This window comes from Vidua macroura, chromosome 2, assembly GCF_024509145.1.
Source record: "Vidua macroura isolate BioBank_ID:100142 chromosome 2, ASM2450914v1, whole genome shotgun sequence".
NCBI classification, from domain to species: domain Eukaryota; kingdom Metazoa; phylum Chordata; class Aves; order Passeriformes; family Viduidae; genus Vidua; species Vidua macroura.
In genome coordinates, this window is record NC_071572.1 from 6623558 (window position 1) to 6733032 (window position 109475).

At 41.3% G+C, this 109475-nt stretch overlaps 1 protein-coding gene across 1 annotated transcript; it reads left to right on the top strand.

The window, feature by feature from the left end:
• Positions 1–10685: 10685 nt before the first annotated feature.
• On the top strand, positions 10686–67023 carry EFHC2 (EF-hand domain containing 2). Its single transcript, XM_053970468.1, has 15 exons — positions 10686–10762; positions 18386–18571; positions 23054–23204; positions 29603–29826; positions 32819–33073; positions 34580–34690; positions 35020–35158; positions 43567–43732; positions 44789–44931; positions 48992–49188; positions 52761–52894; positions 57049–57246; positions 57834–57926; positions 64968–65073; positions 66696–67023. The coding sequence occupies exons 1-15, from the start codon at positions 10721–10723 to the stop codon at positions 66789–66791; spliced, it is 2241 nt and encodes a 746-aa protein (XP_053826443.1). The 5' UTR covers positions 10686–10720; the 3' UTR covers positions 66792–67023.
• Positions 67024–109475: the final 42452 nt, after the last annotated feature.

Below are 109475 nucleotides of genomic sequence, written 5' to 3' on the forward strand. Positions count from 1 at the left end.
GAGGAAACTGATTTACACAGGGAGCAGGCAGACCTGGCAGTTCTGACTTTTTAATATAAGACAGCAAAACCCCCCAGTGACACAGAGGCAGGGGATGAGAAGAGAGGAAGGCTGTTCCACACAATGAGGGGATGAAGCTTCACTGCCTTGGCAGCCTTGCAGGATTAAAGAAAATATCATCCTCTCCTCAACTGATGGGACAACCAGCAGCTGTGCTGGAAGGGCTGAAGCAGCCCCAGGGCTTGGGTTGCTGCACGTCAGATCACAACTTCACTGAATGTGGAAGCTGGACTCTCTCATTTAGCCTTCTTTCACCAACAAGCAGTTTAATCCCTGGGTATCTCCTCACACAGATTCTGTGTTTCTTCCCACCATGTCTGGCCCAGCTACCTCCAGAGACAAAATATCCCACCCTCTGGATCTGTCACTGTGATCTCTTCAGCCAGTTCTGAGTGAGAACACAGCTGCCAGCTGTACAGAAGGAAAAGGGGACACAAGGACAAGCCTGAATGTGCACCTTGGAGCAAATGATGAGCCAGGTTGCCATGAGTGAAAGGCCATCCATCCCCTCACCTTTCCAGGCTCCTGCCAGGCCATAACTGCAGAGACACACCAAGATATCCTGGGTGAGAAACAATGCACACACTCATTTACAACATCCAACTGACCCTATTGTTTCTAATTCCCTGGCTTCACAAGTCCCTGCCTCTTTTAACAGAAGCACTAGATTTGTCCCCTTCTAGTCTTCTTTAAAAAAGGCACTAAGCTTTCTGAGCTTCTCAGCATCATCTGCTGATTTTCCTACCCATGGAGTAATTCTTCTCTTGTTTTCCCTTTTTGTTACTAAAAAAATACCCTGAAAGTGCCTTATTAGTATAAGCAAAGAATAGGAAAAGTATTTTATTTTGTGCCTTAGACTTTCTGATTTTGTCTCTGTATGCTCATGCTGAGCTTTTTTTTTTACATTCATTTTTAGATATTTGACCTAGTTTCTATGTTCTCTACTCTCCCTTCTTGCACTTGAGATCATAGAAGAGCTTGTGATTTCACAGATATCTCCTACTGTATTTCCTATCCTTTTTACACACTGGGAGATTTTGTGATTCTGCTGCTACAGTCTTTTGTTTATTTATTTATTTATTTATTTATTTATTTATTTATTTATTTATTTTTAATTAACCATCAACGCATTCTGGAACTCCTTTCTTCCATGGATTTGATTCCCACAGGAATTTATCCTTTGTATTAAGTCTGCTGCCTTCAAGCCCTTTGCCTTGAGGTTGACGTTATCCTCCCTGCATTCCCTGAGGCTTACAAATCCTGTGACTCTCACTGACATCGTCCTTCACATTCCCAAGTTATTCCTCTCCCGTGGCAGGAACTCCAGGACACCACCTGGGAAGCTGCTTTCTGTACTGCTGCTGGCAAAATGCTGGTGACACCCACCAAGGGCTGTGCCCTACTTTATCATGTCCCTCAGAACTAGGAGGGTGGGTAAAGACCCCCTCAAACCAATTAGCTCTATTCCTTTGTTGATTTTTTTTTTTTTTTTTCAAATGACTCTGCTATCTGCTCAAGAGTGTGTCTCCCCTCTCTGAATTCCTTAGTTAGGGGTAAGAGGCAGGATGTAATGGATGTGATTTTTACTGCATTATTTCTTGCTACCATTTAGAGATCAGGTTTATCATGCTCCACACTCTCTGCCTGAGAAGGGATGTGTGTATCTGCTTTTCCCTCGCCTGTTCCTATTTCTCCAGTTCAGTTCACTGCTTTCCATTTCTCCATGCTGCCCACAGCCTCATGCAGGCCCTGCAGAGCATCCTGGTGGGAGGGAAGGGCAGAACCCTGGCAGTCCCTGAGCCTTCCCTGCTTTAGAGCTGCACAGAGCAGTGAGTGCCTCTTCACAAGCAAGATCTCTAAGGGAGATTACTTCACCCTTCCAAAAAGTCACATAAATTAGGCAGTAAAATTTTGCCCAAACCAGCAGCCATGACTTGACTAGCAGGACCACTTCATTTCCCATTTCTTTAATAGGCAGCTTTTCCTCTTGAACATAGACCGCTCAAAATTTGATGCTGAGATCACTCAGTTAAGTCTGATTCGATCTTGTCATCTTCGCTATGAACTGTCCCTACAATTTGAAACAGAAACATCACAGCTACATTAAATACCAATAAAATTAAGTGCAAATACAAAGATTAACTCATTCTAACTTGATTTTTCACAGCATGGTCCTGTCCTCCTCATCCACATAAAAACTATTCAGCCGCAAAAGGCCCTTGAGCATAGCATGACATTTACAGCATCTCTGAGTGTTTCTTGTTTGTTTCTCATAAATTTCCTTTGGTAATAACTTAGTCACTCAGCAACACTCTACAGCACACACATACATTACATGATTATCTCATATTTTATACAACACACGTTAAAGTAATTAATTTTCCCTGGCAAATGTCATACCAGTTAGTTCATCATTAGGAGCCAAATATTTGTGCAACCATTTGTTACAAATACATGCACAACCACAGAACACTTCAGCTCCCTGGTATTTATTAAGTGTAATTTAAAGGGACACTGTCAAGGCTGTTACAATCTCAACTTTCACGGTAGTTTTTGTTCCAGTTGAAATTCCCTTAAATATTGAACCTCTACTCATTTACTTATTTGTGGACTAACCTTGCTACAGCATTTAGCACACAAAAATAAATATGGTCTTGCTGTGGTGTGGAATGTGCTAGTGACTAGCAAAAGTCTAGCATGGCATAAGGGTTTCTTCTCTCTTCTTTATCCTTTCAATGACAGGATCTGGATTTTGCCCCTTCAGTAAGGTAGAAACACAGCAAAATACCATAGCAAGGTACCTCGTTCATAAAAAGAACTGATATTAATCACAAGCTCAAAATGAACTCCAGGTGAAGACATTTCTTTCTGTGCTATCAAGGTTGCCTCCAAACAAAGAGACAAAACCCCACCAGGACAGCAGCTCTGATTTCAGTGGATGGAAACCAAGTTAGCCAGGAAGCATCAGGATCAGTTGCCTTGAAAAATGTATTATAAGGGCATGAAACCACCTCTGCTATATAGTGAAGTCTGCTTCTCCCATCCCTGAAATTAGGTCTTACCCATACTCCTCACACACTGATAGAAAAGCAAAGCCCTTCAAAGTGCATTTAGAGAGAGGAAGAGCAGCAGTGGAGCTGTGCAGAGAGAAATTGTGCTCAGAGACTCGGCAGGCTGAGCCAGACGTCTCCATTCACGCTAACAGCCCAATAAATCCTATTCCCTGCAGATCATTTATTCTTCAGCACGTTCAATGAACAGGTTTGGAAAGGAGGACCCGACACTTTTCTCACTTATTTTGGCCCTCTATGAGAAAAGCAGCAGTGAAGAAAAGAAGCAGAACAAGTGGGAATGAGAAGGGCCAGGAGGAAGCACAAACCTAAGAAAGCAGGAAGGCAAGGGAAAGAAATATTGAAAAGAAATATTGAGAAGACATAGCAGAGGAAAGCAGAGATGAGAGTAACTGGAACAGTGCAGCACATTGGTGAGAGAGAGTTCTTTTAGGTTATTGTGCATTGCTGCTTTTTATTCAAGGAAGACGAACTTGGACTGGAACAGGCAGGGAAAAAGCAGAGCTGGGAGTTCAGGAGAAACGTGAACTATCACACAGGAAGTGTGCCAAAAAGTCTTGTTCACTAAACTTGGCCGAAAGCTGAAGGGAGATGTGATTGCTATCTACCATTATGTAAGGAGAAGGCATTGGATGGCAAAAAAAGAGATACATTATTCAAAGGACAATGCCAACACAAGGATCAAAAGGATCTGTTTCCCAAGAGTGCCCTTAGGCTGGAAGTTAGAATAAAGTCCTAATCAGCAAAGGAATTAGGTTTGGGGTAAACCTCAATTCCTAACCCATTCATAATTGACTGATGTCAGCCACTCTTGGGAAGCTGGTATTGACCAAGGCTTTTGATCCATACAGATGACCCAGCTACCATTAAGACAGAGCTTGATTAAGAAACAATTTCTGGTGTAGTGCCTGCAATTGCCAATATCTTGGTCTCTGTGACAGAGGGGATTACTGTCACTCCTGTTCTGCTATTATCCTGGCAGGCTTCACCAATTTTGAGACCACTTCTTAGAAACCCAAAATCCACTTGCTGCTTTGATAACTTATACTACCTCAATTTTTTTTTTCCTATGGACAATGAGCTATCATATTTGAAGGAGAATGGATGGATTCTCAAAGCAGCTTTGATCTGTCCTAGATCCTCAAAGCAGCCTGCAAGAATAGCTTGAAAGCTTTTTATTTAAAATAAGTGTCATTTCCTCCCCTCTCATTTTGATTGAAATAGATGATGAATGCAGGGCAAATTGTACTCTAAGCTTGATTGTGAAAGCAAGTATAATTCTAAACCAGCCTTGATCAATAGCAGTTTCTGGTAATTGACTGTAATCTATCTATCTCTCTATTTATTGCCATGGGAATTTTAAATATGGCTGGTGGGTTTTTTTGTTGTTTTATCCATCAGCTACAAAGATGAAGCTTGAAAATGGAGGATGGGAGAAGAGGGAGGAATTGATCAGTGATGCAGCCTCAGCTGATGGCATATCCTCAAGGCAACTTGCAAGACTTGGGGAAATGCTGACAGAATTTTCCTAGGCAGAAGAGAGCAGACTGGTAAGTCTGGCTGAACAGAGCCAGGGCTGGGGTTTCGTAGGGGCTTGAAGTGCCTGTTAGCTGGATGAGAGAGCTTTGATAATAGAGAGTCAGGCTACCAGCAAGTTACACCCCTGGTGGAAAGGAGGGAAGGTGTATTAACACTTCTGCTGAGCCAAACCCCTCTTTTTTTGGCAGAAAAGCAGCGTGAGAAGAAAGTCAGGAAATGTTTGACCTGCATAAGTTCAATCCCATTAACATCCCAAACAGGTCAGGAGTGAAGGAAGGAAAATGAGTCCAGTCAGGAGGGTAATAGCTGCCTCCCTCCTTTATTGTCCCAATGAGAGCAGCTCCCCATTCATTCTGCAGTGTCTGACAAGGGTCTGGGTGCTGCACTGGAGTGACAGCAGCACTTCCCTGACTTCCATGGGACTGTCTGGGCTGTGAGAGTCACTGTGCCTCCCTGCCTCGGGGGCTTTGTGTTCCCAAGTGATTTGTCCTCACCCTGGAAGTGATGTTATCTGGAGGGAGGAAGGCTGCTTGGCTCTCGAAGAGGTGACACACAACTGGGAGGCCTCAGCTGCACTTTGATGTGTGGTTACATTGCTGCCAAGCTCCATGTTCATACTTCATTCCCATCACTGTAAGGTGTCTTACTTACAAGTTTTTCCAACTCTTCCCATTTAATACTGCATGCTGTATTAAATGCGTGTCTATAGCTTAACTGAGAGAAAAAAAAAAAAAAAAAATCTGCATTCTGCTCTGAATTAAATTAGAGGCTTTTCTGTCAGGTTCATTTTACCAGTGTGCCTGCATCTCAAATCAGCCCACATAAGGAGGGTGAAGAGGAACTGAACAGCTACTCCTTGATGCAGATCTCACTGAATATATGCAGCGGGGGCAACTCAAAGGTATCTACCAGGCCCATAATATTCCTTTTTTCCTGTACTTTCAGAAGTGTGGGGGACTTAGGGAAGCGGCCCCTTCCATGACACGGAAGTCAGGTTGATTGCAAATATCCCCTGAGAAGCTCACACCTTATGTAAAGGAGCTGGGTATCAGATGAGCAGGAACTTCAAAACACTTCAAACAGGTACAGCAAAGTGGAACTTGCCCACCGAGCTTGTTCTGTGAGAGAGAGTGCTTCTTCCGTCAAGTTTCCAGAGGCTGAGGAGTTTGTGGGATGGGGTGATAGGGTGGGGGCACAAGGACAGGAAAACCAGCCTGTGCAGGGCCCCCCACACCCAGGCTGTGCCAGGCAGGCAGCACCTGTGGGGATACTGTGCCTGCATCCCTCATCCCTGCCCAATACCTCTGTCCCCAAGGGGCATGGCACATCTCACTGAGTGGCTCGTGCAAATGTGCCTCGGTGGAGCAGGCTGAATTGGAGCAACTGCCCATGGAAAGGTCATGCCAGCTAAGGAAACCTTCCAGTGAGAACCAAATGGCTGTAACTGTTTTTCTGTTCTCCTCTCACCCATGGCATCGCCAGGAGGGAAAGGTTCCAGGCCAGGAGATGTGGAAATTCACCCTTTTCACTTTGCCTTCCTGGGGCAGGAGGCAGCTGCAGGAATGATGCACCAAGTATCCCTGTGGCCAGCACAGATCCATGGCCACAAAGGTACCAGATTTTCCCTGTGTGGGTTGTCTGGAGCACTCCACAGCTGCAGCCCAATACTGTGGTCTCAGCATTTTTTTCTGGCCATGAAGAATTATCTTCATGGGCTACATGTTCATTGACTGGTAAAAACAAAATGAATGATGTAATAGAAGACACGGGAAAACAAAGAATCAATATTTCTGGACTGTTCACTGAAGGTAGCAGCTGACCCACAGTGCACCACAATGAACAGCCACATTGGGGTTTGCCCTCCTTCCCCCAGCACGAGCTGGCCACAGGCAGGGCTGTGTTTGATTCCCTAATCCAACCCCCTCTGTGACTTCTGCAATGCCTCTTACAGCATTCAATATTTTTCTAAGACAGGTCTAAGGAAGAAGGTATTAATTGGTAGTAATTTTCCATTCTTAATTTCTGGTACCCAATTAAGTGTATGCCACAGTTCAATTTTGGTTCAGGTTTTAGTGTGCTGTATGATGATCCATGTAGGGTCATAATTCACTTTAAACTGGGAAGCCTGGGAACAATCTGATTTTGGGTAGCCCAGACTTAACATGGCCTGTGAAACCAGTCCCAGGAAAAGGATAAGTCACACATATGACAGAAGCAGAGACATGTTTTCACAGACATTATGCTAATTTTAATTTTTTAATTAATTATGCTGATTTTAGTCAAACTTTCCTGGTTTCCTCTTATTTCTAAATTTTCCTATTCTAAACTGACAGAACTTGGTCAGACCTGGCTTTCCACACAGACAAATGGACTAAGCCTGGAGCCTGCAGCATTTGGTCAGAGTGAAAGCCAATATATTTTATTTTTTAATTAAGCCTCTTTGGAAAGTTTTGGGTGGTGCAATTTACAATTTGTACTCTCTTACTCATTTCAAGTTTGCCAGTAAAACTCAATCCCAACACAAAGATAATATAATAGCTGTATTTTTATCACAAAGACAGCATTTTCCATGTTTTCCCCAGCTTTAGCTTCCCTCCTGCTTTCTCTCTCCTTTGAACTGTACAACTAATGCAGCCCTATGTACATCCACCACTATCATCTGCAGAGTAGTCAGAACACATGGTTAATTTACTGCTGCCAACTGCTTACTGTTGTCATTAACAATCTTCATTTAATAAAAAGCTTTTATCAAAATTGGTTTTCCTGGAGTACTTTCATTTTTCCTAGAAAAGGCATTAAAATTAATTTGTTTTCACTCAGTCTGTACTACTGAGTGAATACAGCAAGGAACAAAAAAGATAAACATGTGAGAGAAACCCCAAAGAGAAGGTAATGTAGAAAGAAGCAATTGTGTTCTAAAGTAGATTATATATTTTTTTTCATTTGAAAGAAAACAAAATGATTGAAGACTGGTAGAAAACATCAAATTGCAGTGCTGGTTTGGTGCACAAGGAAGATGGTCCCCTTCTCCACAGCCCCTGTGGCTTCTTTACTGGTGGAGGCAGAGGTGCAGAAAGATTTGACCTGAGGGTTTAGGGACAATTCACAGGATTTTCTGCTGGAAATGCACCAGACTCTACTGATACTCTGCATTTCACTGACCTACCCTCAGCAGGGCTGCAGTTTCCTTTGCATGTTTTTCACATGCAGCCTCTGCCTGTACTGCCTGAAATGTTGGAGCAACAGTTCATTGTTGATATCAGAGGGGATATTAAGACATTTCAACCACCCTGTTACACAGTGAGCCACAAAATTGGAGATACCAATTCTTTCCTTCCTTCCTTCCTTCCTTCCTTCCTTGCACAGCAAAACAACCCCAAAATACTTTTCCCATAAATGACAATTTTGGAAATCAGAACATATTTGGTGAAATTCCAATTCAGAGAGTGAATTCTGCAAAAAAAGGCTCCCTGGGGAGCTGGATGGGGATCTCTCCCAGGCTTGCTCAGACTGAGCACATCTCCCATGCTGTTCCACAAGCCTCTGTTTGGGGGAGGAGGAATGACACATTATGGGAATTTCATGGTCTGATGCATCAGAGAGTATGAAATATGGCAGGGGAGATCCACTCCATCCATGAGAATAAAGACATTCAGCAGCTGAAGTACAGCTCCTCTGAGACAGGGTGATGGCAGATCAGAACTGGAATACTTCAGTTTAAGCTATTTTATCCATAAACTAATTTTTCTGTAAAAAGCAGTCTAATTTTAAAAAAACATATTAATGAACAGCTTTATGTAAAATGGAGGAACATAACATAGCACGGTTACTGTTCTCTGGAACTGGCTTTGGAAGTGATCTGGAATGCATCTTCCCTTATTAACAAGGAAAATGTTACTTCCATTAAAGAAAAACAACCCTTCCCCCCACCAGCCATCCGTGAGAAATTCTCACTGTATTTTCTGTTTGAAATTTAAATTTTTGCATAATACCGCCCACTGTATGAAATGAATGTGATTAAAATGACGGTTTCTCTAATTTTCAATTAAAATATATTTTAAATGTTTACCTTTCCACACTAAATGCAAATGCAGATGTGTGGTACAGCGCTGGGAAACCAGAAGGTGGAAACCCACTGACCCAGTTTCCCCATCCCGGTGGACTAAAATGCAAAAAACTAAACAAAAAGCTGTAAAAAAATCTCACCTCCCCCTCCCCCTAGCCTGAAAGGGCCCCAGAGTAAAATGTGCTGTGTAAAAGTCACAAAATGAAAAACATTAAAAACTAATTGGTGCAGAAAATGGCAGATGTGGTGGGATTTGTCCCATCTGTGACCCCAGTTCCAGAGGTATTTGGGGCACCATGTCCAGAGAATTCACTGCTCCTCACCAGCTGAGGTAAATTTTCACAGAATCCTTTAGGTTGGAAAAGACCTCTGAGATCGAGTCTGACTTCTGACCAAACACCACCGTGTCACCCAGCCCACGGCCCTGAGCGCCACGTCCAGGATCACCACCGTGTCACCCGGACTGTGGCACTGAGCGCCACGTCCAGGATCACCAGTGTGTCACCCAGCCCACGGCCCTGAGTGCCACCTCCAGGATCACCCCAGTGTCACCCAGACGATGGCACTGAGTGCCACATCCAGGATCACCAGTGTGTCACCCAGCCCACGGCCCGAGTGCCACGTCTGGCCTTTCCTTACACTCCTCCAGGGACGGTGCCTCCACCACCTCCCTGGGCATCCCATTCCAGTGTCTTATCACCCTTTCCATGAAAAAAATTCCTTCTGATGTCCAACCTAAACCTTCCTGGCACTGCTTTAGACCATGTTCTCTCCTCCTGTCACTTCTTCCCTGGGAGAGGAGCCTGAGCCCCACCTGGCCACAATCTCCTGTCAGGGAGTTGTAGGGAGCCATAAGGTCACCCTTTTCTCTAAATTTCTCATGGTGAAAATGGCCACAAATCCTGAAAAATTGAAGAAATTTATTTAGTGTGTGCTAGTGTTGGATTTAATATGTATTTAGCATTCAGTAAATAATGATGTGCAAGAAATATTATATAAACATATGTTATATATATATATATATTTATATATTATGATACATTTATATATGATGTGTTTTATATTATAATAAAACAATATAAATTATAAATACATATAATATTTAGATATATTTCTATAATTTTACATATTAATTAATTATATATGTAAAATTAAGAATGGATTTATTTCTACTTTGCTACTGCTGACTCTGGGCCCACCCTGAGGCACCCTCCGCACTTGGTGGGGCCGGGGCTCCGGCGGAGGAGAGCCGGGACCTGCCTGCATCCCCCTGGGCTGTGTCCTGGGATGAGGGTTCAGGATGAGGGTTCGGGACGAGGGTTCGGGATGAAGGTTCAGGATGAGGGTTCGGGATGAGGGTTCAGGATGTGGATTCCGGATGAGGGTTCGGGATGGAGTGGTTTGGGATGAGGGTTCAGGATAAGGGTTCGGGATGAGGGTTCAGGATGAGGATTCGGGATGATCAGTTCGGGATGAGGGTTTGGGGTGAGGGTTCGGGATGGAGCCATTCGGGATGAGGGTTCGGGACGAGGGCTCGGGATGAAGGTTCAGGATGAGGATTCGGGATGATCAGTTCGGGATGAGGGCTCGGGATGAGGGCTCGGTATGAGGGTTCGGGATGATCAGTTCGGGATGAGGGTTCGGGATGAGGACTCGGGATGAGGGTTCGGGATGATCAGTTCGGGATGAGGGTTCGGGATGAGGACTCGGGATGAGGGTTCGGGATGATCAGTTCGGTATGAGGGTTCAGGATGAGGGTTCGGGATGAGGGTTCGGGATGAGGGCTCGGGATGAGGGTTCGGGATGGAGCCATTCGGGATGAGGGTTCGGGATGATCAGTTCGGGATGAGGGTTCGGGATGAGGGCTCGGGATGAGCCCCCGCGGTCCTCCCGCGCCTGTCCCCTCCCCGTGACGTCACGGCCGCATGACGTCAGCGCCGCGCGGTGTCCGCGCGGCGGCGGCGGCAGCGGTTGAGGGGCGGCCATGGCGCTGCCGCTGCTGCCCGGCTTCTCCCGCCGCCGCAACGTGAGTGACCGCCCGGGCCGCCGCCTGCCGCCCTCCTGCCCTGCCCCGGGGCTGCGGGGGCCGTGCCGGAGGCGGTCCCGGGCGTGGCGGGGCCGTTCCTGCCGGCCCCGCAGGTGGAGGCGAGGCGCCCCTGGGTGCGCTGAGCCCCCCCGGCCCCAGCGGCGGGTGAGGGCTCTGTGCGGCAGGGCGGGAGGAGCTGAGGCCAAAGCTGCGCCAGGGGAGGTTTAGGCTGGACGCCAGGAGGAGTTTCTTCACAAAAAGGCTGATTGGACATCGGGGTGGGCTGCCCAGGGAGGTGGTGCAGTCACCGTCCCTGGAGGTGTTTAAGGAAAGGCTGGACGTGGCGCTCAGTGCCACGGTCTGGGTGACACGGTGGTGATCGGTCACAGGTTGGACTCGATGATCTCAGAGATCTTTTCCAGCCTCACTGTTTCTGTGATCTGGCAACGGCTTTGGGGCAGTTTGAGCTCTTGGTGCAGCTCCTACAGAACAAAACAGGGAGAGACAGACAGCCCCTCCGTTAGTAACCAAAAAGGCTTTGCCAGAGGGGGCAGTGACAGCAATGCTGATGTGCTGTTTCAGGGTTGCCAATACTATTAAGGCGAGCTAAATAGACAAGATGGTTATTTTACCACAGCAAACAAAAGAGAAGGCTGCCATCACTACTTCACAATTTTTCATCAAGGAGAGCTAGGAATTCACTGAACATGCTCTGATGTGAAGCAGTGCAGGGGGTAAGGCAGAATCCGTGCACAGCACTCTAGCTGGTGCCTTCAGGAGGGAAATGAAACAGTGTATTTTAACGTTCTTAATAATGCTAAAATACCTGGAAGGGAATCTGTCGTTTTTCACACTATAAACATGTTTGGTCAAGGCTGCCCATACAACATGTCAATACCCCGCTGCTGGAAGTGTTCAAGGCCAGGTTGGGTGCAGCTCTGAGCAACCTGCTCTAGAGGAAGGTGTCCCTACCCATGAAAAGGGGGTTGGAGCTGAATGATCTCTAAGGTCTCTTACAACACAGGCCATTCTGTGATTTTATGATAGACACAAGACAGGTAAACACAAAGCTGCCCAGGTACAGGGAGCATGAAATTGTGTAGAAATATGTGGACTCCCAGCCTCACTCTGTGTCAGCACTGCACAGGTGTGTGCAAACACTGGACCTCTTGCAAGCCCAGCCTAGAGACTGAGGATCTTTCCGGCATCTTCTTCCCTGGAAACAGCTGGATGCTGTTGTTTTGGAAGGGGTATAAAAAATGGTCAGGTGGTAAATACTCATTCTCTTGCTGAATTGAGATTTGTTTTGTTAAGGATTGGTTGTGTGTAGAACATGTGAGGTGGCTGCTGAGTGGGTGTGTCAGCAACACTGGGAAGGTGTGTGCCATTGGTACCTGCTGGCTGGAAGCAGAACAGCTCAGCTCAGGGATATCTGTGGCTTTATTGTTCTCCAAACTTCAATTTAACTTAATTTATTTAATTTAACTTTACATGCTTGGGAAGAGTTACTAACAGTGTTGAACACCCCATGCTGAAGTGCATACAGTGGGTATGTTATGAGAACTAAAGGTGTGAAAGCTGTCACAAAGTACCACGAGACAACATTATAAAACCATGGTTAGACCCTTGTTAGGGCTCCAGATTGCTCTTTTTGTCAGTCCTTGAGACAGTGGAGTTAATAATGACAACTCTTCTCCACAAATGAAAGGCTGAAAATAACATTTAAAGGAGAAAAAAGGTACCACTGCTATAGATAAATTGAAAAGGAAGAAAGTGTTTCCACCAGTCAGGACTGCGAGCATCACCATCAATGCCTCTTATTGCACAGAAAAAACAGTGGCAAAGCATTCCCTGAAGAAGGATGCACAGGGGATGGGATTGTTCCTATCAGCCCTTGGTTTATAATTATTATTATAATTATATTTATAATATAATTATTGTTATATTATAAAATTAATTCCATTCATTGCTGTTCAAGTTCCTAGTGAAATTCTCTTGTCTCTGCTCCTAATGCTTCCACCTGTCTCATCTGTAGACCCACAAAAGGCATGGAAGGGGAGTACATTTGTGTTCTGTCTACCTTGGATGTGTTTAATAAGGTGGCTGGGCTACTTCCAGAAAATCAGAGCTTTAAGGTAGTGTTCAAAATCAAAATTACAGTAGTTTATGTACACAGAAGTCCATTCATCAAAAATACTCTCCCCCTCCTCTAAAACAGAAGTCCAAGGATCAGCTAGCTGCTCATCAGCAGTGCCTGTGATTTTTGCTTGTGGGTGATGAGGAAATCTAACAATACAGGTATTTTGAGCACGTGCTGGAAACAGCATATAAAAGGTTTGCTTTATTACTGCAAGAAAAAGTTTGTGCATTTGGAACCTGGGCTGTGTCAGGGATGGCACTGGTTACAACACAAGTACTCCCTTTCTTAGTGTTCCTCGTCTGCCTCCTGTTCTGAAAGGCAGCTGCTCCTTCTGATACTGGGTCGATGTCCTTGCTTATGTCAGCAGCTGAGGAGGAGGGTGACAAACACATATTCATATGGGTCAGATTTGCCAAGTGCTGGCTGACCAGTGTATTTTCTTGCCTGATGTTTGAAATCCCTCTCCAAGTGAAAATTTTGTGCAACAATTCTCCATGGCATTTCTTAGAGAATCGGACAATAAGTTTATAGATCTCAGGGGGAAACTATATCCTTGAAAAACTGCAAAAAATTCTGTTGCAAACTTTAGTGGCACAACAGAAATTCCACATCTTCCTTGTTTATTCCAAGCAGAAGCTTGGAATTGCCCTCAACTGTGCTACTGTGGCTCAGTGTTTCCTGTCTGAAATATTTTCTGCTGCTCTGTAACCCAAAAAACAGGACATTAGTCTTTCTTGACCAAGAACATTTCCCAACCTCTTTATAAGTAATTGTGTCTGCTGTCCTTTCTTCTTTGCCTGAACCTCTTCCACTACTTCTTGCCCCTCAGCCCTGTTCCCCCAGATCTGTCTGTTCATGGCCCCCAAACCTGAATCTTCCTGTAACTGCCCCTTGTGGCTGCATTTTGGGCCCTTTCCTTTATCCGTCTGTTGTCTTCTCCCAGGCACTAAGAGCAGGCCAGAATCACAGAATGGTTTGGGCTGGAAGAGACCTTTAAAAGTCATTAAGTCTATGAGCAGAACACCTTCTGCTAGATCAGGTTACTCAGGGCAACCTGACCTTGAATGTTTCCAGGAATGGGTCATCCACCACCTCACTGGGCAACCTGTCCCAGTGTTTCACCACCCTCGTTAAAAATGTCCTCCTTATACCTAGCTTATATCATCAGCTCTCTTTTCACTTATAGCTATAACCCCTTGTCCTGTTGCAACAGGCTCTGCTAAAAAGCCTGTCCCTTTTATTCTTATACTGCCCCTTAAGGGAAGGCCACAATAAGGTCTCCCTGGATGCTTCTCTTCTCTGGGCTGAATAACCCCAACTCTCTCAGCCTGTCCTTATAGGAGAGGTGCTCCAGCCCCTGTTAATTTTTCTGGAGCTCCTCTGGACCTGCTGCAATAGATCCATGCCTTTCCTGTACTGCTCCACACTCTTGGTGTTGATGCAGCTTGTTTTGTGATGTTTTTAGAGTGGCACCAGAGTTGCTGGCAACGTCTTAGGTTGTTCCTCCTTTGCCAGTACCACTTAACCCCTGAACATCCTGAGACCTCTGTAGCAAGCAGGGGGTGATAAAAGAATTGGAAATCAGTCACATAAATTTGACTGACACAGTGTGTAGCGTTTGCATTTATTTCTATCACTTAGCTGAAGCGGCCAGGAGACTTTATCAGCAGCCTAGAATAGTTCAGAAGTGCCACACTTCATCCTGATACAGGGTTTGAGCAGGACATCCAGGGTGCAGCTGCTGTTCTCAAGGTGGGAATTCCAGATGGATACTGGGTACAGAACTGTGCTGCCACCCTGCCATAGCTCCCTGTGGGACTGAGTTAAAAACGTGGCTTCTGTGAGCTCAGTGGGGGCTGTCCCATCACTCCAGCTGCTGTGCTGGAAGATTTCCAGCTGTGCTTGGTTCAGCTGGAATGTGCAGCTCCCTGGGGATTTTGCTGTGACTCTGTATTCCAGAGCAAGATGAAGTGAGCGTGAGGCAGCGTTCCCCGAGGACTGCAGGGGCTGAGTTTGCAAAGCCAAGAGCTGCAGTCAGAGAACCCTGACCTTTATATTAGTCACTATTGAATGGATCCTCAATATTTCTCAGACTCACTGCACAGAAAATGTCCAGTTTTGTTCCGCAGATCCACAGCCTGTTCAGTTGAGCTGCATTAGCACAGCAGACACATTCAAGGTCTTTCCCTGCTCCCTGAAAGCTTTCTGTTAGAAGTCATTCCATGTGGAGGCAGCATGATATTCTGTCACTATTTTAGGCTGGATATGGTCTGAGTTCATTAGCTGAAGTTTCCCAAGTGTGATTTTTCTCTTTTGTGTCCTCAATTATAACTAATCTGTTTCTTAAAATTTCTAATTTTGTCGTTGTTGTTCTGTGTTTTTTTTTTTTTTAAGGAATAACTGTACAGATTTTGAGAAGAGATTGTTTTGTCTATGGATCTAGGTGCTTTTTGGAAGAAGGGAATAAGTAATTATGTGATTAGGAATCTAAAATAGTCTTTCTGTCAAACCCTAAAAAGTTACATGAATGACACAAAAGATTCTTAACAGAATTGAAGCTGTTTCATCATGTATTTTCAATTTCAAATTTTAAGGATGTTGTGATTTTAGCCCTAAATTCTGGAAATTCCAGCAGGGTTATTCCTGGATTACTTTGATGAACACTTTACTGTACTTTTGCTGCTAAACCCCCAAAACATATGAACAGCAAATGCTTCTAGAAGAAGTTTTGAGGACATGAAAAGCTTTCCTTTGCTCAGGAAAACTGCCACACTCACTGTGCTTTGCTAACTGTGCCTTTCTCCTTAGCACATGCTTTGGTAATAGAGAGAAAATAATTAAATACTTGCTGTGCCAGAAAGTGGATCTGTTCTGTAGCATCTTCAGTATAAATCAGATGCTTCTGCCTAGAAAATCCCCTTTTAAAATTCAGCTTGACTGTAGTTACTGTGCATTTGAACTGATAAATGCAGAAAGCTCCCTTCCCTTCTGACTTCTCCCCAGCTCTTTCTCAGCTTACAGAGGAAAAAAATTATTTAGAAAAAAAAAAAAAAAAAAAAAAAAAGAAGAAAGGGAAGTTCAGTAGCACCCAAAGGAGAGAGAAGAAACCATCCCAAGTGCAAATGTGTTACAAAGCAGCTGCCAACCCCTGGCTGGCTGCTCCAGATTCCAGGAGAGCACCTGTCCTCACTTCTTGTGGGAGATGTGAGATGACCACATGAAGTTCTGCTCCTGATGCCTAAGTGTCAGTGCTCACACTGAAGCATGGCATTTTATATCACAGCTCAAAAAGCTGTGCTGATATAAAAAATTTAATTTTGGGCATCAGTCCTGCAAATGTGACTGGTTAAATTCCTGGCTTGAGCAATGCTCTGTGGTAAGGGGACCCATGAGCTCCTAGTCTGCATACAAGCATTTCCTTTTATTGATTTTCTCTTTTATTCAGTAGCTCTTTTTCTTGAGTTATATCTTGAGGAGAAATTTTCTGTTTCCTTTGTATTATTCTTTAAATTATGATACTTTTTGCATGCTCCTTTATCCACCTTTGTTCAAAACACTGCTTACCTTTAAAGTATCTTCTTTGGGGATGTGCTTTCATAGCTCTGATTGTTTCTGACCCCAGTATGTGAACCTTATTCCTTTGCAATAACTGTTTCAAAGGGTACTGGCTAGCTCAGCTTTTTTTAACCTAAGCAAGGATATAGCCATTGATTATCATGGTATTAAAAATAATGATTTGTAAAAATAGTAAGTATTCTTTTTCATACTGATGTCCTTGCAAAAGTGATGTGCAAAAGGATTTTAAGCAAGGTTAAGCTAACGCAGTGATTGGGCTGATCATGTCAGCAGCTCTCTGTCTTGTGCCATTGGATTTGGAGCACCTGGAGGCAGGTGAACAGTTCAGACTGTGACCCCAGTGTGCAGGAGTTCCTACAGACTGGTGTTGATAATTCTGTGCATGAGGCTGGTTCCCTGCCTTTCAGATTCCTGACTCTTTCATACTGGCAGAATGAAATAACTGCTTGAATACTTTCAGGTTTTGCAGCTTCACTGCTTGCACTTGTTCCCAGAACTGCTCTGCTGGGTGTGTGTTATGTTATCTTGGAGCACTTGAATGTTGCCATCATGAAAAATGATTATTTGTACCGTTTTTTGATTTATGATACTAAGAATTGTCTACACCTTTTAGGGGAATATGCATGTGATAATCAGTGATGCCCAGTATTCCAAATGGACTGGGGAGGCAATTTTGTCCCCCTGCTACTTTACTGGCATGCTGCCCTGGTGCTGCTGTGAAAAATTTTGCTGTCCAGCCTTTTCCTCTACCTTTACTTTTCTCACCCATAACATCAGTTCCCACTTCAGCCTCATCTTCCCTCACATTCCCCCAGCCCCAGGGCAAGGGGGGGGCACAGCTCCAATGGCCTCTCTCTTGGTGGGCATACCAGGGTGCAGTGGCCCCTCTCTGCTTTCCCAGATAAAGTATTTGGAGGATTTGAGAGGGCAAGAAAGGGAAGAATAGCAGAATGAGAGGAGCTAACAAGTCAGGATTGCTGCTCATGGAAGGAAGTTGAGTTTTCCATTGGCATTTCCTATTTCCCTGTCCTCTTCTATGAGATTGATGTGTGGGGTCATTAGGGGATTGCTGCCCAAGCCCAGCTCACCCCAGCTGCCTCTGGCAAGCAAAGCAGGCAGCTTATTAGGAGGGACATTCCCAGAGACAGGAGTGATATTTACGTGAGCCCAGAAGCTTTTCTGTGTCACTTGAAGGCTAGCTCCAGCCCCAGCCAAGAAATTTGAGTGGGCAAGATGGTTTTCTTTGCTGTTGGTTGTTCCTATATTTTTAAGCACTCCATCTTTAATTGCCTGAAAAATTAGTGATAATACAGAGGAATCACTACAGAGACCTTCTTTTGAAATACTCCCAGGTGAAATGAATGTCTGCCTTTTGATTCAGGTCCAGCCCCCCAAAATTCAAGTGTATTCACTAGTACAGAGGAATTTATTTTGCACTCAGGGATGCAAGTGTAAATAAGATCTTTGACATGAATGAGGAGAGCAGGCTGTTCTCTGAGTGCTGCTGAACTGTTTCCATTTGTCCTCTGGAGAGCTGTAGGAAAGGCCTTTCCCCTTTACCTTTTACAAACGGTTTTGGAGGTGATTTGATTCTTTCCCTACCACATACCTGAATCCTTATTGCAGGGAAGCAGTGTGGGGGTTAAACATCTGGTTCTATCCAGTCTCTCAACCTAGGTAAATTACTGGAGTATTATTTCATTTTTGTCTATAAGACTGGCAAATTGGCCATTGGAAAATGTCACTTCATTTGCAGCATTCCAGTTGTTACAGGTTTTTAGAGTCTGTATTGAAAGTAAATATAAAGAAACTTTTGCATGATTAATCTTCCTTGCCTGGATGGTCAGCTGTCACAGACTTAAAAACAACGATTTTTTTTTTCCCTTTTTCTTCTGCACTCTTGACAGACTGGGGGAGAAAAGTTTCACAGATCACAGATCTGTGGTTACAGCAATAATGTTCCTAGGCTGTTTGAAGATAAACGAGGAATAGGAGGTGAACTGTTACCTGGTCAGACCCTGAAACTAACCAACAGTGTGTTTCCTGAAGCAATAGGAAGTAGTCCTCCTTCTTGGATAGCATTTGATAAGCAGGTATGTAGAAATCTTTTTTTTTTTTGGTTTTTGATGAATAGCTGCAATATAACAGAGTATAACAATCATTAAAATTTTTTAAGGAGTGGGATGGGAACTTTGTAGTTCTGTACTGCAGATGAGACTCCAGGTAAGAAGTGTTAAATTTTGAAAATTTTTAAGACTAACTGTGGTCCAAATGTCCTTAGTCAGATATTTCAGAAGATTATTTTGTACATGCAATAAAAGCTCCTAGATAGGCAAAAAGAGTGGTAGTGGGTATTTTTTTTTTCATTATATTAATGTATTGGACAATTAATATAAACATATGTCATGCCATACAGCAATATATAAAAATGTTTCTGTATTGGGATACATCTCCTACAGGATTTAACAAAAATAAAGGAGTGGGAAGCATATTCCTTTCTAGTGAAAATGATGACAGTAAGGGAATTATTTGGCAGCCTGGTAAGAATGAATGTAAGGTAAAACCCAGTCCAGGAGAAAGTGTGACTGGGCACTTGGGAATCATTAAACTCGGTGGAGTGCCACATGCTTGGGATTCACTCATGCCATCATTCTTGTATGCTCAAAGTCCTGTTGACTTCTGGACTTCTGTATGATTTGTTATTGTGTAATTGAGTATGTCTGATACAGACACAGAAATTTAAAATTAGGATTTTGTTTTTGTTTGCTTAGTTTTTTTTGTTTGTTTGTTTGTTTTTTTTTTGTTTGTTTTTTGGTTTTGTTTGCTTTTTTTGGCAAGACTTTAGTGACACCTTTTAAGTTAGAGATTTATCAAATAACTGTAACCTGTGATGACAGGAATTTTGTAGCACATTGTTTTTGCTTGCTATGTTTAAATTCACATTAAATTCTACTTAGAGACATTTTATTCTAAAGCAAAAAGTCTACAATCAGGGAAGGAAAATGATCCAGAAAAAGGAATCATTCAGCAGATCGCAGAAATGTTGTGTGACTAAATGACTATGATATTTAAATATTGAGAAGAAAAGCAAATCTCATAATTTTGCTTTAAAAGAGAAGCCATGCAGGTAATTGGAGTACAATTACACATTCATTTTTGGCAGAGCAGAACTACAACAAGAAAATGTTATGTTTGAACAGCTCACGTGCCTTTGGTTGGCTTTGCCTCTGAGATCCCTGGTATTGCTCACAGAGCAACCTGCTTGGGTATGGCCTGGTCCAGTGTGCCCAGGTGTTGAGGCTTCAGCCAGACCTGGACTTGCTCTTCCTACTCCCTTCTTAGAACAAGGAGGGTGTATTGCCTCCTCAGGCCTTGGATCCAAGTCTATGGAATTCAGGGGTTTAGTAGGAGGCAGAGAGACCTTCCAGTGAGCATCAAGTCCTGGCCTTGGCTGGTGAGAGGAGCTTGCTGGCCTTTGGCCATTCCTGATCTAATCCATGTGTGCATCCACAGGGCAGTCCAGGACAGGAGTTTGCAGGTTCAGAATTGGCCTCTGGAGGGCTCATGTGTTTGTATTAATGGCAGTTTGTTACAGGGTATTCACCATCCAAGTAATTTAGCTTCCCCAGTTAGAGCTTGGAATGCAGCTCTGTCCTCCAGTGCTACAGTTTGGGACTCAGCAGAATGCACTTAATGAAAAAAGGTTTGAGTAGGTGTTTATCTTTTGAAATGTAAGCTGCTTTCTCACCACTTTGGCTGTTAACTTTCAATAGTACCTTAGCAACTGGAAGAAGGACAGGCATAAAACTTCATTATTAAGTAAGCTGAGAAGTAGTCTTTGTAGTTTCACTTGCCTAATAGGAAGCAGGTGTAAATTTAATTTCTCCTATGTTTAAGTACACACACAGGGCTTCCTGGGCTTGGAATGATGTGTATAATTTGACTACCACAGGTGCCAGGGAAACTTTGTGGCACTTTGCAAAGAGCTACAGTTTATTCAATATTTGTTACTTTTGGTTTTCATAGGTAACATTAAATTTTTTAAGGCGTGGGATGGGAACTTTGTAGTTCTGTACTGCAGATGAGACTCTAGGTAGGAAGTGTTACATACTGAAAATTTTTAAGACTAACTGTGGTCCAAAATGAAAAGTAAGTCATCTTCATTTCTGTTCCTTCCCCTCCTCACGCTTCTGGAATCATCTTCTTTGATCTGCAAAATTTCAGTTGGTTGCTGCATATATTTCAGTCACACACTAGCATGTTGATAAGGGTATAAAGAGAATGAAGTGTGAGTGCAAAAGAACCTGCACAAGCTCCCCAAATGGGATAAACCGGGGCATAGGTGTGTGTTCAGAGAAAGAAATAAACCCAGTGTGTTAAGGATGTGATGGGGCTTGGAGTTCTGTGAAAACAGACTGCTTTGCCTGGCTGGTGTCTCATGAGACAGCTGTTCTCAGAAGAGATCACTGACAAAATTAAGAACAATCAGTGATGAAGTAGAGCTCTTGAAGAGTATGTTCATCAAATGTCCCTATTCTAGTGGGACTGGCAGAATAGGGACAGGAGGGTGCAGAAGGTTCCATGTCTCCATTGATTTCATGGGTTATCAGCAGCTGGGTGAGGAATGAAATTCTGATCCTTGTCAGCTGAAGCCCAGGATGTTCAGACTGGGATACAGTGGTTCTACTATAGCACCTTTTATGTCCCCTGGAGTGTTCAAGAGATTTATACAGGGCTCCTGGTCATTCCAGAACAGTAGCTGGAGGCCAGGAAGGATCATTTGATCACCAAAAATGGCACTCTGCACCAGTGTTTAGACAAATGGAAAGAGGAAGAGGTGTTGCAGATTGATAGTTTGTGTTGCCTCTGTTGTATGTCAGATGTTTTGTCCAGTGTTTTTGTGTTTGATACATGAAACAGTGAAATCCACAGTTAAAAAATGTGGACAAGTATTAATTTTTAAATTTATTTTCAAGTCTGTACATTGTTCAGAAACTTGCATGTTGTACTAAATAAACAAACTGTAACTGAGTTTTCTAGATTCCTTTGTGTGAAGAACTAATGCCATCAGGTTTAACAGGTAATGGTTATGTCATTTGATTATAATTTAAATTTTCTTTCTCTAGCAGTGGAGGGTCACAGTGCAGGAGAGTTGATGCCAAAAATGTGTCTGTCATACTGTTCAATGGTTGCTGAAAATCAGTGAGATCTAAGCCTTTGAAATAATTTCTGGGAACAGAATTATTCTCATCTTGCACTTAACCTGCCTGAGAGAAGGGAATGTGATTGAGAAGTCTGAGCAGGACACAGGGTGGCTGTTGTTGTTGTGCCCTGGGCAGGCTGCCACTTCTCTCTTCCCAGATGTAGAAAAGGAGGTTGTTCTTGTCCATGAAGTGTTATAAAATCTCTGGATGACAGAGTACTCATGAGTACTCCATAAGTACTTATGAAGGTACTTTGAGATTCCTAAAGGTACATGCAAAAGGAGTGCAGACTATTAACCATGCAGGGAACTCAGCCAGCTTACTAGATTTCAAACATTTCCAACTCATGGTCTGCTAGATACTTGTTGAAACATAGGGAATGGCTAAACTGTATTTTTTTTTCAATGCTTCAGGTTGTCTGATGAATCAAGAGTAAAGGTAATTGCATTTATTAAATATAACCAGTGTGGAAAATTAAGTATAAATTAACAGTCATTTGACCCAAATGTGTTGGGAGGACATGATGGAAACCTGTTTTAATTAATGCCTTCCTGCACATACTTACCAAAGCAAGTATCCTGCTGGATAATGCCCTAGGGAGTAGAAACATCTCTCATGTTCCCTTAATATTGGTGTTGGTGGTTAAAAACTGATACCAAGAAGTGCAAAATTTGTGTAATGGTGTCTGAGTTTGAGTTGGGATCTCCAGGTGTGAGGGCCAGTGAGCACCTACCCTGTGAAGGTGGGGTTTTTTTTGTATTATTGCTGTTACAAGAGACCATGAAGAGAAGTTGCTACACTCTCTGAGATTTCCCCACTCACTGAACTGCAGAACCAGGGAAGTTTTGAAATGCCAATATCACACAGCTGTAAATGCCTCCTGAAAAGTGCCATTTCTCTTTGATAGTCTTCAGTACCATTCATTTGAACACTTGTAGGATCTGTTTAAAAAGAACTCTTTCCACTTACCTTGATGGTAAAGCCATTGCTGTCATCATGTGCTGTATTTTCTAGCAATTCATAGAATAGCAGTCTAAAATTTGCTTCAGTACCTAGGCAGCTCATTGTGTTATCAGAAATGCTTTGTTTGGAAGACTTTCCAAGCAACCTGCTGATAGTTTTGTATTTGATTTATTTCTTTACTTTAGAGTTCCATCTCTGCTTAGATGTTGTGATAATAAAAACGCCAAGCAAAGAATTTTAAATGTATGTGCTTTAAAGTGAATTTCTGTTCTTACATTTCTGAAAAATAAATCTATCTCCTGAAATCCATACATTTAGTTACTTATGACCTATACAAGTTTATTTGACATATTTTGCAAAAGCATTGGGAGATTTTGCTGCTTTATATTTATTTATTGTTTTTAATAGGTGTTGAATTTTGAGGCCTATTTTGAAGAAGAAGTGCCTGATAAAAATCAAGAGCTGTATAGAATCAGACACTGTAAAATATATTTCTACCCTGAAGATGATACAATTCAAGTGATTGAGCCTGTAGTGAAAAACAGTGGCATAAATCAAGGTACCTGTTTTTATTGGCACATTTTTTCCTCTCCTTTATATCTCTCTTCAATACAGTCTTGGTCCATTCCAAAGGATATATAATGTGAGTTCTTATAGCTAAACTGGGGTGTAAATGCACAGGTATAATTGTCTTTTCTTATTACATATCATTATGTGAACTTTTTTATTGTCTTAATTTCTCAATATGTGGGTTTTCTAAGGCAGAATCCTCTCCCCCACTCAAACATACAATTTTTTCGCTAATATAGTTGTTTGAAATCATATGATGGTAAGATCTTTGTCAGTGTTATGTCAGTCCTGCAAAGACAATTTGTGTTCTAGATCTCCATTCCTGAGCCTAGCTCCTCCCATCTTGGCCCTGACAGGGAGTTCTGTGGCAGCAGCTCTGTAATTGTTCATGAGCTACTGCAGTGTCTCTGCCTTTATTGAAGACTAGAGTCTTCTGTGCCTCTGGCTTTTGGTTCTTTTATGATTAAAGTGCCCTTGGCACAGTTATTCTTCCTTGATGCCTTTTTAGTTGAGGAGCTGCCTTGCCTCAGTGTCACATCCCTACTCTGGGACCAGCCTGAGGACTTTAGGAGGAGGGTTTACTGTGCTGATTTACTGGGGTATTATTGGACTTGGTTTATATTAAGAAAATGTGATCTAGCGGTCAACATCCTGTAGCAGAGGGGGAACACAGCTGCTGCTTCTTGGTGTTCATGGGTCACTGCCAGAATTAAAAGTTTTCAAGGGATATAATCCAGAGAAGCAGGATGTCTTGGGATGACTGCACCTCCCAGTCCCCAAAGATGTTTTGTACATTTTATACATTCTTAGCACAGCAGTTTTCAAAAATAAGTTAACCATTTAACTACCCTATTCTTTTCCCAGATCAGCAGATGGTATCAATTTCTCTGTCTACAGAATAAGATAATATTTAAAGGTGTTATGTGCATCATTACTGTTGGGACTGGGATAAAATTGCCTGTAAATCTCTTAAAACAGTATTTCAGGTGCTGCTGTTCCTGTGTAGAGTAGTTTGTATCAGAAGTTTTGTAGGCTCAACAACAGAGACTGATTTTGAATGCAATGAAATCTTGTCCTACTCCTACCTGGGCAAGTGCTTTGTCATGTGAAGAAAAGAATGTTTGGGCTCTTTCCCTTACCCCCACCCTGCACCCACATGTAAGACATGGGAGACATCACCGGGTTTAGGTTTTCCTTGACTTGTGTGCCCCAAGAGTGGGAGCAGCTGCTTCTGGGGTTTGTGGCTTAGAGGAAATGTCCACTGACAAAGGAAGTGCAGAGAGTCAGAGCTGATGCCTTTGAGAGAGAAGGTGGAAGCCAGATTCTTTAGAGCAGGATAAAGCATATTCAAAGCTGATTCCTTTGAAGGAGTTGTTTTCTTTGTCTTTGTACTATGGGTTGTGCAGGCTGCCTCTTCACCCTAATGTTCCCGGCAGTCTAGTCCTGTTCTTTTGGTGACAGGAAGGCTTCAATTTCCTCCTGTTTCCTTGGTTGTATCTTGTGTTAGTGATCTTTGATACTGGACCTAAAATTAACTGAATAGTATTAGAGAAAAACAAGAATTTTCTCAGTCTTCCATGCAAGGATGTTTTGAAAGTCTCTATGAAATTTTCTGAGTACTTTATATGGGATAAATATATATATGCAACCTATTTACCTGATGGATTAAAAATAAATGTTCCAGATATCCAAAGTGCACTTAATTTATTTGTCACTGGTATCTGGGCTGGTAAGGAAGCTCAGTGTATTGGCTGTGTTTAGGAAGGAAGAAAAACTGTACATTGAAAGGCCCAAGGACTATTTGGAATGTGTTTGGGCTTCACATTTGATGCATAGATACAGGGCCTATACTTTATCATAAACATCTACATAAATATTCTTGTTGTCCTAGAAATTAATATGATGTAGAGTGAAAGAGATGATGAAGATGCCTATCAGAGGATTCTCTACTCACATGCACTTGGAGTTTGACTTCATGCTCCGTAACTAAAGATCAATCACAAAGTTGTTATGTTAAATATTTGTTGTTGAATACATGCAAAATCAATATTTCTTAAAAATATATACTAAATCATTAACTGCTAATCTTACAATTTTCAACAAAGAATTATCCCATTTTCTCTTTTAATATAATTCTATCTATCTATCTATCTTACATGGTTCAAATTTTTTCATCCTAACTGGGAATTTTTAAGCCCAAGAACAACAGGAGTGTAACTGCATTGTGAAGCTGGTAAACCGAAGCACAAAGGAATGAAGATCTTACCCATGATCATACAGAAAAGGTCATAACAGGGTGAGGAGCTGAACTGAACTGAACTTCAGGATCTTGACCATTATGCTGCTCTCTGCACATCTGCTGAAATACAACTTTTCAGTTAATTAAAATTCCAGAGATTTGTAGAGGCGAGTTTAGCTGTAGGAGAGCTTGCGTTGCTAAAAGGCAAACTGCACTGAACAAAAGAGCACAGGTGCATGAAGAAGAATGTGTGAGGACATCAGGAGCAGGATGGGCTCAGTCTGTGTGAAGGATTGGAGAGTTGCAGTGTCAAGAAAGGGATTGTGTAAAGGAGGAACGGCAAAAACCAGTGATGGATAAAGTAGAATTGAACTGTTGAAGGCAGAAGGTCACCTTAACTTGGATGTTTGCCTTGTCAAAAAAGATGTAAACCAGACAGCTGGCATGGCTGTTTTCAGGAGGCTTCTTGGAGAGGAGGTAGTGCTGTGACAGCATAGATCACAGGTAGATCTTATCTTGGCTGGTTAATGCCTTGAGGCCATGGGATTGCCAAGGCTTGTGCCATAACCCACAAATGAGATTTTGGTGGTCAGAATGGGTGTCTGGGAATGGTGGGATTGGAGAAATGCAGTAGTTTCCCATTGTACTCTTCTAGTGCTTGTGGTTTTGTGGAAAGAAATTTGGACAGGCTTACAGACTGCAGGAAGATCTGGTGAAGGAACAGTGGTCAAAGAAGTTAGAAGAATTTCTAAATTGAATTATGATTTTACCAAACTAAAACAAATTGGCTTCAGAGAAAAAAGGCAAGAAAATGTGTTTTTACCATTGATCAAAATCTCAAAGTAATGATGTAAATGATCTGTGGGAAATGTTTCAGTGACTTTAAAAACTACTTTATGAAATTGGCTGCTGTACTTGGACATGAATTTGGACTTACAAGGTTGCTACTAAATAGCTGAAATTTAAACTTCATTTAATTTTGGATACTGCCTTGCTATTTGGCAAATATTAGAAACATTAGAAGAAGTCTGTACTGAGGAGGGAATGCAGAGAACTTGAACTTGAGAAACCAGAATCAAAGCAAGTAACAGCAGGACAATCATAGTGCACAAGGCCCAAGTCAAGATAAGGAGAGGAGGACAGTAAACTTAATCACATAACAAACTCCAAATGCTTCTTCCACAGGCAGAATGATAATTACTCTTTCAGTATAAAAAAAAAACCCCTCCTATAGAAAGCCAGGTTACGTATGGAAGTTGCAAGTGTTTGTACATATCATTCCCAGTTAACAGGACTGAGGCTGACTGATACTGTCTTATCAAAAGGTCATTTCTGTTCCTGTGGGGTTGACTGTAGCTTCCAGTTCAATCCAGACCCTGCAAGCCAGAGCAGAGTGGAGCAGCTGGCTGGTTTCCCCAAGGTCAGCCAGCTGAAAAAGAGAGAGGAGCTGCCTCCTGGCTGGGTTCCCAAGGCTGGCTGGCTGAAGAGGAAAGTACAAGTGGGAAAGTGAAGTTGCATCAGCTCCTCCAATATAACAGATTATCTAAGAGTTTAAGCCTCCCCCAAGGCCTTGAAATAATTGTGATTTTGCCATATTTGATGGTGGCCGAATCATGACCTTGCTATGTTCTCGAAGGGTGAATAAGTGAATGTAAGAAGCCTCCTTGTTTATTTGGATTAATTCTTTGTGTTGCAAGAATAATAGTGGTGGCTTCTCCTCCTTTCTGTGCAAGCAAAGCATGTACAAACTCCAGGTATTACTCATTCCCCTCCTCTCTCTAATGCACTCTTGAGCTTGTTCAGCGTCAGAGAGCTGTGCTGAGGAAACTCTGGATACCATTTAATATCTTCTGCAGAGAAGAGAAGCAGCAGACACCAAATCATTTTCTGCCCAGCTTTGTTGTCAAAAGGCCTTCACTACTAGTGAGATCTCCTTAAGCAGCTGCTGGGAGATCCAAAACCCCAAGAGCAAAGAAGATATGCCACAAATTATGGTGTGGGAGTTCAGTGCCACCACCACTGTCAGAGAAAACCAGTACCTCAACTCCCCTTCCAAGAGCACAGTAGAGCAGAGCCTTAGTCTGACCAGATGCAAATATTTAAATCAACACTCGGTGGTGCAGTAAAATGTCCTGATCAATAAACCAAAGAACCGTCAGGAATAGCAAACCATCCTGAGCAAACTGAAAACTGCACAATCAGATGTTCCTTTAACACCTTGCAACAAATTTCTAGACAAAATGTATTATTTTCCAGAAGCAAGAACAATTTTAAAATGATGAGACCTAACCCCAGCTGATCAGGTTTTATTAAATTTCAAATTCAACATTATGAAATGTACCCTCTACATGTGTACATCAGGCACAGTGATACCTAATAAAAACAAAGGTTTGCTACAGATAATATCTTTACAAGACATTTTCCATTAGGAAAGAAATTTTTCTCCCTCAGAACAAAATGGGTATGTGTGTTTCACCTTTAAAAGTGATATGAAAAACAAGCTGAGGCTGATTCACCAAACCTGAAGTGAATATAATCTCTGAAAACACGTCATATTGGAAAATCATCAACCATTATATTTTAGTTAGAGTGATGATTCAACAAGATTTGCATGCTCTGACTTACCCCATTGTCTGTTGATTGACCTAAGAATTAGCCAAAATCAGGTAAATATTTTAAAGTATATGGTTTTGTTAAAGCTATATGCAATGCAGTTTTACATCCCATTAAAATGTGCTACATTCCACATTTTCTAACACCTTTCATGGAGATACATCCTAAATAGGTGTATAATATGCTTAAGCAGATAGAGGTTCAAGTTTATTTTACAGTCAAAGGTCAGTAACCAGAATGTTGGATTTGATACATGTGAAACATCAGGATGATGAATGGGTCTTAAATAATTATTTAAATGGGAACATAAAGTAAATCTGCTTTGTTGCTTTATTCCCCTGAAAAATTAAGGATATGTTTTCATTGGACAAATGAGAACTTAACAAACAATTCTGATAATGTAGTAAAGAGAGGTATTTCATACAAATTAGTTTATAGGGAAATAAAGTGAACAATAAAGAATTTCCATGGACTAACCTAGGGAACAAGGCCCTTCAAACACCAAAGCACATAGTGGTATCTTTCTCCCTTCTGCTCTGCCTCCCTTTATTCCCCCTCTCCCCAGGACCCCTTAAGTTGGTTCTAAAATTCCTATAAGTTATTTCTGAAATACTTGTGGTATCCCTAAATCACTGAGGTTGGAAGAGATACCTTAAGACTTTCTAGTTCATGCCCCTGCTCCAAGCAGAATCAGCTTTAGACAGATGCCCAGGGCCATGTCCTTTTGGGTTTCTCTGAGAATGGAGACTTTACAACCCTTTTAGAGAGCCTGTTCCAGTATTTGATCACCCTCACAGTAAAAAGGTGAGTTTGTGTGCTCTGCTAGAATTTTGTATCTTTTAATTTGCTGTTATCCTGCCAGTGGGCACCATGGAGAAGAGCCTGGCTCCACCTTCTTCATTCCCTCCCATCAGGTATCTGCAAACTTTGATACGTTTTCCCCACCTTGAGTCGTCTCTGTTCCAGACTGAGCAGACCCATCTCTCTCAACCTTTCCTCATTTGAAAGATGCTCCAGTCTCTTGCTCACAAGTAGTGAGTACTTTTGAAGCATCACCCAATTCATCAATGGGTTTGAGAGTTTTCGGCTGATAGGCCAATAGCAGTTTCCTTGTCTTTTAATGTCTTTTAATCTTCAAAAAGTAGTAAAATTTGATGCTGCCAGGATACCAGTCCTTTCATTTAAAGACTATGAATAAGAAAATTTTAAGTATTTGATTCCTTTGTCAAAGTTAAAATATCTCTCTTTTTTTCTCTCTTTTCTTTCTCTTTTGGATAATGTTCCTGTGAGACTGTGGGTTGTGAGGTTGTGGCTCTGTATTTTTGAGATGGATTATTTGCTTCAGACCAGCAATCAGCCCAACTCACCTCTCTTGTCTCTGCTTTCCATGTGCTCCTTAAGGAAGCTCAGTTCAATGTCCCTTGATAAGTCATACTTTTTTCCCTGCTAAGGCAGGTTTTTCTTCTCTAAACCTAGTTCTGTCAGGATCCTTAGAGCAAATATTGTTTACTTAATGAATTTACTCTGTTTTACAGGAACTATTGTTCGACGGCAGCAGATTCCACTTCCACCTCCTCATGAGGATCAGTTCTATACTATGTATCATTTCAATATCAACACAGAAGTAACCTTTTATGGCCGAAAATACAAGATCATAGATTGTGACCTGTATACAAAAAATTTCCTGAGGAAGATAGGAATGAGATTAAATCCTCCTGCAAGCCGTCCAGACGACCCATACACCACAGAGCGGCAAAAGGTCAGGAGGGGCAGCAGTGGTGAAAACTTGATTTGAATAAAACTTGATTTGAATGCATATTAGTTATATGCATTACATTATTTCTTTAGTATCAAATAGAAACTAGCTATTTCAACATAGTAAATCCCAAGAGAAAACTTGGATTTAAAAATTTTGGTATGTGGCTCATTGTACTGTATAAATAATTTTCTCTTGATGTGTTCGCACACTTTTTAAAACAGAATAAAATTAATTAGGAAAATATTATAAGCCTTTCAGTATTGAACTGAAAAGAAAAAAAGGTGTACCTACTACATGTTCAACTGTAATTTACATGTTCTACTTATGATTTTGCTTGAGCTAATCTAATGATAATGAAGACTTTTAAAGTGTTTAAAGGAAGATCTAATTGGAATTGTGGTTCCAACCCACCCATGGCTTCCTGCAGACTCTTTTCTTCTATTCATATGTTATCTTTCATCTCTACTCCAGCATGTTTTTAACAGCTCTTTACATTTGTAAAGCAAATTCTTCTGCCATACAGAACCCAGTGTTCTGCAGTTTTAAGACTTGCGAGGTTTTATTTGTCTCCCTCTTTTGTAAGTGTATGGGATCACATATACACAAACACATATCTCCAGAAGTCTCACTCACAACTCCTAGATACTATGTGGAATCCCCTTTGGATTGGTTGTTGGATTGGTTGTTTGTTTTTATTTATTTTTTTCCCCTCTGGGAATAGTAATGGGAGTGATGTTCTCTGTTGTGAATAATGACAAGTTTCTTTCAGTTCTGTTTTCTTGATTAATATGAGTGCAAATGGCACTTGACCTGACTCTTAGGACTGTTGGCCCATAATATGCAGCGTGTTGTGACAGATCCAGCCCGGTCCTCTGAAAGCAGCAAGTACTCCCTGTGTCTGTGGCATCCTCAGTGCTCCCAGTGAGAAAACTGCTGCGGGTCTCAGCAGCAGTAATGGAATGTGCTTGTGCCTGAGATGTGTAGGACAATTTCCCTGCCTCTGAGGCACTCTCAGGCCAACAAGTTAGTTTCTCTTCATTCATGCTGCCAGGCTTGTGCAGTCCCCCAGTGAAAAGCAGCATTTGTAATACATCTGGTTCTGTGTTGTGGTGACTCAGCCTGGCCATGGGTTTCTTTTCCCTTACTCAGCCCCTGTAGGTAACAGCTGTGTATATAAACACATGCTGAGTTATCTTGATACTGTCAGACTGTGTCAACATTATGTATGGTACTGCATAACCCACTTATGTTTTAAAATTTTTTGAACAACAAGCAAAACATTCAAGAATTGGGCATAACAATCCCCAAAGAGAATGGAGAGGGGGGAAAAGGTTTGAGAAACATGAGTTTCAGAAGACAAAAATTACTAAAATCTATGTCTTCATGTTGTCAGTTGTTGAGAAATTCCAGAAAAGTAATTTAGCAAATTCTGGCTGCCTTATGCTTTCACTTTTAGTGTGAAAAAAATTACCACCTAATTTGTGGAAGGTATTTTTTTTTTTTTGATTGCTCTGGGCTACTTTGAGCAAAAATAATTGGTTTTCACTAGACTTCTAGTACATGGCCAGAAAATGAAGGTATGAAGGAAGGTAAGGAACAAGATGGGATAGAAAATGAGGCCAGTGGAAAGTGCAGTAAACCATTTAGACACATATTTTCACAGAATTACAGAACTGATTAGGTTAGAAAAGACCTCTGAGATCATCAAGTCCAACCTGTGACCAATCCCCACCTTGTCACCCAGACCAGAGCACTGAGTGTCACATCCATGTGTTCCTTGAACACCTCCAGGGATGGGGCCTCCACCACTTCCCTGGGCATCTCCTTCCAATGCTTAAGAACCCTTTCCATGAAGAAATTCCTCCTGTATTTTTGGAGGTGGTATTCCATGGATGACGATGGTGTTATCTGGTTCTGTGGCTGTGTTTTGTTGCCTATTGCATCTTCAAGGGTGAGGAAGGAGGGAAGGACTGGGAAGGTAAATAACTTGGTTCTGCTCTCCTAATTTTAAGATTTGATGCTCTGAAAGAATGGTTCTTTTCCCTCTCAGATTTTTAAGGCCAGAAGGTGTGTTAGCGAATAAAGAGAAATTTAGACAACAATATAAATTGTCCACAGTCAACTTTTTTCCTTTTCAGACAGTTCAGCTCACATTGTCTCGTCAATGTCTGTCACCATTCTTCTTTGGAAGCAATTTTGTAGATGAGAAGGATTATCTTGTCCCTTTTAATGCACTTTTGTCATGTGGATTTTGACTTATGAAAAACACTCTGTTCAGGTCACCATTTATATATGTGAACTAACAGTATAGAAATTCAGTCCTTGGACTGGATCAGCATCCTGGGACCCAGTTTAACCCACTGCTACTGGTTTTGCAGCAACCATGACTGCAGGAAGCACCTTGTCACATGAGCTGGAAAATATGTTTAGTTGAACATTTGCTGTTCCTTATCAGACCCATGGGTGTGTTTTGAGAGGAGAACAAACATACCCAGTATCTGCCAACTGTGTAACATGAATCAAAAGTTAAAAATCTATGTTTTAAAGTTGAACGACAGAAAATGCCAAAGGGAAAAGAATAAATTGATTCTTTACCCCACATTATCTGTAAGAAATCATTTTTAAGGAAGTAAATCAGGAAGAGTGATGCTATTTGGAGTTCTAGTCATCTGATTACCACAGGCAGTTTCTTGAAAATATGAGCTGTACTGTAAATAATTTAACAATTCTCTGATCTAGAGGACCTTGTTGCAAGAAAAACAAGGATTAAAACCAATCCAAAATAGTTTTTATGTTTTTTTCTGAGGGCACAGCAACCCTGTAAATACTTCTCTGATAATGGCATAAATCATATTTCATGTATTGTAATGGTGTAGTGTCATTTGAAAATCCTAAACCCATGTTCTAAGGTTAGACAGCACCATGCAGTTGTGATCCTGTTTTTAGGGGTAAATAATTAAAAACCTATTTCTCTTAATTTCTCCTTTACCAGAGACATCTGGTGAGCACGAATCCTTTGCATCCTTATGAGCGCTTTGACACTTTGAAACAATTTCTGGAGTTTGATGGACAAGTTTTGGGGTTTTCTTGTGTGTGGAATGACCCGGAATCGCAGCTTTCTGACCCACGGGAACTTGTTCTTCGTTATTATTTGTCTGATGATACTATTGATATAAGAGAAATTTTACCATTAAACTCAGGCCGGGACATAGTTCCATATTTCCTCAAAAGAGATAAGCTTCCAAAGGTGAGCAATGAAAATTTCAAAATCTTCCACTAATTAAGAGATATTGAATGCCTTGATTTGAAAATCCTGTATTAGGATTGTAATGATGTTTAGAAAGTGTTTTCAGAGTATTAATCATAATTGCATGATTTAGGTTTTGCACACATACTTGTGTAGTAAATTAATAAGTGATGGAAAAATATCTTTAGGTTTGCCATGCTTAAACTAAAAGGAGCATTTAGTCACAGACATGTCTTATGATTTTCTTTCTCCTATATTAATGTAGTAAGGTAACTGTATTAACAAAACTCTGCAATAACAGAAGACAAGAAAATTAATATTGATAAGCTGATGTAAAAATGAGGTGAATTCAGATTTGATCTATGACTTACATTTGCAGCCTTTGGAAAAGTCAGTTTTAGTATTCTGTAACATTACCTCTTCATAGCAAATCTGGTGTGATTTCTTAAAATAGAGTTTCTGGGTTTGGGACATTAAACAAATCCCATTAAAATCAATAGGAATCCATCAATAAGTTTTCTTGAGCATTAATCATGAGAAAGGCTCCACTCAGAGAAATCTTCAAAAGGTTTGTATCCTCTGTAACCTGTTATGATTATAAAATTGCTGATCTGGATACACTTCTGTATCACTCCTGACAGATCCTGATGATAGAATAACATCAGCCAACAGATGGAATAAAATACTGGGAGTCTTTTCCTGCTTTGCTTCTAACACTGATAATCTATTTGTGATACCATAGATGTACATGAGATTTTGTAATAAAAACCTACTAGCAAAATATTACACTTTTCTCACCTTGTAAGTCTTGTGTTCTGAGATGCTGGTTTAGCAGTGGCTCTATGCTATCAGACCCCTTGGAACACTGAGGTGCATGTTGCAATTTTAAGCACTGGCCTTTTCCTGGAAATTTTGATAATGGCAGCAGAGGAATCAAAAGCTGAGGGGTTAGGAGAGATGGTAAGACAAAGTAACTAATTTTAATTACCTTGCATCAGCAGTTTATTCATAATTTTAAAAAATGTGAAATCAATATATATTAAGTTTGATATTACTGGGATAAATTACTTCTGTAATTTTAAAACTAACAATAGAAACAAAACCACATCTTTGCAAACAGAATCATGCTGACTTGAATCTCGTGTTTGTGTAGTGGATAGGACCAATTCTGATGGTTCTTTGCATGTTTTTATAATTATTACCAATCATTTAGAGCAGATGTTGACAACAATGTGGTACTTTGGGTATGCTGACCTTTGCTTTCTGTTTGCTTCCAAAAGAGAGTGAGATTCTGAATGCTGCTTCTGGCATATGTACATTCTGGCTTTTGGAATATAACTTTTGGCTTTTAGGTTTAGTACTAGAATCTTAGAATTTACTAAAAATACTCCCAGAAAATACTACAATAACAGCCAGTGCATAACAAACTTGCTGGTTCTTAGGTAGCAGAGTTCTCTTTCTTCACTGTCACCCATATTTCTGAAGAGTTGGTCTCTTTCCTCACAGAATGCTCCTGCTGGTCCATATCATCCAGGCACCGTCACCAATTACACTCTGCTCAATGTGTTGGGAAAGTCAGAAAGAAACAAAGGCTATTACATTCGGGATGTTCTACAGGTCAGAAATTATTGAGTGCCTCTAGCTGTTGAATATCTTTATCGTAGTTTTTGTAATTTCTATGGTTGTTATCCTCTGCCACAAAGAGAGTTATTTATGAAATTGTGTTGCCACTAGAGAGTAGCTCAAATGAGAACTACTAAGATTTACTGTATGTAAATCCCACATTTGTAAAAGTGAAGGAGCTTAACATGGGGTGAAATATACTTGCCAATGGACTTTGAAGGTTATATGTTAAATCACACACACTAAATGACCTGGGTTTTAACAAAGGTTGTGTGATTCTGAGATTTATGGAACTACTGTATAAATGTTCCTTCTTTTATTAGACAGGAGCAGTGCATCGGGAATTTTACAAAGACAGTGACTTGAAAATAGGGGCAGTAATTAATGTTTGGGGAAGGCAAATATTACTTTGTGATTGTGATGAATTCACTAAAGAACATTACAGGAAAAAGTATGGAATTGGTAAGTAGTGATTATTATCCTTTCCTTATGAGCATTTTTCTACTTCCAAATTCAGCAGAGCTGTCTTCAAATTTTATTACTGACAAAACATGTTCATTAAAAACCTTTAGCAATAGCAATCTGTTGTAGGCTGTTAGCAGCAAAGCAGTAATTTTGCAGGTAATCCAGAAGGGCTTTCTTATACATTGCTCCCTTGAAAACTAGCATATAACGTATGTGTTCTGCTCCTAATGCCTCTATTTGAAAACTACAGTGACAAAACAGTCAAATGGATAGACTGGCATTTCTTGTTCTTTCCCCTTCCAATAGCTGTGTTTGCAGTCAGAAAATAATAAAGAGCATATAGTAAGTGGGTAAATAGAATGAGCTCAATTATTCTCCCTTATATTTCATTTTATATGGATGTCAGAATCCTCACATAATAAGATTTTCTGTCACGGCAGTTTTAGTCTATCACATCATTGGTTTTTACAATGCAGTTTTGTGTATTCTGGACCATTAGAATGTGTATCTTGTGAAGTTTCAGTACTAAATTCTGGAAAGATTTAGCAACTATGTCCATTATGGAAAAGCATTTCTGAAATGAATAACAATAGGGGGTTTCATTTATCTGTCTTTGAATGTCCCCAGTCAAACTTGCTAATGGTTTCATCATGGACATCTTCCTGCAGAAATGACTTAGTTATTTTCTGTCAGTTTATTCATTCAATAAATATAGCTGAGCATCTGGCTATTCAGAGATGGTTGGAAGAATCCTACTATGGCCTTTCCCTGCCACTCTGAATATAAAACACCTGAGCGGACTATTTCTGTTACCTTGTGATCAGATAGGTGTGTGTATATCAGAGCTGGTCTGCTGCATTGGGGGAATTAAGTGGTGTAGCATTGCCATTCAAACACTAGATTTATTATTTGGCAAAATATTTCTCATTAGGACTTTTTCAATAATACCTTAGCATGTCTGTACCAAAGTAAACCAGATCTTGCCAGTGTGTGAGGAAGCCATATATAATAGCCATGGTATTACCTGTAATAATAGCAAATTTAACTCTAGAGATGCAAAATAGGGGGTTCTGCTCTGGGAATTTCTTCAGCCAAAACCACTGCTGTTTTTTGGCAGCAATATCCTCTGTTTGAGCAAATTATCCAGAACAGAGAATGGGGATTTCTTACTCAGGGCAGGCAATAAATGAAATGCAGCTGACCATCCTGGATCAAACAACCAAGTGATACACAAATGCAAAGGCCTTTCCCCTCCTCTAATGCTGGCTCAGTAATTACTTCTTATGTCTCTCGATGTTTAAAGTTAGGTGGTTTACCAGTTAGGGGAATTCAGAAGTTGCTGATGTGCAGAATTCTAGAAAACTGTTGGTGGTCTACTCTGTTCCTGTTCTGCAGTAAAGGAGATTTCTTTGCCTCCTGAGGTATCTTGTCCTAACCTCATAGTTAAAAATGCTGCTTAAAAACTAGTCTGAAGCTGGTTTGTGTAAACTGAGAGAGTAAATTTTTTCTCTTATCTCTGTTGGACTTGGGGAATAACTGCTCAGTATTCTCTTTTAATAACCTCGTACATATCTGAACATTATTCCAATACAAAACCTTACTCCCCTGCCCCCATCCCAGGCCATTTGCTGCTAAGGGAAAACATTTCAGTCTTTCTCTATAGTCCATTCTTTTATAACTGTGATAATTTTTCTCAGTGCTCTCTCCAGTTTCTCTGCCTCATTGACACCAGACACATGAAGATGTGCTCTAGCTGAGACCTTTGGGAAACTGGGAAGTGTTTTACACATACTTTTAAGCATATATGATGGCAAAGACTCTGGCTGATATGGAAAACCATCCATCTTGATGCAACCTGTCTTGTTCACAGACAATACTTTGTTAGAGCTAAGGGATTCACACACTTGGCTGTAAAATTCTTTCCTGCTTTCCCCACAAGGATTAAAAAAAATGTAGGTATGACTTTTTAACTGGAAGGGACCAGGAGTAAAATCAGTAGACCAGGGTAGCTTTTGGCTTAAAAGCAGACTTTTAGAGAGAACTAGTGAATGTTCACCTTTTAGTGATTTACACATTTTGTGTGTGTCTGTGGATGTACAAGGTACTCTCAGTGGGCTCAGTCCCACAAAGTGCTCAGAATTCCACTCCCATCCAATTAAAACTGGAACGGACTTAATTGCAGTTCCAGTCCAGGGAGACCATTTACTTGAGCAAGAGTAAGCAAGTGGATAAATTAGTTCTTACATCAAGGCACAGTTCTCAGCACCTCATGGCACCAATCCAGCTGTTTTGTTGTTGTGCTTTTATATTACTCCCCTTCAATTTATACTCTTCTGCCAAAGCCATTAAAGAAGCTGACATTTATTTTTGAGTCTGCAGTTTCAGCACAAGTTTCTTGCCTACAGAATTTGCCTTTTAGGAGAATGAAGAGTAGTTTAGATTTCTCCTGAAAAACATGATATATTTCTAATGTGGGGTTTGCCTATATTAATATGTTTGTGAAAAGCGGAGTTTCTCCATTGATGAATGTAGCTAATGCTCTTCAGTAGGAAGCTCTTGGCATTACTGTCACCTAGAAGTACTATGAATGCAAGAGAAAATGCATTCATGCGTGAAGTTACCTGTCCAGACTTGCTAGTGCAGCCTCAGAGGAGGAGAAAAAGACTCTGTGGCCATGTAGGTGTTGTGGTCGCCCTGCTGGAATGGGAAACAGGCTGATGTGCAGTGGGGGGAAGCTGGTACTTGTCCTTCTCACTTAATACAGTATCTTAGCATAGAGTATAAAGTATTCTTTCTTAAATAACAGATTACTCAAGATGGAACAAAACCAGGAAAATCTGGTTTCCTACAGCTTTTTCTTCCCTGTCCCAGCACCTCCCAAGCCTGGCTGCTGAGGCTTTTCAGAGCACCCTGCAATCCCTGTCCTGTGCAGGCTCTCCACCCCTCCCACCCCCTCATTTCTCAGGCTCCGTCCCTGACCCGCTGCCGGGGCAGGGCCGTGTGCTTTTGGCCAGGCAGCTGCTCCTGGATAACAGGGATAACAGCTGACTCCTTGCTTTCCCCTCAGCGGGGCACTAAAGCCTGCTGCCAATTTTCACTAGGCTCGTCAGAGGTCAGTGTCTCTGGTGTTTAACCTCTCCACTACACGTGGTGGAGACAGCAGCAGCTTCTAAATTTACTTGTGCATATATAGATTCCTTTTTTTTTTGCCCAGGTAACTGTAATACTCATTAAGAAGTAAGACCGTAAATGGAGATTTTCTTTGAATCAGGATAAACGCTGTCATGTTTCAGCTGCATGAACAGTTCTGTGAGCACTAATTCCTGCATGTAAAAGTCGTGGACATGCTTTTTTTTTGCCTTCTTACTTTACTTCTTACCTCAGTTGTGAAGCAGACTGTCACTAGAAGGTCTCAGCTGTTTGTCATACATCTTCTCTGATGTATAGAGAATGCTATGCTAACTGCCATCTCCCCAGGTTATCACCACCTCTTTATATTGTCCAAGTCTAGTGGGATTTCTCTTTCCTGTTCCTGGCTTTAATGCTCAGAGGTGCCTGTCCTCTTCTTCTGAAGGTAGAATTTCTTTCCTGCTTCTAAACCCTGATATGCAGTATAGTTATCATTCTAATCCAAAGTATATAGCACTTGGCTCTTCCTTGAAATATGGTCTTATCTAACACATGAGAGTTTTCCTGAAGTTCTTCAATGAGGGCAGAAGGTAATCTCACACTCTATATCAAAATCTCAGAATGTATATTGAAATTGAAAGCTGACAAGCTCATTCAAGCTGGTTTAATGCTGCCTCTCTAGCAATAAATTCTTCATGAGGAATTTAGTTTTTCTTACTAAGAAGGCTTTGCTGTCTTCAAATTGTTTATATGCTAAAGATGTGGCTGGAGCTGTTTTGTTTCTTGCTGTTCCCAGTGCTTGTTCCAATCTCGCTCAGGTTTTGAAGCCCTGAGAAATCTACAAGTATGTGGTCCATGTTTGATAAACGAGGTGAAATAACCCCCCAAGTTACTGCCGTAACAAGGGATGAAAATATACATGGCAAAAATACCTGTGCTATTCTTTCTGGAAGTAGAAATTTGTAATCCCAGACTTTCACTTTACTCTGTACCCACTGTAAATTTACACTGAAAATGTTACAGCCTGGAAGAAGTGAGAATTGATTCCTTTTCTAGACTGGACAGAGGTAATTTTCTTAAACACCAGTGATCACCTTGAGAAAAGTGCATTTTGTATGAAAGTGCCAGCTGTCTGATTCTGCTCTAATGCTGTGTGGCAGAGTAAAGATGAAATGAGTTTTGAGCTTGGGTAGCTGGCTCTTCACAAGTTCCCAAAATGAGTTTTTGACTAGTTTTGTAACCTGTATTTCTCCATGGCAATTTCTTTCCGAATTTCCTCATTCACAGGAGAGAATATGAATATACAATCCTTTAAAATCTTGGAAAATATAGGTGACACAAGGCTGGATATTTGTATTTTTCTTTTTAGTGAATATAGACAGGTGAGGGTTGGTCTCTTGTCTCAGGCAACAAGACAAGATGAAACAGCCTCAGAGGGGGTATATATTGGATATTAGGAACCATTTAATGACTGAAAGGGTTGCCAAGGTAGAGCAGACTGTACAGGGAAGTAGTGGAGTGGAGTCACCATCTCTGGAAGTGTTCAAAAAATGTGTAGATGTGGTACTTGGGGACATGGCTTAGTGGTAGACCTGACAGTGCTGGGTTAATGGTTGGAATTGGTGATCTCAGAGGTCTTTTCTAAAATTAGTGATTCTATGATTCTATGACACAAGTCTGTTTTACTTCAGGGATGGGAATCAAAGGGCTGAACTTCCCTTTGGATTTCACTTATTCCAAGCTTCACTTGAGAGGTATTCAACACATCCTCCAGGGATAAAACACTATTCCTCTTAATTTACAATTTCCTTCTAGTTTATAAATCTAATTTTCATCCACATGTGCTAATGTTTACAAAAGGGGAAATGCTTTAGCGTCTCTTAGTTAATGCCTTGTGTGTGGGTGTGAATGTGCAGACTGTGACCAGCATGTAAACACAGGAGCTTCTTGTCCTCTGCGGCCAGGGTGCCCCGGTACCCCGAGCGCTTCTGGCAGGACCCGTGACACCTTAGCAGAGAGGCGGGGCTTGTGTCTGCCAAAATCCGCCGTTCCACGATCCTGATTGAAACCGAGCGCTCGGGCGGAGGAGCAGCATCAGCCCCCGCCGCCTCCGCCGCGCCGCCACCGGGTGGCGCTGTGGGAGCGCGGAGCCGCCGTTCCCGGTGCCGCTCCCGGCGCGGGACTCGGAAATCCAGCGGGGAAGCCAGCGGGAATTCAGTGGGAATCCAGCGGGAATCCAGCTGGGAATCTAGCGGGAATCTTGCCGGGAATTCAGTGGCATTCCAGCCAGGAATCTAGCGGAGAATCCAGCGGGAATCTCGCCGGGGTATCCTGTGTGCTATCTGCGGTGCTCAGCGCCTGTAGGCATCGGGGTTTGCTTCCCCGCTCCATCTATGCCGATTTATAGGCTCCCTGTTTATGGTATCAGGAATTGCCTGTGTCAAGCACACGCTGTGCAGCTGTGAAAATGTGGTATTTTGGTCATAAAGAATGCTTAGGAAATAGGGGATCTCATGGAGTTTAACGGGAATCTCATGAGATTTAATAAGAACAAGTTCAAGGTGCTGCATCTGGGCTAAGGCAATCCCCAGTATCAATCCAGGCTGCAGGATGGGCAGATCCAGAGTATCCAGGCAGAGAAGGACTTGGGGGCGCTGGGGGATGAGGGGCTGGACATGCCCTGGCCATGTGCCCTCTCAGCCAAGAGGTCAGGGGTGTGCTGGGCTGTATCCAAAGCACCATGGGCAGCAGGTGAAGGGAGGATTCTGCCTCTCTGCTCTACTCTTCTGAGACCCCACCTGCAGTGCTGCATCCAGCCCTGGGGTCCCAGGACATGGAACTTTTGGAAAGAGTTTAGAGGAGGCACCAAGCTGATTAGCACTTCTCCTATGGACAATGGCTTGGAGAATTGGGCAGTTCAGAAGGCTTTGGGGTGACCTAAATGTGGCCTTCCAGGACCTGGAGAGAACAGACAAGAAAAATGGAGAGAAACTATACAAAGGCTTGGAGTGACAGGACAAGGGGAATGGCTTCATGCTGAAAGAGAGCGTGCTGAGATTAGATATTAAGAGGAAGTTCTGTGCTGTGAGGTTGGTGAGGCACTGGAACAGATTGTCCTGAGAAATCTCAGATGCCCCATCCAGAGCAGGTCCAGAGAAGGGCAACAGAGCTGGGGAAGGGTCTGGAGCACAATCCTGTGAGGAGTGACTGAGGGAGATGGGGGTGTTCAGCCTGGAGGCTCTGGGGGATCTTACCACTCCCTACAAGTCCCTGAAAGAGGTTGGAGCCAGGTGGGGCTCGGGCTCTACTCCCAGGCAACCAGTGACAGGTTGAGAGGACACAGTCTAAAGCTGCTCCAGGGGAGGTTTAGGTTGGGCATTAGGAAGACATTCTTCACAGAAAGGGTGATTACATATGGGAATAAGCTGCCCAGGGAGGCAGTGGAGTCACTACCAGGTTTTTAAGGAAAGACAGGACATGGCATTCAGTGCCATGGTCTGATTGACAAGGTGGTGTTTGGTCATAGGTTGGACTTGATGATCTCAGATAATCTAATTGATTCTGTCATTCCTGGAGTTATTCAAGGGCAGGCTGGATGGAGCTCTGAGCAACTTGGTCTAGTGGAAGGTAGCCCTGTCCATGACAGGGGGTTTAGAATGAGGTGATCTTTAAGGTCCCTTCCAGACCAAACCATTCTATGATCCTATGAGTCTGTGATTTTGGTGCATGTTTACACATACATACTCTTTCATGGTGAAAATTATTTTGAAGATTTTTGAATGGTCTTTCTTTGGGCTTGGCCTTTTTTGCTTCTGAGTCCCAGAAAGGGCACATGGAGAAGAATGTTGGTGTGGTTTTGAAAAACCCTTTTTGACTGATTCAGGTGAAAGTATCAGTTTTTTTAGTCAGACCATATTCTTCTGAGAGGTAAAGGCTAAAGGAGAACTCATTGTTTTCAGGCTAAAGAAAAACTCTGACATCTGAATGCTTGCTTTATTTTTCAACTCACACTGCTGTTAGGCAAGTCAGATTTTAGGAGTGTTGTGCTTTGATCTTCTGATATAGCCATGTTTAAAACATTTTAATCACAAACCAGTTCAGTGTTCAAAGTGACAGCAGTTTTGTCACCCTCCTCTCTTTGCACTGAAACCCATGCTACAAGTTTAGGTTATCCATCTCTCTTCTGAGTAGACAAGTTAAGTTTTAAAGTGAAAAAAACTTTTATTTCATGGGATCCACTTTTATACACTGTTCTCCTATCTCTTATATTCCTCTGACCTGAGGCAGACCCTGTGCTGAGCAGACCTCCCAAGGTCCTGTCCAACCTGAGTTATCCTGTGCTCCTGTGGCTCTTGTCTTCTTTTTCCACAGATCTGCCCATTTGCTTTCTCCCATATACAAGTTCCTTATTTTCCTCTCCCACTTTCCATTTTCCATGAGCCTCATTTAAGCAGCAGACTGAGCTCCTCTGTTAAGTTTTATGTGAACACACTGGAAGCTGTCCTGCAGCAGAAGGGCAGTGCAGGGGTGCAGCAAGGGGCCAAATGGGACAAGAGTTTCACCAAGAGAAAAGTAATGAGAATCAGGGAAGCAGCACTTTTGGGAGGTACCTCTGTGGGAATTGAGTGCCTGTCCCTGACCAGATACGCCTCTGCTCAGTCAGGACAGCTCCTGTGTACCTGGGATAGTCAGGACCACTGATCACTGCATGACAAGACTTGAGTCTGGGGAAAATGAGGAAAAACAAAGCTTCCCAAAACTCTGGATATAGTGAGTTGTGGGCTGAAGTTATTTGCTTTGGTGTACCAAGGACTTTTAATATATGTATGTTTTAAATAATGAATAAAATTTTATTTATTTATGTATTTTTTTTCCTCTGACCAAAAGCACAAGGCAGGAAACTCATAAGACAGTTGTTTACTTAATCATGTTGTCTCAAAGGATGAAACTAAAAAATTAATTTAGAATTTTTAATTTACTATTTTATCCCATTTTGAAACTGTATTTGTCTTTCCTTTTCCCTGTGTATCTTAATGATATTTTTTCAAACATTTTAAGATTATAGCTGAAATCCTGAAATCCTTGAAGAAATAATTTTGCTGTTGGCTCTATGGAGTCTTTTTCTACCCTGTAACAGTAGGAGGGATCCTGGTTTGACTTTGATCTCTGGTCTGTTACAGAAGTAGGCTAATAGCTATTCATATTGGAAGTTTAAATCCTTGGTAAAATATCTTCATCACAGCGGTAACAAATAAGTCTTGCTCTCTTTGCTGCAGTGGATTTCACCCCAATTCAGTATAAGACGCCACCACCCGCAAAACCAGAAAAAATTCTTCCTCCTTATAATGGATTTGGTTCTGAAGAAGATTCTTTGAGCTCCTGTAAGGGTGTGGTTATCAAGCCTGTCCACAAGGATTACAGGCAATTCCTGGTGAAAGACAGGTATTTTGTGTGAAAAATAATTTCAGTTTTTAAAAATAGTATTTTTGTGAAGGAGATAAATGTTATGTGGGGACGCCTTTTTGGTTTTTTTGTCAGCAAAATATACAGCTCATCAGACTTTTAAGGGACAGGTGCATGAGGCCTGGGTCAGTGACATGGTACTCCAATTTTCTGCAAACTCTGCAAAATTTCTCTTTGGAGAAGGCAAATATTATCACCCTTCCATCCTCTTCCTCCTTCCCTCTGCTGTCTTCAGTGGGAGTTTGACAGAAATCTTAGAGCAGTCATTAGTCAGGAATTTTGGATGATCCAGCAGACCAACACAGATTTGTTTTTGTTTGACTTTCTGATACTTACTTTTTTTTTGTCTGCTGAATTTTATGCAGTTTACTGTAGCACTACTAAAGCTTTAACGCTTTACTTTCCATTATGAAATGGTTTATTAAGCAGCAGTTGTTGAAGCCAAAGCAAAAAAGCAAAGTCTCCTGTTAAAGATTCACCTGGAGAATCTTTGTAAAAGAGGAAAGCAGTTAGAAAAGGCTTGGGAATGTATTGATAGTGTGTATACAGACACTGCAAATTATTTAAAACACAATCACTTAATAAATATCTAGCTAGTAAGGTCATCTAATAATAAATATCTAGCTAGTAAGGTGGACCTGAATTTGTGGGAGATAATCCTTGTATGAATTGCTATTCAGAATTTGGTTTGAAAATATACATACCTAAATGTGTTCTTCCTTTACAAATTTTCAGGAAAGAATCTTTGGGCTTGATTTGCAACTCAACTTGAATAAAAATTAATTCCAGACCTGTGGCAGAGAAGTAATTTTCCCCTGAAAATTATTCCTTTCTGTCTGACCGACTCTATCTGGTTCTGTTAATTTAAGCTGAAAATGGTTTTTGACAAAGTAGTGAATCTTATGCCATTTTCCTTCTTGGTGCAGTAATAACACAATTAATGTATGTTACAAAACTCAGGAGAAGGATCTCTTAGGGGTGAATTTTTTTCTCACACTCTGTTTTTGATTTCTTACCTGTTCTTTGCTTTTTTAGATATGGCATGGACAGCAACATACTGCGCTATGGGGCGAAACTCATCACGGACAACACCGTGGACAAGGATCGCAAATTCATTATTTCCTTCTTCCTGAGTGATGACACCATTGCCATTTTTGAATATGCAGAGAGAAACTCAGGTCAGATGTAGCAATGTCTCTAATCAGCCCCAGTTCCCCTGCTCACTTGGTTAGACTTTGCAGTAAACATTGTGGCCAGACTCGGCAGTAGCAGAAGCAGGGATATGGATTTTTAAATGCAATGGGAATTACATCAGCAGCCTGCTGCATTATCTTGCATAGCTGGATGTCACAGTAATTCATGATCTTCCTCACTCAGGATTACATTGTCCATTGCATGGCAGTACTTCACAATATCCTTTGGGAACTGCAAGTGTAATACCTTAGAACTTTTATTACATTTTAATTTGAAAATCTGACCTTTAAACATTTGCTTTTGTTGTGGATAACATACAGGAATAGTATTGTAACTGATGATAAATAGGGATAGGAAATGCAAGGCATCAAGAATGAAAGACTAAATCCTTTGTTTTGCAAAACTGTGTTATGAAACATATACAGCATCCATTGTATAGAAGCAGCTCATGAAAGCCAAACAGCTGTGACACTTTCTAACATAGTTTACCATAAATCATGGAGTGCTGAGCATCTGAAGAGGGGAAATTGCCCTGTGCTAGAGTCTGGATGCGTGTTTGTGTACAATACTGAACTGTATTCCAAGAGCCAAACTGACAGTATTGAAGTGACAAATAAATGCTTTGTTACTTCTCAGTTCCTTGAGCACATTTATCTTATTGCTGGAGCATGGTCACCAAATGTTGTCGTGTTTAAATTCTTTTGGCCTCTATTGTCCGTTTTGGGGTGCCTCCAGCTGAGAATACAAAAAGTCTGTGATTTTCAAGCATCTTTTTGTTTTCCTGAAGTATCTTGTGGCTGGATGGAAGGGCAGAGCAGTGGGAAGGATGTTGGGAAGTCATTCTGTAGTTCAGAGAGTCGGGGGAAATTTGGCTAAGCATGACCCTGGTGGAGTGATTAATGTCTTTCTGTCTATCTTCAGCAACAGTTTCAAGCAGTTAACATTCATTATGAGTGCATAATTAGGGACCTCAACCCCAAATAAAATACAAGCAATTCTCTCAGAAGTGTTTTGTTAAGGTGTAGAGTATCTCCTTAGGACTTCGATAAGCATTCCCAATTAATCCTGCCCCACTACAGCATCAAGATTTATCACTTTTATGGCAGCAGTGTCTTCTTATCAATACTTTTCTGACTTCCTGGGATCCAGCAGCCTAAAATTTATGCAACATCTTTTGTTGCAGCTAAATACACATGCACACACTTATGTATCTATTTAATACATGTTATAACATGTTATAACATTAATAATGTTGCTGTGAGGCTCGAGAGCAGCTCAGTTCTCCACCAATGAATGACATGTTTGATTGGCATTTTTTATGTCCAGAGACATCAAGGGTGCTAGAGCTACAGCAGCACTGTTAAATTGAAGAAGTCCAGGGAACAGTTTGAATCTTGGACCCCAAGCATGTGTACTGCCTGTTCAGTCACTTCAAGTTCTCCTTTGCACCATTTCAACTAGACAAGGCCCCAAAGAGCCTTGAACACACAGTAATAATAGCTGTGACCTGAGACTCCAGATTTATCCTGCAGCACCCAGAGAAGGGTCAAACCATGCACTGCAGAGCAGATGTGGTTAGCTGGTCAAGCCATCAGCAGCATGAGTGCCAGGCCAGAGATTGCTGCCTGCCCTTCTTTTATTTTGGAATGAGAGTATGTGCTGGGATTTCACCTGGAAGTCCATTGAACACTGCTGGTCAAATAAAATGTGAAAAAATAAATGGGCAAATTTGCCCACTAATAGTAACAAATGCTTCAAGGCACATATGAAAGGCATGTGTCTGTAAGTGGACTTTTAACTTCCCTGGGTTGCTAAAATGGATGGAGTAGGTGACTTTTAGAGGTGGTAGAAAGGTGAAATGAAAGGATGTGCTGAGAACTGGCCACTGGAGAGTTTAGTGAGAACAGCATTGAAGAGGCAAGGAATGTGGTGGACGAGGTAGAGCAGCAGTTGGGAAAAGGCCTGTGTCTGCACAAGTTTGTTTGTTCCCACCTTCCTTTTCTTTCTACTTCTTTTCTCTCACTATCCCTCCCTCATTTTCATCATGTCTGAAGGAAAAGTGAATGAGTTTCTTCTGTGTTAAGAATGAGAAGGCTTTGTAGAGGTCAGGTAATAGTGGCTAAGGAAAAGGAGTAAGACATCCAAAATAACAATTTGGCCATCCCTTTTATGCACAGGTTCAGAGGGCTGAATTGTTACCTTTTTATTTACATGAACTGGTACAAATTGGTAAGTAATGCTTCAAATCCCAATGCTTTAAATCCCAGTCCTAAAAGGGAAGTAGTAAGTTGCTCTTAGTTTTCTCGTTTCAGCAATCTAAAGGTTTCAGAGAAGTACTTCACTCTAATATTAGTAACACTGAAACTCTATGAAATTCACAGGGCTGGACATCTTGAAGCACTTCTTGAGATGGGGATCAAAGCCTGAGAACTTTGGCTCCCCATGAAGAAGATCACAACCCCTTTTTTACTCAGTGTAAGACCCAGCCAACAGCTGTACAAACACCTGCAGACTCTGATCTGATCTTAATGGAAGAGGGTTTTCGTGGTGGTGTTTATTTTGTGCTTTAAGCCTGGCTTTTGTAGATTTCCATCAAAACTCCTTATCAGGTTTCAGTGTAAAATCTCTAATTTAATGAGATATTTTGAGACATTTTTCTTTATACCACTTGTAATATATTAACCTGTAACATTTAAAAAACCATTATGGAACAGAAGTAGGTTTCCAATATAAGTGCATGATTGCAGGGAAATAGAGGGGCAAGAGTGAGTTTCCTATCTTACAGAGACCTATTAAATATTGAAAACAGTTGCTAGGATTATATAACCTAAAAATTTCTTATTTGTTTTTATAGCTGGGTGAAAAGGAATGTGTTAACATTAGAGTCACATTAATGATTTGAATTGTTTTTTGATTCAAGCAAGATCTGATGATTACCATAGTGGAAGGGTTTTTTTTGTCTTTTATGGTGCTAATAAAGCAATTAAGACAGACATCTGCTCCAAACTCTGGTTTAATAAGTACTTTGGGTTTCACAATCATTTATAATTTTGACTATATAAGGCATTTGATTACACTGTTCATCAGCCTTTTTTTACTGGACTTGCATCAGTACCTGATATTAAGGTGTCATTAAATGTTACTAAAGGAAGATTTTAGCTTTTGGCTTGGAAGCTGAAATATCAACAGGAAGCAAACCCCAGAGTTGTTGTAGGGCACATATCCCAGTGAAACTAAACACATGACAGAAGGTTTTCCAGAAAGCTTAGTACATGCAGTGCAGTCCTGTGGTACACCAGAAGTTAAAACAGGAAAGAGAAATGTTCCTTTTAGCATCTTACCAACCCTTGAGTACCTCGTGCAGTTTCTAGTGACACAAAGAAATCATTATACTGTGAAAAGGAGCCATGTGACATACCCACCTCACAAAGCAAAGAGCAGATCACAGTTAAATTTCATTGGCAGAACAATGTGTGGAAGACAGTATCATGTCACTCCTACATCTTTAAAAAAAATTAAAAAAGCCTTTAAAGGAAGTTAGAATTAAAGTACATCAAAATCCACAATCTTCGTAGGACAGCGCTCTCTTAAGCTGTGATTTTTATTTTCCTTTTTCTGCTTTTAACAGTTTAAGGATAATTGTCTGCATCTTAGTGTTTGGATCTTAGGTTTCTCAAGGGCCAGTTCCAAGGCTGGCAACAGGGTTATGGGAACGATTTGAAGAGGCACATTTCTGTCCTGTTGTAAAGAAAAGCAAAGCAGGGAGGGTGTTTGGCAGGCATTCAAATGAGACATGTCACAGAATGTGCACAATGTCACTGTTCCACAATGCTGTGGACACTGGCAGAGACAGTCCTTTTAACAGTGAGAGGGAGGCGAAGAGAGTGTTCTGAGACAGGAAATTGGAGCACAAAATGTGGTATTGAAATACAAATAATCTGGTTTGGGGTGTCTTTTTGCTGATGACTTGGAGTTTTTTTGTCTGTGTGTGTGTTTTTTTCCAAGTAAAGACATAATTAATTATTTTAAATTCTATTCTCATAGGGATAGCTGGTGGGAAGTTCCTGGAAAGAAGTCGCATTAAGAAGCCTGGGCAGGAACTCTTTAAGAGTGAGCCATCTGAATACTACAAGGCTCAGGATCTGTTTGTTGGAGCCAGAGTTTGTTTCCATGGTCACAACTTTCTTTTGGTGGATGCTGATGAATACACGTTCAACTACATGGAGAAGAATGCAAATGAGGTGAAGCAGGCTCTTGTTAATTTCTCTTATCTCTCAGGACTGTGGTTTATCCATATATGTTTCAGAATTATTTATCGTTTCCTCACCCTAGGCTCACAGCCCAGTGCTCTCTGTCTTGCAATGGATTTAGGGGATGCCAGCTGGGAGTGCAGGAAAGTCTGGCCACTCTTTACTGTACATTCCCTTTTCCTTTCTCAGAATCCACTCCATCTGCATCAGGGGTTGTGACAAGGGATATCCCTGCCTATTCCTTCTTGAGGCTGTTCAGGAACCTCTTGTCCCTGAGTTGATCTAGCCCTTGCTGAATCTACAGATACTGTCAGCTTCCACAACTTTCTGTGGTAGTAGGTTGAAAAGTTCACTGCCTGCTATGAAAAACAAATATCTGATAAAAGAAGTATCTTTTATCTGTTTCAAACCAGCCTCCTACTAGTTTCAAGGCCAGTTATACTGTTCTGAGGTTTGGGGAAGATGCTATTCACCTTATGCACCACCTTTATAATTTTGTGAATCTAAGACATTCTTCCCCCTCAGCCTAATCCTGTGCAGGTAAGAGTCTCAGCCTTTTTAGTCTGTGCTTGCAAAGTAACTGTGAGATGTGGAGACTGGAACAGTGTTCAGTACTCAAGACATGGACACATCCAATTTAGTCTTACTGATGAGGCTATTTTATGTCCTAATTTGATTTTTTGGGTTCATACACATTTTTCAACCAAAACATTTCCCTTGTAATATTAGAAATTCATATCCCAGTCAAGAATTCAAGCTTACAGTGTTTATTGAGTTTTATTGTCTTTTCTTGTTGCCTTCAGAGGGCAGAGCAATAAATTGTGAACTGGGGTGCTTCTGCTGCTTTATACTTTAGCAGAATGGTGCAATTTTTTGTAAATTAATGTGGACTAGCACCATCTGCCTTCCCTGGAACAATGAGGAAGATCTGCAAAATGCTTATGGATGTAAAATGCTAAGGCTGCTAAATGCTTAAAGCAGTAACATACAAAGCTGAAACCTCAAAAATGCAATCCAGTGTGTTTCTATCCTGCTGCATGGTTTCTCTTCCTGGTAGAATCAAAACCAAGCCTTTTCTCCAAAATTCAGAGCTCATCTTTAGATTGTAAATGTTCTTTGGAATGTTGTTTGCATTGATTGTCCTGGATCAAATGGATGAGACTTTAGTTCTCCAGACTGAATGATTGTATAGTATCAATATAAAATCTGCAAAATGGGAAGAGGCAACATTAAAAATATGTCATTAAAGTGAATTTTGAAAGACAGTGAACCTTTGAAAGGTTCTTTGCTCAATTAAGGTTTTAATGCAGCTGGTAGGAAAAAAAGGTTGATTCTCCCAGAGGTAGGTGCTTCACTCATATCCTTTGACTAGAGCTCCAGAAGCTTGCCTCAGTCCATCAGCAGATCACATTCTCAAATCACAACGACTTCAGCAATTACTAGAGAAGATCAGAGCTGGAAGATTGTTTAGAAAAAGGAGAAACAATGTAAATATGGCTATTTGTTAGTTGTTTCTAAAATTAGAAAACAAATTATTTTCCTTCTGAATAGACAAGAAATTTCCTTCCAGCAGAACACACCAGTATGTTTTCTAAAACTGGTAAAAGAAATCTGTATGGAATGTTTTTTCATGGAAATTGCCATTTTTACCACAGTTCTATAGGCATATATTGATTTAGATGAAATTTTGATTGTAATCATAGTGGAGGTGATTATTGAAATTTTTTGACACCATCTAAGATAGTTGGAAAGCTTTAATTTTCTGTTTCAAAATTATACTTATTGTATTGTTTTTCTATGAAAGGCAGAGAAAAATCAGAGTCTTGTCATTTTGATTGCCACCTTTACTGAAAGTAACTTCAAGGACCTAGTTAAAACTATTCATCACTTTGGGTTTCTTTTTCAATTTGAGGGGAAAAAAATTTATTTAGAAAGTGTAAATTTGCTTGTGAAACAGAGCAGGTGTGTTGTGCACAGTCCTACTGGTATTATTCTGTTTGGGGAGGACTGTTTCAAAGAAGGCATCACTGGAAGGGAATTCAGCATCTCTGAACTGTGTCAATTGTTCTAACTTTGCTGTGTGCTGCAGCACAAACATGGAAAAGGATTTTACTTCCATTGAATTTAGCATAATAATCTCTGAGTTAAGCAAGGCAATCTAACCAAAGTAGATTGTGGCTAGAAATATGTCAGGAGTTACATGAGAAGGGCAAAAGCTGGTGAAATTATTGCCATGCTGCTCAGACACTCAATGCCTATGTAGATGTTTGGAATATGTAAATTAGGAAAAAAGATGTAAAAATAGCTGTTTTGATAATGTAGAGAAGACAGGCTCTTAAATATTCAGAACACTTTGTCCATGCTGAAATACTCTGCTCTCTGAACCCTTCTGCTCAGTCTTTTCTCCCTGTTCCTTGCTTGAGCAGCAGAAGGCTGCGTGCTTGTGCCCCAAACAGTAACATCTTGGAGAGGAGCCTGGAAAAGCTGCTGCCTCTAAAACTCTTTGATTGCTGGTCCAGCTGCTCCAAACCACTGCCTTGCAGGGCACTACCTGCCAGGGCTGCACCTGGGGTTTTGGCAGAGGCAGAAATTGTCTTCTCCAATTCTGAGAAAAACCTGCAAGAGCTGATGTATTGATTAAACTTGGATCAATTTGTACTGCTCTGGCACTGCCATAGGGACTTTAAATACCCTTTTCTAGATCACTTTGAACTGATACAAAGCTGTAGACACACTTCAGCAAAGTTGGGGCTGAGGCCTGATTTTTATGTCCTGTTCCTTAATACTAGTTATACCAAATTTCAAATAATTGCTATTGGAAGAAATGGGAGAAAAGTATTTTCAGGCAGTTCATTGTGCTTTTTAAGCTAGATAGAGCATGGCAGATATAAGGACATAGCAGATAATCATACTTGAAGTCACCCCCAATTTAATGACTAAATACTTATATGTTTTATATTAAAAATGAGTATAGCAAATAAATCTTTGGTAGAGCACTAACACAACAATCTGAATATAGATTGAAAGCTTTTGTGCTTCAGTTCTGTTTAATCTGAGTTCAAATTTATTTTAATGGTCTATTTAGGAAAAAATAAACATTCAAACATTTTTATACACAACAGGTAAAATTGGTTCCTAAAAAATTTCCAGTGTGCTATTTCTGAGTATGTAAGACAATGAAGTCCAAAATGAATAAGACTGTTTTTTGGAACCTTTCTGGAGCCAATGGTGAAAAATTAGCTTTAATATTGTGAAATTTATGACTTGAGAATTCAGTGAGGTGCACCAACATAAAATGAAGACCAAGTTATTAGAACTGTACTTTAAATGTTTCTACTTCTGCTTTAGAAATGCAATGTTTCAAACAAAAGTGGATGTTATTTTATGTAGCTGCACTAAATTTTCTGAGAATGCATGATCTGCTGATTTTTGTTTAATTGTTTATATTCTTAATAGTCTTATTGAGATTCCCATGGGCCCATTTCTTCAACCTGGACAGGTCCTCTGGATGGCATCCTATCCTTCAGGTCTTTATAATCTCTGTCTTACTTTCCTCTTTTAAGTTCCCCATGGCTGACATTTGTGTCATCCTCAACAAACTGAAGAGCATGACAGAATCTTGTGACAAAGAAATCAGAAAGACATTTGCTACTACTGACCCTGAGCGTACCAATGTGATTGGGTATGACACTTTCAGGTAAGACAGTAGGTTTGGGGTCTTAATATTTAATAAAGGCACATTCCCCCAAAATTTATAAAGCATGACTGGGTTTTCATGCTTTCTGCCCAGTAGCTGACAAGTGGCATAGATTTGTTTTGCATTTACTTGGAGATTATGTGTAAAAAAGAATGTAAATCCATCTTACAGAAAAAAAAAAAGTGATAGTTTCAAGTAAGTTGAAAAGCACAACAGAAATCTGTCTACTTTTTATGGAGCTGACACAGAGTGTCAGCAGTAATATATGTGCTGAAAGATAAAGAAAAGTCCATCCTGTGAGTCAAACAGTAGTTTGGAAATTCAAGTAGGAATGTTCAAGTTGCCTTCTGAAAATGGTGCTTGAGTTTTGAACTACTGGTAAAGAAGACAGTCTTTACTAAGAACTAAGGTGCACTGAAATTATAGAAGGCAGTGGTAAGCATGTTTAAAAAAGATTGGAAAGCAGTAGTGAGAACCATAATTAATGCTTGGATAGTAATTTAAGCATAGATAAAGGGAGCAGAAATCTGGATTCTGGCAATGATCCTGATATGGCCATGGGCAAATGTAGAGATACATGAAAGAGGAATCATGTTCAAATACAAACTGATTTCAGTTTATCCCACAGCCTGTATACCTGAGTGTATGAAGTGTGTTGGGCACAGTTCTGGTAAGGTTAATGATGTGAAGCAGAGGAGAAAACTTTGCTTAGAAGCATTTGGTTTTCACAGAAGTAATACACTGTATATTTAGGAACTGTCATAATATCTAAGGCATGTAAGTAGATGAATATTGCATGGAATGTCATCTCCATAGGAATGCTAACCAAGGCAGGAATTGCTTCTGAAATATGTCAGAAGAGAAATGGATCAGCAGAAGGTTCTTTCAGCAATTCAAAGTGAAAGTAGTGAGAAATTAAAACAAGCTGGTATTCAAAAATGAAAAATAAGTGATTTAAAGGTAGGGTTTAAACTACAAGAGGCCACAGTTTTTGGCAGCTTTTGGTCAAAATATTTCTGAACTCAGATATTTTACTCAGCAGAAGGGAGATTTTGAATTGCTAATTACATTAAGAGGGAAGATGTTATTACTTGAATAAGAGAGAAAATTGAAAGCTTTTAATTTATGTACAAGGTAACTAAAATAAAAAAAAATAATGTTTTAGTTCAAATTATGAAATAATCACCTGCAAAACTTTGTGCATGCACTAAGAGCAACTCAAAGGTTTGGAACATTTGTATGATAGAATTAGGGAAGCAAACTTTCAGAAGGGATGATTGTGCTTTTAAATGGCAAAGGTTTTTATTTTATCCAGAAGAGGCTCAGCTGGGTGTAAATTTAATCATAGACATAATCTGTGCAGCTGTGAACAGCTCAACTGTTTAATTTAGGGTGGTGCTATTCTGTGACATGGAGAGAGATATGTCTGATCATGTGGAAAAGAGGGACTTGGTTTCAGCCACAAAAAATGCAGGAGCCCTCTCCATGAGCAGGAAATCTGGGGAACCCAAATAATCAGGGTTTTCTGGGCCTCAGTGCTCATCTGGGCCAGTCTCAACACCCTTTAATGGTCCTCATCCCTCCTATGGGGGAAGGCCTGGGGTCTAACAGGGGATGTTCACACTGCCAGTGGAAGAATTTTCCTCTAAGGAACCTTGAACATTTGTGCTCTACAGTGATAGTAGGTTTTGCTTCTATTAGTTTGTATTACATCCAGTAATCTAAAAGTTCTCATTATTATTATATGTGAATCTTATTTTAGAATGAAAGAAGCATTTTGAATGACAAAAACAAGAGCACTTCTTTACATCTATAAAAATTCCAAGATACTTCAATGTGAATAGAATATTTTTTCTTTCAGTTTCTTATTGTGTACATCTCTGTTTATTTTTAATCTGCCATGACATTTGATTACTATAACTAACAACAAATGATTATTTTTAGTGCAGGCAATTATCTTTATGACAGCTTCAATGATAATCCTCTTTCCTTATCTTAAATAAAGCTGAGGTTTTACTCAGCTCTGAATTTGGCTGTTCAGATTTCTTCCTTTCTACCTATGTAATTTTATATAATCTGCATGTAAAACTACATCTGTAAGGATGATGTAGTGAAGAGAATTGTGATTATACAATTTACTTTAACTGCTCTCAGAACCCAAATCTTCAGCAATTCATCCAGAAAATAAATGTGTAATGTACACTGAAGCTATCCCCTAAGCTATCATTAAAACTATTGAAATCTTTGTTAAAAAGAGAATTAAAAAATTAAAAGAGAGATAAAAAAATCTTTGTTAAAAAGAGAATTAAAACTTAGATGCCTGTTCATCACACAGCCCTATCCAGGCTGTTTTTTCTCATAAGCTACCGGTAAGACTGTTTGCTGTTAGAGACAAAGAACCATGTGAGTCTAACAAAGATGCCTATCTTCATGCCTATCTTCAATTCAGCAGATTTGAGCAGTTAATTATGATGACTTCTCTCTGTAATAAATTCAGATTGCAATCTGTCTTATTCTTCTAGAACAAAAAAAGAAGTAAAACAAGAGATAGCTAAGCTGTGGGAACAATTATTGAAGCTTGTTTTTTTTTTGGTCAGGGAGAGTTTAGATGTCATTCTCTTTGTGAGTCTTGGGTCTTACTCATTAGTCCCTCACAATCACTAAAATATTCTTTAATTCTCAAGTGAAATAATTTTATCTGCGGGTTTTGGTGATTTGATTGTCACTGACTGGATTGAGAAAATAAAAGACTTTTTAAATCCTGACAGTGGAAAAATCTGTGCCATGTATGGAAATCCAGACTGTGGAAATGGCTGATTTTATCTGCAGCCCCCAGCTCTGCCAGCCCAAGCACTGAAGTGCCAGGCTTATCAGGCAGCATTGTCCTCTTTGTGCGTGCAGTGGTGTTTATTGCAGGCTGCTGGAAGCAGGCTCCAGCTTTGACCGGATCTCTGAATGTGCTGCAATATAAATGATAATATCCATAAAGTGGAAAAATAATACTGACAAGATAATGATAATATTAGTAGATGGACCAGGTCTTAGTCATTAGGTTTGTGTAATCTCAAATAAGGCTTGCTACTGTCAACAACTTGTCACTTCCTTGTATTTATTTCCTGCCACTGCAAATAAAAGATCATTCTGATTTATTTAATATGAAAAAATAAGCAGTTTAATCAAATAGACACTCTACAGTATTTAACCTTTCTTTAATAGTTGTGCAAGTGCAATCATATTACATGAAGTAATCCTCTCCTTTGAGCAGGACCACACAAGCCTCTGAGAGGAAGCTAGTGAAGAACTACGTTTCTTGTTAAAAGTCTGCAAATTTGGAAGGGTCCTAAATTTCTGTGCTTTCAGTTCACATGTGGATGTTAAAGAGATCCCTCATCAGATTAATTCAACAATTCAAGTGTTCTCCAGGCAGCCATTTAGCTCTTGTGTCAGAACTTTGTGCATCACTACTAATTTCTTCCATTTGTTTTCAAGGATTGGAGTTTAATCACAGTGATTCAGTGTCCTCATGGGTATCACAAGGTACAGCACTAGTTGCACCAGCAATTACAGTGAAGTTTATTCTTAGTGCAGTTTATCCAGAAGTATTATATGTAATTAATCTAATTTTCTAAACACATAGGCCTATGCTTATGCTTGCTTGTTAAAAAGCCTGGTTGAATATGAGTGCATCAGAGGCAGATGTTTGGGATCATACAGCCAATGTAGTTACACTAATCCAGATTTGACAAGAGGCCTTGTAACAGCTGAGGGAGCTGACACTGTCCCATCAGATGGCTCTCAGGAAAATTTCTTCTTCCACGGGCTGGGCTGATTTGTCTGAGCAGCACACACAGGCTTGGGAGAGCACATCCCAGGCTCATCCTTGCATGGGATCTGATTTTCCACTTACAGCATCCAAGTGTAAGCTGCTCTTGCTCCTGCCTCCTGTTGTACATTCTTGCCAGGGGAACTTGTGATTTGGTGTAATTCTCTGTATGGCATCTCTGGTAAAACACTCCAGTCATGGTTAGGATGTATTTTTGTATGTATAGACAGCTACTGAGGAAATTTGGACATCCTCCCCCAACATTAGTGATTATTAACTGGTTTTAACTTATTTACTTAAAACTAATGTAGGCTGTTGTTTTTGTGCACAGAAATTGGATAGTCAGTGTCGCTGGTGGACGATTTTCAGAACACGAAATTATGACTCTTGGGCGTCATTATGGCATCAGAGATGACAGTCAAACAGACCTACTCTTCCTTCTTTCAGTGGCTCAAGACAAACTAAAGAAAAATACCTTTGAATATTTTGAACAACTGATTACAGTGTTTTTGTACAATGACCGAGAAAAGTAAGTTTCCTCTTTTTATCCCAAACTGTTATTTGAGAAGCTCTTCTTGTAAACCCACCTACATTCTGTTTGTTGCTGAGCAAATGGTATGTTGTGGCCAAAGAATATTATGTGTAATGTTAAGCCTCTCTCAGCACCTGACAATAGACAAGAAGAGGACAGCCTTTTTGCCTATTTTACATTTTGTATGTGGGCTTTTTATTGTAGATGCTTTGCTGAGCATTCTGTGACATCAGATACCAGCTCATGGGCAAAACACAGGATTTTAAATCAAAGAGGAGAAATAGTGATTTAAGGGGGAAAAAAGGAAAGAATTTGGATTCTTTATGTGACTCATTTGCCCTTTTTCTTCTCTGATGTCACAGATAAAGAATCGCAGAGAATCATTGAGGATCTCAGTATGGGAAAGGCTACCGTGTGGCCTTCAAGTTTCTCAGCTTTGTAATAGCAAAATTTCATAAAACTTTGTTGTCTTTTTCTCTATCCTGATATTCCTCACACATTTTCCTATACACAGAAACATTTACTTGAAGTAAGCCTGGAAAATACCTAATGTATACTTCTACCCCTCTCTTTCTTATGTGCAGGTGTGGATTGTTGCCCTATGAGACCTGCAGGACTATTTTCAAATCCTTTAAGTTGCCACTTCCTGATGATCTTCTAGAAACTTTACTAGCCAGGTAACTTAAGGGCAGGTAGGGTGACCTGCATGCGTGGGTGCAAATCAATGCTAAATATCTACTGCAGACACAAATCTTCAGAATTTGTCATTTATCTAATATGAATCATTTCATGATGCAGATTTTGTCCCTACACATACAGACTTTCCTATTTATAGAATATTTATAATCAACTGAGATGCATCCATCTTAGCAACTTGTCTTCATTTTGCCTGGCATAGTAAATCATCTGGGGTTTGGCAGAATTCTATGGAATTAATATTTCCAGAGTCAGTAACTGATACTTATCATTTTCAATAAGATTCACTTTTTTTTTTTGCTGTAGTTGTTCCTGTGTACAGATGTGAGGTAAAAACAATAATCTTATGAAAGCACATTGTGTGAGTTCCAAGGAACGCACTAACATGAATACAATGAACTGTCTTTATCAAGTTGACAGCATCAGTAGTAAACAAAATTGGTTTGCTACTCCTATTTATCTCACCTGAGACATATTTTATTGTAATTTTTAAAAAGGAAAAGGAGTGTTGGCATGGCTTTGGTAGTTTTCTATAGCACATTTAGCTTTTTTGAGACAAATGGCTTTGCTGGCTGTATTAATGGGAATAGAAGTGAAAAGAACTACTATTTAGTGCACTTCTATTAAAGATTAGAGTTCAGAGTAAGCTGTCATGCTCTGAACATTCATGTTTTGTTGAGTTTGGTTTTCCTGGACAGATTTTCTGGTAATAGGTTTAAATGCATACTTGATGTTTTCTTCTTTCCCTTGAGGGAAATCCTTAAATCATATGTTATGTCTGTGCTTTCATAGTCTGTTAAAAACAGGAACAGGTCTTGTCTTCTGTCATGTTTAGATGCTTTCAGGTAAATATTCTTCTTGATTTCAGGAGGAGATGCAAATTAAATATAATATAAATATATAATATCTAAATATATAAATATAATTATAAATTAAATATCTGGGTTTAGTAAATAATGAAAGGACCCTTGTCGGGCAGAAATGTGGAATCCATTTTGATAAAGCTTCTTTGTGCTGCAGTTCATCACTTCTGATACTGAGTTATAAGCATTAGTCTTCAGAAATGTCTGAATTTTAACAGTAATGTACAACTGACATTTTAGAACTCCCACCAAGCTGCCCAACACAATTGTTGAAGGACAATTGACATCCCATGTTAGACAAAGGGTTCTTACAGATTCCATTTCTTAAGGGCTGAACTTGAATAGATGCACAACAAGGCACTGGAAGTTTTCCTTTATGTACTAACTCAGCTCTGATAAGAAGCAGACAAGCCTGACACATCCTGGGCTCTAAGGACATGTTTATTGTTTGTGAATTTATACCAGGGAAAGCTTCTGTGCCCTGAACCTCTGCTTTCCTAAGGAGTGAGTGTAGGCAGTTAAAAAGAAAAAGCCCAGTACACTATAATAAATATTAGAGATAAGCTTTGAACGCAGGGAGGAGATCAAGGGCTGGATTTCACCCAACTTTAGCAAGGTACCCATGACAGCTGGATGAGGTTTCAGCTGCTGTAGGTTCTTTCTGTAGGTGGTGGAGGAGAGAGTTATCTCCTCAGTCTGCATCAGAGCTGCATTTCTAAATTCCCATCCATTTTCCTTAGTTTCTAAAGGGGCTGAGGCCAGCCTGTGTTACAGATTTCTGTATGAGAAAGGTAAATGAGAATGGTGTGAAGCTGGACCTCAGAAATCAGTGTGGGAAGTGCTTCACTTGACAGAGAGCCTTGTGTAAGGCACTTCTAAGTTACAGCATCAGCTGCTTCAAAGGTGGCAGTTTAGGTGGTGTCACAGCACTGCAGGTAATGAGGAATTGTCACATTCTTCATCATGTGTGCACTTGGCACTGCTTGGGAAATTTCTTGTTTTATGAGGGTGCAGAGCCAGGGAAATATTTTTTTGAATGATATTTAATTGGACTTAATTTCCAGTAGTGTGTAAATCGAAGAGTTGAGTCATCTTAATGAGATTTAAACTCTTCTTTTAATTTATTTCTGCTTTCTTCTTTTCATTTATTTCTGCTTTCATTTATTTCTGCACTAAAGAATCATGAAACAAGCAGGTTTATTGTTAATGAAGAACAGTCTCATTCCTGGGGAGTTTGCAATTCAGTGTGGGCCGAGTTTGTCAACAGTATTCCAGTATTCTTTCCTTGTTTTTTTTTTGTTTTTTTTTTTTTTTTTTTTTTTTTTTTTTTTAATGAGGAACCATGTATTTTTGTGTCCACTGATATTTCTAAAACAAGTGGTGGTGGTCCTTCTCTGGGAATCTTTATTTATGAAGGAAGAAAGTGGTACAATAAAAGTTGCTGGACTGATTCCCACAAAATCAGTATATATAGCTAATGCACTAGCTGGACCCCATTCAGCTATAAAATGATGCTGGACAATGTGATCAGATAATAGTTGAAGGCTGAAGCTCTGTGTTTATTCAGCTTTGCTATCTGAGATTAGGTGGCAAAGACTTTCTCCAGGACTTAATGACTCTAGTTTTCCATTTTGAAAGGTAGTACTCTTAAAGTATTTATTATTTGCCTTTGTAAATTATACTGCAATGATCTGTCACTTATTACAAGCATGGGATGAGACTAGAAATTACTGTCTAATTTTGTGGTCACCTCCAAATGACCCAAGACTTTGTTTACTGTACCCAAAGAGCACTCAGTTGCCATGGAGTAAAGGGAGACCTAGCAAAAAAATTGGGGTTTCATAAAACTTTTTAATATTGTCCATCTAGTGTAAATTTATATTTTTAATTGTGGGGTGTTGAAATAGTAGGATTTAGGTACCCAACAATATGAACGTTTTTCCAATTTACCTGAGCTGGCATATTAAAAAGTATTTGCTTTCTCCATCAGCATTTTCTCACTTAATTTTATAATCACAGAATAATACAGAATTTAATCACATTGTTGTAAGCAATGCAGACAGTACACAGTTGTTTCTGCCAGAAAACTACAGTAGTCATTATAAACATGTCTTTAAATTTATGCAGGCATAATGAACAAGTACAGTTTGTTTAATAAATAAATTTTGCGGAGTGCTTAAGTAATGAGTTCAGGGGGTTTTTCTGTTATTTTTATTTTCTGCATTGTTAAATTGATGCTAACAAGGACTTAAAAAGAAGCAGTCTTTCCCTGGAGGACTTATAAACAGCTGGTAGCTAAGGAAGGGAAAAATTGAGAGGAGGAAAAATGGATGACAAGTTTACAAGCATTACATGTTGATTATTCTGCATTAATTCAGCTGTTAATTGTAGGTCCCCAGTTTTTTAAATTATGGTTTTTAATTTCTGTTAAAAGTAGCTGAGGAGTAGTTTTTCACCTCTCTACACTGCTGGGGTTGGTCTGTTTGAAGTGTGCTTGTTGTTTTGAAAAGGCGAATCTCCAGTCAGGTAGCAGTGCCTGATGACACAGGACCTCCTACATGGTGATCCCAGTTCTCAATTCATTTACAGGCCAGGCCAGGCCACTCCTGCCTGCTCAGTTTTTCCCAGGATTGTGGCTGGGTAATAGTTTTTTTCCCTGGTTTCCTACCTGAAATGGTTTTTTTTAGGGCTGACCTTTTTCTTTCAGGAAGAAACCCTCTTCTTCTGCTACAGCAAGTGTCCAGTAGCAGGAGCAGCGGTGGAAATGATCACGAGATCTTTCTCCTGCTGCCTTCTAGTTACCTTTGGTGCCTGTGACTCCCTGTGCCATTTGTGATTAAAAGGATCTCTAGAATTCATATTTAAATCTCTTAAGACAAATTATTCCTGTTACTCAGTTTGCTGAGGAGCTGATGATTCAATTCATGGTTGTTCAAGACATGAGTAAATGTAGTATAAATGTAAATTAAAAAAGGGGGATGGTAGCCATTATTATTTAATAGTGACCTGTTGTGCTTGCTGGTTTAAGTCCTTTAATATGAGCAGATTATGACAATTTAGTTGTACACCTGTGGCAATTTAGTCCATGTAGAACTGCGTTGCAAAGAGAGTATCAAACAGGGTGAAAAATCCCAGCATTTTCTCTAAGGTTAAAGCAGCAGATGCTTCTGCTCTGTTATTATCAGATTAACTTGTTAAAAAATGTTGTTTGAAATGAAAAAATTTTAAAAACTCTGTATGTACATTAAAATTTCACATAAATCTTTGGGGTATAGATTTCTTGATGGGAAAGAAAAACTTATTAGTAAGTAAACTTTACTCACCAAAGCATCGTCAGGAATTATCATAATGTGATTTGACCAGATATTTCACCAGTCTGGAGTATTTAATTATGAATGTATTTTTATAAGCAGAAATGTGTGATTATTTCTGTAATGATAAAGAAAATAAAAAGCTCTGCAAACTGTTAGGGATGGAGGAGTGACTTTCATAGTCTAAAATCCCATGCATTGGTGAAGTAACAGGGAAAAAACTGAAGAGAAGGGTGGTTTAAAGCTATCTTTGGTGCATCTTCTTGATAAGACAAATCTAATTTCCTTTTCTGAAGAGCACTGTCTCAGCATTATTAACTCCAGCCACTGAAATGTATGACATCTCTGTCCTAATAATGCACAAATTGATAACATCTCCTTAGTCCATCTGAATGCTGCGTGCCAAATCTCTAGTGTGTGCTTTTAGTAGATTGATACAATAAGTCACAGCAGTAAAAAGATCTAAAGAGTAGATTTTTTTTCTTTCTGGGTTATTCTAAAGTAGTATTTTAAGATGCTTTCTGTAGCTATTTAATTATGGAATTTAGGAATCCCATTTCCTCTGCCCATGTTAAAATTCTTGGTTATAGATAATTTCAAACCCATATTGTCATGTCAGCTCACTAGTGCTGTCACATCAAGTTACTTTTCTCCTTGTAAATGTTCATCAAAAGCAGAAGCAATGCTTTCCTCAACTTTGGTGCCTCAACAGAATGTTTGAGTAGTTACACACCTTCACTTGGTCTTTGTTTAAAAATCCTGCTTATACAGCTCAGCATCTTGGTGGTAGAATTAATCTTTCGACTTTTCACAACGAGCAAGAGGTAACTACATAATAGTACAAGGGAAAATAATTCATCCTGATTGTTCTGAAATTCCAATCTGTCTGCCATTATTTTTCCAAGAGGTATAAGCTTTCTGATTGTCTTATTACATCTCATGCAAAACTTGTCTTCCCTATTGCCACCTGAAAAAAAAAAACAAAACCAAAAACACAAACAAACAAACAACAAACAAACAAACAACCCCCCCCCAAAACCCCAAAAACCAAACAAACAAAAAAAAAAAAAAAAAAAAACCAAAAAACCAAAAACCCCCAAAACCCCCTGAAACTAAGAATCCACTGGAAGTGAGAATGGTAATTTTCTTGTGTATTGGATATATTCCCCAAAAGTAAGGCTTTATGGAAATGTTAACTTGCGTGTGAACTATGGTGAAGAATCAGGCTGTGATAGGAGGGTTTCTCATGGCAGTGTTTCAGGATCCATTTAATTCTGGTAGCAGTAGCATTCTTTTCTGACTTTGCTTTCATCTTCAGCATAACTCACTGTACTTAACATTCCAGATTATCGCTGCCATCTCTGTTTATGGCTCTCAGTATATTTTATTATTATCTTTCCTGCTGACTATTAAATGAAAGGTGTGGGGGGGGGGAGAGAAGGAAAGGATGAGTTGCAGTTTATTGCAGTTTATTTTTGTTACCAGATCTATTTCTCCTCTGGTATTGTTTTCCAAGTTTGTGCTGTAAATTCTCCCTTAATGTGCCTTCATGCTTAATTTTTGTTAGAACCCTCTTCAATGATTGAAGGGTTTTGAGGCCTGTTTTTTGTGCACTGCTATTTCATTAAGGACAAGGCAAAATGATTTTCTGAAATACTTGTTTCCTGTGCAGTAGTTTTTGTCTCACCAGATGGCAGGGCAGAATTGTTTAACCTGGTGTCTCCCACCAGGTAACATGTACTGAGTCTTGCTGAGTCTCTGTATTTCTCCATGGATCTCAGTGAAGCACAGACACTTCCAGGCTATGTTTTTGTGCCCAAACTGGGTCCCTTTTGCAGGTGGGTGGTGTTGGGTGAGACAGATGTCCTTCAGAAGCTGCCAGTGCTGTATTTATAGCAGAGCATTCCAGCTGTTCTTTTCAAGCTTCAGCCCAAAGGGATCTTTCAACATTTGGCTGGTGACACTGAAAGAACAGTGATTCCCAAGGCCTGAATCACCTCAGTGTTCTGCTAAATTGAGGACTTTTATTTCTGAAGCTGCTTCATCCAAATCAATGGCATAAGGATGAAGTGACTTATAAATCTGTTCCCATGTGGCTTATTAGTGCAGGGTAAGGATTTTAGAAATCTGAGGGAGGGAAATGGCATTTACATGTACCTGTAGACCTTAGCTGGCAGCATATATATCTTCTGGCATATATATCTGTTGGCAGCATCTATATGCATTTAAGGGACAGCCACAACTGAAACAAATGTATCTATTTATCCATAGAAATAAAGAGCAATGCCATAAACCTGTTACCAAATGATTTTAAAATCTGGCTATTATTTGATATGTTTGTGAGCTGTCTGTCTGTCAATTGTAAATTGGTCCCAAGGTGTGTGCACACAGAATTTTTGAAGGATTACTTATTTTCAGGAGGTGATTGTAGAAATCATAATAAAGCAGGTCAGTTGTGTTACAGCACAGATCTGCTGTGTAATTCTGTTTGTTTTCTACAAAGGAATCATACACTGATTATTCCAACTCTATGTTTGTCAAAAGTTGTGAGATCAGTATTGGAAAAGGTTGGGCAGTGCTTCAAAAATAGTTGAAATGAAGTAAAACTTGGAAAAGGATGAATTCTACTATATGAGACAATAATAAGGTGTAAGAATATGGAAAAAAATGTATAATATAGGTGTTCCTGACATTTTGTACTTTATTTTCACTCCTGCCAGTGTTTGGAAATAAAGCAGCATAAAAATTATTATCCCAAAGGCAATGATTAGTATGCTGTAGATAACATGACATAACTTTGTTAAAAATTCCCTTTAACCTCGAGTCATCTTATGGATATTCTGCTCAGGTTTGAAGATAACCAAAAGCAAGTAGACTATAGAAAGTTTGTTCATGCACTAAACTGGAGAGAGAATCAAGTCCGTGCTTTTGTGGAGGAAAAGGAGCCACCCAAGGTAAAACCAGTGTCTCAATATAATTTCTTCAACTTTAACATGACTGTCTTAACCAACACACATTACAATATTTTTTCCTATTTGTGCACTTGTACCTGTTTTCTTTAAGTAATTATTTTTTAATACATTTAATAGGGAGGTTTAGAATGAAGCAGAGAAGTCAAACAGGGATGAGGAGGTACCTATTAGGTATCACATCTCTGGGACATTTTATAGAAGAAAAAAAGAGAAGGGGAAGCTGGTGTACTTATCCATGGACAATGGGCATGAGTACTCCTTCCCCCACAAATTTCATTGTAACATGTCAAATGGTCTGTTCACTTTCTGAGATAGACAGAAAATACTTTAAGCTCCACTGACACATATGCAGAAAATAGCTCTGCATTTTGTATAACTCCTCAGAAACCTGTACATAGCACACCACATCTCTGCTGGGTGTGTACAGACAGAAGAGCTGATGGATCAACTTTGTATATCTTCAGCCTGCTACTTAGGGTAAAAAAAATGCAGTATCAACAAACTGCAGAGACTAATCTGATCTTGCCATCTTCTGCTGAGTGGAACATTTTAAAATAGAAGGTCCATAAGGCAATTATGCTGAATTTTAAATACTTTGTAACAAATAAATCCAAAGACTTCTGCCAACACATCATTTTGCTGTTCTAGGCTAGCCAATGTGTTGTACAGAATGTGTTTGATTGTGTTCAGACCATTTAGAAACAAAGCATTCCTTTAAAGTCAAGTTCACTTATGGCATAGTTTAAACCAGAATTCCTCAGGCACTGTGCTCCTGACTCCTCACTCCTGCCTGCCCTAGCAAGACTTTCTTCTGTAGCATCTCAGACTACTGATGGTGTCTAATGAGGGCCCAGCTGTTGGTTTGTTCTGCTTTCCATGGTTGATTATTTTTGCTTTGTCTTTGTGAAGAATTTTTCTGTCTTGTAATCAAAATACTTCCACATGTTTTATACAGCAGTCCTGAGGATCATGGTGTTGATTAGGCTTTGTTGAGGGGGTATTCTTTGTTTTTACGGATGACTTCTGTGCTTAAACAATAATGAAATATTTAGTATTTTAAGAGAGGTAACTACAAAATGGAAAAAAAAAATCAGAGACAGGAAAAATTTTAAATCTTGTTCAGCTTTAGAATTCAATTGTCATTCTGTGCATGACTTCCCATGAATGAATAGCAGTATTTTGAGGCTACAGTGCCTGTATTTGACAGATAGATTTCAGCAGCAGAGTTGTGCTTGTTTAGCTTGCTTTCTTTTTTATTTCTTCTCTTTATCTCATTATTTTGCATGATTTTTGGTGTTGAGACATAGATGACTTTCAAGAATTTGAAGTATAAGCATTTTAATGAAGAAAATGTAGCATTATTTAATTTAAAAATGTCTGCAAAAGGGCTAGTGATAGAAAATATTTTTAATAAAATATTTTGCAACATTCATAAGAATGTGCATTTTGTAATCTTTTAAGAAGATGTCCTATATAAAGACCCAATTTTTCTCAGATTTGTCTGTGGAATTGAAGCATCTCATTCAATCTTCTGTTGACCAGCTTGTAATGATTCCTGTTTTCATTATTTTATACTAAAATATTCTCTGGTTTACTAATTTCAGAGGGAAGATATCTGGAACCAACTACCACGATCCCCTCCTGTGACTGGGATCAGATACCCTCCTCTTCTGGATGATCTGTTTGGCAAGGAGGAATAATCTCATCTGTGCAAGGCACTGATTTAAGATTGGTGCTTCAGCTCTGAAGATTACTTAGAGAGATACCGAAAACATTTCTTGTATAATAAGAAAAAAGCAGATACAGCTTTTATTGCATTTAATTTCTTGTTCCAACAGAGATGTATACTTGTATGTTTTTGGAACTCTTTCTAAATCAACAGCACTCTGTCACACTTATACAAGCATAATTAAAACTAGATCCTCTAATCTCTGCCTGGTTGCATGGAGAATTTGTGAGTATTGAGAAATCTTTGAGACAAACACTGCAAAATGTGACTGACCCTCCTTTGTTCTGAGAAGAAACCTTGTTGGATGACCTCTTAAAATTGGGTTTGACTGTGTTAGCACAATAATGCCATTCCATTCACGTTTCCTCCCTTGCTCTGCAGCTCTTATCTGTGGTTTTGCTCTATCCCCGTGGTGATGCTCAAGTGCTGTTCATGTCAAAGTTGGTTATTTTGTGGAGGAAATGCCAGCAAGGTTTTTGCACACTATAAAGCTGTTCTGGTATCAGAGATAATCATAGCCTTCAAAAGTGGAAGCAAATGTTTTGCAGGCACGGCACAGAAGCTGTCAGTTCTTGCATTTTGTTTTAGATGTGACTCAGGTTAGTTCCACCCAGCTTTACTTGGGTGGGACATGTCTGAAGAGAAGGGATTTCAGTGGAATTTCAGTGTGCAGCATTCTTGCAGCAGAAATGTACTTTCCCTTTGAAAATTCACTGATGCCCTTCTCTTTCTCCATGGCTTAATGGAGTTCCTGTTAGCATTTTTGTATCTTTTTAAGCTTATACCAGCTCAAAGCCATGGTTAGATATGATTTACTTTGTGCTCTTGTGAGAGGAGTAATTACCCCACTCTGAAGAATGGAAGAGCTGAGGTGAAGGTGGAGCTGATTCATCTGCAAGATTCCACTGGGGAAGGGGAAGGGGAAGGGGAAGGGGAAGAGGAAGGGGAAGGGGAAGGGGAAGGGGAAGAGGAGTGAGCCAGTGCACCTCTTCTGGTGCCTGGGAACACTTAGAACCCTGTTTTTTCTTTAATCTGAAATTACAGTTTTGGGGAGGAATTGTTTGATTTAGAAAGATGAGAATTCAATGTATCTAAATTCCCAAACTGAGGGAGAGACAAATAGTAATTTTTTGGAAACTTGGAGATCCCCCTTACAATTATGATTCTATATAGAAATACCTTCCTACACCTTTGCATGATAATGTAAATGAAAATCTTATTATTTTTGTACCATATAGCAAAATATAAAGCTTTTGAAAGCTCTTTGTGTTTTTTGCAGTGAAAAAGGTCTTGAGACAAGGCATAATTATGTTGCTGCTGCTGAGGAGGGTAGCAATAAAATGGGCAAGGAGTGTCTGTATCCAGAGGCTCAAAATGAAAAAGGCAAAAAACCCAAAGTGCTCCAAGTTGTAGAAAAGACCATGAATTGCTTTTTGATCCAAAAGAGGAAAATGGTTCTTTATGTGACAAGAAATATCTGACCACAGGGACAGTGTCAGGATCCAAAACAACAATTTGTGCTTGAAGGCAATTTGGTGAAAGCTGGATATTTTTATAACATGCCACCAACGCTGAGATTGATACTAAATGAATGCAGCTTTTCTTGTAAATTTTAATGTTCCCAAGACTTCAGAAGGATTTGTTTCAGTTGTGGAAATCTTGTACAGCTGAGGGTTTTCAAGAAAAGGGGACTCTGAACATTGAGAACCTCTCAAATAGCTTCTAGAGAAGATAAATTCACTTTAGTTTGTTTCTCTTTATGTGTATGAGACAAAAGGAACATTTTTAAAAGAAAAAAGTCTTTCAAGAAATATAATATTTTATAATTTAATGTGGAACCATGTTCATAGGTCTATTCAGTCATAGTTTGGTCTTGTCTGGTCATAGTCAAGAAAGGAGACTGTAAACTGGAGTCAGTGCAGAGAAGTGCTGGAGAGATGACCAAGAGAATGGAGATAAGAAAGGTGACTGAAGGAGCATAATTCATTTAGTGTCATAAAATGAAGGCTCAGATTGAATGAATATCCTTTCACTGTTGCCAGGTGAAGAAAATTATCTGGTTCAGGTAAGAACATTGGTAGTCTTAAGAAAAAAATAGGTATAATTTGCCATGAATAAATTAAACCTGGACAACATAAGGTTTCTCATTTCTAAAACAACAAGGGTCTCAAACTGCCTTCCAAGACTGATGTACTCAGTTTTGAGGTTGAGATGGGTTCATCTGATGATGGTAATTTTAGGAGGTTTAGGATACCATTCTGAATTATTAGTCTCACTTCTTGTTTTCCCTTTTTCCCATGCATCTTGCATAACCCTGACAAACACAAAACAATCTCCTAGGAGAGGGCAGACAGGTCCTGAAAAATATTTTCATTGCTTGTCACTGTGCTCAGTGTGTCATACGCTGTGTCTGACATGCTATAAACACTTTTCACCAGGTTTTCTCTCTTACAAGCAGCAGTGCTTCCAGAATGGAAAGCCCTGGCCAAGGAGCAGCCCAATAATCCTCTTTGTATAATGTGACTTACAGCATATGCTGCCCAGAATATTTCAACCTCTCCTCTAATCCTGCCACCAGCTTCTTCTCCCTTTTCACATTGCTGATGAGGGGCCTGAATGAAGACAATACCACAGGGTTATGTTTCCAGATGGCAGGAGGCCACGGCTTTAAAGCACGCCTGGCACAGAGGGGAGGCAGCCCCCACAGTTGCCGTTAATCTCAGCTCTGGATCTCTGCAGGGCAGCCAAGGGTATCTCCTTTCCACAAGTATCTGCGCTGGCCCGGCAGGAGCACAGGGATTCACGTTACAGCCCCACTCCCCTGTGTGCTCAGTGTTAATGTTTGCTTCCTCAGCCTGGCATTTGGGAAGAAGAGGCTCCAAGTTCTCTGGAATAGCTGCTTCTGCTGGCAAGGAAATGGCTGCAAACAGGTTGGGCTGTCACCTGCAGTTGGGTCCCCTCAGACATGGGCAGGCATGGGCATCTGCTGTGGGCAAAACATGGGTGTTCCTCACCAGGCAAATATTTTCTTCATCATACAGCCAGCTACTGTATTTTCCCAGGCAGAGCTGCTTGCACCAACATCAGGCAGATGTTCATCTGCATAAATGAAAGGATGACAATCGTCCTGCATTTGTTCCTCATGCTGGTTACTTCATGGAAAAAGTTTGGGCTAAGTTGGCTCCTGTGTTTGTTCTCTCTGTTTTGTCCTTTTAGCCCAGGCGACATCACTGCCTCCGAAAGGAAAACTTGCTGTGGGAAAGCTGCAGGGATCCTAATTCCACAATAACCAAAATACTGGATGTTTTCAGTCACTTGACTGCATTCAGAGAACAGCAGTCCATGTATCATTAGCAGTAATTCATCAGGTGTGTGCTTGCTGGGCCCTTCTAAGTGTTTCTGTGGTTTGAGATGGAACTGATAGAAGAATTTTCCAGTTTGTAACATTTTGTAGTTCAGTGTCATGGAGGGAAACATCAGTTCTTTAAGCAATAATGTCCTGTACCCTCAGTAACTGAACTATTGTATGACTACTTGCAGTATTTCTTCCTCTTCAAGGCCATTTAACCATCAAGCTGCAGTACAATGAGAAAGAGAGAATAGTGGCTTGTTTGTGAAGAATTTACAATATCAGGAGGAAAAAAGTATCACAATCTGAGCTCAGTCAGATTTTTAAAATTATTTTTAGGTTTTAGAGGGCAGTATAGATAACATTTAGGAGAAAACTATCTGGAAAAAAGACATTTTAAAAGTTACTCTTTGCTCTAAATCAATTTAGATTTTGTTTGTTTGTTTGGGGAAGTGACTCAGACCCAGTCAAAAGCAGCACTCCTGATTTGGGCAATGGTCAAAGAAGCCAGAGAGAGGTGTGGAGAAGGTCCATGTCCCTGCCAGTTTCCAATGTAAAGTTTAAAACTAGGAAGCATAACAAAGATTAGCAAGTTAATATAGCTATAATATATTAAGGTTATGGATTGAATAAATGAACTCTTCCTCTGCACATTTCTCTGGTCATTTCTGAATCATCTGGAAGTTTCTTCTGGTATGTATTACACACAAATGAACAAGCTATCCTCATCTGCCCTTCACCCCAGCCATCTGTCCTCTCTGCTCTCCCCTTTCATCAGGATTGTTTCATATTTAGAACTATGAACAAAGAGAAGTAAAGGAGCTGATTCACAAACCTGCCCGAAATCTGATGCAGATCCCTGGCAAGCAGCATGGTGGGATGATCTGTAACAGCACAAAATTCACTGTATCACCTGACAGCACTTGAAAAACTCCCTGACAGAATTTGAAAAAAGCAAATCTGTCAGGATGGCATTGCCTTGGAGGACAAGAGGAAGACCCTTTGCAGAGCTGCCATGCTGCAGGAGGGACAAGGCCACCTCCAAATTAGAGGTGACACTCATGTCCCCTGCTCTCAGATGTCAGCAGTGCAGGTGTCTGCACCTGCCCTTGCTCTCTGGATCCCTCACTGTTGATGGAAGGGAAATCAGCACCTCTAGGCAGTGACCAGCCCACAGGAATATTCAGAGGATGCCTGATATCCCTGCCCATCCCTCTGCACCAGCTGAAGGGATTGGAAACATCCAGCTAAATGTAGATGTTTGCATTGCTGCTGGGGGAGATGAGTGCCACCCTTGGGGTCCACTGGCATTGTGAGAAGAGCTCGGAGGCCAAGCAGGGTGACCTTGGCTGCTCCCTGCCCGTGGGCAGGTTGTGGCTGATGGATGTGTAGGATGGGCCAGCTGTGGATAGTGTGGGCTGATAAGGGTGGAATGGGCAGAGTCCATGAGACTGTGAGACCAGGGGACCACAAGTCCATGAGACCAGGAGTCCACGCTGGACGTGCACAGGATGCCTCTCCTGGGATATTCTGGAGCTCAGGATGAGCAGATTCAGCGCCATGTTTATCAGGTGGATCTGACTGTGCTTGGGCTTGACTCTGCCTGGTGGGTCTTGCTCAAACTTCACCCCAGCTGGGTAAACAGGAATATCTGGGTTGACTTAAATGGAACCACAATTTCTTTTGTTAGAGCTCTCTGAGAATCTAATTTAGCCACGCATTTAAGCGCGTGCATAAGGCTGTCCTGTTTGTTCAAAGCCACCCGAGTGTGTGCAGTCAGCTCGCTAAAATCTGTCACACAAAGCACTGCTGGAAATGCTTTCCTAACAAAGAGAAATCCCTAATTTGAGCCATTTAGGAATTAAATCATTGTAATAACCCTCCTCCCTCCCGAACCATATAAGAAGGTAGCAGTGAAAGGAGGTGATATAGAACTGTCTGGACATGTTTATAGGCTATATATTGTGTGTTGTTATTGCAGTTCTTCTACAATATAAGCCAGCAATTAGCAATTAAATTCCCATTATGGGATCATGTTGGTAATTGAGATAAACTGTAAGTGTGTAACTGTTTTAAACCTTTCTTTTAACTAACCAAAATACTATAGTACTCTTATAATTTAGAGATAATATTCCCATTAGTAGAGTTTATGACTCAATAAACAGCTCCCACAAGTTCATAAAAGCCAAAACTGTAAACACCAGGACTATTAATGCAATAGAAATTCTGTGCCTCCCTCTTCTCTTGGTGGTCTGGATAGAGCAAAGGGAAATGCTATCGCAGAAAAAAACCCCAACATTTATTTTGGCTATATAAATATAAATGAATTGTCTTAAAACCCATCTGGAAATTTCCTCTCCTCCCCATGTCCCAGGTGGTCTGGCAACAGTGATGCATTCTGCTTTTGTCGGCAGGCAAGGGCAGGAGCTCCCTTTGGAAATCATTTACATGAAGGGATTGCATTTGAAAGCCTGGTGGTATCCTCACCCTGCCTCTCCCTCGGGAGAAATAGGAACAAAATCTTCTCTGGAGTTGGGTTTCAGTGTACTTTTCTATTATCATTGTTATTACATTTATTATTGTTTTAAAGGAAAAGCCTCACTGAAGTGCCTAGTGTCCACAGTTTTTGAACCTCTCTGCTGCTGGCTTTTTTTTTTTTCCTTTTTTTTTTTTGACAGCTAAATGAATTTTAGGAAAGTGCATCTACTTGCCTTGATATTAATACAAGCAGAGCTTTTGTAGCTCAAGCCTCTTTCCATTTGGAGCTGGGGGTAGTGAGTAATTTAACTATTTTCAATAAAAAATGACCACATTTCTTTGTCCAAAAGAACTTCATTTTGCAGCATGTAAGGTTCTGTTCTGCTTAGCAAATCCTTGTGCAAGGAACCACCACCTTTATCTGGTGTTCTGCTTTGCTGCTGAAGGACATTTCTTCCTGTGTTTTTAAAATCATATTGCTCAAGTTCATCAAAATGCAGGAAGTTTTTATTTTTCTCATTCACCATCTGGGTTGAAGTGGTTGCGAAACCTGGAGGAACACACAGAACCATTGCTCCTGCACTCCCTCTCCCAGTAGGTAACTCACCCTGGGATGGAACACACGGTTTTCATCTGTTTTGCCATTGCATCAGGTCTCCTGTTCCAGCCACTTTTGTTGTGAGAATTTGTTTCCAGAGTAAGCATCTCGAGTGACTGCTGGGATTCGTGTCTATCACCTCGCTGCTGCTGGATCCTGACCTTTATGTCTGTGAGGAGTTTGGCTTTCAGGAGCTTTCAGGACCCCGGGAAAGCTCAAAAAGGCAGAAACTCAGACATTTTGTTCTGCAAGGCCTGGTAAGGAGTGAGCAAATGGTCTCTCTTAGGCTTCCTGGCATTTCCATTTCACGGGTCTTCCTGAAGTTTCAAGTTTCCATAACAATGGTATCAAACAGAGAGGGCACTCTATCGGGAATGTGCCTGCCGCTTCCTCTCACACCACACATAACACTTGTAGCATCACATGAACTTTCTCCCCCCAGCCAATTCTCGAGAAGCCATTTAAACACTCCCCAGCAAAGTTTCACAGCATCGCAGCAGGTTCAGAGATGCCCCTTTGACTCCCTGTTGGCCCCTTTTGATTCTCTGTTGGCCCCTTTGACTCCCTGTTGTCAGGCACGGAATGAAGACAACACAAGACCCGAAACAAATCAAGAATGTGAATTAGAAAGACTCGGCATCCTAATGAAGTAAAATTCCTTTTTGAAGGCAAACAATCATGAAGGACCTGAGCTGTCACTCCAGAGGCCCCAACAGTTTCACCATTGATTTCTGTGAAACAGAGGAACAGGATTTCCTGTGGGAACAGGGTTTGGCTTTACTTTCTGGGAAAGGGTGATTGCTTTTCTGCATTCCTACCCTTGCACACAAAATCCCTGACTTGTCTCGGGATAGCCCACATGCTTTAGCTGCAACAGTCAGGACTGGGTCAGATCCTGGCAGATCACACCTCAAAATTCAGTATTGAGATATTTAGGTGTGGGGGTTTGTGACAGATTCACTGGTCCCCTTAACCAAACTAGTGGCTGGCTCCAAAGGAGGTAAAGGCCTAAGCCATAACTGGGCCAAGAGGAGCGGAGGAGTCTCCAGCTCCAGCCTGTCCTCTGAAAACCCACGAAGGAGCAGGGTAAGAAGCTTGTCCTTTGAAGTCTGCAGGCGACTGTGGTTCTTGTTGGCTCTCAGGTCCCTCTGTGCAGCTCAGGAGCTGATGGGGGACTGTTTTCCCAAAGCAAGCCCAGCAATTGTAGGATTGCCTCTTCACCAAGGAGAGGCCTCAGCTTTTGGATCATTCTTTTCTCTCCTGGGCTGCTCCTCTCAGTGGCACAAACCTCCCCCTTTCCCTGGATAAGAGGCAGCACTGCCTTTCTTGGGGGTAAGGGTAAGTGCACAGTCTTCCTCCTGCTCCATCCTGCTCTGAGGCTTTCAGATACTCTGGGCCTGTTGAGCCCTGCCCTGCAAAGCCCCAGGTTGAGCTTTTCCTGGCACATGGCACTGGTGGCACATGGAGAGTTATGGAAAGCATGAGTGGCATGAGCATTAACACCGGGCAAGCAGGGGGAAGAGCTGCACCACTGATCTGTGGATGCTGATGAACACTTCCCTCCCCTCATAATCTTTTTATAAAATTGTACCACTGGTGGCATTTGAGGCATCTCTGGCTCAGTGTGCCAAAGGCCTCTCCTCTTGCAGGAGGTAAGCTATAAATCATAGTGCCAGAGACATTTTTTTGGATTTAATATTGCTAATTTAATACACATTAATGATGCTGACCATGCATCAATTAAAGAAAGCAATCAGTTTCCCACCTCTGGGGAACATTTTCAGAGTGTTTAGGGTCCAAAAGCTGGATCCCATGTTTGTGGAACAGGAGGTTTTCAGCACAGATGAGCAAAAATCATTTTCAAGATGATACACTATAAAGTTGCATTTATCTCAGGAGTATAATTAATAAATAATGTACCATTGCCAACAGATTTAAATAATTATGTCATCTGTGTGCCTAAATATTCAAACCATCCTTGAGCTAAATGGTCACTGTCTTTCTGAAGGTTAATAATGCAGGAGTCAGCATAAAAGGTTTGCCTTGTTCTGGGCTACATCAGTTAAAATGATGGTGGTAAACAGAAGAGAGGTGGCTTTATTAGGATAGCAGTGGGATTGTTGCCTCTTCCCTCCTCCTGCTTCCATCACTCACTGTATCTGCTATGAGTGATGCAGGGAAAATGGGGACCCGAGCCCTCCAGGAAAGCCAGGGTGGTTTGCAGCAGGATGTGTTGTTCCCAAGAGGTGGTTTTAGGAATGATGAGCAAGAAGGACTGGCTGCACAAAGATGATTACAGTTGGGTGAGTAAGCCTTGGATCACCCTCTGGGAACTCACAGCCACTGTTTCAAGAAAATCAGATGGCCAAAGGTGACTCATTAGACAGCATGTGCTGGAATTGTACTGATGTAGTGGTGAGAAGGACCGGGAATGGAAAGTGAAAGGGACAATCAACAGTTGTTTTAACAATACTGAAATTAAGGTTTTATTTTTTTTAATTTTCGTGAGGTTTCTATACTCTCTGAACCTCTGTTCGCATCTGTTGCTGTTCCTTACCCAGGGTAGTTTTCAACATAAGGTGAAAGCCACATTATGAGTTGGGCACTGGCTGGTGTGACCAAGGAGGGCTCGGTCTCTGCCAGGCTGCACTTGCCATTCAAGTGGTAAAGATTTCAGTCTGTTTTTTTTTTCAGTTTGTGAGTGTGATGCTGTAATGTTGGCCTGGTGGAACCACTGCTGTACTCAGTTGCTAGGGAAACATCTTCAAGTTCATTTTTCTTTGAGTTTTGTCATTCAACTCACAGCATTGATGTAATTATTCTTTTAAAAGTGGGATGTGTGAGCCATGAAGGAGTGCCAGTCACTGATGTAAGAGCTGGCATTGACCAAACACTCTGTCTCACCAAGGGTCTCAGGGTCAGCAGAGAGGTTTCTGCAGGTGCTGGACGGGTGTGGGAAGCAAAACAGCTTCAACATGAATTTAAATAATGTGTGGAGAAACCCCTCCAATTATGCCTGCAGCAATGAGTCAAGTTCAAGCTTATATGAGTGAGATGTCTGGCTAGACTTTGTATTTACATTTCAGTAGCCTTTTCTTCTGACAGTGATGCCTCTTGTCTTGTTAATGAGTCTGCTAACAGTGTATTGGTGGGCTCTGTAATGAAAGGAAATGTGACAGGATTTATTGACACAATACCCAAAACTGATCGGGAAAATTCTCTCAAGAGGAAAGGAAATGACAAGTCTTTTTCAATTATTCTACTTTGAGTGTTATTAAAATCACCCTTCATCAGATGCTACAGAGGTGGTGATGGATGTCCTAAACACAAACCTTTGTGGAAGAAGAGGCCTCTCAAAATAGATGCATCTCCCAAACATTTGTATGTCTAAACTCTACCTCGAAGAGAGAGAGATAATCAGGCACAAAATCACTCACCCCTCTGTGGGGACTGAGCTGGGGACTAATTTTCTGAGGGACAGTTCTAGGAATTGCTTTGTGAGCAGAGGCATAGCAGAAGTTTTGGAAAAGCAGCTACACTTTTTGTATGACCCCTCTGTAATGCCTGTTTGTCAGCAAAGCTGCTCCCCAAGCCTCATTGTCTCTGCACAGGCACAGCAGGAGTCTGGTTGTGATCCACAGGCACTGCCCTGGAAGTACATCCAACAAAAGTCAGGAAGGGGTCCCAAGCTGTGAGCTGAAGTGGCACATCTGAGATCAGCACAGCAACCCAAGGCAAAATCCTGACCCTCTGAAGCCCTAAATAGCTCCTTCTCCAGTGTCTTCATCTTTACCTCTTTCCTTTTAGGTGTACAGCTCAGGTAATGTCTTCAGATGCCCCAGGACTTCCAGCTGGGCTCTTCTGTGGGTTTTGTCTTCCCTGGGGGCTCAGTGTCCTGCACTGGGTGATGATGTGCAGAGAGGGGACACAGGGAAGGCCCCCACATCTCCCAGGGCCATGCAGGAGGGTGACAAACTCTGGGCCATGAGCTGCTCCTGCCAGGCTTGATCATTTCTCCTGCTCCTGTCCTTGGTATCCTGCACAGCTACAGGCTGCCAAGCCCAGGGAGGCTTTTTTGGAGTGAGGTGGGATCCTGGACTTCGGGAGAGAAGAAGAATGATGCCATACCAGCTCTCTCATCCCCCACCCCCGCTTTGATGGAAAGTTGGGTCAGCGTTGTTTTTGTTTCTGCTTCTTTCTCCCTTGCCAAAGAAATCATTGTGACTAACTCCTCATCATACGTGTTCAGCAGTGTTTCTGGGATCAGGTCCTTCTCAGGAAAACAAAAACAATCCCTCTTGTTCCTCCTCCCAGCTATCCTGTAGCATACGTAAGTGTTCAAGGAAGCCAGGAATGTATTTTAATTCAGATCATTATTAATAAGTTCAGGAGCTATGAGTTTTCCTCTCTTCATTCAAAATGAATTATGGCTTGGAGAAAAATATATCCATCTTACAAAGTTTTAATCCAAAGGGACACCTCTTAATTAAATTAACCAGCAAAAGGAAATACTTGTAATAAGGGTGCAAGATAAATATTTGTATCATGCACATTCTAATTTATCATAGCCTTAAAAGAGTCCATAAGGTTTGTTTTTCTTCACTGAAATGTGATGCATTCAGATATCATTCTCATTTATAAATTAGTGTGTGTCACATGGGACACCCCCCTATGGGCTGGGGTATTGGCCTGCCAGTGATATATTGCAGCTGGGAGAGCTGAGCAGTGAAGATGAGTAGTCCTCAAACTCAGGCCCTAAATTTAACATTACCCAGAAACAAACAGAGCCCTGAACTGACTCAGGGCTAGAGGCAAAGCTGCACAGCCCTGATGTGTTATCTTGTGGGATTGCACAGTGCAGTGGTGCTGCCAATTCTGAGGGAGCGAGGAGAAAGCACATACACTTCCTCCATTAATCTGCTTTTATTTGCCTGGGTGGTACCATGGTGATACTTACTGAAGCCCTGGGTGGGCAAAATATTTAAGTGGGAGCCTATTTTTAAGGCAGCTGATAGGCTGTATTAATTGCACAGGCAGTGCTCTAATATTTGTAGCTGTGTTCATTATAAAATACTTGATGCCTTCGCTGCTATAGGTAACTTCTACATATTTGGGTTTTATTTAGTAATTTTCAGGAAAAAAAACTACCCAAATCACAACTCCTGTACATATGCATTTGTTTGTACATTTATCCTCTCCAATGTCTGCATGAATGCTCGTGGAGTATTTTGCATGCTCACACATGTGCTGGGGTGTACAGGACACGCAGACACATCAAACTTAGGCTTTCATATTTTTACCCAATGTTATACATCTGACTACATTTTAAAAGTATGCAAATTTCTGTTTTGCAAAACTGGGAATAATCAGGCTGAAGGAAAATATGCTAAAATATCAATAGATATGCACAATTATTCCAGGAATTGACTGTGCACAGGGAAAGATCTGATTTAGACTAGACTAGTCTGGAATAATTTCAGTTGGAAGGGACCTACAAAGATCCTGTAGTCCAATTGCCTGACCACCTCAGGGCTGACCAAAAATTAATTCATGTTGTTAAGGACATTGACCAAATGTCCCTTGGACACTGACAGGCTTGGGGCATCAACCACTGCACCAATATATCTGAAATTTTAGAGGCAAGACAACACTAGTGCATTTCCCAGTGTAGGAGGGCTCTAATTATGAACTCCGATCATAGCATTAATTGTGGATGCCAAACGATGTACAATGTCTGGATGCTCAGTTGGTGTCTTATGTTGTGCTTGACCCATGAGAGATTATAGGAGTGAAAATTGTCAATATAAAATTGGAGTTTACAGGGGAAAGTTTTTCATGCATTTTGCGGAAATCAATGCTTTAGTCAAGGAAGAAGGAAAACCTTCTAAGTATTTTAATTGTGGACATACTTTGGCCCTGTTTGAGGAAGAAACTGCAATTTTAACAGGAAAATTAGCACAGGTAACTGAACTTGTCTACAGGGAATATTTGTTGTCCTTTGAGTTATTAATAAAACCTCACATTTGAACATTTTATTCCATACATAAGAACTATAACTATAAATAATTCAAGAATGAACCTAAGAACTGCAAACTAATGTGCTGACCTTCTATACCAGTCACGGAATTGAAAATTCTATCACATATTAGAACTGGCAGACATGGATGGATCCTGTGTGCATGAGAGAGATGGTGCCAAGAAAGAAATGCTGCTTTTATTGGGGAGATACAGGCTTTTCAAATCTGTTGGCAGGCTTTGCAGAGGTCAGTGAGGATGTGCCTCAGCAAGGCATCACTGATAAAGCACATCCAGCTTTCCAAAAATGGCACTTTGCCCCAGGCACATTAGGGAGCCAAACTGTGGATGAAAAAGGGCTAAAGTTCTCTCATGGAGCTACTCCACTCTAGAAAAGAGTGTAGATGTGTGTGGTATACTCCAGTGGGTTAATTAAATGTCTGTAAGATGGGATAAGCAGTGAATTAATCACATCTGTGGAAGGTGCAGAACTCTTCAGAACTGCCAACAGCCAAGAATTGCAGGAGGATCTCACTCCCTCCCAGCTGAGTGACTGTGAGATCAAATACCAGTAGAAAGCCAGCACTGGGAAGAGCAAAGTAATGAAACAGAGGAGAAGTGACAAAATGACCACTGCTCAGCCAGCAGCTGGCAGTCAGCACCCTGCTGCCTTTTAGAAAAGAATTTGGAATATTGGTGGAAAATTCGTGGAAAATTCCCTCTGAAAGCAGAGTTCTGATACTCAGGAATGGAAGGAAAAAATAGTTAAATAAATGCTGGAAACTACCAAGGGAGGAAGTTGTCATATGAATCATAAGTCCAAGCCATGCCACGCGTCAACCACCCTAAAATGGACATGGGGGAGCCAGAGGTAGAGAGAGAATTAAAACAAGAAGAAGGAGGCTGTGACCTTGCATGAGAGGACTGAAGGAACCGCTTATGAAAAAGGCCTGTTCAGGGGAAAAAAAGCCTATTCAGTGTTTCTCGTAATGCAAGAACAAAGTCTCCCAAGGACATGACCAGGTTTAAAAAGAGGGTGAGGATTTGCTGATTTCACAGTGTAGCTGCCTGATGCCGGTACCCTCACCACAAGATTCTGCAAGGCCAAGAGGGCAGAGGGGCTCCAAATTAGGCAGGCTCAGAGAGGACCAGCCTGTTGGTGACTGTCAAACACAGCATTGCAGCTCCAGCTCAGGAATCCTGGTGATCATGCAGTGGTGGGAGCACAACAGGGACACCAGGAAAGGCCCCATGGCACTGGTCCTGTTTCCTCTTTGCTGTGCTCTGAGCATCTGCTACCAGCCATGGTCAGAAACAGGACCCAGGGTTGGACCAACCCTTGTTCTGACCTTGCAGAGCAGCTCTTGTGTCCCTCTGTCTCACCAAGAAGTACAGATGTGCTGTGCTGATTTCTGAATAAAATAAAATAAAATAAAACAGCCTAACTCTAAATAAACGGAATGTTCTCCTTGAACTTAAAAACCAGAACAACAAAAAGCCCCAAAATAAAACCAAGACAATGTTTATACTGGGAAATGTGCATTTTTGTCTTCCTGGATAACTCAAAAACAGCTGTAGGGGTTTTATTCAGACTCCCCCTCTCCAAAGTTCACTTTTAGGTTGAGACAAATGTTTTCAGTGCCAAGGAAGACATTTGAAAAAGACCGTAAATGAGAGAAAGCAGAGTTAAGATGCAAATGGAGTTTTGCTGCAACCTTAACCAGAAATCTTATGATTTACAGTCATTTCTCTAACATTTGCTTATCTTCAAGGAGAGGAGGGCTCTGGTTTAGCGGAAGCTGTGTTTTACCAGGAGGATAAACAATGGTCTTACTGACTAACCAGCATTTCCCAATGTTGTCTTGTGAAGATTTCAGGAAAAATCTCAGAATAATGCTCTTGATGCTAGGGAGGAGAGATTTGAAAGAAAGCATTAGACCTGAGAGCACTTAAGCAGGGCTGGGACAGGCCCTGTGCATGTCACAAGAACCTAAGGAAATCTGGAACTAATCTTGGTGGCAGGCCCAGTGGGGGATTTTGCCTTCAGTAAAGACAGGATTGCCCAACATTTCCCATTATAATCTCTTGCTTATGCTTTCTCATAACATTGGCAAGCTTTAGCTTTTCAGGCTAGTATTATGTACACTGGATATCTTTCCCTAGCTTAGAAGTTTGGGAAAATGTCAGTGCAAATGGAAACTTCTGAGGAACAGGAGAGAAAGTAAGCAGAAATGGGGGTTTACAACCCACCTGCCAGCTTGTTCCTGTAAAAGTCATGAAGTCCCTGTTGAGGTGTGGCAGTGACTTGAAACCTGGGAAGAGTTTTCTTGTTGTCACCACAAAAACTAGTTGTCATTTAGAAACATGATCTTCTAAAATCCCATTTTTACATGCTCAGAGATGAGCAGAGAGGCTGCCAATGCATCAGCAGAACTGGCAATGCTCCTATCCCATTATACCATTCCTGGGTGGTGGGGACTGTGCTAGAGAAGAGGAAATATCCTAAACAGTATTTTGGGGGTTAGGATGAACCTCAGTTCTTGGTTGGGCTCTTCCAGGTGACTGGAAGGTGACTTTGTAAGAGCAACAGTGGTGTGAGTCCAGGCTCTGCTGCACAAGGGAGTGCTGGAACAGAATGTGCAACCTTGGCAAGGCTGGATTTCAAGGACAAGCTCCCAGAACGTCAAGAAGTCCCAGCACTCTTCCATCTTCCAGGTGGGGTCAGCCTGGTTCTCCAGTGTCAGAGGCAAGATTGTGTGTTAGCAGGCATGATGGTCCTCCCCCTCTGAAGGGGAGATGAGAAATGAGCAAAGGTGATAAGTACCAATAAGCTGTTGACATGCATTCAGGACTCTGGGAGAGAATGTAGGAAATTTGCGTTTCCTGTTCTGCCAGAGACACATTTGATGAAACAGCCATATTATATATGTGCAGAAGGTTTGAATGAAGGGTCATTATGAGTTAAATTAACTGTATTGCAAGAACATTAAAGTAAACAAGAACAGGAGAAACTCTTCAATCCATGAGAGGATTTGTGTGATGCCTCAGAAAACCAGATCTTTGTGTTAGCAGGAGGCCTATCATTCTTGCGGGGTCATTGGAAGAGACCCAGGGCCTTTTGCACTCTGCATGTGCAGCATAAAATAGCTTTGCATTTGCTTGATCTTTTCCATTATATTATACAACCTTGAAGAAAGAAAAGCAAGCATTGAATTTGTGATTTATGGCTTGATATTTACTTGCTGTATCCGGGTGCGAGACCTAGTCCAAGAAACAAAAAGAGACCGTGAGCCCAGAACGAAAAATACACGCTTAAGGACTAAATGTATTTTTCTTGGAGCGCAGTCCCAGCGAGCTCTGCTTGGAAAGCCGACCGCCTGCTCACCCTGCCAGGGTTTCCAAGTTCAGCTTCCACGCTGAAGTCTCTCTCTCTCAACACTCTTTGCACTTGGCTCAGCAGACCTTAACCCCCGTCCTCGCTGCTCCTTGTGGAGGAGATCCCTACACCCCTCGGCTGGGCTGAGAAAACCCCTCTTTAATAAATTAACACAGTGTGATGGGATGAGGGAGCATCTGGTGCTCCCAGTCCTGATTTATTTCTGCAGGAGCACACAAAGCATAGAGTGATAAATTATTGAGAGTCAATGGGCCCTTGGAGAACAGGGCTGTGATGAATAGTGAGCAGTTGGCATCCCACATAACCATGGGTCCCAGAGGGCTACTGAGGGAGAGGGTAAGGGGAAAGAAAAGGCCAAAGCCTTTGAAGGATACAGCTGTTGGGAAAGTCTTCCTTTCAGTGAGACATTACTTTTATTTTTAACACCTTTTTCAGCAGTGGGAAATGGGGTTAGGAATCCTCTGGGGATAAACAGTTACCACTAAACCCATACCTGCAGCCTGGTCTGATATAGGACAACAATGAAGCTGAGTATTGACCTACCTAAGTGAATTTTTCATTAAGGACATCAGGGGCTCATTTAAAAGATGTTGCAGTTACCAGAGCTGTCTTTTGCCACTTCCAAGGCAGAGGAATCCACAGTCTGTATCTCACCAGCAAAGAGGCCACAATGTGCTTGTTTGGTACAGAAAACAGAATTATTTTGGAGTCAGTGTTTAAAGACACAAGAACAAAGGCCAGATAATGTAAAGACCACCTGACTGCCCTGCTTGTGTGACACTTTCACAAGGAGCTGTGGAAAAAACACTGAGAAACGCCTTTCCTTAATGACCCTGGATATTGTGGTCATGGGGAAAAATTCCCCAGGCGTGGGGAGGTGGTGACTGGGATCACTGCAGGGGACTGCTGGGTAGCACTAGGGCAGGAAATCACTCCCTGTGCCTCCATCCCACCACTTGGGAGTTGGGTGCAGAAAAAACATCACTGATCATGCAAGGCCAGTTGGCAGAAGGTTTGTTGTACATCAGGTTGTGAGAGCAGCCTTTTCCAAGCCTGTACATATCATGAGTTTCACTACGCCCTCTGAAGCAAAATACACCCATGTCTGGCATGCAGGGGTGTGAGAGCTGAAATGAGCCTTGTGCCCAGAAGTGAGAGGATTGATCCAGAATGAGAACTAAAAAGGGCAGTGCACTGGACCCTGACCTCCCCTGCCTGACTCCAACTTTTCACACTGGATTTCCCTTCAGGAGGGCATGAATGGAACCTGTTCATGGACATCTGGAACATCCTTGTGCAAACACTTTGAAAATCTTAAGCTGCCTCAGCTTGTCATACTTTCTGAGTTATCTGTATTATAGCTGGCAGACAGGTTATATCCCACACTCACCTGGCCATCACTTTGGCTAGAAAATTTTCATTTTAGTTGTCCCAGAAGCCAACAAATGCTACATCTTCCTGGCTGTTTCTGCTTCAGACAGCTCTGCTTTCACATACTTGAATTTGGGGGAGTTTTTCACATGCACAGCAACCACAGTGAGAAAAAAAAAAAAAAGAGTAAAACATTTTGGTTTTTGTTTTCTCTTGTTTGCATCTGCAGTTGGTCACGTGTCACATGTGGCACATTCCATGTTGGCTGATGGAATTTAGCTTTGCGTGTCCTAACCTAAGAGTCACTGTGTCTGCTGTGTAGTCTGGAGTAGACAAACCAGTACAACTCCAGTGCAGGGCTTCACAGCCCAGGCTGGGCTCTGGGCTGGCAGGGGTCAGTTCAGGCTGCCTCCAGTGTTTCAGTCTTTATCCATTTCTATTTACACCCTTACCAATATTTTTCTGCAGCTATCACAAGGGAGTGGCTTCTGAGCTGCCCCTAGAAAGGTGTCTATAACACACCAATGTCAGGACATTTTGATGCCCATTTAAAACCTTCCTCATTGCCTCTCACTCTCCCTAACTTTCACAATTCCCAGAGTCTGAAGGAACATTAAAGTCTGAATAACTTCTGGCAGTCTGTTCCCTTTGCCAGCCTCTGAATACACCAACTCTGCCTCCTGGGCTGGGAGACACCACTGGGGGGTCCACCAAGAGGTACCTACTCTGCTCATTCAGGACTTCATTTTTATCAGAGTTAAACCAGTGGTTTGCATTACTGCGCTGCATGAACGAAAAACACAGCACAGATATGTCATTTAATGTATTAATTAGAATAAATTCACCACTAATGTTACCAATAGTGTCCTTCCTAGAGCATGAAAACAAAACATTTGTTCTTTTTAATGAAGCATTTTCCCCCTCTGCTTCCCAAGTGAATAGGGGTTTATTATCATCGTTCCCACTCCTGTATTCCATATGTGACTCCAAATCAGACCCTGAGGTATTTCATCTCTTACCTGGCAGGGTCAGTTTAACGTATCAAAATCAGCCTGGCTTACATCTGCTTTGCAGATCATCACTGGCATACTTTAAAAATTGTTATAAGTCTATAACGATGCTTTTCTCCCCTCCCCCAGTGCTCCAGTAATGTCAAGATTTATTGAATCTGAAGGTCCAGTTGTGACCTTGGCTCCCACTCACTAAATCTGAACCTCTGGGGTCCATAAATCTTTGTGTGCTGTTCAATTTATAGAAGTGAACATCTGCTTATCATACAATATTTAAGTTGCAGGTGTATTCTACAAGTAAAATAAACACATGGGTTCAGTTGCCTGGGCTATAGGACATTAGACAGATGTTGATGGGATGGTGATGGTTTTGCCTGTTGGAAGAGCCCTCACGGTTGGCAGAGCTGCTGTGTGGTGAGGTGGATCTCAGGACTCTGCATCCCTGAGAAGTGAGGATGGCACAGCTTTAACCCCAAAACTCAGCCTAAGCCTGCTTGTGAGCAATGCCTGAGCTGCACACAAATCACACAAGGGAAAAACTCCTGTCTTCCTGCCTCTCCTACATCTGGTGGGAAAGGCATCAGCCCACATAAGGATGGTTCTGCACAACCTGGGGAATGAGAGGCAGAGCACTGGCTCTGTTTCTTCATTCACGTGATGAAAAATACAGTGCACAAGAGAACCCTGTCTCAGAGCGTGCATGGAGAGGGAGAGGCCTACAAACACCTGAATATGATGAGAAAGGCTGGAAACTCCTGCTCCACAGTGTAAGCAATGCATTGCTGACCCCAAATCTTTGGAAAGAGAGAACAAAAGGAGCAGAAAATATCCACTCTGAGTGAAAAGGAGGAAAGAGGAGGCAACCGAGCAAATACAATTAGAGGGTCAGTGGTGGCTGAGCTGGGAAACAGAAAGACAGTGGAAAACCAAGGTGCCTTTGTATGTCCCAAAGGAGATGACAGGACACAGGATTTTTGACAACAGCTGAAGAAGCCAGAGGAGACAGCAGTTCCACAACAAAATGAGGGAGATGGGACAGTGACATCACTTAACTCTTCTGCTCTCCCCATGAGTTGTACACTCCCACTGTACACAGAAGTGCCACTCCAAGCAGTTCCTGGTGAGGAACTGAGCTCAGAGTGTTGTGGGCATACACAGAGGCTGGAGCAACATTTCTGGTTGCCTTCCATCACAACAGCTAGCAGGGAGAGAGCTTTTCTCCTCTTTTGCCCAAGAGACTCTTTCTAAAGGGCTTTGGCCCAGTGCAGGGTAAAGTGTCAATTGCAAGCAGGTAGTAAAAGTGCCTTTGTGCGTGAAGCACTTTAAAAAGCAGGTCTGCATTTTAAAAAGTGCTCATGCTCCCTTTGTGAGAGGAAGAGCCCCTCTGCCAGAAGCCCATCTCCCATGCTGGAGAGTGGGGCTCTCTCCTCCCTGCAAGCACCTGCCTGGGGAGGGAGCTGGCTGGAATGGAAGCAGCTCCACAACGTGGCATGTGCTGGGTGAGGAACTGGGCAGGAGATCCCACAGGCCATGGGGCTGTGCCAGCAGTGAGCTGGCACCCAGCTCAGTGGCCCTGTTTTGCAGGAGGACAAGGGAGGAGCAGCACTGCAATATTTCCAAGGCAGACCCTACTCTGTCCAGGCACATGGCTGGGTGCTGTCCTTCTCCCTGCTCACTCCTCCCTTGATGCTCCAGGGTGGCCACACGGCCCTGGAGCAGCCTGTGACACTGCTGGAGAGTCTTTGCACAGCCTTGCACCGAAAATGGGAATTCACTACCTGGGCATGAATTGCAGTGGTGCAAGATATATTTTCCATGGATTTTGTCCCTGTCCCTGCTGCCAGATGTGTCCTCATGAGCCCATTGTGCACAGGTTGGACAGTGACCAGCTCAGATCATTGTTGCCCACAAAGAAGGGCGAGAGGGCATCTAGCTAACAATAACAAAGCACCTGAAGAAAAAAATATTATGAAATATTGTAGCTCTACTTCAATAAAAACATCTATTAATACATTTCAAGACCTTCCACAGTTGTTTTCTCCTCCCTCCAGGGTAGTCTAACCCCAGCCATAATTTAGCGTGAGGCATGAATATCTTCACTTATTGTACCCATAAAAGAAGAAAATTGGGAATTTGCTCAGACTGCCAGGAATCTGGAATTTGTTGATGAATGGACATTTGGCTGAACATAGTGAATTCCCAGCTAATTGAAAGCAGATAATGAAATAATGCATTCACCTTGAAAAACATAATTTTCTTAATAAATAATTGAAATGGCATTCTTCTGACAGATGAAATAAGAAAAAAATAATAAATAAATTCAGGATTAATTCCTGTCCTATATATTATAGCATCCTTCAGTCATACCTTATGAGGAGATTAAAAACCATAAATCTTTTTTTTTTCAGCACAGTGCCAGAGAGCGCTTTGGTCTAGAAAATGCAAGGGCCATCCTGTTCATGGGAGTGTGGTTTTAGTCATCATCAGCCTATGCTTCTGTCTCCAAATATCATACCTAGGGAGAAGAGTGCAGAGGCCAGGGGGAAAAAACAACCTTGGAAAAAATATATGGGGTATCCAACATGACCACAAATACTTGAATTAGCATATCTGTTGGTGTTCACCCTTCTCATCTCCTCATCCTTGGGGTGGGTCAGCAAACCTGTTTCACATTGCACTGGTGGGATTCTATGGCTAGGAATTACCCTTCAGTCAAGGAGCAATGATTTTCAGCTGAAGGGAGGCTAATGGCTGAAAACATGACAGCTTGAAACACTTGCAGATGATCTGATCACACCCTCCATTTTAAGGAAAAGGTTAGCAAAGGCTCCAAATAAGAGCATATGGGTCCAAATAAGAGCATATGGGTCCAAATACTCCAGTCTGGGTAGGGCTATGACTTGGAAACCCCTCTGGATCTAGAAGTAGGATCCTCCCATATTTATGCAACAGGACAAAATTAAACTGCAGAACTGAACTCCAAAGTGTGGAGCTTACAAAATGCAAAGGTGGATTTTTTTTTTTTAATAGCTTTAGTTTGACAGTAATAATTTCTTGTCAGACTGTGGTTTGAGTGGAACACAATGTTCCCAAAGAGATATGAAACCTGACAAATTTTAATCTGCTAAACTGCAAAACTTGGCTATCCTAATTGGAAGCGTTATTAATCTGGGTTAAGTTTGGAATTATTTTTCAATGAATTTGCAGCAGGTTGTGGTTTTGGGCAAAAGCCATGGAAAACTTGGTAGTTACACAGATTTTAATGGGAATAAGGGGAAAACCACAGTGATTTTGCTTGAGTTGTCATTTAGAACTTTAGACTTGGTCAAATTGAGGGGCTACGAGGCCGTGTGAAGTAAAAGAACAAGTCTTGTAAATGGAAACTTCCCCATGTGCAGCAGATCTACTCACAGAGGTGCTTCCTCTCAGATCAGTTCATGAGTTTTAAGCATAAAAACATATCTAGCTTCTTCCTAAAATCAGTGGGCAAGAAGTTCTGTAAGGCCACAAAAGGCACTGAGGGGTATGAAGAAATGGGATGAATGGTTTTGAACCTCTATCTTCCTTGCTACTAAATGTTCAGTGATTTGCAAGACCTGTTAAATCCTCTGCCTTGAGGAAATTTCTGTGTGGTCAAGACAAAATAAAAAGAACAACAGCTGAAAAGCTTAACATTGAGTAAACATGGTGGTTGCACTAGCTAAGACATCTTTGTTTGTCTGTAAGAGGATCTCTCTGGTAAAAGCAAAGAGCAGCTTTGGGAATGTTTGAGCACTCTAGGATGTAGAATAGGGTCTTCCCAATCTCTCAGTGGTGAGACAGTCTGATGGTTGAAAGACCCTCTGAAAGAATGTGCCACTACTGCCACTCTGCCACTCTATTTTCTCAGATTTGGGGGGTGGAGTAGACCTTAGAGCCTTCTTGAATGATCTTCATTGTAATACAGCCAATGGAACCTACATCAATTTCTCTAAAGTCATCTTTAAATTCTCTGTATCAATGTCTTAGAGTTCTTATTTTTTCTTTCTTTTTTTCTTTTTTTTTTCTTTTTTTTTATTTAGGGAATACTCCAGGCTTTACTAGAAACTGATTAATAACAAGTTAACAAGTACTGTAAGTACTTCTGGCAGTTAATTCTTTTCCCCTCTTTCCCCTCTTTTCCATCAGAATGAGTCTATCCATCATCAGACCATGAGATTTGTTAAACCTTTGTCCAAGAAGTGAAGGATTTTGTCTTTGGGCAACTTCTGCTGTCTGTGCAGCCGTAACTCATTAGCATCATGTAATCCCTGAGCCTTCCTTTGGATGTGTCACATAAATTGAGCTCTTGAATCTCTCAGAATAAGGCATGTTTTCCTATCCTCAATCAAGTTAGTGTGTTTTTTTGTCTAAATCCCTTCCTTAATTTAAATTTTTGTTGTTTTTTGTTGTTGTGGGGTTTTTTGGTTTTTTTTTTGTTTTTTTTTTTTTTTTTTTCTGGACACCAAAACAACTGTAAGAGCCATTACACCATTGTGAAACACAGCAGATACCTGCTCCATGGTGGACCCTGCTTTGCACAGACCCTGAGCTGGAGTTTGTCTGAATTTCTACCAGGATCTGGAGATCTTTGCAGAATCACCAATCTACTCAGGAAGTCTGGCCTGCTTTGCTCTCCCTGACTGTGCTCTGCCACAGTTAAGTGGCAAACGGGCTCTGCCATTCACCAGTCCCTCAGTCTCTCTCTTACTTGCAGGGAACAGTTAAACAGTGATGAGCCAAGAACCACGCTCATGAAACTGGACAATTCTCCAAAGACGGTTTTATCTGAGGTAAAATAGTCCAGTTGGTAAAATAGTCCAACAGTATATATATCAGATCTATCACCTTTATGGATTAAATATGTTCATGTTCCAGCATTATAAAATTATTTTGATAGGGTCTGTTTTTGATAAGCTTGTGATAATTTAATGTAATTCTATTTTCCCCCTGTAATTCTTCAGAGAGTTCCCAAATAACCATTCTATTATTTTGTTCAGATTGGTGTCAGGCTGACAAGTCTATATTTATCTACATCATCCTAGTTACTGTGTTTAAATGCTGGCACAACTTTATCTTTGCTTCACATCTGTAACTTCTCTAGTGTTCCAAGACTTATTCAAAATCAGCAGCAGGGGTTCAGTGAATATCTTTCCCTTTTGGATGCAAATTACTCAGGAACTGCCAATTAAAAATCTCCAAGTTTAGGAAGCATTGTTATAAAAGAAAGGCTTGTTTTTCTTACATAAGATGCAGTGCATTATCTGGCTTTTTCCCAAACAGAAGTGGGAAATATTTACTCTAATTTTTACTGCTTTGGGTTTATTATTGACAGTTTTAGCCAATAGACTGTCCATTTTGAAGCAATCTGATACCTTTCTAGTGATCCCATTTGCAGCTAACATACTTTTAAAACTCCTGCTGACCATAGATGTCTACATTTGTCCTTCTCTTACCATCTCTTCTCTTACCTTCTCTTACCAATTTACAGCCTGTAATTCATAGCCATTACCACCAACTTACTCAATATTTTTGATTAGTGACTTCTCTGGACTTAGGTCTTTAGTACAGGTTCTCAATGGACTATACATCAGAGAACACACTCCAGAATGTTTGTTCCCAAGTTGCTAGAAATCTGGAAACAGGCCAAAACCCTTCTCACCAACGGTGCAAGTCCTCCTCAGATGGTGCCCAGCTGATCCTCCTGAAATACCCAATAAAGATTGATTGAAACATTCCAGCCATGGGAATCTTTTTGCCAGATTTCAGTCATGGTGACCAGGTCAAACTTGTGTTTCTAAAGGAGTAAAAACCACTCCCACTTCACTCTATGAGCAATTACAGATTTTCTTCTTCTTTTTTTTTTTTTTTTTTTTTTTTTCTGGACTTTCTGATTTGATGCTAAATAAATGATTGGATCTTCTCTTGCTTCTCACCCCTCTGCTCCAGTGAGTCAGGGAGGCCAGTCCCTTCCTGACACAGGCTCCCCATCCCACCACAGCCCCTGCACCAGAGAACAGAACCAGCCAAACCACAATGTCATGACAGCTGCTCTTGGTATTTTAAAGTGGCAGTGGTGGTTTTGCTTATGAAATGAAGTTTCTAGCTGTTTCTCATGTAACACAGGAGACAGCCTGTCTCAGTGCACATTGAATTATTATAATGAAGCAATCATCCTTTTACTGCAAGTCTACCCAAGTGATAAACAGAAACAATAGCAAACGCAGCTAAAATATTGGCTGACTCCCTCCAAAAAGTCCCCTCAGGTCTTTACAAAGATGTGGAAAGATAGTCTAGGTTAGGCCAATGTTCTGCTATAATTAGGCTAAAGAAGGGAATCATGAAGTCATCCTTTTTAGAGTGTCTCATTCATCCGATTTATTAGGATTATCTGGCTGGTTTTCATGCTGATTTAATGGGAATGTATCACTTAAAATTCTCAACTTTAATTTCTTGTTGATATTCAGTGTTGGGTAAAAAACACAGAAAGAATAATACAACTTGAAACAAACTGGTTATCTATTATCAAATGCTTATTCTGCATTTTGTACATACCAAAGTTGGATGGTAGTGATGAGGCTGAGCCTGGTCATCTTAAGAATCATTTTCTAGAATAAATCCACTTGGGGTTCATGGCTTGCTTGATTCCACCTGAATCTACCCGAAGCAAGTAGGCACCCAAGACTCAAATAAGCTCAGGGCAGGATTTATCTCACCTGGTTTTAGGAAGCTGGAAGGAAACTTTTATGTAATCAGCGGAGAATGGCAGATTTGTCAGGGGTCTCAGTTTTCCTTTCCTGTAACAGGTGCTGACACAGGCATCCACAGAGCCTTCAGTTTTAATTAACCATTACTGTTTATTCTCAACAGCCCCAAACTCTGTGGGGCACTGCTGGTCCCCTCAACAGGACTGTCCCAGGAGCAGAGCCCTGCCCAAGCTGGGTGAGGTGGGCAGAGAGCAGGTCTAAGCCAGCTCATCATTGTGTGCTGAAAACGTGATTTGTTTCTCTTACATTTTGGAGTTTGAGCGACAACAACGGAATTCCCACAGCTCTTCCCTTCCAAATGTCCTGCCAGACTTGGAATGCTCTTCAGCAATTTGGGAAGGTATTAGACTTGCAAATCAATTTATTACTTTGACTTTGGCATTCTCATCAGGGTCCTGGCTGTACATCTGAACTGTTACCCCGGCTCAGTTTACCTTCTTGTAAACTTTGCTGATATGGGAAGTGTTGGATGGGTCTTTTCTGAAACATATTGTCCTATTAAAACACATTTAAAGAGTCTTGTAAACCCTGGAGATTAACCCCAATGTTTATCAAGAGTTATAGATGCTAATTCTTGCATATTTGTCATTCCAAAGCATGGCCTGGTGGCAAACATTCTTCCTACACCACAGCATTTGCATCAGTAGGATTTGTCCATGCTCTGATTCCTTAGGACAGAGAAAAGATATGATGGGAAAGTGAGGAATATGGGCATTTACCATCCTCGAGTACATTAGCTGGTCATAAAATCTCAGCACTAGCTCATAGCAGGAGATTGGGAAATAGAAGGATCATCCCCAGAGGATAATTTTAATTAAAAACTTCATGACAGGTGATCTCACCCTGAAGAAGAAACAGAATTTTCTCTTTAAGGTTTTGTTAATGTTCTTGTTTTGGAGCACCTTTGTGTATGGTCTTTTCCTCTTGTCTTGCAAACACACTGAGTTGGCAGCAGCAGCTCCACAAACCTTCAGCTTCCTCACCATCTGCCTGGAACTCATGAGTTTCCTCTCTTCTAGGGATGGAAGATTTTTAACATCTGCAAGCTTCTGTCTGGTGACAAAATAGTAGATAAAACAGTGACAGACTCAAGTGTTTGGGGTATATGGGTCTAACTGTAGGGAAATATGTCCTATGTGATCATAAAGATATGCATGTGTATTGGTTTTGTATGTATATATATCTATATATACATACATAAATATATAAATATATGTGTGCACACACACACAGAGTTTGGCACACATTTGTATGGCCAACACAAATCAGAACAAATTCGATTTGTCTGAGTTAATCTTTCACTATATCTCCATAAAGCTAATCCTGGCAACTTTTTTTGAGGGACAGAAAGCACATATTGGGTGATATAACTTCTTTAGGAGACATCAGGTGTATCAATTATGACACTCAGAGGAGTCACAACTAGCCCAAGAATTTAAACCTTATGGATAGGTGGGCTTTTTGGGGAGAACTGTTGTTTGAGACCACTATGGAAGGAGACTGATGATGATGATGATGATGATGATGATGATGGAAAGGTAACACAGCTTTTACCAAGCACTTTGTGAATAGCTGCTGTCCAGAAACATTGTGAGGGGTACCAGCAAAGAGCTCAATTTCTGATGTTGATTATCCCTACCTTGAGGAGAATAGGTCTTTATAGTTTTGGTGGTCTTTTTCTTCATGCCTAATTTGTTAGATAAACAGATGCCTTCAATAAGTCAACTGGATTTATTATCTATTTAATTTGACAGTCTTCTGGATCCCAAATTTTGGCTGACCACTGTGACTAAGATGAGTGAAGCAGATGGAAATGAATCGTCCTCAGGCTAGCCAACTCAAATCCAATTTTTTTCTTTTTGATGCAAGATTCTTTTAAGCTCAAGTGAAGAGAAAAAGTTCTCTATACAACTGGGAAGCCGAGAGGCAATTACAGAACAATTAAAGGAAAGGAGCTCATACAGTCCTTTGTTGCTACTTGAAAAAGCTGTCTTACTAACTTGCCAGCAAAAATTAATCTGATAAATCTCATAACATTTTTTTCTTTTTAATGTATGTCCACAAGAGCTCATTATTTTAAAAACATTCATTAATCAATATTTTGTGGGTAACTTTTCAAAAATATTTCTTACTCTCTTGGCAAAGAGCAGGCCACATTGAATAGTAGATACTTAAAATGCCTTGGTTGTGTGTTTCATTGTGCTTCACACTTCTGCTCTCTGCCTAAGGAAGTGCAGCTCCAAAAGTCAGATTTCTAGTGACCATATCTCTTACCCAGCTATATCTGTGACATAACACAGTGAAAGGTGCACTCACCTGTCTAAAAAAAAAAATATGTGCAACATAGATGGTAAAAAAGACATGATCCTTTTGGATTTTGGAGCATGCTGGGCCTCTGGGTTTCTAGTAACAGTTAGGAGCTTGGAAGCTCCTTCCCTTAATCCCTTTGCTGTGTCCAGCCTCAATAAACATATATGACTAAGAGAGGACAGCCTGTGACCAACAGTGCAAACCCCAGCAGACTTTTCTATCTGTTTATTTGGTTGTACTTTACAATAATTAAGTTCTCCTTTTAACAGTCGTGTGGGCACTGCATGGAAATTTTACTGATAATGCTTGAACTTCACCTCTTTCCCTTCCTCAGCATCTCATTCAGGAAACTTGCCTCATGTGGGAGCAGTTTCTGTGTCCTGCTAATCCAAGAGCACAGCTCAGAGTGAAAATGAAGCCATAACATAAAGACAGTTTGGCCTCAGGATGGCTAAGGAATTTGAGTTTGTTATCCCAAATAGCTAAAACTCAGGAAGCCAAAATTACTTCATCTTGGAGCAGTGTACAGTTGGATGAAGACAGCTCCTCCACAGGCAGAGAAGAGGGAAGGGTCTCCTTATTAAATTTATTAATTTCACTCCTGACACGGGATGGGTGATAGCTTCAAGTAACAAATCCAGTCACTGCATTTCCTTTTGGGAGCAGACTGCAGAGGCTGATCCTGAGGCAGGGCATGGACCAGGGAGCTGCCTGCCTTTCCCAGGGCTGTGCAGGATCCTTGCAGGCACCACAGCTTGGGCCCTGGGGCTGCCAAAACAGAGCCAACGGTGTGCTGAGTGTGTGACCCTGAGTAGGCACAGGCTTTCTACCCAAAGAGAGGAAAGCTATTTAACTGCTAAAAGGGTCAGTAACAAAAGCCTGGCAAATTTTGCTCATACTTTGGGAATCATAGTGGCCTCTCGGCGTTTGTACCTCCACTGTTTCTCTCTGTAGAGTAAATTTAGACCTTTATTTTGCAACACATATTATGTGCAGGCTCCTTATGCTCTGCCTGAGCTGGAATTCCTTCCATGGTCACAGCAGGTCCTTGTGTGGGCAAGGGAAGTGATTTCAGTCTCACTCCTTGAGCATTTCCAGAGGGAGGGGAAAAGTCTCCAGGCTGCTTTGTGGCCTCCCTCTGCAAAGGCCTTGGGACAAGGTGCTGGGCAGCAGGAATCAGGCTTTCAGCATTACAGGGAGAAATCAAAACTTCAGGATTTCCCAGTTGCTAACAAATACACCCTGACTCTATCTGGTTTCTTTCTTTCTTAGTGGAGAAAAGAAAAGATGTTGTTGATTACAATGAAGATTAATAGGAAAGACACCTGAATATTGAGTGTCTAACGAGCTAAAGCAACTTGCAGTTATTGAGTTTGGTCTGGGTGAATGAGCCCTTGATTGTGCAGCTACCTCAAAACATGTAAGTGCCAGTGCAAACAGTTTGTCATGCAGCCTTGGGAAACACTTGGGAGACACATTCCCAATAACCAGAGGCTCCATCTCCTCTGCTGTTAGGGAGGGAGCCTCTGGAAGGGCATTCAGTTCCCATGGCAGAGGGTGGAGAGCTATGGCAGATCCTGAGAATTCTGCCTGTCCTTGAGACCACCAGGAGCCAGAAAAGCCAGATGAGATTCCTGTTGGGATCACAGGCTCTTTGTGGAATCCAAGACTGCAGCACCACCAAGGAAATAAAAAGTGGTAACCTCAAGTGAAACCAGGCCTCTCTGCCTTTCTGCTTGTGAGGGCAATGAGGTGACAATACCACCACAGAGACAACCACCAGCTCATTGTTTGCAAGGAAGGACCTGTTCTAATTACTTGCTGTCTCAACCAATTGCTTTTTGCAATTAAACTGTGGCTCTTTTCTCCCTTACTGGAGCTTGTGGTGCAGGGCTTTAGCTGGTTGGGCTGCCATAGGATGACTTGACTTTAACATTTGTACCACCTTCAGCCTCCCAGGGCTTGGGTTAGCACTGAATGGCTTAGCCTGGGCTGCCCACAGCTGCTCCTCTGCTTCACATGGGAACTCCCCTGGATGGGTAGGACTGGAGGGATGAGTAAGTCAGCTTGTCTGGGGTGACCCCTGGATGGTGTTTCCCTGCTTGGATAAGCACAGGGGGAGAAAGAAGGTGAAGATCATGGGAAAGTGGTGAGAACCACTGTCGATGAACCAATTACTCAAACTTTCCCCCTTGGATTGTGTCAGGTGCCTCTTTCAAAAACCTTAACTCACACTGTTAGGAGTTTAATTTTAGATTCTTGCCTCCCACATATGGCTTTTATACTGTGGGAAGCCTTCAGACATATCACACTTAATCACTGTTTATCCTTACTCATTTTCTTGCCATGATGGATATTTGTTTTTAATCAAGAACAACTTTTCTGTGTCATGCATTCATCCAGCTAAATGACAATGTGCAGTTCTGCTCCAAGAAGCCACTATGTCTTGCTGCATCATTTCAAAGCAGGGCTTGCTAAGTTGAGTAACAATATGGCTTTTTCTTCTGCCACCCTGGGGCAGCTGGCACAATTTGGAGGCAATAAAATAAATGATTTTTTATTTTTTGCCTTGTCCAAAGAAATAGAGCATAAATTTCCTATCTCTGGCCAGCTGTGAGGCATTTTGGGGATGTAGGACTTTTCCTAGGAGAGGAATAAGGACAGAAAGAAACCTGTTTGACAAACACTGTCTGTATATTAATTGGAAAAACCACAGTGAGTGAAAGCTTGGCCCTCCAGAAGACAGCAAGAGCTTTGCTGCAGACTTTCATAAAACCAGGATTAAAGTCATCCACTTTTAACACTAATATAGCAAATTTTGCATCCAACACATCTGACATGTTTCTGATTGAATTTACTAGTAGCCCAAATGGGATTTTTGGTCTGAGAGATAGTAAACTCAGAGCCACAACCATATTCCACTGGGGAGCCATTGCTCTCATACCACAGCTGATGTTGCCAAGGCAGAAGTATGTGGAAGACAAATGCAGTTTTAGCTCTGTAAACCTTGGATTCAAATTGGAGGAAGAACTAGATTAAAGGAAAATATACTCCTGTGTTCCATACAGTCATTGAAACCGTGATGGAGAGAAAGGAAAACGCCTGTCCACCATATGTATTAATACAAACATGATTTGCACGGTGTTAGGGACAATCATTTCTATGAATACAGCTTTGTGAAAAGATAAGGAAAAGAGATTTTTTTTTTTTTTTGTTCAGCCATCACATTTTAATCTGCTTCTCTACTTCTACTGGCTATTTCCAGGAATGTGAGTTGTTTGGGAATACCTGACACATACATCACGTATTTTTCATGTCAGAATCACCAGGAGGAGATATCATTATGTTGTTGAGCATTCATTTTTATCTGTTAGTGAAAGAGATGAGTGGATGAATCTATGTTCCCAGCAGAGCTGCCTGGGTGGGATAGACATCCTGTACACACACAGGCAATTTAAAACTGCTTATCTCTCACCTTTTTTTTTGCCTACAAAATACCCTGGCAAAAAGCAAAAAGTGCATATTCTGGAGACATCAAGGGTTGGGTGAGACACAGCCATATCTAATTACTCTTGAACACTTCCCCTCTCACAGACACCACCCCCCAAGCCTCAGCTTTTAACATCAGCTTTGCTCTGGTTTATAAAGAATTTATTTTTTCTGTGTGGCTGAGTTTTACAGCACCTGCACTGATGTTGGGCAATTCCTTCTCTGCTCCTGGGAGCATCAGCTTGGACACGAGTGGCCAAGAGGGCAAAGCTGGGGTGACAGTGGAGGACAGGGCACACAGGGGCTGCTGCTTCACTCAGCCATAGATACAAGGACAAGTTTTAGGTCATCTGTGTGTAACCCTTGGGAGAGCAAAGCCCTAGCCTGAGGCTTTTTATCTTCTTGGGCCCAAAGCCTTGGCACTGCCTCAGTTCTCATGTGGTTTCTGGAGCTGACAAATCGAAAAATCGCCTTCATCTTGCATTCCTGGAAGGCGCTGCCTTCGTGGGACAGCTGGAAAAGTGGTGGCATTACAAAAAACAGAGTGACCACAGGGCAGCGTAAAGGAAGGAGATGCTCAGTCAGATGGTTTGCTCTTCACTGGGCCAGAAATGCTCCCCTGCTGAAGAGATATCTCAGTGTCACTTCAATCTGTCTCCTGTTCTGGTGACAGACAGTTTTGATTTTGGTTTCTGTCAGTGCTCACATAAGTCAGTGACTACTTCTTTATGAAAATAACCATTAAGGACACAAACCATCTGACACTTCACAGACATGTGTAAATGACAAATAAAAAAATCCATAATATCATCAAAGCTTCTAGAAGAAAGATGAGATCTGATTTTTTTTGTTTTGTTTTGTTTTTCAGACAGAGAAAGAAAGCCCATCTTTAGACTTTGATCTTCTTATACATCATTAGCTAAAGAGGCTATAATCCTAGGTTAAAATAAAATATCCTTCTCAAGTCCTCTTTAAGTTAGTTTTACTTTTCAGTCAGGTACTGAAGCAAAACAAAGCAAAGCAGCTCATAAATCCAAAAGCTTTTCCCATCTTACTAAAGTTTTGTGCCAGAATTTATTTTACACATAAATGTACATACATGCTCTGTTTGAAACACTCACAATTCCTAGAAAACAGAGAGGCTTTGAAGGATTAAAACAGAGCATGGGACCTGCAAATAAAGATTGGTAATTAGGGTTTTTTTCAATTCATTGACCGCATTGAAAGAATTAAACCACCGTTTCTTTCAGGTTGCCCCAAAATGAGAATATTCAAAGTGTTTTAGATTAATCAAAGAGTGAAAAAAAAATGTGACTGGAAAAAATTACTTTTTGTGCCTGAAATCAAACATTGCAAGTACTTAACTGAAACTGGAACTGTGTTTTCAGACATGAAAGCATAGAATTTCATCCTTAAAATATGAACATTTAATTACTTTTTCCCCTTTGTCAGGCTCTTTTAAAGTATTATTTATCTGACCAGTCCAAGGCAATATTGGACATAAATTAGAACTTATTGTTGTCAGTCTGTGGCAGCATTTTCCAGGAAATAAACCATAGCTGTAAACAACATTCCTCTGTACAGCCAGAAACCATGATGTTACCTGCTTCTAATTTGTATGACAAATATGATTCACCAATGACATGCAACTGTTTGGAAATGATCATAAGTCCTCAGCCTTACAGCAGACCCCTAGTTTTTCATCCTCCTACACTAATATTGTACTGAAGAGAAGATAGATGACACTGGTCTCTGCTACCTCCCTGGGAGATGGTTTTTCCCTGAACTCCATCGCCCATGCAGTTTTGTAAATAATGGAATTTGCTAGGGCTGCCTGGCATGATTTAGTTTATAGACTGTTTGCATTGTATCATATTGTATATTGTAATCAACCAGCATTTTTTAATGCTGGGAAATCTTCCCAGCACAATGGGTTCTTATCAAAAATTCTATATCTGACAGATCCAGTCCTGAGGTTACACAGAAAGCTTTTGAAAATGCATATTATTTTACATGCTAATGTTTTATGTGCAGCACATATTCCAAGTTATTTTCTGTGCAAAGACTTCTGGTAACACTTCATTGACTTCAACAACATTTCCTTAGACCAATGTCCATGGATGTTGAAGAGCCAGAGCTTCCCTACCCATGACAGCTGCCTAGCATTTGAGAGCCAGTATGGGAACAGAGGGCTCATATGATGGAGAATGAAGATAAGTTATGAAGACCAACTTCATAACTCTTTATGACATATTCATGCACATCAAGGGGGACAGAGTTTCTGAATATCGGGCCCTAATATTGAGCAATTTTTTGTTTTGTGTTTCTTCTGTACAGTGTACTGTGAAGTCCAAAATGTAATACAACAAAGCAAACCCACTGAGCCTGGAGCAACTGCAGAGTTTCATAATCCAGAACATGAACACAGTGGGATGTTGCTAGGCCTGTCAAAGCAGATGTCCAGACTCACAATTCCTGGTGAGTTAAAGGCTGCACCTCCATCCATGGAAATGAGGACTTTGTGAGAGTCAGCATTTGCATTAATTAGAATGACTGAGAGGCTTCTCTGTTTTTTTCATTTGGTCTCTACCTTCCATGGACACGTCTGCTCAAGCTGAAAAGTATTCCTGAGTCTAGGAAGCCCACAATGCTTTTTGTTTCTTGGTATTGTCTCACAGGACTATCTCCCTGGACAACATGGAGGAGGATTTTCAAAGGGTTGCTCAAAAATATTTTCTTTGCTGGAGACTGTGTACAATCCCAGGAAACAAACTTAGGGGAGGGCTGGGGAAAAGAGCAGACATTAAAAGCACTGTTACATGCTTCTCTTCTCAGAAAGTCTGGCTGCATACACTGCTTGAGGAAGAAGTCATGGGGGTGAGGGCAGGGAGGATATCTTTCAGTTCCTTGATGAAACGACTTCCCCCTTCCCTTCTCCAGGTTGGAATGGGACCCCTCCAAGAGAATCCAAAGGGATGCACAGTCCCAGGAGATGTGCTAGCAGTAAAATACAAGGCTTTGCACAACTTAGCAGAGGTGCATTAAATCATGTCCTTTGATGGGAAAGACATTTCTACCCTGGGTAAGAACACAGTGCTGCAGATTTACTGCTCGGTTGGGGCAGGTTCATGGAAAACCCTGAATATTCTGGTATGAGCTGTGCTGAGGAGGTGGGGAAGGTTTACACCTGCCTAGGGCTGGACCACTGTCAGAGGGTAGTGGAACTCTCTAATGTGATCCAGTCCTGGACTACAGAGGACAGCTACTCAGAAAACTAGTCTGAAAACAGCAAGTTGATGAAAAATCCAGAAATCAATAAAAAAAAGTCGTCTTCAATTCCAGAATCGGTCTTGAATAATTTATCACAAAGCTTCTTTTACCAGGAGAGGTGTATGGGTGAGGGAAGACTGAAAGGCAGTGTGAAAGCAGCCAAGGTGCAGCTTGTGAGCAAGAAAATCCCTGGACATGTTGGTCTGTACAGTGCAGCACCAGCCAAATAATGACAGCATGCTCTTGTTGTCATGGTCTGCAAAGCAAACAAAGTTCATGGTCACCTTGTGATTTTTCAAAAAAGACCCAGGCAGAGAGGGCTGTCATGTGAAGCACAGGAAAGGTGAGTGAGATTTTGGTTTTCCAAAGGCAAGCAAGCCTGATTTTGGTAACTGCCAGAGACATGTGTGATCTGCCCCTCACTCTCCCACCCCAAAATTGATGGTACTTGGCAGAGATAACACCAGACTGTATTGCTGGGAGCAAGATGCCCTGCCCTCACCCTCCAGACTGATGTCTGTTCATAGGAAGACAGTCCTGGACAAGAACAACAACCTCCAGCTCAACCCCTCTCAGCTGACTGGCTCACTCTTTTCATGGAGCTAACCCACCTGTAGATGTCCTTTGCTTCACATCAGAAATCATTTGCTATTGTGTTTGTTGGTTTTTTGGTGCTGGTGGTTTGTCTTGATTCAGCTTTTTAGGGGTTTGGGGAGTTTTGGGGATTTTTTGGAGGGGGTTTTGTTAGTTTGTTTGGTTTTTGTTGTTGCTGGTTTTGTTTTTGTTTTTGTTTTTGTTTGTTTGTTTCTTGAATTGTTATTGTTGGTTGGTTTTGGGGTTTTTTTGGTTTTTTTTTTTTTGGTTTGGTTTTTTGCAGGAGAGTGTTCTTGCTGCACTCCTGCCCAGCCATCCCAGGGTGCCATGTGGCAGAAGACAGACTGACAGCAGGGTCCTGTCCTTCCCACCCTGCATGCCCAAAGCCCACACTGCATCCCCAGGGGCTCAGCATTTCAAGGAAGCTGTACATTGAAAGGTACAGCATGGGACTCAGTCCCCAGAGGTATCAGCTCAGACCAGGCTTCCACAGGTGGTGGTAGCTCTGGTGGGTTTGGATCTTGGGCAGGAAGAGGGTGGGACTATGAAGCCTGGGAGGTCAGCAAGCCCTCGAGTATCTGCCTTGTCCCTGGCAGCCTGTTTATTCCCAGGCATTTTGGACTAGTTCCCCACTTCTGTGCCCAATGTCTCTCACAGATCACCAGCGTAGCTGCCCCATGCCAGAAACCCCATGCATTTCCTCATTTAATATTGTTCTGTGTATTATGTATGGCAGAATCCTTTCTCCAGCCTAAACAAATTACTCCTTCATCCTTTCCCCATAAATAATGCATTTCAGTCCCTTGCAGATCCTCTTGCTCCTCTTCCCTGTATGTTCCCATGTGCCTAGATCCTCTGCAGAGCCTGGTGCCAAGGTTTGGGCACAGGGCTGCCCCCCAGGCTCCTTCAAAGCAGAGCAGAGTGGAGTAATTGTTTACAGCACTTGCTGGCATGTCCCAGAATGACATTTGCCTTTTTCCCAACAATATCACATTGTCAATTCATGCTTGATCCCCACTTTTCTCTGGTGCCCAGACTGGTTTGAGCAGCAGCCCAGTCCATCTGCCCAGCTTGGCCTTCTTCTGGGCACCTGAGTTTTCCTTCCTAAATGCTGCCCTCTCACTCAGTTTCACCCTGCTGATTTTAGATCCATTTTATTTTGTTTTATCAGGGCTGCTTTGAATTCCATTTTTATCTGTGAAAGTGCTGCTCAGACCTCTCCAGCCTCATGCTCTTGGAAATCTTTCTGAAGCCAAGATATACCACCTCCACAGCATACCCTTACCCACCTGTGACTCTGCCAGAGAAGGAAATTCAGTTGGTTTGACACAATTTGCTCTTCACAAACCCACCCCAGCTGTTTTTGTTCCCTTTATGGTCTCAGAGTCACTGACTGGTTGTCAATAATTCAGGTGAGTATTTTTCATGGTGTTGAGCTTCCACTGACTGTTTTACCATTGTTCATGTGGATTTTCTCTTCTTTTCTAAAGCCAGGTACAGTGCTTTTCCCCTTGGTTAGTGAATCCCACATCTCAAAACTCATTCATACCTGATTTTTTGGAAGCACTTTTCCTGGGATTGCCAGGAGTGCTGGCAATACCCAAGGAGTACATGGCCAGTCCTGTAGGTAGATCAACATGCCCCCACTAACCAGCTTTGAATGAGCTGTGTGTTCCTAAAAAGCAGTTTGCTGCTTTCCAAAACACGGCAAAAATTATGTCATAGGAAGAAACACTACTGCAAATTAGTCAAGTCAAAAACTTCTGTGTAATTCTGAACTGAATTTGTCCCACAAGAGGTGGGGCTCTGTGTACAGGTCTGAGAGTGATCCCTGAGCTGACCAACAGAATCACTGTCGGTCTTGCTGTATTTTTTTAAAGTCTCATAAGAAGACAGCTGAAAAAGCCCCTTCCAAACCCATAAAACCCCCCACAAAACAACAACAAAAAACCCACTAACCAAAAAAGTGCAGCATCCTCTCATTCACCTCTATCTTAAAGAATTTTCCATTGGAGTTCTCCCCATTCCTTTGAGATTCACTCCTGAGTTTTCTGAATTTGGGAATGACGTAACTTCCTTAATCTTAGCCTGGTCCCCCAGCCACCTAATCCTGTGCTACTTGCACCTACCCACATGACTTAAATCCCTGTGCAGTACCTTTCACAGGCGCCTTCTTTAAAGATAAACATATGTTACAATAACAGTAAAACGATGCATTACTCTCGCAGCCCTTCACACTTGTTAACACTCATCTGGATCTATACAACCTCAGTTTTATGTTTATAATTTTATTTCCATAAATTTTAAATCCATACCTGGGCCATGGGATTTAATCACAGGTAACTAATGGCTTTCTTTATGAATCTTATTGTTGGTGCACTTCAGTGTAGTGCAGAGTACAAAGTGTAAGAGAAAATTTCTTTCCTGGGGACCATATGGTAAAAGAATAAAGCTTTGACTTAATGCCCTTGCTTTGCAGAGTAGCACAGTCAACAAACTCCTATTAGATCATGGGATAAATATTGACAAGTTCCAGAGGATTGTTTCAGCCTGTTGCTATAGTAATTTGAAATTTTGTTCTATGAGCCATATAAAAAAGGGGATGAAACAACACATTAGTATTTAATTATTCCACAATTTGCTGCACTGGTACCACTCAAACCAAAATCACCTGCATTTAAAAGAAAAGTGGGATGTGGGCATTTCTAGGCCAAAATGCTCTGTGTAGGCTTTCATCCTGGAAATTATTTATTCATATTAATGGAGAAGAGCAGGCTTTCCCTGGTTTTTAACCCAATGATTTAAGCTTCACAACTCCAAACCAGATGACACTGTCTATTTTTGGAACCACATGAGTTTATAATTTCATGTGAAGGATAAGTGCTTTATTGGGTAGTCACAGAAGGGCAAGGGGTCATGTCGTGAGCTTTCCTGAGCAGTGAGTGCCGAGGCACTCAGGCACAGTGCAGGAAAGCATGTATCATCCATAATGCACGGGCTGCCCCTCAGCAGCCTTTCTGTAGTGTGAAAAGATGCTGTGAGGGCATCAGGGAACAGCAGAGGCAAAGGTCAGGAACCAAGGCAAGCCTGAAGGGACCAGATCAATTGTAGGATGTGACATGGGATCAAGCAACTCTTATCCAAGTTACTTCTTCATAGCTGTAGCAACTGTGTGATGCTCATGTCCCATAGCAGGACCTGACAAACACCAGTAACATTTTAACTTATGCATTTCCTTCCAAACCCATAGTAAATCACAGTGGAATCTTCTGAGACTGCTTCAGTCCCCTCCAGCTCATACAAGTTACTACAAAATGTGTGTAATTTGAGAAGAACCTTCTTTTGCATTTTCTCTGAAGTAGGCAATATTCTTTAGCCCCTCTGTATTTTAGCTGCTACCTTTATAATAGGTTAGAGGTGTCCTGCAAGACTGTTTCTAAGGATTTTATAGTTGCTCTTTCTTAACATAAAGCTGTAGTTTAGCTCAACATTTTGTAATGCCAAGGCTCTGGAAGGGAAAGGAAAGTGCTTTTCAGTCTGTGGAATACAACATGTTGTGCTGGTCTGTGGGGCAGCAGATGGGTGGTCTGTGGATGGATAAAAAAAGTAAAAAAATCAAAGCATGCCCTTACACATCTGACAAACAAATAAACTGGGGGTGGGGGTGCAGGGGAAACAGCACTGAAGATCAGCTGCATTTGGCTGCAGAGGAAAAGCAAACTGGCAGCACTACGCAAGCTGTCCTTGACTTCTTTTTTGCAAGAGGATGTATATTTTTTGGAATGAGGAATGCTGAGCAGCCCTGTTGAGCAGTATGGGGCACACAGCTGCATAGAGTTATGGAGACTGCAACGCCGCTATGTGAAATACAGTAAGTGTCTAAATGTCTGGGGATAGTACAATTGCTGTCATGCCTTTGAATTGGCACCATGCTGCAAATTATTAAATAGATGTCTGTCTGCTCTGGAGGTGCTGCTAAGGGCTTTTGATGCCCAACACCTGTAAAAGTGATCTTCATCAGCTTGTGCTAGACAGGATTTGTCACTGGTGAGTTTTGGTACCCTGGGCACACCAGCTGCTCCTGTGACATTCTGCAAAACCAACCAACCCTGGAAGAGTTAAATCTTTCCAGTGCCTGGGTCCAGCCTTTCTCCAAGGAGCAGCCTTTCCCCCTTCAGAAACAGGCAGCTGGCACCCTGCCCACAGCTTGTTTGTCAGAAAAGGGGTTCCTTTCTTTGCAGAGGGCATGGCCCAGGAGTGGTGAGTGAGCCCAGCCTGGCCTGGCACTGCCCTGCCTGGCAGTGCCCTGCGGGACTGCAGCGAGATTCTCACAGCTCTGGGGACTCACTGCTGCTGTGGTGACAGCTCCAGAGTTACACTGGATGACATTTTTCTTTTTTCCTTTCCTTTTCTTTTCTTTTTCCTTCCTTGCAGTCCTCCTGGCAGGTACAAATCCTCTATTCATGCCCGATTTTTCACAAGGAAGGGTTTTGTCCCCTCGTGTGCACTGGTCTTACAGGGATCACCCAGAAATGAGGGCGTGGAAGGAAAGGGGAGCAAACACTCTGCTCTCACCCCGAGGGCTCGTCACAAAGACCCTTGAGCTGTTCCCCACAAAGCTGAATTTCATGCAGAATGGGTAAAGAGAACTCAAATGGTCTTATTTGCATCTGCAACTCATTTGTGAAGTGCCATGTTTCAGGTGCAACTGGAAGGTTCGGGACCAGCTTTTTAAATTATCTGCCCTGAAGCACTGCTTGGGCTGCTGGCAAAATCCCTGGCTCAGTGATGGGGCCAACAAATGCTCTTGTACACTCATTAGCTTTCACAAATGCAGGGCTCCACACACAGCACTCATCTGGATCCTGGCACAAAGCTAATAAATACTCAAAAGTTCAAAATTCTAGGGGTTTTTTTTGCATAAGTTATCTGGCAGTAGCAGGTGCTACTCCAGCCTGGAATTGAGGTAATTTCTCTTTCTGTCTCCTTTTTCCACAGGAAGCAATAGCCAACAATTCCATTCAGCATCACCTACAATGTTCAGCCCCATGTGCTCTTGACTGCCTTGTCTGCAAAACCCATCTGGGGAGTTTTCCCGTAGCTACATGTGCTGATGTGCAAATTTATCCACTTGCCTACACAATACAGCCACCCTGAAGCTTTCCATGGCTGCAGAGGAGCTGTCTCTGAGGCCTCCACAGAAATGCCCAAGGCACACAATCTACACCCATTTTTAAGAGCTGCCTGTGATATTTGTGATAATGTGAAGTTCATGAGCCAAACTCTCTGTTGGCATAAAACAAGAGAGTGTGGAGGTCCTGGTTAACCAAAACTAGCTGTGGACATCAAAGGACTCAGACCACTGAGGGCAGTTGTTTTTCTCTCACTCAGCATAAGTTGGACAGAGTTCAGTTCTGCTTTGCTCTGCTGGATGCTGTTGTCCCCTCGAAGCTTAAAGCTTCAAGTGTCATCACTCTTGGCTGTGAGGAGGAACCTGCTGGGGGTGAAACCACCTGCTCAGTGTTTTTTTGCTGACTGCTCCCCTCATTTTGGAGCCACAATCCCTGTGCTTCCCTTCCAGCTTGCTAAAGTGGGATGGCAAAGAGAGACATTGCAGGTCCTCATCTCTCCAAGTGTGAGAGTTGGTCTTTTCCCTTAAGTCCAACAGGAGTTTTCTCATCTCCAGAAAACCGGGAGTTGTCATAGCTGAAAATTTTGGGTGCAGGAAGAGAAAGAACATTGTCCACTAAAAATCAGCACTGTTGGGCAGGTAGAGCCATGGGGCAGCACTTTGAAGATACCACTGGCAGCATCAGTGAGAATTAATGGAAAATCTGGAGCACTTTGTGAAGCAGTAGCTTGAACATGGAGCAAGAAAAGCAGTAGTTAATGAAGCTGTGCTTTATGAATGAGAAGAAAATATGCTCCAAAAAAAGTGCTCCAAGAAAAGTATGAATTAAGTAACTAAGAAGACAATTCACCTAAGTCCCCCAGGAAAAAAATATTTGGACACCCTTAGCTCACTAGCACACCCAAAGAAGTCTTGCACACTGTTAGTATTCTTCAGATTTTTTTGTTTTGTTTTGTTTTATTTTGTTTTGTTTTGTTTTTAGCACAATTTTTTTGTAATGCAGGGATAGTATCTGCAGTGCCTCTGTAGGGAACTGTAATTCTGTATATGATATCTGTGGATTTTGGGGAGGGAATAGAAGCAGGTAAGTGTCCTCTAGAGAAAAGGCTCTTGTGAAAATTGACCCTGTAAAACTGAGATGCTCTCTAATAACTAGGAGCTGTTGGAAGGTCTAAGCATTGGACAGGGCTGGAGGCAGGTATGCATAAGCAAACATGAAAACAGATATGGAACTAGATAATATTTATTTTGCTTAATCCTTGGTAGGGCACATTCCTGAAAGTAACTGGAGCACCAGGTCTCATGTGCATTTCAGGGAAGCTGTTTCTGCAGCACAGACTGTGCCAAAGGGCCACACAGCCTCAGGATTGCAGCTGGCCTCTCACTGCATGGGAATGGGCACGGTGGGAAGAGCAACCACTGCCATGGGTGCCACAAGGCACAGCCAGTGCAGCCAAACTCCTGGAGGAGGGGTGAGGTTCCCTATGGTACAAAGGATGAGAGCAGGGAGTTTGTCCCAGCTCTCAGAGTCACAATTTGCTTTCTATCCTGAATTTTTTTGTTAAGATGTCTATCAACTTCTACCCAATTTGAGTGTACCTTTCATTTCTCCCTCAGCACAGGCCAGTGGGCACAAGAATCACCTGAACTCTGTTCCTTGTGCCTAAGGAAGAAGGTGTGTGGCACTCGTGTGACATGTTTTTCCCCAGCAGTATTCCCTGGACACCTCATCATGGGGTGAAGGGCTCAAGAGCATTTTGAAATCTTTCATTAGACCAGCTGAAAAAAAAAAAAAACAAAAAAGAAAAAAACAAAACAAAAAAAAAACCAAAAACAAACCAACAAACCCCAGAGAACTGACAGCTATATTGGTGGACACACAGCTCTCACCTCATGACTCAGAAACCAGTAGCAGCATCTTCCAAACAGGAAGCCAAAACACAGGTGAGAGACAATAATTCTTTGTTCATCACAGTTGTGCCATCAGATGACCAGCCAACTTTAGAGAAAAAGGGTTGTTACAGTCTGTGACCAGATGAGGTTTTAGCAAGAGGAAGTTGATAACAGGTTCATTTCTTCAGAGAAAAGCAGGGGGAAATGTATTGGCAGGCAGCCCACATGGAACAAGCTTCATTCAGCCAGACAGAAGGAAGATCAAAGTAGGCCTTAAGTACATGGCCTTTGTTGAGTCCATAATTTCTTTCTGTTTTCTGCTCTAGTAGATTTGAGCATTTTGCTTTCCAGTGTTGCCTTTTGGAGTTGTCTCAGGAGCCACTTTTCAGGATGGTCTTTTGAGACATCAGTGGGAACAGTTAGTGAAAAATATCCTCTAAATGGTAACTGGGTGCTCTGGTCCTTTTTTGATTGTCCAGCAGAGTTCACTCCAGAGATATTGTCCAACTGCATGGTTTCCATCAGTCCTTAGCCTTACAGGTGTGCTGTGTGTCAGGTTTCATGGGGAGCATGTGAAGCTCCCTGGATAGCAGTGGGGCTGCTTGGAGGGCAGTGTGGCAGTGGCTGCAGAAATGAATTTACAGACTGTTTATTTTCTGCTGTTGCTGTTCATTTTTTTGAGGGCAGGTTTGGTTTGTTTTACTTCTGTTCATGAGTTTGTTGAGGGTGGCAGTTATTTAAAAGTTAGAAAGTTACATGCTGGGGGAAATTTATTTCAAAACACATGGCATTCTATTGCTGGTTTTAATTACTTGATGATTTTCCATTTGGATCCCATTAGGGTTTAGTATGTGAAATCTGAGGGATAGAGGCAGTCAGTTGGCTTGGATTTCTGTACTGAACCAAGCTTCTGGTTCCACATAGAATAAGCTGAGTTGGAAGAGACCCATCAGAATCATTGAATC

Bases quoted from the DNA above. Each gene is read 5' to 3' on its own strand.
- EFHC2 (XM_053970468.1), top strand. From the start codon at position 10,721: ATGGCGCTGCCGCTGCTGCCCGGCTTCTCCCGCCGCCGCAAC. The intron at 34,691-35,019 runs GTCAGAAATTAT...TTCTTTTATTAG, and splicing joins ACATTCGGGATGTTCTACAG to ACAGGAGCAGTGCATCGGGA. The intron at 52,895-57,048 runs GTAAGACAGTAG...TTTTGTGCACAG, and splicing joins ATTGGGTATGACACTTTCAG to AAATTGGATAGTCAGTGTCG.